Source organism: Pelecanus crispus, chromosome 1, assembly GCF_030463565.1.
Source record: "Pelecanus crispus isolate bPelCri1 chromosome 1, bPelCri1.pri, whole genome shotgun sequence".
NCBI lineage: Eukaryota > Metazoa > Chordata > Aves > Pelecaniformes > Pelecanidae > Pelecanus > Pelecanus crispus.
The window spans coordinates 111,700,065-111,844,243 of NC_134643.1; positions in this window are offsets into that span (position 1 = coordinate 111,700,065).

The following is a 144,179-nucleotide window of genomic DNA, read 5'->3' on the forward strand; positions in this document are numbered from 1 at the left end:
TTCATAAACATTACTATACAAAGAAGCAGGAACACTGTGTCTATTCCACACATCCTTGCTATCTGTGTGTGCCACACCTGGAAAATTCATCCATCATCATGGCTGTGTGCTCCAGTATAACCACAAAAATTACCTTTTTTCATCAGCTGAAACCTGACAAAACGTAAAGCTTTCCAGGGTAGGGAAAACTGGTAACTGAGCAATATGCGATGCATCCATTTATTCCAGACATAAACACCAGTATTTCACTTGAAAGCGTTTTAGCAGGAACAGCTGAAACACAACTGACCTAAGCCAATATTTATCTTTCCAGGTATCAATAGGGTTTTAAGCCATCATCACTGGCTCCAGTTGTAAAACTACTCAGGGTAGTCCTCAGATTTTGCCTTTGGTTGCAGCATGGCCTCTTTAAGCTTCCTGGGCTCTTTCTGTTATCCTAGCTGAAAGTTTGGCTTTCTACTCGACCTCTGTTCAGAACAATTTATTCTTAACTGTCCATGAAAGTTAAACAAAATCCATGACCCTCACTTCCATATAAATTTATCAGGTTGCTTTTGGATTTTCTTTCATTTTTTCTAAGCTCGGCATGTTCTCACAATTAACACAGCTCTGTCAAGAGATAGTGGCAATAAAATATCCACTTGTCTCTAGATGGGTGAAACCCTCAGCACTGTATTTTCAGAGACAGAAAAGAAGAGATGAGGGTGGAAATACCAAGGCAGAGACAACCCCTGCCCCAAACACTGGCACAAAACCCCAATGCCACATGATGTGACGGGAGGCTGTGTGCTGACAGCTTCCACCCTGCACATCTGGGAAATCCTGCACATAATGACATGTAGAGACATACCAGAACTGCTGAACTTGTACAGGGTAAATAGCCAGCACGTAAACAGTGACTCTGACACATCCTGATCATAGATTGACTCTACAAATAATCTTCTGTGAACTGAAGGGGCTCAAGGGGCTCCAGTGCACTACATACAGAGCTAGCTCCCTGCTGCACAGGGCATGCGTGGCAGGATGGCAACACTCTGGCACATTTCTGTGCACACACTAGACATTTAAACTCTGCCATCTGTTCAGGACATAAGGGCTTTGAGCAGTCTGACAGGGTTTCTGAACATCTGGAAATTTTGGACTAAAGGTCTAAAGTGAATGATGTTAATAGCTAAGAACTACAGGACCCTTAGTCTTTGCCTCAGTCTACAAAATTCTGTGCCTTCACACAGGCTCAAAATGCTCTATTCATAAATGATTCCTGAAGTCTGAGATAAAAAAAATTTTTTTTTTGCTTGTAAATGAATAGAATGAGGGTTTTTTTGACAGCTTACAAGCATTTCAAAAGTCATGTAACTTCAAAACCCATGCTTGTTTTATAATTTATGAGGCATTACATCTCATTATTTCCTGATAAGATGCATGAAGAGACCAAATCCTCTGAATAAATTCTTCAGCTGAAGCTAAAAGGATTCAGTTTTTCTCATGGATATCCTGACCTTAGAAATTCCTTAGAAAATTCCCTGGAAAATAGGGATCTATATTCATTAGCAGAAAGTTTTCAAGGCTATGGATAGGTCCAAATGTTTATTTTCCTTTTCCTTTTCTCACATAACATCCTCCAATTCTACAGAATTATGCTAATTTTTGTTAATATTCTGTTGCATTCCTATCTAAATACTATTAAAAAACATGTCCAGTGTTTTCAAATCTTCTTTGCTGAGTGAGCCACATATATGTGTAATACTCAGTACTGATGGGCCCAAACATCTCAGTTCTGTAATGTGCCCTTTGACTGTATAATATTTTCAGTCTACATCTTTGGGAACATGAAAAATTTACGCAATAGTAAAAGAAGTCAGGATAGAGGGATAAGAAAGGAAATCTTGACTGCAATCCAGGCTCAACTAGGAGGTGGCTTGGGACATCCATATCCATACCACAGAACTGTGACAGCCTGACCTTGGGTAAGTAAGTAAGAGCCTCAGCCCACATTTCCTGACCTATATGAACTGTTTATAATATGAACTATCTCACTAAAGGATAAGGAGTCAACAACTTCATTCAAAATGCCCATCAAAGCTAAAAATTATTTGAAAAATCCGGGCATTGAATCTATGCAGTTATTTTGAAAACTCAGTTCATTTTTTACTTTTGCAATATAAAGATTGGTTGTTTGTTTTTTCCAGATCTTTTTTCCAAATCTGTTTTCTTGGATGATTTTACAGTCAGCAATATAGAGAATGGGATTGCATGTGCCTTTCGGAGCAGCACGTTCTGGAGTTTAGTAGATCAGTTATAGATCTTAATTATTCTTTTCATTCTTATCTTTTGAAAGTTCCTCTGAATTTTCAGGAGTTTGGTATTCTTTAAAGGAATTTAAACAGAATTTAATAGAAAGTGTCCTTGTTTCTGTTATCAAATGCAACTAGATAGTTGAAGTAAATCAAACAACGCTACATTACAGAAATTTCAGTAGAATGCTTACAACTGCAGGAGGTCTTCTGTCAGTTTTGTCAAATTACACATTGCAGATTTTTTCCCTAATCACTCAAAGGCTGATATTTGATTAAATATTGCAATGTATCTGAGACTAGGCTCAGAAACTGTAATACTAAAGGACAAGTTCTTTTCTACTGGATGCCGCAATAGTCCATGCTGTATGTGGGAAGGGGTGTGTAAAATCTGTGTATGTCATGTTATCCATTTATTGGCTGAACAGTAGTGAAGAAAATTAGTAAAGAAACAAGATTTTTTTTTTTAACTCTTTGATTTACATGGAGTTATGTATAAACTGTCACTCTGAGGAAAGTGAAACCACAGAAACTGGTCAATGTGGAATAGCTCCTCTTTGAGGTTTGTTTCAGATTCTCAATCCAAAACGCATCCCTCAAGTCAGTTAAAATCTGGCATAATTCACTGACTTGCTAGCAGTGCTGTACAGTATCCAGTTGTTTGTTTGATATCCAGGGATGACCCACAAAACTTGCCTGAATTTTCATGTGGAAAAATTGGCCTGCACTTTTCTCCCGAGATCTTGCTGGCAGCCAAGCGGATGCAGCTTCCTTACCTCCAGCCAGCTGGCCCACCTGGCAATTACTGCTAAGGAGGTCCCAGGGACTTGCTGGAAGCACTTGTTAGAAATCTACCCTGTAAGTGAGGAGAGGACCAGGGTCACATCTTTCTTTTTCGGAGCACATAATGGATCATCTCTGCTAGAGAGGACTTCTCCCAAGGTCAGAAATCCAATTTGACGTGTGTATTCAAAAAATAAGAAAGTCCAAGACTTGCCAGTGATAAGGAGGGTTTTATAGCAAAGCATGCCTGGAGACTTTAAAGAAATAAGTACCATTAACAGAAATAGCTGTAAGACCAAAATTTATTGCTGATGAACTGGGGACAAGATGGACGAATGTCTAACATTTCTGTGGACTTGAATATACTTGACAATAAATGTGTTTGATTATGAAGCAGTGGAATAAGTATTAAATTTCTGTTTGAACAATAGAATTCAATGAAGCAGATTTTTCTTTGGGGAAAAACAGACAACACACAGATTGTAAATTACGTAATTATTGCTCAGATAATTGGTCTGTTAAAAGAGAAACAAAACAAAAGAAAACAAAAAATAGCCACTTGAAAGACCACTGTCTATAGACAGACACATTTAAAACTCAGCTGAGAGGGATTTAGAATCATTGAAGCCCTGAAATGTATTTAATCAATTTTCTATCTCCTGCTGGCTGTTATAAACAGACATGACTTTCATACCTAAAATAGTTCATGTCAGGTTTTCAGGGACTAGAGGAGAATCTTTATATACATTTATTTCAGTATTCACAGACACAGCTACATCATTAAAAGCAATTGATCAGTTTATATCAGATAATAAAATTCTGCTTGATAGTTGTAGGAAAGAAAGAAAAAAACCCCTGATACATTCCTGAGGTATGCATTTATATGCAACACACTAATTTTTTTTTCATTGTATAGTTATTTTAATTAAATAGTATGTATATTTATTTCTTTGCATCTAACTGTTTCTTTTCCATTCTTTCTCATGTGCACACTGTTTTGGATTGCAAACCTTTGAAAAGGAAATGGTGTGGCAGTATCATTGCAGTACTGGCAAAATGGCTTGTCTTTTATTTATTTGTCTTGTTTTGTTTATAAAAGTAAAATTCATATCAGTAAGATGTTCTTTGGTTTTCAGTATTAGAAGAAACTACTTAAGGTAAAACATTTCCAATATTGAAATTTCCCACCACAAAATACTTCAGACATTTAAAATACAAATTAAATTATGTTTACTTCAAACGATATCTATATGCAATGCATACACTTAAATATATTATAAGCAAAAAATTATTTATTTCATATGTTTAAATATTTATGCAAGATCTGGGCTTTTTTTTTTTTTTTTTTTTAAAAGTAGAAATACACTAGTCATTTAATAGCCTGATCTCACCCTGAAATGCTGCCATATCTGCAACAGCTTTTTATCATTACAAAGTTCTCTCTCTAAAATGACAGGAATCAGACCAGCTAAAAATTATGAGCAATATGATGATACTGATTTTCAGTGAAGAACCTAAACTCAGTTCAATAGCATAAAATGGTGTTGCATTAAAAGAAATGCTTTATGATATTTCTTGCACATAACAGCAGACAAGAGGAGCTTAATTATGTTGTTTTTTACAATTACTGGTCCCTACTGTTTGCATTTCTTAAAGTATGGGAAGGAGAAATGCACCAGTAGTGTTTCAAATAAAGTTTGGGGATGTCTTCAGCCTGATTTTCCCTGTTGGAGCTGACCTAGTAGAGGTGTAGACCTAGCAGCTTGTGGAGGGGAAATTATTTTGATAATCATTTAATGTTTCTGTAGATGAGACAATGCCAATGAACATTTTAGATATGGCAGCACAGCACATACTGTCTATGTCTATGTCTATTTTAAGGACTATGCTGTCCTTAAAATGTTTTTTCTAGCAAAACACTTTACCAAATTTGAAGGTATCCTAATGTTTTCAATGTTAAAAACATTTTAGTGTCTTGTAGACCAAGAGGCAAATTTTTCTTATATTAGAGAAAGTGTAATTGACTTTAAACTTCAATGAATAAAGAGGAAAAATGGATCGATGCTAGTTAAAAACACATTAAAAATTTTCATTATTAAAAAAAATGGATTTACATGGTTTTTCAAGTCAGAATTCTCTCTCCACCATAAAGATTTTCCAAAGTTTGTATTCACCCATTCTTTGGACTCCTCTGTGCATAGGTACATCAGATGAATATGAAGGATTTCTACTGAACAATTTTGAACTTTGAGCTGAAGTAAAGGACATGACAGACATTTTCCATATAACAAACAGGACCTATGGTATGGTATAAAATGTAAGACTATAAAGATTAATTATCAAAGTGTAGTTTAATTTATAATTTTTTTTTAGCAACGATAAGTAATGTTTACATGCAATAGATAAAACAAGTTAATTAGAACTGTTCATTTAGTAAACATAGTTCTGTGGAGCTAAAATCAATGAGCCAATGAAATTCCTCTCTCTGTCTGTTACATAGGAGTGTACCTATATGTGCATGCAAACACACATGCCACTATTCTTTCTAAAATATTTGTAATTAAAATATATATGGATATGAATTGTATTTCAAATATTAGTTTTTTCAAATGCTAGTTTTGTAGGTGTAGAAATGATTCACAATGGTTCTACTCATAAAAGTCACCATGTTGATTTGGCTTTCTAGCACATGGATGGATTTGATAAGCAATTGCATATGACAGCTTTTCTGAAAAGATTTTTAAAAGCTTGTAACAAGAATGCATTGATTTAGAAAAAAGCAATTCATAACCCAATTAAAATAAATAACATTTTGAAATTGTAATGTGCAGATATGAAGAAGGTCCCTGAGAAAAGACAGGGACCACAATTCACAATTTTGTGTTGGAAAATGATGTGTCCTGTCAGTCCTAACCTCGCCAGGTATAAATCCAGCTACCTCTACAGGCAGTAATGGAACTGTTCCAGTCTGTCACAGCTAAAGAGCTAGGTCTAAATCTTTTCAAGCAAATTTTCCTCTTTTAAATTTGTGCTGTATGAGCACTTTTAAATATGACCATCCGAGCAAGGCAATTTCTCAAACGCAATAGGTTTTAATTATGACAGCTGAAATTAATTGCTTAGGTAAATTAAAGACTTTGCTTAATTCCAGATAGTTTCCTGACTCAGAGCCATTTCTACTTTATTTGAAAAATCCTTTGCGTAGTGCTTTGGTGACATTTAATTTTTTGTTTGTCATCATTAACCAGTTCTCCAGAGCATTGCAGAAACTGTCCTCCCACTTGTTATACACAGAAGCCCGAAGTATTAATCTTGCACTTAGCATCTAGAAATGGGCTTTGACAAATTAATTCTGGGGCATTTTGCTCCAGAAGCTTAGGGCAAATACATAGCAATCTGCTCCGCCAGAGATTTCCATGCTGGTGGCAGAACCAGTAGGAGAGACCTTCTGCCCACAGCTTTCCTGCTTCTTTGAGTAGTCTGTGAACCTCCTGTAATTTATTCTACAACAATACTCTGAAATCCAGTATAAATAAGTTACAGTAAATGATGATGCACACAACAAGCTACTTGTCATAACTGCAAAGTACATACAGTCTTCCGAGTGAAAAAATAGGGCCAGGGTTATGAAGAAACCTTTAAATTCAGTGTTTGAAGGGACTTACCAAAAAATGGAAGAAGAGAGACTGTTTTGTGCATGACTTGGAAGCATAAACAGCAGAGGAAAGGAGAATTTATTAAAATACATAAAATTTAGAGTGAGAGGCTGTGGAGGTTGTGGAATAGTCATAAAAAAGAAATGATAAAAGCTACTGCATTCGGTGCTTTAAAATTAGATTTTACAAGATAACAGGGAAGGAAAAAGAGGCAAACTGATAAAAGAAGCACTCTGATTCCTTAATCCTGAGGCTACCTGAGCTTCATTTATGCATCTTAACAACAGTCACCTAGGCTGATCTAAATTACATTGATAGCAACAGCTCCCAGAAGACAAGAGCTATGCTCCCTGTATTGCAAGGCTGACGAGGAGAAACAAAAGATTGTGAAATGAATGTTAAGTTCATATAATTTAATTCAAATAGATGATCCATTTGAGAAATGTTTCACTCTCTCAAGGAGACTGGAAGTATTGGAACAAATTTCTGCTTTAATGTCACTACCCTCAGTAGAGTTTTATCAAGTTTAAATTTGGGCTGCACCAGAGAGAGGGAGTGGCAGTTTTCACAGTTTGCTCTGTGGTGGATCAGTGCCGAGTTTGCTCAGGCCTTTTCTGTATTAAAGGTTATTTTCCCTTTTCAATTTATGTGAAAATATTTTATAATCTATTTTTTCTTTTTTCTCCGTTCTGTTCTCTGAAGAATTGTTTGAGGAAGTTTTATCAGAATCTAGGAAAGTTTGCAGAAATCCAACCCAAAAATGAACAGTTATATTTACATGACTATTACTTCTCAGAGGGCCACCCCTGCTCTGTAGCAGCGTTGTAGCCTGTGCAGTCTAGGTGTATCTTTCCATTCAGTGAGCTGAATGAATAGTTGGTATAGTTTCAGAAGAAATCATGATGAGTTATCATGCTTCACTGCTTCCCTAGAATAGCTTGCAGAGAAAATTTGATTGTTGTAGGAAGAAAGAGAATGCAATTTACCGTACTTAAATTTTCAAAAGATGCACTATAAATTACAGTGAAAAATCAGTAAAAGATATCAAACAGCCTTTATTAGACCAGAAATTATTTTTGCCAAAACCAGAGCATGGTTGCTTTTGAAGGACTGCTTCCTGAATATGTGTGGGACCAGTGAGTTCACTAAAAGTTACTAGTATTTTTCAAAAATGTTATTGTCAAGGGTGCAGTACTTTGACATAGAAGAAATGAGAGGATAAGAGAAAGCTGACTAGAGGCTCAAAGATAAAGGGCAAATTGATTAATAAAATATTTTCTGGTGGAATTGAAGAACTGGTGAAAAAGTTCAAGTTTACATCAGTTTTTATTATTTATAAATTTCATGTGCTGCTTGAATAAAAATGATGGAAAATTATCCACTGAATCCTGACTGGCAGTACCAGCCAAAGCAGGTGCAGAATATTTTAAGCAGATAAGAGGACCAGTGAGATTCTTCTTTCTGGTAGTTTAATAAAATGTATAAAGAATGTGTTAAATGCAGATGAGTGGATAATATCTTTCTATGTGTCTTGGAACTCAAAAATATGACCAGAATTTTTTTCAGACTGCTAGGTGCCCAAAGAATATATCCAAAAGCTAGGTTCAAAGGTGATCCATACCAAAGTAAGTACATAATTGCATTTGTCCAAAAATTATTACTTTTCCCCATTCAGCAAGTTTAAATTAGGAGAACATTCTGATATTTTAAATAGCAAAAATTGACATTAAATAGTGCCATATGCACAGTGATCCTATTTATTTAATTGGTACCATTCATGGATCAAAGTTCTAATCAAGGTTAAAAGTATTAGTTTTGACTAGCAAATATGAATAACAAATTAGACTATCAATCAAATATAAATCACACTTCTTCAGAGGTTGACTCTGAGTAGTTCACACCAGAAGGGAAAAAGAACGAGATGTGGAAATAGTTAGGAAAAAGGATAGGTAGAATGTACCCAGATATTTTGGATATTTTCAAATGATACTATTCAATGTGACATACTTAAGAGAAATGGTAAAATTATCTAAAACAGGAATATGTAAGAGCTCTTAGGAATTCTGAAAGACTGGAAAATTGCAACTGTAGGCTGTTTTATTTTAGAGGAAGAAAGTATGATAATCAGAATTATATTTTGCTCATCTTCAATTTCCAGTAAAATATTGGAACAAATATTCAAGTAAACTAATCACACAGATAGTACCTAGGACATGAATATACGCCAATATGGATTTATTGAGAACAAATTATCTTAAATCTATCTAGTTTCTTTCTGTAGTAGCTTATAGGAATGGAGGAGTATGTGCTATATATCTTGACTTCAGTAAGGCTTTTGATGCTGTTGCAGATTGTATTCATTAGCAAGATAAGAAAATACAACCAAACTGAAAAAAACCACTAAAAAAGTACTAAAAAAAACAGCTAGAAAAGCATACTCAGGGGGCGCTTAATATTGTGCATTATCAAACTGGAATAATATATCAGTAATTCTCAAAAAGTCTGTTCTAAGCCTTGTACTATTCAATTTTTTTTAATGAGCTGACCAATAGAACTGAGTAAGCATATTCACTTTACAGACGCCACCCATTTTGGAAAGGTGGTGGTCCTCTAGGAGGTGGGTTCAAAAGTAAAATAATCTTGACAGACTGGAGAAATCAGTCAAAAAAAATAACACATCGTTCAGTTTTAAAAAGTCTCCCCTTGCATAGGCATCTAATGAATTCTACATTGTGAATGGGCACCACCTCAAAATTACTGGTTGCACAGAAAAGACCTCTAAGAAGGGAACCTATTGAAAATTCAGTGTGACAATGTCATGTTGTTTTCAGAAAGACTGACATGCTACTGGGATATAAAATATGAGTTTGTCAGTAAAACATGTGGCATAACCTTTCTACCACACAGACCACAAGTAGTCTGCCCAGCTCTGGGACTACATTTGAATAAAAATTTGGACCTGTCAGACAACGGTAGGAGAATAACAAAAAGACTGATCAGTGATCAAGAAAACATGGCTTAAAATGAAATACTGAAAGTTTTGGAGTCGTTAGAGAGAAAAAGGAGACCTGAGGGAGGGCGTTAGTCTTTCTTTAAATGTTAGTTAGAAGGAAGGAGAAAGCTGTTCTGTTGTCCTATCTACATTTTAGTATCACATGTATGAATTGGTAATAGTCTCAGTGCTGTTAGTCCTATTTCTGACATTTGTTAGAAAGTGGCTTTTATCACTATAAAGGTCCTAAAAGATGTCTATGTTGAAAATGTAGTACACGCTATATATAATAAGTACTCGCCCATTCTTAGGAATCTTAAAAACTGCAAATGTTCCTCTCTTTAGCACCTATATAATGAGGGCCATGTAAAAAAAAAAAAAAAAGGTTAGAAAAATAGATGCTGCCTAATATTCATAAGGTGTAAATTGAATTAGATTTACTGAAACTACACAAATTAACACAACCTAAGAAAATAGTCATTTAGAATTTTTCTGCTGGAGTAACATTGTTTTAAAGAGGACAAGTGCATGCTTGTTAAACTATTCCATTCTAACAGATTCATGCTATCAGAACTTGGACAACAGTTTAGTAAAGTGCTTGCTTACAAAACCTAATCATGAGCAAAACCTCCTAACTGGAAGGCTAGTTTAGTAATAAAAATGGTACTAAGCAGAAAAATAAAAGATGTTATTCCTATGAGGAGAAAATGAAAATAAGCAGTAAAATCTAGAAGAGGAGATGCACAGCAGAAGACGATGGGTGGTGAAGAATACTAGGAGGAAGTTACAGGGTCAGAATGGGCCATTCAGGCTTCTCTGCTAAAGAAAGATACTTGCTCTGCAGTACCCAGTGGTTCTGTAACTCTTCAGAACTGCAGAAACTCGGAGAGCTGTGAATTTGGCCCAACTTCTTCCAAACAGAGGGATTAAACTAGTCATCAAAACCCCACGTCCTTTCTAGAAAGCATTATTCTTCCTGCTCAAGCAAGCAGGCAAGCCTCTATTTGCAGAGATGGAAGAATGTGGCCCAAGAATCCTTTGAACCATAAAATTAACTTTTCTGGGATTATGAGTGTCTCAAGACATCTGTTCCTGCAAAAGATAAAAGTACACACACATAGATAGACAGGTAGATATGTAATTTCTCAAAACAGACCAAATTATGCAAATGGATTATGCACAGACAGTCCCCTTCCCTAAAGTCAGTGGAGATGTGGTCGAGAGAATTTCCAGGAGGAGTACACTGTACACCGTTCACCCAGCAGTAACTCCACCACAGAAAGCAGAGACCTACCGAAATTGATAATGTCTCGGTTACTTGTAATGCTTGGACACTAAGTTGCAATTCAGAAAAGCTTAGTTCTGAACACTTTTTTAAATCTTTGGGGCAATCTAATTTAAGGACTTCTTGAAGAATCATATTTAGAAAGCACTCCTAATCAGAAAGACAACCTAAACATTATTTTAAGCATGTTTACATCTTCTAAAAGCAATAAGGTAGATGTACATATTTAATGTTCTCATGAACATAAATACTTTACTAGATACTTGTCATGGTTTAGCCCCAGCCAGCAACTAAGCACCACGCAGCCACTCGCTCGCTCCCCCTACCCCAATGGGATGGGGGACAGAATCAGAGGAGTAAGAGTGAGAAACACTCCTGGGTTGAGATAAGAACAGTTTAAGAATTGAAATAAAGTAAAATAGTAATGATAATAGTAACAATATAATAATGATAATACCAATAATAATATACAAAACAGGTGATGCACAATGCAATTGCTCACCACCTGCCAACCGATACCCAGACAGTTCCCGAGCAGCGATCGCTGCTCCCTGGCCAACCCCCCCCGGTTTCTATACTGAGCATGACGTCATATGGTATGGAATAGCCCTTTGGCCAGTTTGGATCAACTCTTCTGGCTGTGCCCCCTCCCAGGTTCTGGTGTACCTGGCAGAGCATGGGAAGCTGAAAAGTCCTTGACTAGCGTAAGCAGTACTTAGCAACAACTAAAACAGTGTGTTATCAGCATTCTTCTCCTACTAAATCCAAAACACAGCACTATGCCTGCTACTAGGAAGAAAATTAACTCTATCCCAGCTGAAACCAGGACAATACTTTAGATAGTACAACTTTAAAATGAAAAAAATATGGTAAGAATAACTAGAAGAAAACTAGCAGTAAAGATATAAGCAAAAACCTTGTCAAAAATTTTGGAAACTTGTGTTCTGATAACTTCCTTCACAACAGCATAGATCAGGATCTGCTCCACTCAAGTCAGTGGAATTAGATTCAAGTGTAAAATCAGGAAAAATTATATTTGATTATGCCCCAAGTTATTAACTATTCTGTAAAATGAGAGTATATAAGATGGGAACAGTCTTTTGCACCTGCTAATAGAAGCATTCTCTGTTATCTCAGGGCCTTCTTGAAAACCATTGAAGGCAATTGTAATCTTCTCAAGAGCTTTAGCACACCTGGAATTATGTTTTCAGGAAGGAGATGCCTGAAAGATTAAGAATATACAGAAAAGTCAGAGTACTCTTACCATGAGGGGAACATGTCTCTTGCACATTTTTCCAGACTCTTTTCCTTGCATTTGCATTATAATGCACGTATTTCATCAATGTGCAATTGTAAATATACCCTTCAGAAAAATGACCTATTGATGGGTTCCCCAAAAGCCTCTACTGACTATAATGTGTAATTTAATTTCAATTTCTATCTGAAATTAATTATAAGCCCTGTGAGACATCATAGAAAATTGCATTTTCTGTTTTGCTTTTTTATTTTTTTTTTTAGTGGCAATAAATTCATGCTGATTCTTTTTGAATTATGTTTATGGTTTTACTGATATGAAACTTTAACTGGTAATACTAGTGAGACAGCAATAAGCAATGTGAAATATACATGAATGCACTTACTCATGGTTTATGATTAACTGTAAAAAATACCAGGTTTTTGAACAGCTTATCTTTTTCTGCTGTCCTTTGTTGTGTCTCCAAGGCCTGGTATTTTATATATTAGGTAAAATATATGCTACTCTTACCATGAATAGAAATTAAAACTACAATTTATTTACGGGACACTTTTATAGCCATATATATGTGTACTGCTGGTCATAACCCTGTATGAGGCTGAATGAAAATGATTTGACTGTAAAATATGTTACACCTGATATCATATGGTTTTCTACAGTATTGCACAGAATGCATAAAAAACAGTCACCTCCAACGCCCACGATATTTCTAATATATAGAAGAATACATTTTCCATCTGCGTAACTTTTTTCTTACTGCATCTTTTACAAGCTTTATGTTAAGAACTTGGACTTCACAATATCAAACATAATATTTTACCAGTTTTTTAAATAGCTTTTGTTGCAAATCCATCTAGTCTCAGAGCTTTCTTTTTCACTTTCAGATAGCCCTAGGCTGAATGAAAATCTAGGGTCAGGCTTTTCTCTCGGATTGGGTAGCTTGACTTTGCATCCAATATCTGCTATACTTCAACACTAGAGAAGACCCAAGCTCCTAGGCTTTGAAGTTCTGTAATACTCGAAAGAAAGCCCTAAGGCAAATACCAGAGTCAAAGAAGTTAAATCTGTTCTGCATAGGTGAAGCAATATCCCTTAGCTACCAAGGGAAATTTAGTTAATAAAAACATGTTAGCTTCCTGTTGTTCTGCACCAGAATATCCTTTCATGATCTCTGTCAAGAAGTTTAACAACAATTCAAATTAAATCCTTTATTCAAGACATAACTTCTGTTTAGAAAACTAGTTTTTGTACTTTTGGAATTTAAAAAACAGTTATCCAATGTAGAGAGAAAGTAGCAGCTGAATGCCTAAAAACCCCCTCGGATGCTGGGAGAAGAGGTATAAATCAGAGAAAGAAGGAAAACCATACCTCTTAAGTGTTCTGTCCTGTACAAAGCATATCGTTACTCTGCTTAGCCTCTTCAACTCAATGGTCCATGAAGTCTAATGTAATTTCCAATTTCTTGTAGAAATTGCTGAATTTTTACTTGTCCATGACAAGACACTGCTCTAGAGGATAAATAAATAAATAACATATTAAATTTATCCACATGGATAATGTCGGAATAGAGTTAATAATCCAAAGCATCTTCACCTGAAATATGTCCATTAGGCACTTCTGTATCTAAGTGCCCAGAGTACCTCTGTTTTTGCACACAAATCCATAGAGAAAACTATCAAAATGCAAAAACCATTGCAGTCAGATTTTTTCTTGCTATCCAACTTCTTTACTCTCTCTAATTTTATTCTCCTCCCTGAAATTGTTTTTTCTTCTGCCTTTGCCTTCTCAGTTTATCAGGTAACTTCATAATCTATTTAGTTTTCCTTGTCTATTCTCTTCCCTCACAACTATTATTAAAACTTCGAGTGTTTTCTCTCCAAGTGTCATGCTACTAGAGTTGTTCAAGGACCACATAATCAAATACATTTCATCACCTTATACCACTGACTGAAATTTCTGGAATACGATGAACAGTTGCAAAGGACATTTTTCTTATTCTAGGAGCATCATTTACTTGGTTTGCTGAACATATTGTCACATGTAGAAATATAAATTCCAAACATTCTGCCTTCCCCCTTTTTTTCCACAGATAAATACACACATTTTCAGCTCATATCAATAACAACTTCAGCACTGGACATTTCTTTGGGGTTAATCACCCTTTCCAGAGTTGTGGATCATTGGCTCCCAGGAGGTTGTTAATTCTCAGAAAAAGCCCTATTCCTCTGCTTTTAGTGCTTAAATATATTGTGTGTAGAATTGCTCACTGTCATATAACATAAATACTCGAGAGAAAAAAATAAGGGAAGTTTCCAGCTGAGCAGAAACTGATATGGCTCAAATTGACTTTATCTTATGCTAGATGGCAGTTGGATATCAGCAAGCACATCCACAGCTCATCCTTATTTTAATAAAAATTTCAGGGTAAAAGACTGCCATTTACTTTTCCTTGATAAAGGACCTGAAGATGAATTGTCTTGAGAGCATCAGTTGCACTTTTGAATCATAAAATAAATAAAGCCTCACAACTTACATATAATGTTTTCTTTTAATTTGTACCTCCCAAAAATTTGCATTTTGGCACTTTGAACTGAAAGTGGATCTACAGTTTCAACTAGGCAGTGATTAAATTGAGTTATTAACCCCTCAATAACAGTGTTTATAATGAAAATACGGACAGACCATTAAGTATAGTGCCTATTAAGAGCAAGATCTAAAACGTATTATTGGGGAGTTTTCTTTGTTTTTAACATAGTGTTATTTTTCTTTCCTTTTAATTTGTAGGTATCTCTATCAGTCTCGTGTTTTGGAATAGGACAGTCAGAATTAAGCCATTGCATTTCTTATAGCCTGAACTGGGTTTAGTGTTCAGTGTGCAACATGCAATTAACAGGTGAAGCACAGTAGTAAAATAGACTCAGGTAGAAACTAATAATAACAAACCCATTAGACTTTTGTCTTATGTATTTGTTTTGCAAAGACTGGTTTTTTTCAGTTTAAATCTAACTGGCTATTAATTTCTCCTCTCTTCTGAGTTGCTTCTGCAATGATAAGGAAAGTATTGAGAAAGTGCATCAGTGTCTTTGCTGTATAGATCACCAAGTCAGTAACATACTGCTCATGGAACAACATGCAGGATTGAGGGAAAGTAAGAGATCAGCATCATTACACTTTCAAAGGTGCCAAACCCCATTCTTTCCTATATCAAAACTTCTGGCATACCCTATAAAGCTCTGTAGCCAGAATTGAAGGTGTGGCCAGGAAAAGCAATTTTATCAATTACTTCTTGTTCCTTTTAGATCTTGCTATTGTAAGTCCAGCTGTGTTTGGCCAGCTTTTGTCCATCATGTTTTCATTAGCTTGGATACAAGCTCTTACCTAAAAGTTTTATTAAAAGTGAAGGAGCTTAAATTAGATCCTACTAGAAGCCCGAATGCTAAGTGAAAGGTTACAGGAATTTATTTTCATCTGGATTAGTATGTTCTATGCTAAATTTTGATCAGTTTGACTGCCTTTTGGACTGCTGATTCACTTGCTAGACAACGATAATACATGCAGACAACCAAGTCAGTCATCTAGACCTAAGCTATCGTAGTCCTTTGGCACCTGAGTAACCAACCAGAATTGCTTTTCAAAGCCAAGTGGATTGCTCAGGTATGCAGTGAAGATGTATATGAAGCCCCCAGAGCTGCGTATTCCACATAATTTACTATTCCACACTTCCACAAATCACTATGAGCTACACTGAAGATATTGAGCAATGCTAAATTAGACCACATAAAGAATCAGTTCTGAAAATATGTAATAGTAAAAAAAAAAAAAAAAAATCTTTTTCCTGGCAGTCATGAGATATGCAGCATTATGCCACACATAATCAGACGTTCATATCCTATCATAAGTATATTCATATCCTATCAAACAATTGGTCACATGCTTAAGTAGTAAGTAACTAGACTGATTTCATGCAAAACCTTAAAGCAGCTTGTATCTGACCTGGGGCATGCCTGGAGGCCTTAGAGGCACAAGCTCTTCAGCTGCCCCATGTTCTGCCTTCTGGGTGCATGTGTGACTTCCTAAACCCCAAATTCTCCAAGCAGTTCAGTTTCTGCTATTGGGAAACCTAAGCAAGGTTCCCGCCTTCTGCTTCTCCCAAAATGCAATAGGCCTTCTGAATGTGTCTGATGGATTTGAGGTCCCATAATTCACAGTGACAATTTACTTAATTATAAACATGGCAGGCCACCTTCCTCACCCTCTGCTAGTTATTTAAACATAATAAAGTGGCTTAGTGGTTCAATTTCTCATTAAGAGTGCATGGACTCCTAGGTTCATTGTCATTCTCTATATGACAATATCCAAAAATCTCATTTCTGGAAAAGTGCTTGGGCTACCGGGTGAGGTTTCAGCTTTGGAAAAGGTTCACAGCTCCTCCTTTTGAAGCTGGCACCTCTTTCACTAATGAACGAGATGTTTTGTCTAAAGCAACCCTAGCTGCATAGCCTGATGGTTAAATCACCTTTTTGGTAACAAGGATGAAGACTATGGCTAGCTGTTCCCAACTCTGAATTTAAGATAACAGGAATGAGTGTTCTGGCCAATTTTTTAAGAAAGTTTTCAAGACTTAGACTCAGAAGATGACTTGAGGGGAAAAAATCACAGATACCTCTTCGCTTTCCCTTCTTAAATTCTCATTCTCTCTCTATATGGAGCCCAGGTGCACAGTTTTTACTATTTAAGATATACATTAAGATTAAGGTACCACCATTTTTTTTAAGCTGAATTTAAGGTCTTCATTCTACCCCACCCCCAATACATTCTATACTTCTGAGACTTTACTAGATCTAGGTAATCATGTTGTTTGAGGGTTCTTATTAGGGAGTTGTTTTGGGGATTTTCGGAGGAAGAAATAGTGTATAACTCCCGTAAAACAAGCGAGGAAAAAAAAGCAGATCTGAGTGGAATAGGACTGATTATTTCCTTTTTGTTTTCCCTCTGCAAAATGACAGTGTCAAAAAACACAGCTCAAGTCAAACCCCAGCAATTCTTTCATTCTGTCCAACATGGAAAAAAAAATATATTTATTACTGGATCTTTATTTTTTAATTTTAAATATGTCATTTTTTTTAAACCAGGATTCTGTTCTGTGAAAACTCTTTCTCTGCTTTGCTTTGGTTTAAAAAACAACCATATTCTGTCAGATTTTTTTTCTCAATAAATACATTTTTTTCCTGAGTCATTTCCTAATTCAGGGTTTATTGCCATACGTTACAATTATATATGGTCTTAAGTATATATAAAAATAGACCCTCCCATTAGTGCTATTGAAATGTGCACAGCTATTATTCAAAGAAAAATCTCACTTCTGAAAAATCACATTTTTGACAAGTGAAATTTCCAAGTAAGGTATGGTTCTGGCCTTTGTTGCAATATTAAAAGACTGTAATCCTTTTGATGAACTGAATCATGGCATTGGACACAAAATCTTGGGTTTTTTCACATGTACAAAAAGCTTTCCAGACAAGACCAAAATATATTTTGGCAGTCTCTAATAATAACAAAGAAAAATTTTACTCAGCAATGAAAAATATTTCTGACCCAAAGATGACTCTTAGCTTTTTTGGTTCCCTGCAGTGTTACTCCTTTTGCCAGTATAATTTCCTCACCAGTATTTTCCATTGTTTGTTACAAAATCTAATTTCTCTTAGACAAGTTGCCTAATTAAAAGTAATCTTTAGTGCAAACATGGAAAGGAGCTTTTCTATAGCTAGCTTTTGCCTTTCTGCAGAAGAGAATAAATGTTATGATGTACATCTTCTATCTAGCTCATATGACTAGTGACAGAAACATTAATTCCAAGCACATTTCAATTTCAGCCACTTATTTGCACCCCATTAGTGCAAGAAGAGCAATATTTCTGTGGAGTTATGGTGACATCAAGTGGCTAGCTAAATGATCCCTGCAAATATAATAATATCAATATATACTCTAGATGTTGGAGTAGAAGACAATATAGGGAACTACCAGTAGGTAATATTAAGAATATCTTACCTCTTTGATATATTAGTGAACTTCCAGTTCCATATGATGGATTAAAAATCTAAATTTTACATGTATCACCAGGATGTGTATCATTAAATGCCATTAATGAAACCCAAACCATCATACTTCATTCTTGAGGTAGAGTTGCAAGGGACTGACAACCGAGATGAAAAACAATGCTCAATACCAAATCATCCGAACTACTCTCTTTTACCTTGTGCTAAAACATATCTGGGTTACTCAGTCAGCTGCTGTGCACTCATTAGGAAAACGGAGAAAGTGATAATTATCTTCTGATAGGATTTTTGTAATTGAGTTAACAAGTTAATATCTACAACTTTAATTGCATGTTCCGGTTCGATGACAACACAACCTCATAAAGGTAACAAATAAAGTTCAGTTTGTTCTACAGTAGGCTGATTTCTTTAAAATTCTCTGTTGTCAAAATTTATACTTCCAACCCTTTCCAGACCATGACTGGTTCATGAGTATGAAGGTATATATTTTAAGAGTCTCCAGTGAGTGCATTTTCTTCACCAGCTTGTTTTTCACTTACTATCTTAATTGGGATGGTTTGCTAGCCTCAGCCCCTCAAAACTAGTGCAATGACTTTGATCACTCACCATTGTCCTTCAGTGTCATGTCAGAGTTTCCTGCTTCAAGGCTTGCTTGAGCCCACTTGTTTGGATGGCCTCCAAGAGAGGTTAGATGGGGAATAAAGACTTGATATGCAATCAATAAAAGATACGATTTCTGTGGACCAAAGAGGAACTACAGAATTCAGACTCATCAGAATATTGCCAAAATGGGAGCTGAGAAGCACAGAGGGAATATTGGATGGAGTTTGTTTGAATTGATATGTACTAATACAAAAATTACAAGTTAATTTACAGTTTAATACAGGGGCAGTATAATACAGTGTCTGTATAATACTGAGCTAAGCCATAGAAAAGATGTCAGCTCCTTTCTTCAGTTTGATGAAAGCTTTTAACATTGAACATCTTACTTGACTAGTCCACATTTGTCAATATATTCTAATGACTTCACCTTTGTGGGTGAATCGTATTTACCTGAAAGGATTTATTTATATGTGTGTGTGTGTGTATGTGTATGTGTATATTTGTTGTTGTTCTTGTTGTGGTGTGATTCTCAGAACACAAATTATTAGCTCTGGTACACCAATCCTTATTTGCAAGTTTAAGATGCAAATACGATTTTAGTAAATAAAGAAAAAATCTGACATGAACGGTATATTCTTTAGTGGGGACTCTCATAAAAATATTATGTATGAGAAGCAATATAGGACAAAAATAACATGGCTGCATTGCTTTGGAAGATATACAAAATAAAAAGCATTAATCAGTCTGCTCACAGGACTATTTAAACCAGAAATCCCATTAAGTCCTTAAATTGATTTACTCTTCCCTCCCCCAAAATAATAAAATAAAATTCCTCAAGTGTCTATTAAGTCAGACAATAAATAAAGGTAAGTAGGTAAAATCCTTGGGGAAAGGAGGGACCTTAAGGCCGTCTGATTCATATTTCATACCTCTTCCATTTCTCCATCTTTTTTTTCATCCTTGTTGAAATTCAGACACACAATGTCATAAGCTAGTGTTGGTATGGATTCAATTTATTTTACAAAAAAAAATAAAAAAAACAATTCATGTGAACTGAGGCCCAAATAGTCTAGTGAAATAATGTTTTTTTTTCCTTTATATTCACTGCCATGTCTCTCCACTGAAGTTAATGCATTTTCCCTGAAAGGTAATTCATTTCAATTTAAATCAATACAATATCTTTGAACTAATGCCTTCCAGAGATGCCGTGTTTGAACAAACAGTGCTACATTTGTGTAAATTGCAAATTTTATTGGTAATTGCAGCAAAATAAGTGCTCAGAAAAAAACTTTTGCTTCTAAACAATACAGACAATGAACACAAATAATCCAGATTTTTGGTTCGGTTTGGTATTCAGGGGTTTTATGGGCTTTGACATAGGCAAGGGAAGGAAAAAGCCCTTTATATATCTAAATACAACTGGGTATAATTCTTGCCTAAAAAATGAAACAATACTTTCGTGAAAGGAATGACTACTTTTTGAGGTTTTTTTTTTCCATACATTTCAACATACTGGGGAAGACTGGCCCAGACTGGTACAGGGAACCCAAAAATCCATATTGTTTTAAACCTGCACTTCCTAACTGAACAGAATCTCTCAGGTAACATTTGGGGGGGTGGGGGGGGAGTGTAGAGGGATTGGAAGATGGTAGTTTTAATTTGTCCCTTCTTGCTTAGCACAAGCCAGCAATGTGTGCAGTCAAATGAGAGGTGGGAGAGCCCCGATTTATAAAGTATTTGACTGTCAATCTCAAGTTCTTTTTGCAAATAACGTGAAAGAATTTTCTTTTGAGTAGTGTTTTTCAGTCTGAAAATGGTATCTCCATTGAGGGATCAAAGGGATTATAAAACGCTGGAAAAAGTCACGTCAGTTGCCAATTGCTCAGTTCCTTCATGGGAGCTGAGGAAAGCAGTAACTACATTTGCTGGCTAAAAATGCTTGCACCGGCTGGGGAACCAGTAACTGCCTTCAGTTGCTGGCAGTAGCTCAGCCTCTTTATGACAGGGGAAAGAGAGGGTTTGCTTTTTTTCGTTTTTCCCAGATTTGGAGGTCATTAAGTCATTGGAGGAGTGGGATAAATCCATAACTCATAATCACTTGGACATACAGGATAAAAACACCTAGCAGTCATTTAACTTTTTCAGAAGCTTTAATATCCAAAGAGTTTGCCCTGACCAGGAAGCAAAATTGAGAACTTCACAGATAGAGATTTTTAAGTAAAATATGAACTGCAACAAGGGTTTAAATTAAGGTTTGTTTCATTTTCTTCTTGTCTCTTCTGTATTTGTAATTCTCTAACAATAATGCATGAGCCATGTGTTGTTTTTTGAATCCTGCTCTGGCAAAGCCAAATGCCCCTGCTCATCGAGTACTCAGTATTATTTTGCAATTTGCAAATGGGAATTTCCAGGTGTGGATTTAGGGAAGAAACTACTGAAAATGCAGTTCTGCTCTGCCACGCTGTTTCCTTTCTCCTGCTCCTCTGAAGTATAACTGATTCTGGTGATTCATGCCAGGAAACTGCAGAGATGAAGGCCATAATCTTCTTTCCCCATTCATGCTGGACTTGCAACATGGTATGGGTTTTTATAGTTTTATTTTTACATTTAGCCCCAAATTTAACTCCTCCTTCATACAGTGAAAAACAAAAGCCTATATCATAACTATAGTTTAGAGTCCAAACTCCATCTTCAGCATGTCAACATCTAGACCTGTTTGAACAGGACTAGTCACTGGAAAAGAAAAACAGTTTTGGTTTATACCTGTGTAATACAATTCAGTCCTGAGCAGAAACAGCTGAACTAGTTCTAAGTAGCTAGGCTGAGCATCAGTAGCAGTAACATGGCATTAGCTGTGAAAGTTAATTTATCCTCTGTTTCTATACAATGCTTGTACTATGTGTTCCTGGTTTTAGAGACACAGTTGCAGGAAAAATGTGGCTGGGTTATAAAAAAGTTACTTGCTTTGGTTCTAGTCTTGCAAGTAAAAAGGAAGACCCTTCAAATTTAGTGCATACAGAAGTATGGGACAGGATTCTCTCTGCATGCTGGTTGTTAGCAACTGGTTTGTTTTGAGTTCAAGCTCCTGAACGTAAAACCTTTGTTTTAAGACCAGTGGTATATTCAGGGAAGTTTGCCCTGCAAAGTCTAAGCATGTAAGAGGTACAAGAGTCTGTCTGTGGACAAGGCAAGACACCTATACCTGAAGTAATTGCCTTCTATAAGACCAGAAAGGGAAAAGAATATGAATGTAGTCTTAAAGACCACAGCTTAGTAAATAGCACTGCACAGATTAGATGGCAGCGAGATTAACATTTTCTGAGATACCTAGATAAGGGTAAAAGGACTAGAATAGGCGTGTTGTCTGCATAAGTGTATTCTGTCATCTTTTAGGTGCCAGTTGTCATACAACCTTTCCATGCCAGTATTGTTGAAAATGATGGAATGACCCGACTTTATTTACCTCCAATGTCTTGAAAGAAGATCACCCAGCCTAATATGGGGAAGTTAGCTGGTCAGCTTGTCAGATATGACAGTCACCCAAAGTCTCAAGTATATGCTTCATCCTCTTTTTTTCATACTGTTATCTCCTTTAACCCATCATATGGCCATCATCCTTTCCTGAGAGAGAGAGAGTGCAGAGGGGTGCTGATGTGAGACATATTTAAGAATTTCACTCTAAGTAATTTTTTTCCCATTACTCTATTTTTTCCTATCGCTCTATCTTTCTGCATCCAGTTGTCTGTATGGATGGGTATTGATCTTTAAATACAATACCTCTAAATCTTTCTGTATGATTTTGACAGCTGCCTTATTTATTAATTTTACCTTTTTTTAGAAGACAGGAACACTTAACACAGTTCTTCCTTGAGATATCATTAAAATATGCTAACTAAGGTAAATGTGTAAGAGAGAATGCAGACATTTCTAAAGGTTATGATCTATGACAATGCTTCTTAGCTTTAAAGTTAGTTTAATTGAATTAATTGTAGCATTGAAGAAACTGAAGAACAAAGAGAGCTCTGACTCTGAATGTATTAACGGGAAATATTTGACCTTTTCAATATGTTACATTTTGACTGGCACTCCTTTTTACTGGACTCCTCTTGATAATAATTTCTTTATTTTTTCCCCATGAAAAATAAGGTAGGTGTGTCAAAAAGCCAAAGTACAGCTGAGATAATTGGAAAAATCCAAGATGGGTAGTGTGCAAGTATATATGTGCACACTCTTCCATAATTCAGAGGCCGTTAGCAATGGGGGGGGGGGAGGTTATTTTGTTTGCAAAGCTTTTAGTGAAAAGAAAAAGCTAAACAAAGTTAAACCTAATTTGTCATATTAGAATGCTAATTTCAGGCTTATTTTGGTTTGCAGAATCTTAGAGACACCTTTCTTCGTAAGTTTTTTTTTTTTCTCAGCTGAAGACTGTTCCCTGCTATACATACATGAATAAAAAACATTTGTAATGTCATTCAGGTTATTTATGAATAGATCTGTCTGAAAGGTGGAAGTACCTTTTAAATTTTTTTCCCTTAGGATTGTTTTTAGCTTGGTAAGATTTAATCAATTTTCTCAGAAAAGCAGCAGGAATTTCACATGTCACAATATTTACCTCAGGATATAAACTTTTACCTCCTCCTTCACCTTCATTACTGGATATGTGCTGTTCTTGTTCTTGTCTTGCATTTCACTGTGTGCAGCCTGCCCAGCTCCACAACCCTGTGTTTATATGTTACTCGTTCCACAGTACCTTGATGGTTTTGGGTCTCTTGCTGCTCATTGTTACATATGCATTACATATCAAAAGTTAGGTAAATGGCCATTCATCAGCCTAGGAGAGTTACCTGTTTCTCCCTGAGAGTTTATATAACCTTGCTACAGTCTGAAGACTGCAGGAATGACTCCCACAATATGCCATAGCTGCTAAGGGAAAAAATCCAGGTGGCAAACTGTGGTTTTAGCCTATGCATTGCTTCCCTTATTTAGCTTTTACTGGAAAACTTTACTGCTGAATTTTTTTCCCATTTTGTTCTTGGTACACAAAACCAAAATGAAAGCAGGTAATGCGAGAGTTCCTGGTGTTTACTGGTTTATTGAAAATACCCAATTTCACTTTGCATGCAAATCTTCCCTAAACCCTCAGAGGTTTCGAAAGGTATATTTATACAGAGCCAATATCTTTTTCTGTAGTGCTGTAATTCTATGCAAAACCAAAACAGAAATTGTTTTTCTTATACAGATTAAAGCATGCTTGAGGCAAAAATCTGGGCTGGTTTTCAACTGATGTAGAATTTTTTTGTAGGCTACATAAGCACCATGTTTCTAGGCTGCTGCTGCACCTCTTTAACCTCCCTGTAAATTGTTTAGAACAAAATACTCAGATTTTCAGCTTTGATATCTGATCAGGATTTTCCCCATGAGAAGTTAAAAGGTCAGTAAGTGTTTTGAGTTGGTTCAGCTTAATTTATTGATACTTCAGTTCAAATTGTCAAAACATTCACAAAAAGCCTCAAAACATGCTCTTGCCTGTATAGGGAGAATAAATATATTGTAAATAACTTTCTAACTTCATTTTAAATTCCTGTCTTCTGGACTTCAGTTTTGTAAGTAGAAAAACACTTTACATTCAGCACATCACCAGATCACTTTAACCTCTTTGAAAATGCATTTCAGGAGCCCTGATGGATCTCTTGCTCAGCAGTTGGCCTTGGGAAAGTATACTTTTTATGGTAAGCTGAGTACCACATGCAGTAATCTGTCAGAAAGTGAACAGCAAATGTAATGGAAGGTTGAAACAGATCATTTAGCATTGTGACATTATTTGTGACTTTGGCACTACGAGAGAGATTTTTGTCATGCATATGGTTGATGTTGATCTGAGGTTATGAACATGACTGGCACACTGCCATATCCTGGGTGTCTGAAAGTTTTGAAGCATAACTTAACCTGCGCGTTATCTCGGCCTCTCTCTGCAACCTTTTAAGACTGGGACTGATAACATCTCCCGCATACGGTGCTCCACTGACGTGAACCTGAATGGTTGTGATGCCTTTCCAGTTGCCTACAAAGCAATTTGGAAGGAACCTAGCTTCACTTTTATTAACCCCAGAGGTCTCTCCATTTGTTTGGCTTTTCCAGTCTGTATCTTCCTTTTACTGTCCAGCTAAATTGACATAGTACAGAGTCCTGTTCCATATAGCATGCGTCTTTGTAGGAATCCCTTTAAAAGCTTTAGCACTTAAGAAAAATCAATAGCGCTTATGATGTCTTGCAGGCCTCCCCTCTCCTGCATGCTAAATTCTTGTCAGACCTAGCTTGCCTTGAGTTACTGTTGCAAAAAGAAAGTAAACATTGCATCTTGAGAGCACTCATGTGGCATTGCACTTGAATAACGTTGTCTGTCGTTCCTTAATAAATTAGTGGATCTGTGGTGTTGGTATATTCAGAAAGAGACAGAAGAGCTGTGCAAAATGCATTGTAGGCACAGAGCCAAGTATATCTATTATATACAAATCCACTATGTTCATTGAAATAAAGTGAGCCCATAGAAATATTCATATTTTAAATAACTCTAAAATACAAATGGTCATGAGGATAATAAACTATATTTTTCTCCAAATATAATTTAACTTTAAAAAAAAAAAAAAGAGGCCCACAAGATTAACCTGTGATTTATTGCAGGAAAGAAAATGTAGAGATAAAAAAGGGCAGTGAAAAACTGAAGAAAATATTACATGACCAAGCTACACTAAGAAAAGTATTTAGCAAACAAACGACTGAATGCAGAAACACCTAATTTTCAAATCCAGTCTCCAAGTGTTATCTTATGGTTCCTAGGCTTGTGGAGAGTTACTTTGTCTTGGAAAGGGATCTAGAAGAATTTAATTTCAACCATGTTCTTCATGACAGAAATTAAAAGCAGAGGAGCCTACATTGGGATGGTGAGTAGGTTTAACTGCTAGTCACAGTTCAGTCTCTTCTTTTTTATCATGCACATCCTTTACATTTCTGTATGGATTATAAACATAATAGGGTTGTGTGTTTGGTTGGTTGGTTGGTTTTTTAAACAGGAAATAGGATGGTCTCTTTCTTCTTGCTTCCTTTTCTCTTTTTTTTCTTTTTTTTTTCTTAATGTAGTGTCCCAATGGTTAGAACAGCAATGTAGAGTATATTGGTCCCAGTTTCAATCCCCTGATTTGCTTAATAGCCTCAAATGTTCATCACCACAGAAAATGAACTAATTACCCAAGTACCGGCTACTTCAGCAGTGGTCATGCACCTATTAAGGGAAGGTGGGGAATTTCTCATTCCATATGTCAAAGTTTTTTTCCTTCAAATAAAAATATTAAATATTTTTTTAGTCCAGAATAAGAGTGCAAGTGTATGTATGATTCTGTAGTCTGTGATGATGACATTTCCTGGAAAGGGACAGGTTTTGGTCATGCAAATTTCTGAATGTTTGTAATCATCCATAATGACTGAACAGTCCTTGGAGATGAGCCTGTAAGCTGACCCCACATCTTCTTCCAGAGTTAGCCCTGTACATCATGCTGAAAAGATACGATCCTTTAATGAATCTCGATTTTCTCTATATATTTATTTTTCTGCTTAATGAGGTAGGAATTGTCCTTCCCAAAACAGTTTGGTGCTCAGATCATATTTTGCCAATATGAACAGGGGAAGGTTGAAATTCACTGGGCAAAATGCAAGGGTCCTGCAAGATGAGTGCTCTGTCATCACAGAGTAGAAAGGCCAGTCTGCCTTTATTGAGTGTTAAATGAAAGCATTTGTATGAGGCCCTATTTAGTAAAAAAACCTGTCAGAGTACATGCATAACCTCAGAGGAGACAAGGAAAAAAAAGCCTAGTTTTCTGATCCATGTTGGCCTTTTACTTGCAGCACGAAGCACTGCATGATGTACACAGCAAAAGTACATGGAGAGTCCTGCTGTGCCCTGTCTGTTCATGCCTACAGCACCATTGCATTTTATCAGTTTATCAGTCATGCTGCTGCAAGAAATACTTTGTGCTCTAAACCTAGTCAGTGACATGAAGGAACAAAAAAGGAAAAAAGAAAAAAAAAAGAGTGCTTTAAAACAGATTACAAATATTTACATTGGCATAAGTGAGAAATTTGAGGAAATGGCCCCCTGTATGGTAGAGAAAAGACATACTGAGCAGGCTTCACAAATGAAGAAACTGTGAAGTGGAATGACACCTTCAGTTTATTTATAGACTAAATCTAGCGTATTTACTGTCAGACTAAAATATAGGGTGAGTTTTCCCTCTGAATCTGCTTCCTGTGGAGCAACATATTTTTTCTCTGGCTCATTCTACTTTTACCATCAACACTGGCAATCTTTTACCCTTTCTTAAACACAGAAATGAGTGGCATTTCACACCTACTCTGCAAAACCAGTGGGTTTTGGCATTTCTTATGCCAAAGAGTGCAATGTGAAGCATGCCCAGGAGAGTTCTGGACTTGTAACTACAAGGAGTGTGATCTTTCCAATCATCTTTGCTGCCCTACAGACTTTGCTTTGACTTCAGTAGCTTTAGGCTCTAGTTCCTTCATATGTCATTGCATTCTTTCCTATGCAATATATAAACTATATCACCTCAGTGTTAATTTTCCTCTATTCTGTGCTACCTTCCGAAGTAAAAGTGCTCACACTGTTCTTTTAATTTGCTCCAATATGCCACACTGGTCTGCGACATTCCTGACCATCTCAGATTCAATTTCAGATCATTTTACAACAGTGCCTTAAAAAAAAACGTGACTTGTTCTTCTTTATAGAGTTATTTGAATTGTAAGTACTCTAGATAAATCTACTCTGTGACAGAGTATAAACATGCTAACATTTCTGAACCTGTAAAATAAATGTAACCACTCAGCTAGTAGGACACAACTGGAGACCAGGGAAGGCCTGGCTTTAGTCACTGTTATTCAATAGCTGCAAAGTCATCTAAGGGTTATTCCTGTGACTTAAAAGAAAAGAAAAAAACAATTTTACTTATCATACAAAGTAGCACTTTTGGAGCAGAATTATACATTAGAAAATAAATAAAGTGGATTGCAATATCTTAAACCATAGTTCACTGTGACCAATGAAGACAGTGAGATCTATCAGACAGAAACAAACTAATTTCTTTAGATATCAAAAGCCCAGTGTATGCTTAAAATCCATGCCCCGTTGTAGTCATTTGGATACTTACTTTTTGTATCAAAAAGACTTAGGTTTTCATCCCAGAAGTAAACCTTGTGTATGTCAAACAAGAGAAGAACAGACACCTTTCAAATTTTATGTAAAAATTTCACTCATTATGAACACTTACAGTTCGGTTACTTCTAACTCCAAATTTTCAGCATAGTCCTCCTAGCCTCAGAAACTCTAATTTTCCAAGAGGTGTTAGGAAAGTCTAACTTGCCTCAGGTCAAACTACATAACTAAAAAAAATCTTGCTCTTCCTGTATATCATCACATTGTATTTATGTCATCCAAACATGTTTATTTTTTGATCTTTCTTTCATTGTTAGTATTTTAGGGACTACTATAAGGAAAAGATTTCTTAAAAATTCATCTTCTACATGTGCAAGAATCATAACCATTCTGTCAGTGTGCCTTGAAAAGATCTTTTTATGATGTATGGATAAATGCCTCTCCAGATAATAAACTATTCATCCCTCTTGAAACAGCTTCTCCAAATTAAGTTTAAATCAAAACATGAAATAGGTTTATTTTGCTCAGATTGATACCCAGTATCCATATCAACACACAATTTAACATGATGGGTAGTCTTTATTTAGAGGAAACTGAAGTATATAGCTGAGGTATATCAGCAAAGCTGTTCGAAGGTAATTCACCAGTGTCCAGTGATATCAACACATCTTTCATAGTTTTATGAGAGTAATAGAGAAAAAATAATAAGTCATCAGAAAAACAAGAAGCTGCTTTTTCATATGTAACATCTGTCTCTGGTTTTATTGCATTCAGTACATATATTGGTTAAGGTCAATGACTGTCAGTTTAAATTTTGTGCAAACTGGCAAACTGATTTAAAAAAGAAGCTTACTTTCAAATCTGACAGGCAGACAGTACGCAACCTAATGCATCATTGGAGAACATCACAAATTGTGACACAAGATTGCACAAAGGGGTAAGCCATGTATTGTTTTCCTTGATGTTGTGGTATAACATAAAAAATTTACAAAAATACTTCTCAGTCATTTTAGTGGTACTGGAACAGGCTGGTCTGCATCTTTTTCAATATAGATTATGTGAATTCTCAAAATGGCTTTTCCATAGGTTGTTTTATATTTATTTGTATACTGTACTGCAGGAATGTCAACCTCTCTCTCAGTGATGGACAGTGCATTTCTTTTACAAATGCTTAGGTTAAATGGGAGTTATTAACCTTTATTTATCCACAAATCTTCTAATCAGATCAAAGACTGACCAAAAAAACCCACCCACAACCAACCAAAACAGGTTGCAACAGAAACAGGAAAAGCTCCAAACAAACACACAACAGGCGGGGAAATGAAATCCATTGGGAAAACCTTGTTTGTCATCATCTGCCACTGTTCTGCCCACTCTGATGGGTAATCATTTTGCACAGTTTCTCCAGATATCTTTTGCCCTGTGGGAGAGATGACAGTGCTTTTCATCCGGCCCCCAAACTAGGAAAAATTGTGGTCAAATATTCACAACTGCCAACTTCAAAGCAATTTTTCCATGGCAACCATACCTCAAAAGCCTGGAGTTGCAGAACTTGCCAATTAGCAACTCCAAAGGGGGCCATTAGCTCCTTCAAAAACATAGCGGACACTGGTTTTAATCACCGGTTGTTTTCAGCCTTACAGCCAACAATACGCAAACACTAACCATGCAAGTATAAGGCTGACTACTTAGAAGTTGATGATGCATGAAAAGAACAACACATATCAAGCTCCATTTTTTAATAAAGAATAATTATCCTCAGTAAATCATCACTGCTAATTTATTGTTGTTTAATTAAAGCAAGTTGTATTTTCTCATTATTGCCAATGGTAAACCATGCATAACAGCCACAAAATTTGCTTTCAGTAGGAGTCCTCTGTTATACTGTGGCTTGGGAATGAACAAGTACCATAAGGCAAGGAATATCCACATAAATATGGACCTGTAGAAGGGACTGCCTAGCTGTCTAAGGTTTCTGTTCATAAAGAGAAGACAGGCTGGAGAAAATAAACATATAACAGATAGAAAATACAGAAATCAAGGACACTAGCTCTTTAGCTTGTAAAATCTTTCTGAATCCTTTGAAGTTGATGGAAAGTTAGGTCATTATTTGCCATGAAGCCTAGATCTATACATATAAAGGAAAACCCAAACCTTTGTAATTACCCCTCCCCCCCCATATTTTCATTAGCTGTTTTAAAGTAATTATTTCTTTATTCACATGAATGATGTGCCATGTCCTTTAGGGGTCACATATATTTCAGCAACAGTAGCAAGAAAAACATGAACTTTACCCATTGCTTTAAATAGGATGTCATTTGTGAAACCCAATTATTCCCATTACCATTTACAGTGTAACACTGCTAACTAATTTATCACTTACCATGCTGTCATAAAACCCCAGTTATCCAGCCCATCTTGTGTTGCTGGCTATGTTCATGCCACTTTGACATCTGGTGCATTTGAGAGGAATAGCTGTGCAAATTTTGAACATGTAACCAACTTAGGGACCTCTCCACGCAGCAGAGAGGCATTTTCTTTTACATAAAATTGGGATCATTTCGGGAGAAATGAGGCGCACAGGATGTTATATGAAACCTGACCTGTCTGAATGCTGATGCGTAAGCTGGCTGCTGGCTGGATGTCTGTCGTGGTTTAGCCCCAGCCAGCAACTAAGCACCACGCAGCCGCTCGCTCACTCCCCCTGCCCCGATGGGATGGGGGAGAGGATCGGAGGAGGAAGAGTGAGAAACACTCCTGGGTTGAGATAAGAACAGTTTAAGAATTGAAATAAAGTAAAATAATAATGATAGTAGTAACCATATAATAATAATAATATACAAAGCAAGTGATGCACAATGCAATTGCTCACCACCCGCCAACCAATACTCAGACAGTTCCCGAGCAGCGATCGCTGCTCCCTGGCCAACTCCCCCCGGTTTATATACTGAGCATGACGCCATATGGTATGGAATAGCCCTTGGGGCAGTTTGGATCAACTATTTTGGCTGTGCCCCCTCCCAGCTTCTTGTGCACCTGGCAGAGCATGGGAAGCTGAAAAGTCCTTGCCTAGCATAAGCAGTACTTAGCAACAACTAAACCATCAGTGTGTTATCAGCATTCTTCTCATCCTAAATCCAAAACACAGCACTATGCCTGCTACTAGGAAGAAAATTAACTCTATCCCAGCCGAAACTAGGACAGTGTCTCTCGCAGAAGGTGCTACGTGGCACCGGGCATCACAGGCTACAATGCTATGCGCTGCCGCTGTGCTGTTACTGCCCCATGAGCCTATATAAAGCAGCCCAGACTCCTTGTCAAAAGCGTGAGAGACACAGGCCATGGCAAGAGGCTATGTAACCAGGGCCAAGTAAGAAACCCCCAAATCAGAGCATGAGTCTTGGCAGATCAGGAGAGCAATGGGAGCAAAATCACATCACATTTTAGCAATTTAAAGATGCATTCTCACACACACATATTTCCCTCTCTCCAGTAACGGGCCTAACAAAATTATAGCTTTATTTGTCAGGAATGGTAGTAATTATGGTTCTAATATACCTATTTTCATGATTCCAGTCTCTTAACAGGTTCAGTGGTTCTGAAATACTCTCTGAGACCCCAACCCAAATAAATAATACTTCTTTTATTATCATGTCTAAGTAAGCCAGGAAATTTGGGGTTATGAGCATCTCTAAGATATTGTTATGTTTGTGTGTGCTTGTTCACTGTCCCCCAAACAAAGCTCATTTTATAATACTAAAATCAGCTACCTGCTCTACAGGCAGGTTTAGCTGTGAAATACCAGTCAATGCTGTAACGCAGACACACTCTGAAAGGAAGCTGATGAAATTTATGGCATTTCAGTTGGATAGATGGTGCAAATTTTCTTGTGTATTCCTTACTAGCATTTCACTGTTAGCTGCCTAGCTTCACAGAGGAAGAGATAGTATTGCTAGTCCAGATCATGGGGGTTTTTAAAATACATTTCCTATAAGCAAAGCCGATGATGTGCCCTTTTTCTGAAGCTGACAGGTGCTGGAGTCAACAGCTATGAGTAGGGAAAAGATGGATATCAAGCACTACATAGGCTGGAAATTGGAGCCTATAGTCTAGAAAAAAATGATTCTTAAGGGGAAGCATTTCTCTGCTACGGATACAGAACATATTTGATTTGTTAATTATATGATTTTTGCAGTGCCCTGGATTAAGTGCATTTTGTGACAGTATGCTAACAGTGTCCTTGCAATTAAAAGTAAGATGAAGACTAACTTGAAGGAAAGGTAAAAAATTGCCTCACAAAGGCTTCCCCTTAAATGAAGTTCCTAACTCATGTGAGCTAGTCATTCTGGCAGAAGATTAAAGAAATGCTCAATAAAAGAGAAGAAATCGATCAATTACTTTTTTCTCCTCGCTGCTTCTTTCTCCTCATATTTGTTTTTCTTTATATGTTCTTTCTCTGAATGAACAGGTTGAAAAAGACACAGTAATGAAATTTTTAAACAAAGAAAATACTGTCATCTTCTGTTTGATGTGTACAAGATGTTTTTAAAAGTAGCAGTCATGAAAAAAAAAAACAAACCAACTCCCTGAAAAAAAACCAAAACCAAATTAATAAAAGATAGAATCTTTTTTCTTTTTTATTTTTTTCTTTTCTTTTTCTTTTTTTTTTCTTCTTTTTTCTTAGCACTACGTGAAAATCCACAGCAAAATTATTTTCCCAAAGGTGTGCTGCTTACATAACCAGTGATAGTTACGGATGGCTTTATGGTCCAGTTCTGTGTTGTCTCTGTAGGTCTGTTTTATACATGATGTTGCTTCTCTTCTGCTGTGGGTGTCTTTCATATCCCATGGGAGCACTGGGCAAATGAGTCCTGAGTAACTGTGCACCAGCTACCACAAAGACTGCCAATATGTAGGTAGATAAAAAGAAATCTCTATTTACCACACCACCATCCTCTGCTGATAACAGTTCTGCTCTAGACCCAACCTTACCTTCGCTCTGTATGATACGGTAGAAAGAAAGATGAAATATATTTTGAGAGTGGTAATTTTGTCAAACATACCCCCCCCCCAAAAAAAAAAAAAAAGAAAAAAAAATGTTACATCAAAACTACTAACAGACAGGCATGGGAAGATGTCTGCCTTCAGGTTTTCTTAGGAAACAAGCTCCTGCCTTGAAACTCTTTGCCAATGCTTCTATGAGGCTGAACCTTGACTAATGTGTCCTAACAATTTCAAGGTGCTTTTCCATTAAATATTTAAACATTTACTGGAACAGGACTAACATTTGAGCGTCTTAAGTATCTCAAAGGAATGACCTAGGTCCAATCTCACTCATCTCCTTGTACTTCCTTTCACAACCTCTCTTCAAGTCATTTGTGCCAACGCGCAGTTTCCTCCAGTGGTGTGGGAGCACACCCTGCTTGGTGGGTAGGATGTGCATGTACAGTCTGGTCTCAACGGAACCCGTTATCTGTTATTCACAGAGCCCTTGGTCAAAGTAATTGAAATCCACTGGAAACCTCTCACATGGTCTTTCCATCATCACACTCATTAACCTATCTAGAGAATATTCATTTGATATGTGTGGTATGATGTTATACAACATTACTGCTTAGAATCTATCAGCACTAGTTCTTTGAAAAATAAACTAAACAGAAACGAAATTAGCACAGTCCTATGCTGTATTTTTACCAAGTAATTCCAAGACAAATGCATCCCAACACTCAACAGGGGCACGTACTACCACTCTGGGCCCAATGCATAGGTAGCAATCATCTCCTACCTCCAAAGTATTCTGTTTTCCCCTTTTCCCATTCCTAGCGAATGCATGCATGTGTGTTATATTTAGCAGTGTGCTGTTGTCTTTTCTACCTTTGCCCTTACACCTTGTTTCTTTTAACATCTGCTTCATTTACGGCGTAGCTTTATAGCAGATATATCAAGAGCCAAATATTTCTAAACAATTCTCATCACTCATGTGAATTCCTTCAGCATGAATCGATATCAGAATCAATCCCAGACCGTTTTAAGCTCCCTCACATCCTTTCATTTCTCTTCAGACACCGTGCCAATAATTCTATTAACCTTCTTGCAAGAGCCATGTGAATTCACTATCACATTCAGCACATCTTGCACCAAAAATCTGAATTTCAGTTACCTTGTGGGGCAGAAATATGCTCACTAGAGACAGTCTAACACATCCGAATTAAGACATAAACATATTTTCTGTAGCTGTATCCTTGACCTGTGGTCTCCTAGTACAGTTTTGGGGTTTTTTTTCCCCTTGTTGCTTCTTTCTGCGGTTTCTATTGTGCTCATTTACTGAGTCACACTGGAGACCCTCCGTAGTGTTTTTCTAGGAGGCCCCAAAAACTGAGAGTCAGAAGTTCCAAGTCATGATCCCATCACTGGAGTTGAGAGCATATGGGTACCATGTTTTTCAGGCTCTTGGAGTGAGGAAAGGTAGATTAAGTCTTTTCAGACTGTTAAGGGCTCACAGGCTCCAGCTTACCATGGAGAGGGGGGCTACACAGTGTGCAGTGAAGTCAGACCGTCCTTCTTCAGCATCCTGTTGCCTTAAAAGGGGCTTTTAGGCTGAGTACCACAGCTTTAAGCTATCCATTTCTTTTGTTCTGGTCTTTTAACACTCAAATTCCCATGTATCACCTCCAAGGATTTAGTTGGGTTCATTCTTGCATTCAGAATGCTCCGAAATTCTTCCTGAAAGCTTTCTCTCTGTGTTCCCTCCTCTCCCTCCCCTCTAACTTCTAGTCTTTAATTCCAACTCCATGCCTTCATTCATTTCATGAAACAAACGCACACTTCTTGCTTGCAAATTGTCTGTCGCTCAGCTCCTTCTTCCTTGAAATCATGCATTTGCAAAACCCTTCTTTAATAAAATCCCTCTCCACATTAGTGTAGTCTCTTCAGCTTCTCTTGGAATGGATTTTTTTTTTAATTGATCTTATATGCAGTTTTGTATTTGGGTTTAATTACATTTTTGTCTTCTCAATGCAGCACAATTGTGACTTGTCAGTATTCTTAACCACTGCATACACACACATAATCCTGTAGCTACTGACAGATTGATAACCCCTGTTTTTGGACTGTTACTTTTGAAAGAGATAGGTATTTAAATAATTTCTTTCAGTGGTTACCCCCTTTTTTCATAGCTTTTATGGACTCAGTTACATCTGTATGTAACTCCAGAGGACTATAACACAGGTTGTGGGGTTTTTTTTAAGTAAGTAATGTTTTTATCTCACTTATCTCTCCTATCTGTACTGCATATATCTCACTTCTTGCATGTGATGTAGATAAAACTGTGAAAAATGCATACAGTGTCAGTAATAATAAACTCAGCTCCTCTGGCTGAAGTGCCTCATACATCCTACACACTGGGGTGGTACACTAGTAGAACACTCCCTAAGCTATTCATATAATTGATCATAGAATCATAGAATCATTCAAGTTGGAAAAGACCTTTAAGATCATCCAGTCCAACCATTAACCTAACACTACCAAGTCCACCACTAAACCAGTTAAGGTTAGAGTAATAATTTCATGTTTCCTGGCTTGGTGGCTGGTGATGTTAAAGAATAAACTGTATTTTCCTAGCTTTCCAATTTTTTTAAACACAATTTCTATTTTTTATAACATCACTATCTTTTAAATATCTGTTTTACAAAGGCCAGGAGGTGATTCAAAGCTAAAAGTATTTCTCCTTCATCATATGAGTGTCACACATGAACCCAGCACTTGTAATTTCACACACCTTAATCACACACCTTAAAGCAAAAATTCCATCTTCACTGTGTGAGAGCTCATTATCAACTGCTTTCTGATAGTTTCATACACTTCTGTGTTCAATACTGGTTCTTGAAAACATGTCCATTGAACAAGATTAGAAAATCCTACATTAAAATTATTATGTGCAACTGTGAAAAAATATACTTGTTTCCAAGCAAATGTGCTGGCAGATTTGTAAGGGGCCTGCTTTGACTTTATTAATTAATGGCATTTGTCCAATGTCATTATCCACTGTTAATGGACAAGAAATACATAAACACATTTCTGATACACAGTATCATTCCTGTCAATGACTTTATAAATACTGTATATATATGACAGCACCACTACCATGTACGTGAGGGTTAATAAAGGAAAGCATCACTAAAGCTGCGTAAATTAAAACTGGAAAAAATGGAAATAGGATTTAGATTAACTGAAATATATTTATATGCCTATATTACATGGGAAAGCCAAAGGGGGCCAACTACAAGAAAATTTGCACATCAGTAAAATTTTATCTGATAATTCTGCAGGATTATTACAACATTTTGTTGCTGTTTTTTCCGTGCCTATTGGTATAATATAGCAAGCATCTGATCATTTCTGAAGTGGACTTTCCACTGATTGACTTTATAACAAGGTCACAAAGGATTTCACAGAAAATGAAAACTTTGTGATATACCTTATACCATCTTTGGTAGCAATAGCAGCACTCCATTATTACTATGGATTAGAAGTCCAGATAAAGACAAATTAAACAAACTTGGAGAAAATATGGGCTAAGATATATTTTTAGGTTTATTATTAGAATATTACTAAACTCCAAATAGCCGTGGTGTTTGTATCACCTTGCTTTTCATAGCTTACCCCCTCCCCCCACTAGGATTTCATGGGTGCAAAGGAGAATTACTTTAGCTACATTCACTCAAGTGTGGCTGGATGAATCCAGGAAGAAGAATTAAGTCTATCATAGAAGTTCTCTAGAATTCTATAGAATCACAGAATAATTTAGGTTGCAAGGAGCCTCTGGGTGTCTTCTGATCAAATCCTCCCTCGTGGTTACAAATGTCAGGACATGTACACATTACAGTTTGTGGAAGTGCAGTGTGAATCAGACCAGTGAAACTTGGTATTAAACAATTCTGCACAATAGCCAAACTGTGAAAATATTGCACAGTTAGGAAAGAGCTGCTGGAGACGTGGAAAACAAGAGTGTTTTTAGCCAGCACCTTTCAGAAAAAAAAAGAAAAAAAAAAAAGAAAAAAAAATATGTGGCACTATTCGTTCAGTCAACACCTGGCACATACTGTCCTAGCTTGATTTGCCCCCACAGGCTGAAAAATTCATCAGTCATCTTACAGAGATATCACATTGGTTTTAACTTTGATTGTGAAAGGTTCATTTTGGTTTGCAGAGATGATGACCTCCTTTCACTTTTTACCTGATAATTTTTTCAGACTGATTTAGAATCAGTTTCTTTCACCAGTTGGAACAAGGGAAAGTAAAATGACTTTTGAATTTTTTTTTTCCAGGTTTGAATTTATCCTTTCTCTAAAAATGCAAAAGAATGACAATTTTTTTTAAAAAAAATATACAGACACATTTTTTTTTTTTTACCTTTACAAAAATCTTGGCTGCTCAGTGATCCTGAATCGCTCACCATCCTTTTAAGAAAAAGAAAAAAGCCTGCTTTAAAGAAATGGACTCATTGTCTCTTTTTAAAGCCCTAAAGGTTAGTTCTGGACTTGCTATGTGTTTGTTTTTATTTGTTTTGTTTTCTGAACCTTATTGGAATAGTGTAGACTAATTTTGAAAGAAGAAACAAACATCTAGAAGAAGGGATAGTCTGGAAGATGTAGCATCACAAAGAAAAAAAAAAACCAACCCACAGGGCTATTATCTAGGAAGATCCTTTCTATTCGGAAGATTATGAATGATAAATTTCATAATATTTGTTAGGAAACAGCTCAGTTAATCTCCTTTTTTTTTTTTTTTGTATGCTGTTCTCCTTCTCACTGCTGTGATGTAGAATCAGCCTACCCTTATGTTCCCACCTCCAGTGTTATGCCCTTCTAGTGAAACTGCACTAGATCGAAACACATTTTTTCTTTCGCTTGCTGTGCCTGTTGGAAATCTCTTGCACCTGCAGGCAGATGTATTCACAAGTACAAGGCAGTTCTTTCCCTGACGTGTGCTGAACCTGAAGGATGTATAATGAAAAGCGTTAGTATTCTGCTTTTGACAGAGAGTCCCTAGGAGTAACCTTCAAAAGGTGCAAACATGTAACTCACTGGTATTACACGGCTCCCCTGGGACCACACTACCGAGAGTACAGAGACTGCAACAGAGCCCACGAAGCTGTTTTACTTCAAACTGCAAACTTGCAGGATCTTAACTCGGGAGACCCACAGCCTGCCCCCCAGCTAGCCTCATGGTCACCGCACAAACCTTATGGGACGTAGCCTAAATATTACTCTGTACCAAAGCACTGCTGTGGTACTTGCTGCTTTCTTTCTGCCCTCAGCAAAATTCAGTATCACCTAAAAATGCTGAGGCTCACTGAGACTCAAGCTCTTCATGCTGTGAGTTCTGCGTTTTTTCGTAGGGCTGACAGGCAGAACTCTTTCATTGACCAAAGCCTGACCTGGACAGTCATCAGTGGGCTCATACTTTGCTGAGGATCTGGCTGCATCCTGTAAACTATATTGTGCTAATGCCTGTAGGATTCTCTGGGAAAGTCCACGCCATGTTATATGACCCATAAATTATTACATTACAGTTTCGTATCTGTCTTGTCCTAAAACCATCAAGATTTTACCTTGTAAAATGCACTTATCATTTCCTAGAGATTCCCTAGAATGGGTAGGTCAGGAGGATGATTTTCATAATTTAACATTCTACTTGTGTAACATCAATTTTTTCCATTACAATAGTTATTTTAGAGAGAAAGGTTTATTCACTTTGTGTACCTAAGAGTATCTATTTTTAGGATAGTGTACAGATGCTTTAATTGATTTGCTTTTGGAATGCAAACTTACTGAACATAATTCATTTATTAATGAAGCTACAGTTGTGCAGATAGTGGTCTACTGAATTGAAACACATGGAATCAACAGATTTAATATAACTGGCAATGTAAGACTTGCTGATTCAAATTGAATTAATAACTAAAGGCAAATCCATCATTTAAGTTTTCATAATTTTACTTCCCATCTTATATAATTAAGTCTTTGGGGCCAAGGTGGTGTTGAGAGACAAATACAAAAACCATATCTCACCTGTGGATTACATTGCCAACTATGGTATTTTCATTAGCACAGGCTAAGCATTGTGTGTGAAAAGAAAACACTTTTGCTTAGTGCCTCAGATATGAGGACAAATATTTTGGGACATTGTCCTGGTTTTGGCTGGGATAGAGTTAATTTTCTTCCTAGTAGCTGGCATAGTGCTGTGTTTTGGATTTAGGATAAGAAGAATGCTGATAACACGCTGATGTTTTAGTTGTTGCTGAGTACTGCTTATGCTAGGCAAGGACTTTTCATCTTCCCATGCTCTGCCAGGGGCACAAGAAACTGGGAGGGGGCACAGCCAGAAGAGTTGATCCAAACTGCCCCAAGGGCTATTCCATACCATGTGACATCATGCTCAGTATATAAACTGGGGGGAGTTGGCCAGGGGGAGCGATCGCTGCTCGGGAACTGTCTGGGTATCAGTTGGCAGATGATGAGCACTTGCTTTGTACATCACTTGGTTTGTATATTATTATTACTATTATTATTACATTGTTATTATTATAATTACCATTTTACTTTATTTCAATTATTAAGCTGTTCTTATCTCAACCCAGGAGTGTTTCTCACTCTTGTTCCTCTGATTCTCTCCCCCATCCCATCAGGGTAGGGGGAGTGAGCGAGCGGCTGCGTGGTGCTTAGTTGCTGGCTGCGGTTAAACCATGATAGACATATATTTTCTGCCTTCTGAGAGAAAATATAACATTACCAATTATTAATTAAGTAAACCTGAGCCATAGGGCATGCCTGCCTAGAGCAATGGGCACACACAATACAGATGCCTGAGATAACACCGGTGTCCCTGTGTACTGAACCCCAGTGGTTCAGCCTTGCTTGGTAGCCTAACCATGACTTTTGGACTTTGGAGACCTGAGCAAGTAGCTTCATTCAACTGTGTAGTGCTCTGTGTGGCTAGTGATGCGCTCTGTGTTACGACAGACAGCTTCAGTAGAGTACATGAGAGACAAAAGTCTAGTTATAACTTTGAAGACTGAAATTTACTTCAGAAATGTTCAGCCTCACAGAATAAACTATAATATATATATGTAATTATAATACAATGCGCAATAGGTCCAAGAGAGAAAGAGACAGCATGCAATACAGTACAAGAACAGCTTTTCATTTAGATGTATGCAATTAAAAGACCCAGAATAAAAAGTGAGAGGCAAAATCTGAGTGGAAGAAAATTGTTCTGGGAATCCCCAGAGTTCAGAATATGGCTATGGAAGACAGCCAGTGAAACCTTATTTCAAATATGTGCAAATACAGGAAAGGGGTTGGCGTCGGTCTCACTGAAAAAAAAAGAAAAAGAAAGAATCACAGAAAAAACATTTCCAAATGCAGAATTAGGAGTTTCAGCACTGTGTACTTTTTGAAGAACAAAGTAGTCACAACGAGGTTTACACAAAGGCCAGGACGTCCTTAGGGAAATCTCAATGAAGGAAAACCATGGCACCTGGTAGTGGAGCTTATTCTGCATATTAAATGAGGTCATGAAAAGCAATTTTGCCAGTGATCAAAGCCTCCCTGGAGAACTCAAGAAAAAGCACCAACAGAGCTACTGGCCAGACTAACTAAAATGTTAATAAAAACACTTTACTGTTCCACAGTAGAGGTCAAATGTTCTGTTGGTGAAAACTAAAGAAAAGTCCTAGGATAATAGTTGACCAGGAGCACATTCCTCTTTGTAGAAATGACTAGTGATGTGCGGAAGTTTCCAGCTACACACAACCTTAAAGACAGAAGATACCAGTATTGAAAGAACCTAGTCTTCACTGGCACAGTCACTCAGAAATTGTGTAGTGTGGAAAATAATATTTTAAAAAAATCATCAACTCAGTATCTTCTATTTACTTGATGGGAGAAAATATATATCCTGTGAATGGCATTTTTTTTAGATAGGCCAACTGTCTTAATCAGCTATGGGTATATATAAAGGTATATTTATACATATGTGTGTGTGTGTATAAGTGCATATATGTGTGTGTGTATATATATATGAATACATTTCTTGAAAATCAGGTGAAAAAGTTTACTGAACTGGTTACATAAAGACAAGTACTTCCAGACACAAGCAGACCTGTTACTTCTGAGCTTTGAAGTGTAGGTGTACGTAATCAATGTTTCAGAACGGTAGAGGCATACCCTATGTAAAAACAAAAAATCAAAGTATTTAGGAGAACAGTAGGACAGAAGAAGATAATACTAAGAATAAAAGCATGGCCATATTGCAGAACTGAATGTTTAGCAATATGGATTTTTTTAAAGAAAGGTAATGTGACAGTCCAAGATTGTGTAATTAAAATTTCCAATATATTTAAAATTTTGATAAATATTCAGCACATGCCCCCAAAAGGTGAGGTGGTGACTTGATTGATAAGTTATCATTTAGAAAGACTGCAGGCATCCTGTCTGTGCACTTGCCAATTTTTGTGCAAGTGATTTGCAGCTGTGGTGAAGTTAGACATACCTACAATTCTGAGGATAACAGGGAATTTTCTGCATGCTAACCATAAAATAAGAAACGCTTTTTATCACCTTTCACATTAGTTTAAAAAAAATAAAAATCAGTGAGTGTTCATTTTGAATCATATCTTCATAGGGCTTTAGTTGAACCATGAAAAAAATAGTGTGACTAATGAGGGTAAGATCACCAATCAGGGCAAAAAAAAATTCATTATTGCACCATAAAATGTAGAAGCCATACAAAGGGTATTCTCACAGCATTCGCTCTTTCTGTGGAACTGTGCATTATTCCTATTTTACTGATGAAGAAATTGAAATGGAGAGCAAGTGATGTCATATCTTGATGCTTTGTGGAAGAAAGCTGCTGGTTTCTCTCTTTCTAAACCCCTCCCATTCTCGTTCTGATTCACTGCTGCACTCTCTGCGGGGATCACCAGGGGACCTCCCACAGTGATGCTGCAGCCTGGTTTGTCAGGGCGTCATCCCAGGTCAGAGATCTTTAATGGAATGAGCCCCGAGTGTACCTGCCACGGTGTAATATAGTGTATTTGTGCAAGGTACAAGGGAAATGTATTCCATAATATTCCTTTTTTTTTTTTTTTTTTTTTGCTTCTGAGTTTATATAGCTGCCTGGAATTCCTCACAATCCTCTTCAAGAACTTGACGTTTATTTGAAATTTTGGTAACAGATATGAGATTTAAAAGCCATCCAGAAAGCTCCAGTTATGTCTGGTACTGCCATGCCATCTTTGAGAACAGACTTACCAGGCTGGTAACTGGATGAATACTGCTTTCTCAGAAATTTAGCAGAGGACTTCTCTAGCAGTGTTCTGAAAGTGCTGCTCAAGTTTTCTGTCACTCTTTCAGACGAGAAAACTGGAAGACTCCTAGGTAGCCAGGACCAGAAAGAAGAGAACAAGATAAAAAGGCACCGAAGTCATAAAGACAAGTTGGGAACGCATCTGAACAGGACAGCGGATTTGGCTGCCTGGAATTAAAGCAGCTTCCTTCCAGAGATTTCAGCATAGCTGAGCAGGATGGCTCTGCAGCTGGGGTCACTCTGGGTAGCACATGAATTACAGACTGAAGCAAACATCCAAGCCCCTCCAGCGTTAACTGATTCTCATCGCTTTCAGGTCTTAGTCTAGATATTCAAGATTAAATCATTGACACTGCACTCCATGTGAACTTATTGTTATTAATGAGTGACATGTGCGCTGTACCAGCCAATCATGGCACTATCCTGGGAGAAAGAGTTTTCAGTAGTATTGAATATAATTACATTCTGATTGACACAGGAGGCAGCTATTCCTCTTACCAGGAGCTAGCTATCTATGGCTGTATCCCATAGAGACATCCATGGTGAAAGAGATCATTTTTTGACAGTGTTTCATACTTTCAGATTGAGAGGAGGACACATGCAGTTTTCAAATAATCCTAGCAACATGCAGTACATGTGCCCCGTATAAGATCTGATACAGAAGCAACATCCTTTTGGATCCCTAAAGGTGATTTATTTATGAATTGTTTGCACTCACACAGATTTAGAAGCTGGAAAAAGTAGGTAAGTGATAGACAATTTATGGCATTGGATGGTAGTTTTAATTAGGAAAATTTTATATCCAAAATACTGCAAAACTAATGTTGTTTACTTTTTGCAATAAAAGATTAATAAAACCTAAATTTTTTAGCAGGGTTGTGTATTTTTTTTTAATGTCTTGGATCACAGTATGATGAGAAATCTAAAAAGCATCACTCTCTCCAAATTTCACTTCAGTGAGTCTAATAGGAGGAATAGAAGCTGAGAAATTTGAACAATGGCAAGTCATGACCAGCTCTGGAGATACCATGTCATCATAACTATTTAAATTATGTTTAGTTTGATTGTGCTTTCTTTCCCTCAATTTTATTTTTGGCAAAATAACAATAACAATCTACTGCCTACAAGGTTACCTGGTTTAGCAGCTAATAGACTTACCTTAGCGTCCATTAACAGACCACAACTTGTGAGCTCCCAGCATTGAGCAGTCTCTATGATGATGAGTGTACATCTACCACCAAACTGGAACATAGGAGAGGGAAGGAGAGGACAGGATGTCCTAAAAATATCCCATTTAGCCCAGGAAAGTTAGTCTATTACTGATTTCCTGAGAAATTAACTACATTTATGTCACAGAAATTGGAGAATAAAGAAAAGGAGAAATTTGATGCCGCAGTTACTTTTTCCAGTCGGAAGATTAAATCAAGCAAGGTTTTCCTTACTTGCAAAATTATTTTCTCCATGTTCTCACTTGTATTTCCCATAGATAAAAAAAAAAATCAAGCACACAATTCATGTCCTCTGTTTTCACAAGGAAAAGATCAGATGGCAAAGCTGAATGTTGTGTTTTATTACACATGAAAGACTCAACTCTTGCTAATACCACTTGATAACAACTGAACAAGTTAATAATTAAGAAGTTTTGCCATCTTGCTGAATGTACCATGAGAACTTATTTTGAAGTTCTAGTTTTACACCAAATTATGTTCTGGATGTATTAAGCTCTTGGAGTCAGTATTTTCTATCTGGCATTTTTGTTCTTTCTTCAGAGCAGAAGTGTAATTACTTGAATGGTTTAATATAATTGTGTCCTGTATGAATAATATCAGGCTACGTTCATACTTTTGTACCTCTTGGCATCTTCTTAATTAATTGAATAAAAAAAGTAGAGTAAATACCCAATACACTAATGTTCCTAATAGTGGAGAAATCACATATTCTTTTTTAATATAATAGCTCCATTACTCTAAAGAACAACAGTTTAGACCTCTGATATACCATTTACACATTTTGACCACAAGTGATTATCCAGTTAGTGCACTGTATACAAAAGATAGCGAAAAGCACTTACTAAGTTTCTCACATACAAAAAGAGCATAATTTTCACGACCGGAGAATCTGTATGTTTAAAGTCCTACAAAAGGTGTGAGAGAATCAGTTAAAGGAGGCAGATTAAATAAATCGTGCAGCTGTTGCTGTTGGACCAAGAATTCCTTTTTCCCACATCAATGGTTTTATCACAGACTCTGGAGACATGTATCTCTCTGGCTCTCCTGGAGCTTTTCTACTTCATCTGACCGATTTAAACCATAAGGAAATGTCCCAATCACTAAACAAAGGAATTATATTTTTCTATAAAATTTTTTTTCTAAAAAATAGAACAGCATCAAAAGGAAAGATAAAGGATGGGATTTTGCAATGCCTAATAGCCTGACCATTAAAAGACTTTGATGAGCGCAGAAGATTCAAGACTCCTCAAGCAGGGAAAGAAACTGAAACAAGGTATTCCAGACCCAAGAGAAGCAAATTAAATAGGCTTCAGAAATCCTTTGCCTGCATTTTATGTCAAAAGTTGAAAGTAACGCCAAGAGTTACTCTCAAAACCAAAAACAATCTTTGCATTTAATTTATAGAAAAAAAACCCATCATTTAAACTTAGTGCTAATCTCAGCTGATTTTCTTTTCTATACTATTTGGAAAGCTCTCCTCTTGCCCATACCCAATAGCTCGGTCCACAGATTTAAGCATAATCCTACAGTGTCACCCTGTGATGTCCTCCATGAAGAATGAATATAGCACAGCAGGAAAAAGATTTTTAGCTTTGCTGTGTAAATTCTAGACTTATATTTAACTGTAAAGAACGTTAATTAAAATTAATCTGTAAAATCTTAATGTTAAATAATACTTGTTTTATGCATATAAATGTCCCATTCTGAAGATAGACTATTTTACAATTCAGAGTTAAACAAACAGCCACAGTACACCTGTTCTACAGTTGAATGTTCAATTTTATTGCTGTAGCAGCACATTAATGTAGTTTTTCCTAATATTACAAGTTAGTATGTATATAATTATGCACATGAGCTTGTAGATATGTTTTTGTTAGCTCTGTTGGTTATTTTTATGTCAGGATAACTCACCTTGACAGTCATGGCTACTGCAAAAAGAGCACTAAGAGACAGTATGATCACAGTGCAGTCTAGATTGCAAAAGTTACTTTTTTTATAGCTATGAACTTCTGAGGCAAGACAAATGTTCTTGATAGCAGCCCTAATGATGACACCTGGTGTCTTATTAAACAACTGCAGTGAAAATTAATTCTTCAGGTCTTTTTAATGAGTGTATAAATGTGATTAATGTGTCCAGTTACACTTAGGCAAAACATAATTTATATGTTTATTCATAAGACTTAGCCATTGTATTTATATCTTTCTTCTGTATTTATAAATAACTGCACAGAGTCAGGACAATCTTTGTTTTGTATCAAATCATGACATGGGCTATAGTGGAAGAGAAATCAGCAGGTATGATATTATGGAACAGATCAAATACTTTACTAACACCTGACATTCACATCTCCATGAGCGGAAGTTGTAGGTTTATAATACCCTTTCAGACACAAAATGTAATCTGCAGTTATAGTTTGTCATTTCACTTCAGCTTTCAGGAGATTATCACATAAAGTTTATCATTTTTCTTGCAAACACTATCTGCAAGTTAGTGTGGCTTTTTCAACAGCCTGTCCATGGTAGGTAACAAAATTATTTGGCAGTCCACTGTCACAGGGGATGGAAATAAAAGGACAGACCTGCGCAAACAGAGAATCAGTGTTCATTGCCCACATGCGAAACAGTCTTTGCAGCAGACAGGCAGGGCAAAGAATATTATTAAGGAATACAATTCAGCAGGTTGCTGTAGTAGACTACTTACCCTCAACAGCTGTGAGTGACACTGTCCTCCATGCTGCAAATGTTTACCATGGACTTGACATGACCCAGGCCCAGCAGACAGGGTTTATTCTGCTGTTTCTCCACAATAGTTGTGATAAATTTTTCTCATATCTGAAAAGAAATCGAAATTTTGCTGAAATCTTACCTACCTTTAGCCCACAACTACCTGCACTACTTGTAATTAATTCTCTTTTCTCCTCCTTTTTTCATAATTTTTAGATAAACAATCATGTTAGGACCACTGAAGAAAGAATCTTAAAAAAATCACATCATTAAGACTATTCAGGTATTCATGAAGTACTGAAATATGGATAATGACTTGAACATGTCAGTAAAATGATCATCTGTCCCCAATTAATATTGATGTATTGCAGTTGTGGAGGCTTTTAATGATCACATTACTAGGAAATTATTGCTGCTCATATAATTTGTCCTTATAATCATGTATTTATCATAGATACAAAAGACAAGTTCCCCAAGAGGACTATTAAAGCCCATATTCTGCTCATGCTTAATTGGTAGAGAAGACAGTCTTTACACTTATGTGGGAACAACTGTCTTTTTATCAACACGAGTGTCTCTTTTTAATTACAGTATATATATATATGCTACACATACTGTATGTTTTATGGGCATGGGATGTAACAACATTTCTGAAAAATATCTGTATGGGGCAGAATAGATAACCAGTTAGGCAAGAATCAGCCTGAATAACTTCCAGAAATTGTCTTTAGAGGGGAAAGTGATGAACTAAAATTACTAATAGTTTTTCTCAGCCTACTTTAGGGACCAGTTCTATATAAGGTTATTCAATCACACAATACTTCTGCAGCTCATGGCTGCAGGGCTTGGATCCCAAAATAATGCTGCAGGTATCTGAATGGTGCGTTCAATACACTAGATAGATTTCGGACCACTGAATTCTATAGGCTTAAAGATAAAATGAGGGCACCATGGCTAATCACTAAATCTTACTCTGCAAAATGAGTTCCCTTGTCTGATACAATTGCCGGACTGTCTCCATAAACAGATTATAACTGAGTGTTGTATCTTCCATCTAGTTCTATCGGTAAATTAATAATACGCACGGCCACTCAGTATACTTTTAATTATGATTAAAAACTCTGGAGTCTTGAAATTATAGTTTGTTGCTATGTAATTTAGAGAGTTATCTGATAGATCCATTTCCCCTGCAATTACAAAATGTGTCACACTTGAGGCTTACTAAATATGAAATTCACTGGTTTTCTTTCTGCAGTCCTAGGGCAGGCATACCCATAAATCTCAGAGGGTATTTTGCTTATAAGGACTACAGTGTCACACATGGCTATAAAACAAGAACTTTGAATTGTGAAGCCATTTTTGCAGCTGTCCTTTCTTTTGATTGACTAGCGTGTGTAAGAAAAAGCTACTGGTTAAATTCTGCTCAGACTGGTCCAGTGATACTGACGGTTGCTCTAATTATTAAAATTAAGATGAAGAGAATGCAGTTCTCTGTTAAGCTTTCTAATTCTGAAATTTCCCTTGGATGCATGCTCCCTGTGCTTCACTCAGATCATTTCACACAGAGGAGGCAGCAAATGCCTTCAGTGCAAACCTGAAAAGTGGATTAATGCTGCTGTTTGCTGAGAGATATACACATATACGAGGGAGATGGGGAGAGAAACTTGGCAGGTCTCGGTAACATCTTGGGGTATTCCTCTTTGGCATGTCGCAGTGGGCTAACTTCACAGCCGCTCCAGCTTGGAGAGCCAGGGGAAGATGCCCGCTCTCACCACTCTGCCTGGTGTTATTAGCAGGTGCCCATAGTCAGCAGTTGCCAGAAATTGGCCCCACATGAACCAGCAGTGATAACTAGTCTCCAGTTGTGCCTTATTAGTTGTGAATGACAAGCCAAATGGTAGTCTTTATATCTACCCTTTCCCTACCCCTGACATTATTGCCCAGGCAGTGCCGTGTAATGAGATTATATGTACCTCGCTCTGCAAGATCTTTCGTGAACTCACCAACTCTCCCTTAACCCTCGTAAAGATCATTTGGAAGATTAACTGCATCTTTTTTGCCTTGGGTTCTGTGCTTTTATTATACAATGCTTAACTTTCTTTTCTTTAATATAGTTCTTTATTATAAAAACCACTTGTTTATTATTACGTTTTTTCCTTGGGGATGTTTTTTGTGTTTACCTCTGATTGTTTGTCTTGATTCCCCCAGGGAATTTGAGTGGGCTTTCTTATGGAACATGTGTCTAGCTTTATAAACAGATTACAGGTCTGTTCTGTATTGTACTTCTTTCTAAGATAAGTTACTTATATGCAAGTTTTTACACACATACAGAATAACTGCCAACTACAGTCATTTTATATCCCTCAAAAGTTGTCAGGGTTGTTTTGTTTCTTTTTTCTTTCACAAAAATAAAATATATCTGTCCTGACAGAAATTGCAGTCTTCCTTTGTAAAAGAATCAAAATGGCTGATAGTCTAGTAAACCCCAATGAAATCACTTAAAGTTCAGCAGAAACCTTACCCAAGTCACTGCAATTATCATTCTAACCAATATAGGCAAAATGCTTGCATGATGCCTGAAGCTGGAGAATAGATTTTATCTTCCAAGTGGAAGTGTGAAAATGTTCCTGAGTATATTAAAGCAAGTTTTCTTGAATAAAATCAGTAACTGGCCAGATACATTTTCCTCCTCGCCCCCCCCCCCCCAAAAAAAAAAAAACCAACCCAAACCAACCCACAAACCTAAAAAACAACCAAACAAAATACTCCAAACAATAAAACAACACTGTCTTGAAAACCTATCTCCTTTGACTAAAAATGAAACTTTTCTTCCCCAGGCAATTTTCAAAAAAGTTAATAAAATAAAGGACTAGAGTCACCAAAAGGAGGAAAACCAATGTGGCATCACATTACTATCCAAAGTAGGACAATCACAATGTTTGTTTCGCTGGAAGGATTTTAATTTTGTGGCTATGAAACAAAGAGTATCATTCTCAGACTTACCAAAAACATGTTCTTACCCTCTGGTCACAGCATATCCTAGGTCAGCTGCTCTCAACCTTTCCTGCTGACATGATTATTCAACATAAATAGTTAAACTCCCAGGTGACGATATCAGTTACAAGGTTAAGGAGTCATGCTAACCTATTTGCTCATGGGTTCAATTAACACATAGGTATATTGTGTATTATGACCCATCTCCAGCAGGAAATATTGCAGCTGTCCTAATTCTAAATACTCTGAAGTCTGTTTCTTATGATAGTTATTGAAGGGCAAGACATTTTGGGTCAAATCCCTGATCTGAAAAAGATATTGCTTGTCTCCCCTTGCACGGGCTTTTTCAGAGACTTGCTTCTGTCACACAGTCTGAGATGAAGCTTCCCTATTGCTTCTTGTTGGAGCTGGAAAATATGTTATATATGCATTGAGCTAGAGAGGAAGATTTAGGATGGCTCGAGTCAATGGCTGGTACACTCTCTGTGCAGATTAGCCAGCAAGAGTCTAATCTTCCCACCTGGAAAGGCAGAATCAGAAAAGTAACAATAACAAAGAAACAAGACCCTTTTCCACCCCACTTGGTAGTATTGCATTCTCATGAGAGCTGTAGATTCAGATAACTTCAGGCAATTTATATTCAAACTGTGAATTTCACAAGATGTTTTTTAATGGGCCAGGAAGTGCAGCGCTGTGACACTCACTCAAAGCCTAAGTCTCTTGTAGGTCATAGTACGTGTCTTACATCTGTATTCTTCACAATTTTCTTCCAAGAGGTGAAGGAACAGCTAGATAGCCCAGGTGTTATAAATACTTTCTGAATTTGTCTCTGATGTACCAAAGGAGTCTTCGTTCATCACATAGAAAAGTGGAGGCTGTGTGTGAGGAGACAGTATAATGTAATATAATATCTAATATACCTGTTTACCTAGAAGGGTTGACATGTGTGGAGGAGGCTGTGGCAGCTTCAAGAGGCCTCAGAAGAGTACCTCAAATGCATTTAAGTGAGCTGATGTTTGTAGCAGAACCATCAGGAAGGAGCAGAGGAACAGATATTCACTCTCAACAGTACCTGTACTTGGGCATTGTGACTATAATTAAAGTTTCCCTCTCCTTCCTCCTTCACAGAGGACTGGAATAAATGGTCTGAGTTTATATGCCACATTTCATGAAAACTGTGTTTCTTCCTTTTTTTCCTTTTTTTTTTTTTTTCTTTTATTCCCCCCATCCCTGCTCTTCACTTGCTAGGTATTGCATCTACATTCTCATAGACCTAAAAAGAGAATATAGTCATCTCTTGCTCTCCCTGTGGCACAGCAATGCAGGCTGATCACAGCACTAAAGACATCACTATGCTTTTTGAGTCAGGTAGCTCACTGACTAGATTTCATATCACAAACAAATAAACAGAGAAAAAACAGTAGTGAGAAATGGTTTTTTTTTTCTGTCTGTATGGCTGAAGACACAGCTTGACACCACCTTAACAAGTGCAGAGTTGTCCTGAGCTGCAAATGTTGAATTCATAGCCTCAGTTTTCCTAGAGTCCAGGATAGAATGCATTAAAAATTTTGGTATTACCCTGTGTATTAGAAACTTCCTGTTCCCCTGAAGTGTCTGTAATGACTAAAAAGCTTTTAACTGCACTAGAATCATAGAATCATAGAATCATTTAGGTTGGAAAAGACCTTTAAGATCATCCAGTCCAACCATTAACCTAACATTACCAAGTCCACCACTAAACCAATTAAGGGGAGAGTAATAATTTCATATTTCCTGGTTTGGTGGCTGGATTATTTATAATGAAAGTAAAAACTAGGAAACATTAAGGTTGGAAAGGACCTCTAAGATCATCAGTCCAACCATCAACCCAACACCACCATGTCCACTAAAACCATGTGCCAAAGTGCCATGTCTACCTGTTTTTTGAACACTTCCAGGGATGGGGACTCCACCACCTCTCTGGGAAGCCTGTTCCAATGCTTGACCACTCTTTCCGTGAAGAAATTTTTTCTAATATCCAATCTAAACCTCCCCTGGCGCAGCTTGAGCCCATTTCCTCTCATCCTATTGCTAGCTACTTGGGAGAAGAGACCAACACCCACCTCGCTACAGCCTCCTTTCAGGTAGTTGTAGAGAGCGATAAGGTCTCCCCTCAGCCTCCTCTTCTCTAGGCTAAACAACCCCAGTTCCCTCAGCCACTCCTCATAAGGCCTGTGCTCCAGACCCTTCACCAGCTTCATTGCCCTTCCCTGGACACACTCCAGCACCTTAGTGTCCTTCTTGTATTGAGGGGCCCAAAACTCGACACAGTATTCAAGGTGTGGCCTCACCAGTGCCGAGTACAGGGGGACAATCACCTCCCTGCTCCTGCTGGCCACACTCTTCCTGATACAAGCCAGGATGCTGTTGGCCTTCTTGGCCACCTGGGCACACTGCTGGCTTATGGTTCAGCCAGCTGTCAACCAGCACCCCCAGGTCCTTTTCAGCCAGGCAGCTTTCCAGCCTGTAGCGCTGCATGGGGTTGTTGTGACCGAAGTGCAGGACCCGGTACTTGGCCTTGTTAAACCCCATACAGTTGGCCTTGGCCCATTGGTCCAGCTTGTCCAGGTCCCTCTGCATAGCCATCCTACCCTCGAGCAGATTGACACTCCCACTCACTTTGGTGTCATCTGCAAACTTACTGAGGGTGCACTCAATCTGTTAGAAAGGCAAATGGTTTAAATGATGTAAGGATTTTTTTTTTAAATGAAAGAAATGTGAAAAAAACTCCTATAACTGTCCTGACGAATTGCATGCCAGTTTCAGCTAGATATGATTTAAAGCAGCCAAGTTCTAAACCCTGAAAAATGGGGTTTATAATGGAAACAACTGACCCTGAACTTCAATGTCATCTGCACAATCCTATAATAGCTGCTACTTGGCACTTACTTTCCATCTCTCACTTCAGTTAACAGATAAAAAAATATGCTTCTCATTTATTAACTTATAGGTTAGGTTGCCCATGCATGGGCATTCAATTTCTCCTCTTCCTCTGGCTGTTGCATAACCTGCCTCTAAGATTCAGTGATCAGAAAGATTTAAGCTTGACTTTGCTTCTTCTAAAGTCAAGGTGGCTGCTTTGCAGATTGTCAAATTGCACATAAAGTTTTGTGGGTTAGGAAGACAAGCTGTTGTAGGTTTGGCCAACATTAAGCAATTTGTTTCCCAGACCTTAATCAACAATTCTTCAATAAGAAAGCACTGTATAAAGAAATACTATACTCGTATTATTCAATATCACAGTGGGGTAAGAGCCAGGATGCTTCAGTGGGAAACAACAATCTCCCAGAAGCATTTGCCTAGTTGGAATAGCCTGGGAAAAAAAAACCCTATGACTCTCTGTCTGTCCCGCTTTCCCAGCTCTTGGGTTATGAGTGGCCACCTAACAAACAGGGACTGCTCTTTTTCTATCACATCGGCAATGTGACAACTTTCCCAGAAGGAAACTTTAAGAACCAAGCAGCTTTACTTCATCCATTTCACTACCAAAATACAAGCAGTTTCCCAGCTGATCTGCTCCCTCTCCTTTCTCTGGTCTGCAGTGTCACATCTAGGGAAGGTGCAGGGCAAGGGGTACTCTAATGAAATTGCTCCTGCAGCTTACAAAGAAGAAAAGGTAGGTATGTAGGCCTCAGTCTGAAAGAACAAAACTGCATTTTCCAATAAGAACACAGACAAAGCAGATGGAGCTACAAAATTGGTGGTTTTGTCTTTGAAAGGGTACACAGTAGGAACAAAGTGGGATGCTGCAGAATAGGCAGAAATGATGGGTGAAAATTAATATAGAGACTGTGTAGGTAGGATTGATCTGGATTAGGAAACAGAACTGATTGCTGGGGAAAGAAGGGCAGACAGGTGAGTGCCCAAGCCTCCACGGGCCTTCCTTCCTCTTAAATCAGGTTATCCTCCATCAACTCATTGCTAGTAATTTCAGGGAACTCAGAGCCTGAGAAGGTAAAAATGGCGTGCATCACCACCACTCTTCAGCAGAATATGCAGAATTGTTCACAGTGAGGTCCATGGTAAATTCCAATTGAATCTGAAAAAAATGCCTAAGGCTATTATAACGGATGGGGAAAATATCCTTTTGCAAAACAGTCTTTGCCTTTGATTTGCTAAAAAATATTTGGAAGTTTTGAGATTTTAAGAAGCAGTCATCATCTGAAAAGAATATTAAGGTGGTCTAAATTACTGCTTTAACCTCACAGCAAAGGAGCCATTAATTTGGCCCAGAGGAACCCAGAAATTCACCCAGACAACTGAAAATCAAAAGAGCTTAAGAAGGCTTTCCAAGTGACGTGGTTTTCAGCTTTTACTCTCCATACCTATCGCCCTGTCCTGGTTTCAGCTGGGATAGAGTTAATTTTCTTCCTAGTAGCTGGCATAGTGCTGTGTTTTGGATTTAGTAGGAGAAGAATGTTGATAACACACTGATGTTTTAGTTGTTGCTGAGTACTGCTTATGCTAGGCAAGGACTTTTCATCTTCCCATGCTCTGCCAGGGGCACAAGAAACTGGGAGGGGGCACAGCCAGGACAGCTGTCCCAAACTGACCAAAGGGCTATTCCATACCATATGACGTCATGCTCAGTATATAAACTGGGGGGGGTTGGCTGGGGGGAGCGATCGCTGCTCGGGAACTGGCTGGGTATCGGATGGTGGGTGATGAGCAATTGCATTGTGCATCACTTGCTTTATATATTATTATTATTACATTGTTATTATTATAATTACCATTTTACTTTATTTCAATTCTTAAACTGTTCTTATCTCAACCCAGGAGTGTTTCTCACTCTTACTCCTCTGATTCTCTCCCCCATCCCACTGGGGCAGGGGGAGTGTGGGAGCAGCTGCATGGTGCTTAGTTGCTGGCTGGGGCTAAACCACAACACGCCCCAAAAAGACATCTCTGTTGGGCAGGTAGGTGAGAAATATTTTTATTCAAAAGTTGGCTTTAAGCCAAAAAAACTTGAAAGTTTTCTTGCCTGGGAAATAAAACCTTTGGGACAGAGTGTCAAAAAAATAGGCCTAAAATATTTTCACTCTCAGTGGGACAAACTAGAGCTGGGCTAGAAATGTTAGTTACTTGCCGGATAGAGCCATGTCAAGTGTGTGGAATACTACCACCCCATTAAGATTTTACAGAACTCAGGCTTTTTGAGAACCCAGCAGCTTTCAGACTTCTGGGAGACTCACAGCAGGTCATACCTACAGATGCTATTGAGTGGTACAGTATTACTGGCTTCAGCTGAGTCATGCCTTCATAGTATCAACAGGATCCTATGGGACCTGGGAACCTAGAGGGCATATGTTGCATTTGATGATGATTTGATGATTATTTGAGGAACCATACTGCAAATATTCTAATAGACCAGCTATTTTGTCCTTAGCTTTTTGTAAAAAAAAGGTATTTGGGATAGGAATCTGCAGAAAGTATTGGTACTAGAGATACCAAAGATATTGAAGATTTCAAAAAGGAAGAATGCAAGCTTGTATAAGCCTCTGTTTCAGAACAGAAGACACAAATAAAGGCTGAAGACTGGCTTTTAAAATTTAAGAGTAATCTGTAGTTTTGTGCACCTAGAGAAGATCTGGTTTTAATCAGGAAGGCAAGGCTAATTTCCAAATAATACCTCAGAGCAGTCCTTAGGGCAGTTCTCACAAGGGAGCTGACCTTTTCCAAAGTGAAATTAGAAAAGCTCTGTTGTCTCCACACATTTATACACAACGCTGAAAATCTGATAGCCTCTATAGTTTTGAAAGTGTACATGTTCTTTTCGTGTCTGTGTTATCATTTTTCACATGAAGTCAATACCTGACCCAAGTGACACTGAATGGAGAAAAAAAAGAAAAAAGCACATCCCTCAGCACTAACAGCCTAACTTTCGACATTCACCTCCAGTGCACCTTTGAAAAAAGAAGGAGCCATTAAATGTTCCTTCCTGTAAAGTGGAGGAATTAATAGCAGTTACATTTAAATACTGCTTACATTGTTTAACAGGCAGTCTTTTATAATGTCAAGTTAATGAGAATGCCAATCAAGGAGGAATGTTCTATGTTAAAATATGCAAATTAGATGTTAGCATAGTGAAGTCACTGTCATCTTTAAATTGTGCGACATGGTGCCAATCTGTGAGAACTTTTTCAGGAAACGGCCAGATTTCAATGAAAAAGACAAACTTAAGTGATTACTAAATTCACAGTGTTTGTCACTTCCATGACAGCTGAGGGATGAAAGCAAAGCCAGAACATGCTCAAGCATAACTTTATTTTGTGCAATCTGAACAAAAAGCACAGTTCATGACATCTTGAACAGAATGTGATTGTAATCGAGTAACAATTAAATTTGAAAAAACTAACCAGTAATCTCTGAAAGCCATGAATTACAGAAATAGCTTATAGCTCTGCTTTTACAGGCATATTTTGTTTGCATTTCAGGAGCTGTTTTTTTTTTTTCTTTTTTTTTAACTGTGCGCTGAGTGAAAGTGGAAGCAGCATAGCCAGCCTCTGCAGCAAGGAGTCGGGAAAATCCCCTAAGCTTAACAAAGCCAGGGCTCTGGTGGAGCCCTGGGCTGGTCGAAGGTTGTGCAAACAGTTTTAACTAGAAAATTCTTTCTCCAGGCTCTGTACAGAGATATTTATAGTACTGTTATCTAGTAATTAACTGTCGAAGTTAGCTAAGTCTGTCCTGGTGAACAGTAATTGTGATGCCTCATCTGCACCCTGCTACTCTGGACCTATGTATTTTAATTTAAAGATCTAGTCCTGCTTGTTTTTTTTTTTTTGGGGGGGTGAGGGGGTGGGCCATGGAGGAGGATTCTTTGGGGGAAGAAGGGAAGTGTGTGACTATTCTTAACCTGTGGATTTAGGCTCTACAGAAAAAATAACCTTTTGGTCCAAAGGGCCCAAGGCATACCAGCTGCAAAGCTACCTCTTCCCAAAAGTTCAAGGCCTGTGAGGTTCTGGTTTACATCTTCAGAGCACTAGTTTCCAAAGGATATGTGTGACATACTATAAAGTGATTTTTACTTGGCCTGACCTGATACCTTTCTTTGGAAAATATTTTACATTCCAGGAAATTGAAATTTACTTAGTTGACTTGGGGAGTTCATCTGAGTGTTTGTTTTATTCTAGTTTGAAAGCTCAACAGTTACTGGCTTTCTTACTTGCATTTTCACCTTGAAAATCTGTTTCTCTCCCTGATCTATTTTCAATTGTTTAAGGGGAATGATTTATTTTAATGGCATGTGAGTTCAGCATGATTCATGTTCTAATAAATAGGTATCCTGATGACTGTCTCATTACCTTAAATAGTTTCATTATTATAAAAATTATTATTTTAATATGGCCTCAAATGTAAGATGCCTAAGGCATATGCCATGTACACACTGTAGACATTTAATTCTTTGACATAAATTTTAATTTAACAGCATTATACCATTCCCTGCTTCAGCCAGACATTGTTCTCCTACACTTCCTTTTTTAATATAATAGGAATTTTAGGAGTAATTTAATTTTCTTACAATATTGGTGAAGAAAGACTATTAAATCCCTCAATGCATTCCTTTCTTTCCCTGTGGACAAAAAAAGACACATATATTTTATAATTCTGTTTACATTTCTGGTATCATCAAAGTGGAAAAGAAGGTTTTTTTCTGTGCTTTTTAAAAAAATTGTGTCAGTAAAATCAAACATGGGAAGAATTGGACTGGCTGCAGGGCCTCTTCTGTAAAAACGTGTCTTTAGAATTTTCTTTCTCACAACGCAGGCCAAAATTTAGGTTTTGGGATAATGCTGAATATATTTTATCAGCTCTTTTAATACCTGTCAGTACAACCTGAGTTAATTTAGTTCTTCACTCTTCCTTCATTGCATTGGGGAGGCTGTGAAACTATGAAACTTTATAACTTTTTAAAGTTACAACTTTATCATCACATTTTAGTAGAGCAGTGTTTTGGATTTGGGTTTTTTTTATATATATATATACTAAAAGTAAACAAAGCTTAGCCCAAGCTGCAATCCTTCAAAACCCAGTAAGGAATGTGCCAAATAAACGCATGACAATGATGAGAGAGGCTGAAAGTCTGAACCTCCCTCGTTGTGCTGCAACCCACGGCAACACTGAAAAGTAACTGGTAGCACTTGGCTTTTTTCCTCTCTCCTTTGCCCCTGCCCAAATGGAAACTCTTCCCAGGCCACCGCAGCTTCTTGTCTTTACAGCTGTCAAGCTGCTCTCCCCCCTGTTCCTTTTCGTATGTTCAAGTGAGATATATTTCCAGGATACTGGGAGTCTGACTGATTGCCTGCTCTGAAAGACTAAAGACAAATTATTCCCACTGGGCCAAACTGGCTGTAGTAAAGCTTTTTCCTCCTCTTTAAAATATTGGGAGGCCCTGCTGAAGTAAAGAAAACCAAAGTTTAGCATCTTGACATTGAAATGTAAGAGGTGGCACATTTCCAGTGCAGATTAAGAGTAAAATTGCAGACCCCTAGAGGTGAAAGAACCTTGGGAGATTACTTAGTAGACTTTTGCTTTCAAAGGGAGGTCTCCCACATTACTGCCTGAGCCCTGGGACAAGGTTATTGCCCTTGTGCCAGTAGAAGTCCCTGTTAAATGACCAGTGAGAGAGATGATTGTTTTGTATTAACCTTATTATGTGTCAAGTTAATATAGTTATATCTTAAAACTCATTCCCTTATTTGTCTTCTATCCAACTATGCTTCATGAGAAAGCAAAACCCTGTTTCAAATCCTGTAGGCATCTGACTGCCAGTGGGTTTCCTCCTGCCACTGAAACTGTTCATTTCCATAAATCAGCTGTGACTTGGAAACCCACAGAGGCCATCATGGAGTTAATTTGCAACATCCTTTGCTGTAAAGGATGCCATAAAGGATGCCTTCAGAGCAACAAAAAGTAGTCCTCTCTATGATTCTGAGCTTTGTTAGAGATGTGTGGATCTTACAGGCCACTGCAGCAGTATCTCTCAGACTTAAACTTTAGGTTCAGCCACACCAAAACCCCATGGAACAGCTGCCCAGGAAGAACTTTAGGAGAAGGTAAGTATCCTGGTATCCGGGCATGAATGATTTAATGACTTCTTGAGTCAGAGGTTGTTTCTTTGTACTGAGTAGCCCTGGATAGACTTCTATAGATTTTTATTTATTTATTTATTTATTAAAAAAACCTACATAAATTTTGGCATTGCAAAGTTGTTTGGCAAGGATTTCTCCTGGATACCTTAGAGGCAGATAAGATTTGGGAAGAGAAATTCAATGGTAAGACTACAAGGAAAACTCAGGGAAATATTTGTAAAATGTAAGGAGTTTCATCAGGAAGGGACTGTAAATGAAGGGTATGATGTAGGCTCAGAGACAGGATATATGGGGAGAAAAAATCCTTTGAGTTGAAACAGGATGCCCCAAACCTGTCAGTGTTTAAGAGGCATTTGGACAATGCCCTTAATAACATGCTTCAACTTTTGGTCAGCCTTGAATTGGTTAGGCAGTTGGACTAGATGATCATTGTATGTCCCTTCCAACTGAAATATTATCTCTTCTCTTCTCTTCTCTTCTCTTCTCTTCTCTTCTCTTCTCTTCTCTTCTCTTCTCTTCTCTTCTCTTCTCTTCTCTTCTCTTCTCTTCTCTTCTCTTCTCTTCTCTTCTCTTCTCTTCTCTTCTCTTCTCTTCTCTTCTCAGCAGAAGACTGGAAACACAAGGAGAAGATGACAGTTCTGCTTTTCATAGAATCATAGAATCATTTAGGTTGCAAAAGACCTTTGAGATCATTGAGTCCAACCGTTAACCTGGCATTGCCAAATCCACCACTAAACCATGTCCCTGTCATAGGGATACCACATCTACACGTCTTTTAAATACCTCCAGGGATGGGGACTCAACCACTTCCCTGGGTAGCCTGTTTGGCAACCCTTTCTGTGAAGAAGTTTTTCCTAATATCCAATCTAAACGTCCCCTGGCACAACTTGAGGCTGTTTCCTCTTGTCCTATCGCTAACTACTTGGGAGAAGAGACCAACACCCACCTCACTACAACCTCCTTTCAGGTAGTTGTAGAGAGTGATAAGGTCTCCCCTCAGCCTCTTTTCTCCAGGCTGAACAGGATGGGGATATTGGCTTATGCCACACAGGAGGGAAATCGCTAAAGCGTTAAGCAGTGCGATAGGAACCAGAGGATGGAGTTTGGTCAGTAGTTAGAGGTCAGATACTTACCATGTACTGATCATTTATTTATATCTATATACCTCTGGGATTTTCTTAGAATTGTATGAAACCTTTTTAATTTTAAAATTGTCTTTCACAAGTTTAGTATTGTGTCTTGTTCAGAAATTGTCATTTACAAGATCACCCCTTGCCTGATGTTTCAGTTTTCAAAGTAGTTTCCAGCTATTCTCAATGATCTTTGAAATAATCTAGTGCAGGATACCAAACAAAAGAGAGAAGGATTTCAGTGGTAAGAAGCCTACAAATGATGACTTTGAAAGGGGAAAAAGTGCTAGCATAGCCTTTTTTCCTTTGATTTCCACCACTGTTCAAAAAAAAAAAAGAAAAAAAATTAATGTTTTTGAACCCATGGGCATTTAAATATTAAGGTGATGGTACACTGTTATGGGAAAAGTATGCCTACAGTCTTGTTTTTAATTCCACAGTCTACAGCAGATAGATGCAGTCTGTGATTCATTAGTAAAGTAAATATATATTCTTTAAATAAGACATGATGCTTCAGTAAAAGGAAAACAATTTCTATAACAAAGCTGAGGACTTGAACCTGATTCAAGTAATCACAACCACAGCAGAGGAAAGGAGGAGAGACTTCATTCCACTGACAGTTTTTGGAAGCTTTCTGTCTCTGGAGCACATGGGAAGGCAGAATGCATTTGTAACATCCACAGAACAGATGGACTGTCTCTGAATCAACTTGAATTAGATAAGTATTAGCTTTCAGGGAAATTCAGGTGGTCCCTTTTTTTATATTTTTCTAGTTTTGTCTTTGAGTGTGGTTTTGGCCTGGAAGCAATAATTGGCTTCTTTTTTCATAAGATACTTTCCTTGGAACATATGTTTTGAAGTGTGGTACTTTCCTCTAGTTCTACCCACATGAATCCAATTGAAAGATTTTCTTTGTATTTTCTGGAAGCAGAAGAAGGAACTACATGTGACTGGGAAAGTACAGGACCATCCCATAACTTCCATTGGTGGTTTTTTTAATGCACATGGATGCAATTCTGAGACAGTCCTTTTGAGAAATACAAATCAAGAGTGAGATTTTGGTGATTAAGATTATGCTTTCCCAGCATTTTTTTCTCTGTTATCTTTTTCAAGTTTTCTCCTAGCTGTACTTAGGAAGCCTGTAGCAACACAAAATAAATTTAGAGTTTAATAGTAACAATCCTGTCTTTGGAGCTGTCATGGTTTAGCCCCAGCCAGCAACTAAGCAACTAAGACCCTTTAGTAGCAAGACCCTCTACTCTGCACAGCAAATACTGAGAGGAACGATGGACTTCCACACAAGATGGTCAGATAGTTAGAGTTTATTCTCTTGGAGTCCCTTCCTCTAATTTGGGTGGTCTGCATACCTTCTCAATAGCAGCTGTGTATAGACAAGCATAAAAACACCTGTCAGGTTTAAGTAAAGGAAAATAAAATTCAGAATTGAGAAAATACTAGATTTCAGTTTTCCAATGCAACTTACATTCATTTGTGTGAGCCTTAGAAGGCAACTTTTAATTAGATGACTACCTTGTATTTTTTGCCCTGAGGTTCCCTAGCTCTGCACACAAGATGAACCTGTGCTGGTGATGAGGGAGGGTGTGCATGGTGAAGCTGTGCTCTGGTTCCTTGCTGACAGAAGAATATACTTACGAGTCTCTGTTGCCATTCCAGGTGCTGGAGGAAAATGTCCTACAGTGTATGCATATTCTGCTTATTTAGCCTTGTCTTATATCCATCCACCCACCCTCATTTCAAGCTCTACTTTTTTCCGTCTGATTTCACTTTTTAGTCCCTCATTTCTCAAATATTTCTAATGCCCTTTCTAAATCAGCTGGCTGTAGTTTCTTAAAGTTTCAGGTACCTATATCAAGTAGTTTCTCTCAGCGTTGCAGCCAGGGTATCTCACTTTCACCTGGTCTAGCTCCACTCTACAATCCCCTATCTCCACATCCTAGTCTCTTGCCAGATTTGCCTGCCCTTCTACTTCTTGTTCTTCCATCCATTTCCTCTCCCACTGGAGGACTTCATCCTCACAACTGAAAAATCTCCAATACACTTTTTTAATTCCTCATGCTGTAAATGCCACGTCATCCCTGTCCCAGTCATCCTCTGTTATCCTCCTTGCCTTCTTTTCACAAACCCTACAGCCTTTTCTTCTCATTTCCAGTATACTACTATTTTCTTCCTTTGCATGAACTGTCTACCTCATCTCCCTTTTTCTTTTTAATAATCACTCTCCATCACCCTGCAGTCACCAACCTGCCTGCAACAAGGAAAGGAGCACTCAGAGGACAGAAGATACAAATAAGAACATAACACTCTGCCTTCCATAACTGACAATGCACTTGACTGTCCCAGAAGATTACAATTTGACAATGAAACTCTGCGAGACAGTGTAAAATGTTTGCTCTTCTGCATCACCATTCGGCACTTTTTATGATACTAATAACATGAAAAGGAAAACTTATGTGATTTTTCTACACAGAAAGGAAAATGTGGGTGCTGAAAGCCTGCTACACTACACCTGCTGCGCCATCTTGGGTTTAATTTAATTTCTATTCATACTTTCCTTGCCAGTGGGGAAGGCTAAGTAATGTCAATGTCTTCTCAGTCATCCTTACCACAAATGATCATTCTGTGTGGCCTATGTTAATCATTCTCACCCGTCTCCATCTCTCACTATTAGATTAATAGTTGCCAATTATGCATACTCTCCCCTGCACAGCTATTGTTTACACATTCTCTAATTCTCTTCATTAGACCAGTGAGTGGGCATAATTATGGTTATAAGTTATCCATCTATTTTCTCAAGGACAGTGAGAAATGTAGTACAGCAAGTGTTTTGTTCCATGATAACATGTTGGACTAATAAAAAAGAAACTCAGGATTTACGAAGCCACATCACATCCAGTGGGAACATTAATCTCTTGCTTGGCAAGTGTGTTCAATGTGTAAATTCATTATAGTTTTAGAAATTGTGGACAGAACACACAGAGAAGAGGTGTACTGTTGCCTTGATCTTCACCACTTGCCATTTTAATGGGAAAAATATGAATGATAAGAACTTTGGTTTTTAGCATGTAATAGCTAAGACAGATAATGAGTAGTGGCAAGGTGCTCAATCTTTCAGTGTTTTTGAGAAAAGATGGAGGCTAAAGGTGACAAGAAAGGACACACAAGGGGCACATTGTTTACTAACTGAGATAAGCAATCAGAAAAAATTACAATTTAGGAAAAAATCTCAGTGAGTTTTAAGGAACACTTCTTAAAAAATGAAAGATTGTATGCCATTTTCTTTCTAGTCCTTTAAGTAAATCACTGCAGTCATCTGCTCTATAATGTGCCTCTGTCAAAGTTATCTAACTTTGTCTGTTTGTTTCTCCTTATTTAAGAAAGAAATTATTTCCTTTTTCCTGAAAAGATGCAAGTGTGGCTTGTCAAAGAATGAGAATAAGCAAATCTCTCCGTTTTGTAAAAGATGCCTTCAGAAGGGATCTATTCCAATAAGGAGAAGCCAAAAATTTTGTTCAGTGTCTCATTTATTCAAGAAACAGTAACAACAAACATTTGGTTCATATTTCTCATTAGCAGATTTTCTCAAATAAAAATAATGAGGCATATTGAACAATTAGTTAGCAAGTGGAAATCTCTCCATAATTACAATCAAAAATTTATTTACAAATATGGTGGCTTGCCCAGACCAGGAAAAAGGGTGAATACTTTGTAATTAATTATTTTTCATCTGAAGCTCTTATTTGATCAACATATACAATCATAATGCACCTGTAAATGAAACAACATGTAATAATCTTTTTACAAAATGGGAAGCACATTAACTTTTTGTGTTAACTACTAAATGAGTACTTTTAAAAACTCATCCCTGTTTTATACTTAAGAAGAATCTCAATCTATTAACCTTACATTCTATTCATTTTTTATTCTGTAAAGAGTTTCAACTATCTTCTCTCATTTCCTATTCAAATAAACACATGTGCTTCCCCAGTAAGCTAACTTCACCATGTGATTTGACTCCTGGGAAGCTCTGCAGGACAGACACTAATTCTGGAGTTTTAAGTTACTGGCAATTTTAGCAGTAATTTGTGCATGGTGTAGAAGGATCATGGTGCAGTGGACAAAGTATATAGAAAAGTGTTGTCAGGGAACCAGTATTCCAGAGAAATTAATGACATTTAGATAAGAGTTAACTGTCCCTACAGATAGGGTCATAGAGAGAGTTGCCAACTGTATGCCTGAGACCCAAAATATGCATATCTGATCAATTATTTCTGGAATTTCTGCTGTTATAGGCTATATTAGCAACATTCATTGGTAGTTCAAACCCAACTTTTTTTCTACTATGTTTCATTACCCTGCATACACAGGCTTACAGTTTGTACTTCTGTGGCACTTTGTCTTTTAGCATGATACTTTCCATGATTAGCTTCCATGTCTACAGACATTGCACTTGGCAGTTCTCAGTAAATGCAAAACTTTGAATGTTTCATTGAAACTAGACTACTTTGGGGGTGAAAAAGAAATACAAATAAAATGACAGAGAAAAAAACCTGTTAGGATATGTTCTGTGCCATCTATAGTGATTAAAATCTTGTCTGCACAAAGTGGTTCACTATTTCTCTTGTGATCTATGGTCTAGACTTTCATTTAGAAGAGAAGATCCACAAGGATGGATCCCTAACAAGTCTAAGCCTGAAGAAGACCACTTCTATTGATGAAAGCAGGGATAGCTGCAGGACACAGAAAAATACCAGAACCTAATAAAAAAAAGTAATTGATCCAAACCACTAATACTACTGATGTTTTTATTGAAATTAAAATAAAACACACAAAGAAATTTGCACTGGTAGACTTATCTAATGCTGAACACACTTGACATGCTCAGCAAAAGAGTGCTTCATTCTATGATCAAATAGCTGGGACCGAATCTGAAGATATGTGCAGAAAGAGGTGTTGGAGACACGTGGTTCAAAAGGCATGGAAACAAAATATCCCATAAATTAGTTTCTAATTCAAGCAGCAATAAGTACTGACCAATTAAAGATGCTGGTTGGAGTAGAATTGTGAGTTAAGTAGTTAGCAGTAATTCAGATAAAATTTTTTATGAAGTAATATTTTAGCATATGTAATATATGTGATAGTATTTTGATAAATAGTCTTTTCAGTTTATTTGGATTAACAGAAACTCAAATGAGTTGCAGCTGAACAAGGATGGCATTCAAAAGAGGAATGCTGTCTTGACAATAAATCCAGGCCTTCTGTTTTGAAATGACAAGCAATGTTGTAATTATCTCAAAAATGTCTTGTGGGTTTTTAGGATTTCTCCCTGAAATTATGTATTCCATTCAAGCACTTCCAGTGGAAATCTATATCAAGATATTACAGCTACAAACTCCCATTTAAATGTTATTTGGGGCAACAAGATCCACAGGGTTAATTAAGAAAGCATTATATAGTCCACTATTGAGGAATGGGCTAATGACTCTAGACCGTAGGGGACAGAACCAGTTACACAAATATAGGACCTGAGAGGATGGTTTAATGGGGGCAGCAATAAAGTGAGAGCAGAAAAATTTTACTACCCACTGACGGTCAATAGCTTTCTTAACACAACATCTGCGACAGCTTGGATGGCTGTGATCATCAGCAGTCACCCTGACTTAAAAATCTGGCTGAATAAGAGTCCCAGAAATCTTTTTTCTCTAAAGCAAATAAGTCACTGAACTTCTCTCCACGAGAAACTGACTCTATTCTGTAAAAATTGTTGAATCAAACCATTCAGCTAAAATTATTCTTTGCAGACGGATTGGAGTCAACGAGACTATGCTGATTTCATAATATGAATATCTGGTCTACTGATTCAAACCCTGGATGGGAAACAGGCTTTAAAACCACTCTTGGAGCTTGAGCAGTTGATGTTGAACTCCAAGAGCATAATTTCAGAACTAATTTTTTTTAAAAAATATACATGAAAATCATGGGCATTCAAAAATAGAAGACTTAACTTTAATGCAAAATGAACAGGCAGTAATTTCACATAAATCCATTTGCACAATATGAAAAGCCTAAGAAATATTGAAAATATGTTTTAATCCGAAATAATTACAATTGTTGGCTTTTTATTCCAGTAGGACCTGAAATTTATCAGGGTTATATTTCTTGCAGACACACAAGTTTGAAAGTCAAAAGAGAGAGCAAACATTACATGTGCAGTAACAACACCAGTAATGGTATGCTCAGTGCCTGTTACCAATAGGAAGGAACTGGATCAGATATAAAGCAGTGAGCCATAATAAGAAAGCAAATATAGTAATGTCTTTTGATGAAACAGAGATTGTAGAATCAAATATTCTAGTCAGCATGAGCACCATCATTCCTTCTAGTCCCATCAAGTACATATGACAGAACTGAAATTATGTCTATCACCCTTATACTCATTTGTTTTTCTAGTTCTTTTATTTTCAGTTAAAAGGATGATGCTTCAGACATTATTACTACAACAGTGCTGCTGACTAAGAAATGTTTGTTTAGGCAGACTATTTTTGGATATTCTCAAATGATTTCTCATCATCTGAGAGATCAAGAAATATGTGTATTTTTTTTTTCTGTATTACTTGTAAGTCCTCTTTAAATATTGTATACAGATGCCAGAATTGAAATGTGTTCAATTTATACAACATAATCTTAGGAAAGAAGAGAAATATTAAATTCAGTAGCATTATAGCTTGAGAAAAGATTGTTCTCTCTCATTATTTTGTGCTACTTTATTAGAAAGGAAATAACTCCAGGAGCACCAAAATATGTGAGGACTGATTTCCTATGGATTCAAGGTCATGCTGTTGTGGGTTCTTTCCCATAAGAAAGTAAGTCTGGAGCTAAACATTTCTTTCACTAAGGGTAGAGATAGAGCCTATTACCTTTCTCCGTTTGTTTATTTTTCTGGAACTTGAAAAATTACTATCTTTTTGACATTTGCCACTATCAAATTTCTTTTACATTGGTGTGAGAGATACTGTAAGGAGAAGATCTCTATGCATGTTCACAGATGCACACAAATATATATATATACAGTGCTTGCTTTCTAAAGCTTTGTTTACTTGGAAAGCAAGCAAAGAGGTAACTGAATTTCCTATTGTTTTAAATTAGTTCTTAAGGAAAGTGAGAATAAACATGTGACTTGATGGTATAGCCCTAACAGTTACAAACTGCATCTAATTTTGTCTACTTAAGCATAAAAAATGTGATAATGTTGAGCTGAATGTAAACAAAGATGATAACTAGTGCATCTGTGTGATGATGCATCAGAAATATCACAAAGATACAAAAATATATTACAGCATTTCTGTTCCTTTTAAATTATTGTCCCTGACCAACTATTGTTAAATGCATACTTAACCTATCTCCTTTTCCAGACCATAATATCACAATTAGCTAAACATAAAGGCAAGCATACTTTGCAGATCATATACAAAAACAAGTGAAGAAAAGAATTCAGCCAGTGGGGAAAAAAAAAAAAGAATTCCAAACAGCTATAATGGAGCACACCCTAAAATACCTAATGGTTCCCCTAGGGGTCTGCAGTTTATTCCACCAGCTGCCATAGCTGCCTGGAGTCAGGGGTGTTCTAGGGTTTCTCCTTACTTGCCAGAAACAACCAAAATTCACAGATGTTTCCTCCAACAGGAGCAAGTAGAGTCAAAATGTTTGCCAGCACCTCGCACCTGATCTTACTCCTGCTGAAGTTAAAAGGAATAGTCATCCATTTCTTGGAAGTGGACTATTGCTTTCAGTTATGTCTAAAGATAATTGAATTAGGTAGACGTTCTTTATACCTATCTGCTAATAAGTAAAATTAAAAAATTAAAAGATAAAGTTGAAAAGATCATAAAATATTCCTAATTTATCAGTTAATTCCAGTGAAATATTAGGGTTCCAAGGAGAGAAGGTTACCTACTTTATATTAGTAAATTCCCTAATTTTTGTTTTTCTTCTGTGATCCTCCTGTAATATACGTAGGAAAGCTTAAATATCCCTATAGTTCTATTGCAACATTGTCATCTTTTCTGCGTGTTAAATATATGGAAAATTAATAAGCCTATATAAGTAATCTGTATGATCACTGTGCATGTTGCAGCCAACCTATGGAGCACCCTTACTGAAACATGTGATCAAGTCTGTATCACTGTATTTTATATTTCACTCCATGAATTTTACCAGTAAAGCAAAATTTAAGTGCAAGTTTAAAGTCCCAAAGCCCAAACATAAAGTGAAGTTACAGTTAGAAAGCTCAGTCCAAATCTCATTGACATCAGTGAAAAACCCTTCTAGAAATCACTGAGCATGGAATCAGACCCTTACTGACTTATTGCCCAGTTGCAAATAGTAAGCAGACCTGTTTAAAGAACGGACAGGCCTCTTAGCCAGTGGACCAGAGTGGAACCAGAGCTGTCCTCGGGTGGCTGGAAGGAGCACAGCTTCATTAACGCCGTGCTCTAGCCCAGATAACTGCATCTATTTGCCCTGGTTACTTAATTCTCTCTGCTCACGCAGAGCTTCAAGTAATCCTTTCTTGACAAGCTTCCAGCCTGTGGGCTGGCTTATTCACAGGTCACTTCAGTAGCCCTGGATTGCATGAAAACCCGCCATTTTAATGCTTCTTTCTTGGAACAGGAGGTCAAAAAACCTTTTACTGGCTCATTCACAACAATTTAACATAAAAATAACAGTAGCAGAACACATATATACGTGTTTCCTTAAACATCATTACAAACATCTGCAACTGAAAAGCAGGAGGATTTGCAGTTGTTATATGTATTTTTTGGCCTTTGCTAGTAAAAGACTGGCTTGGAGGTCTTACAAAGAAAACTCTAATCCCATGGCACCACGGCGGTAACAACAATCATTCCTGACACTAGCTGTATTTCTTGCTGTTATAACATTGTGATGGGTACAACTGTTGAAGTTCTTGCAGCAGACAGGCAATTCTGTCTTCTGTACTTGGGACTTGTGTACATGACACAGCTGTTGGCAGACTAGAAGTACTGCTCATCCACGGTTTGCATGAAGATGATGCAGATATTTTGTAAGGAATAGAGACAGATAGAAAATATTCCACAAAGAAGAAATAACATAAACATTCAGTAGCTGTGAGTTTGCCATACCCATTCCTTGGGATGAAGAAGGAATATCTGTCATTTTATATGTTTGTACAGCTCCTAGCAAAATGGGATGCTGTGCCATTTGGCCTCTAGATGGTACCAGAATATAAAGGTTTAGTAATACATTATTTTTTGTCTCTGGAGTCAAGGCTTTCTTTTTAAAATCTCCTCAAGTCCAAAATTCCTTGTCTGTGTCTCTTTCTTCCCTTTTTAGTGTTCTCTATCCCTCATTAATTCCTAGTTGGCTACCAGTACTTTCTCTTGCTTCAATTAGCTTGTTTGCTTTTTAAATGTGAAAATATTTTGGTCATCTAAGAACAGTTCCTCATAGCCACATTTGTACGTAACAGAACTCAATTAACACAGTTAAAATTAATTGAATGTTAACATTTTAAACATTCATAAAGTAAATTACTTTCTTAATTTTATAGACTTTCTCACTGTGAGATAATCCCCAAAGCTTATACAGTAAAAACCAAATAAAGAGCTGAACTAGATGGTGCATGATTCTGTGATAAATATTTTCATACTATCTTTATGCTGCTTGTATTCGCTTCTTAAAACGCATCCTAAAATTTTTATATTATCATCTCTGTCACACAGAGGCCATCTTAAAATTCTCATTACCTAGTCCAGCTCATACCATTTCTGGTTTTCTTTCTTTTGTTTTTATCTGACTCAGTATGAAGCCTTTGTTTCCACCAGTAGCTTTCAGCACGCCTTTTGGGTCAGTCACGTTACACTTTTCATCTGTCGATAGCAACTGCCTTAAAGCACGTACATCTCTGTGGCCAATTTGCTTTCAGAGTCCACCAGCCTGCGTCAATCTTTAATGAGTGAGAGTGAGACTAAAGAAAAATGAAGTAGTCAGCTTGATGTGTTAACTTTGTTTCAATCAGATAATCATCAAATAAATACATATTGTTTCAACTGCAATATAGTGATTGAGTGTCTTACAGGATTTTTTTTTTTTTTTTTTACCAGAACATTGTACGTGTTAGATGTTTTAATAAATTTAACTTCCTCAAGTGGGTAGTTTAATAATATTTTTCCTCAGGGACAAAAAGAAACCTGATCATCCTTGTAAATCTGACCTGACATACTGAGTTATCCACTTACTCTGAGTAAAGTAGGAAATGTAGGAACCAAAATGAAGTTAAAAGAAAAATATTAAATGTCTTCAGATTTAATGGTTGTGTATTTGAACAAAAAAAAAGTTTCAGGTTTTGGAGGTAAAATGTTCTTTTCTGTCGTTCAGTTTTGAATCAGGAGGAACTCCACCGGTTTCAGTACAATCATTCCGCATTTATATTCTTGTAAATAAGAATAGCACCTAGCCTTTTGTCAAACTCTAATGACATGTATGGATCTTCATCTCCCACTGTTTTTTTCCTGCCCTGAGCAGGGAAGCCTGAAAGGAGTCTCATACAGAACAGGCATATTATGGCTCATGCAAATCTCCACTACAGCTCCCATTCATTAAATAAAAATCAACACTTTTTTTTTTTTTTTTCTTTCTCATCAGGGTAGGAAATTCATCTCACTGTCAGTCACAATGCTTTCAAAATTCCCCATTTCAACATATCCCTCACCCTCCTTTAGAAGATCTGAGTTAAAACCCCAAGAAATTTCCTTTAATTTGAAAGGTAGTGTTTTCCTTAGCAAAAAGCTCAGGGGTGCGATCTGTATTTGAAGACAATTACCATTTACACAGAAATACTTAGCTTTTTCTTATCAGTTGCCTGTTTTGTGATTAAAATCCAGTACTGCTTTAAAATCATATAGTATTTCTGACAAAATAATTCTATGTATGTTATCCTGGAAAAAATGTGCTCAGTTTGCTAGTGAAGCCCATTGCCCATTTCTTTTCCCAGCTGTCAGATGAGCTAACTCCAGCTCACAGACCAGCTGATTTTCTTCTTAACTGTGGTATGGTAAAGATACTGTTGGATGAAAGCTAAAGATGGCATATATCCTAGTTCTCTTAGAGATGCTCTCTTGCAACTATGAAACTAGATCCAGATGGAAAAAAAAGAAATAGAGCCTATAAGTGGGACGTGTGAATACCTCACAGTCCCGTTAGGGCTGTCACCATGATTACATTGCTCGGTGTTCAGCAAAGCAGGGCTTAGAGGAGAGCTGGACTTCTGCATGCAAAGTCCATGGCACGCTCAGCTGATCTGGCACATTTTGGAACATATCTGATGTAACACATTTACACTGCACGAGCATCGAGCTGCAAGGTGTGCCATAACTCAGCACCTTGCACTCTGTGCAACGCACGTATGCATTTGTCTGTCCAAACTGAAGGAAATGTGAGTATCCTCTCCTGGGTGTCTGACATCCAGGTGACTCCAGTGCCCTCAGGCAAGCTACACAGAAATCAGTTTACAAAAGAAGTCTGAATCTGTGATCAATTTTGGCAGAGCTCATTTGCTCATTACGTACTTTACTGCCCCTCTCTCTGAGATCCTAGGCACAGAAAACCAAATTAATGGAGGAATGCAGGTACCTCAAACTGACAATAGGCAGATGGGTGTAGAATTTTTGAACCTAAATAATTGAAAAATTTTAGTTATAGCACACTGCTGTTATTATAGCCTGGAACAAGTAGAACAGTTTCAGGTCTTATTAGCTTTGTTCCTCTGTGGAAAGAGTTTCACTTTCATATTTTGATTAAATTTACCAGCAGGACCAAAAAAGCCCTACTTTGCTAACCACTTTTTCTCTCCTGGTTTTTTTACCTTTTTTACCCATATAACTAAGCAGCTACTCTCTCATCATTTCAGATGAAGCCCAAAGTATAACAGAACAGGCTTGCTTAAAATTGCAACACCTAAAAATCAGGAGACATTCAAGAAAACCTTTCCAAGAAATAAAGAAACAAACAGAACACTTATATCAGGTAGCGACATGGAAGCACATCTGACAAATGTGGAGTCTGTATAACACATGCTTTATCAGTGTCACTCTTTAGCACATATTAGTGGCTGCAGAAAGGATCTGAGAGTACTTTGCCATGAAAAGGCAGCAATACACAAGCAAAGCAGATATAGACATCACTTTGTTAATATTGTATTATCCTTTTTTTTTTTTTTTTTTTGTAATTTAAAGTGCTGTCTTAGGTTTCACAAGTAAGATATTGATTGTACAAGAATACAGCACGGCTTTTGTCATTTCATAGTCATCCAAACACAGATACCGCAGATTCATTTTAGCGTTACATTTATGGACTGAGTAGTAATGTAAAAATGTACAAACCTAACAACTACTAGAAAGCCTAGGGCATTTCCCCCCTCCCAATGGATAGTGTATTATAGATTTCTGAGAAAGAAACAAACAACGCAGGCAGGAATATAATTGGGCCAAGGAAATACTCAGAGGGTGCAGAAGAGTTATCACCTGGCAGAGATATGCGATGGCCCCGATGATTGATACCATGTCTAAGCTCAGAAATAGTAGACGCTGGAAAAGGAAACCTTTGCGTACTCTCATACTAAAAAGAAAAAAAATGTATGCAGGATTGATTGTGAATGGTTATGAAAGGTAAGAGGGAGCTATGGCTTGGAAAGTGACAGAGCAGGGAGAGTGGTAGGAAATGTATGTAGGTATAATAGGTTTAGTTAGAGGAAAGACAGTTAAGAAAAATTCTTTTAATGGTTTCTATATGTTCCTCCCTTTTTATGACTGACTGTATATGTGAAGTTCTTGTTTCACATTTAACATTCAAAGGACTAGTCAATGTTAATCTACAATAGATTAAAAAAAAATCAGGTTACAGTTATACATATGATTGTATTACTTGATCCAGAACATTATTTAAGTCGCTATAAAATTGGTAATTTTTTTAAAAGTGTGAAATTAAAGCTGGGGGAAAAAGAGCTGAAATGACACATTTATATTTACAGACGTTGCTATTGTTAAAAGCTAGATGATGGCTTTGGCTATTTATTAGGTTACTTAAGAGACTGTCAATTTATTTGAAGATTCCCTAGTCTCTTCAGGGAAAAAAAGCCCTGAAAAATAAATAAAAGACAGTTGAAGAAGCACATCTTAACTATTTATCTTTCCCCTATATAATTTAATTTTCTCTCTCTTGAAACCATGCTATATTGTTTTCTTCTCTGATCAAACAGCTTCCAAATATAATGAATAATATTGCACAGTTACAAGCAATGCTTCAAAAGCAGATCACTATAGACACATAATAGAAGACAAAAGATTTAGTTTAAAAGTTTCTAAAGTATTAGTGATGCAATGCATACATTAAATGCTAAGAAAAATGCTAGGATGTTGTCAATATATCTAGCATTATTTTCACAGCCTAGTGACTTTCACAGCCTTCAGACTAGTAGTAAAGACTTTCATTTATCAATTTGCATTTAATATGGCAGTTCTGATCACTTGGGTCCTACTCATAACAAGGCAATAGACACTAACTGTCTGCTAAGGGCCAATACGGTCTCTTGGCTCAGGAATCCCAAAGAAGGATCCTTGAGTGTAGCTAGTTCCCAAGAGTCAATCTTCCTGGGAAATCTGTGTGTTATGTGTTAATGCTAGAAGCAAATCTCTCCTAATTCCTCATTCATAACTATGCAAATATCCATGTTAACATCTCTTTATCATACACTACCTTTTAATAGGATTAGTTAGCATGGTTTCATCAGGTTCTGCTTTTGTCCACTTTTCAAAGGTTCATGCTTAACAGCTTTAGTTATGCAATATATGCCAGATATTACTTGGTTTTGAATAAAGATAAAAACCTACCTCATTAATAGCTCCCCAGGCTCCTGTGTGGCTACTTACATTATGCGACTGAGAACTGTTCAATTAAGAAAGATTTGGTGGGCTCAGGCCCTTAAATGTAAGTTACAATGCTGAAAAATATCTTAGCCAATCAATCCTGGCTTTGATCACAAAGCAGGATTATAGTATTTCCACCTTTTACTTCTCAGATGAAAGCCTGCTTTAGAGATCTACTCAGGATATGCACTTCACTTGTCCAAAATAACCTATATCACAAAAAAAATCATAACGGTGAATGGCCAGTAAGATATGACAACTGACAAAACCACACTTTTATCAGGCAGCAAAGATGACAATATTCATGTCCAAACCACTAGGAAAAAAAATACAGTTTCATTAGCAAATCTTCAAAAATTACAAGAAAACATAAACAATTTTACCCTTCTGTTTCTATTCATCATATGCTATGTGGTTAGCATGAAAAGAGATGGAAAGGGGAGGAGAAAAGGTACTGATATATTTTATGCATTGCAAAATGACAAACCCTTGATTTCTGGTTTTGGAGACTGCATTAGCAGGTGTAGTGTCTCTGTCCCCTTCATTCCAGGTGAGAATAGCTCTCCTTGGACTCTAATGCAGAATGGCAACCAACTAGGTCCAGGGAAAATAGTGAAAGAGAATAAGTCACACAATATCCTCATTTGTTTATTGCTTTGTATAAAAGAGCACGGAAATAGAGAGTACCTTTTTTCACAGAGTCATTATCATCGCTACAAACTGATCTGAAGACATTGTGGATATTAGTACAGCCTTTATTAAGCACCAGCATTCTGACTGTGTTCAAGGTAGTAGCAAGCAAATCTCTCTGGGTCTAAGAATTATGTTGCTGAGATACGTGTATTGGGCACAATTTTTTATTGGCACAAAAGGAATCCAATTTCCAGGTTCATTACCCAAAACAACATAGAAATTTGAAACAAGAAAACATTTTAGTGCTTGAACTATAGATCAAACTATAATTCATAGGCCACATTCCCTCATGGATTGTGAGGATAAGGAGAAGGGGAAGGAAAAAAGCAATTTTTCTGCCCCCTTGATCGATGTTCTATTTGACCTCTGAAATGCCCTCTTGCCATAACCTTTTAAATACCATCTGCTCTTTTTGTGAAGACTGTGATGGGAAGGAGTCACTTCCAGACAGCAATTGATTATAAAAGCATTAATCAAGGACATGGATTATCTGCAGCATGACATTGTGTGCTGCAGTTAAGCAATTTCACCTTAAGTGTGATTGGAAAGGTTAATCCCGTTTCTCAAGACTAATTTGGACTTTGTATGAAACAACTCAGGACATCGCGAAAACAGCTGCAGGAAACAGGAACTGAAAAATTGTCGGCTTCCATTATAAAGTCTTGTAAACTTTGGCTCTAAGAATGGATAAGTAGTAGGTCTATAGTCATGTTCCTCAGTTTTTCAAAATTGAGCTAATGTTGCCAGCTTTCCCTCTCAAGTCACTGGAATTGTTCTTCTCCCTCTTTCTGCAAGTCAAGATAAATTTCTTTTCCAGTATTTGGTATGCTTGGGCAACATTATCTATTGAACTGTTTTCTACCACTAAAGGATTACAAAGTCCTTTTCTGTCATGCATTTACCCTCAAGATGTCTAACACAAAATTCCCTACTGGGCCTACTACCTAGGTGGGCAAATTGCAGCAGAGGGGGAGTGTAAGGGGCTCGCACAAGGCAATGGCCAGTGCCGGTGGTGTGCAACAACTGGAACGCAGATCTGGCTTCCGAGGCCCTGCTTTGACTGCCCTTTCTCATTAATACTCCCCTTCACGTTTTAGGGTAGTATTTGAGAAGTTAGCTTATGTAGGTATGGCAATTGCTGATAGAGAATGCTGCAATAAATATATGTCAAGTGTATTGTAAGGTTGAGGTAATTTATTTTTATCTGCGGCTCCAAACAGGCTGATTATAGTATGAAAAATTAGGATATTCTGTACCTTTCCCAACATCTGTTGTCACCATCTTCAGATAGTGCAATTTGCAATTAATAAAGTGATCTGTCATTGCTATTACAGTTAAAGTAATCACCAGGGAGCTTGGCAGTGGTCACTTCAGACAGCTGGAATCGGGGGAAGTGCACGTCTGCATCAGACCAGCAAAAATGGCTTCAGCCCTTCACGGGTTCGGGGGAGCTGGATCACGGGAGAAATACAGAAGCTCAAACTGCTGTTAAAGGCTGAATTCATATTCTGCCTGGTTAATTCCCCTTCCTGAAGTGCTTTGGCATTTTCTCATGTCCCTCTATTGAAACCTATCATGCTTCCCCCAAAGTCATTGGGTATGGCAATAGTTTTCAGCCTTCTCTGACAAACAGACAACATTCAAAAATAAGTATACTGAGGGAAATAGCTTGTTTTACTCTTCATATCTGCTTCCTGTTTAATTGTTTAATTTCCTGTTCCTGCAGACAACATCAGTACACCATGCGGTCTGTAAATTATGAGCTTGTATCACAGATGAAAGTCCTCACCTCAGAGACATAAATACCACAGATCAGAAGCAATAAAAATCCAAAGAATAAATGCCAACACAGCATCAAGAGTGTCAATAACCTTTCTAAATGGAAACCCTGTATCCCCATTATATTATCCTATATATAAACAAAAACGATATAAAACTTCTTGTTGAGCAAGACTAAATGCTATAATACTGCTCCCAAAGAGAAATGTGGAGCTCAGTGCCATTTACTGTTTCTGTTGATTGATTTTTTTCTAAATTGAAAGCACTCTTCTACAATAAAAACTAGAAGCTCTGTGCTCGTACACATAAAGCAGATCAGTTAGTAGCACTTCAGGTTTCTCAGATGTGACAGGAAATCACAGTCCCAAAACACCCATTGCTGGAATATCTCTTTGTTTCTGGTCTCTTTTTCAATTTAAAAATAATCTATATGCATGGTCAACCGGTATAAATAAAGCACATTCTGAACATAACATCAGTGTCACTGCAGCCCTCCTCTTGAGAGCAAACTTCAGTTGCAGATGCAATGGTGGATACTGACAGATACCTAATCATTCATGGATCGCCTTAAGGTTGCTCTATAAGATGCAGTCTTCAGAAAATTATCCTGGCATAGTACCATCATACAGACAATGTTGACTCTTCTTCTGGGGAGCTTCCTTTGCAGACCCGTGTTGTGTTTGGATCTGAAAAGGGCAGTTCCAAGGGCTGGTGGATGCTCTGTCTGGAATCAGGAAGATCACCCACTTCTGATGACTCTCCTGTGCTCTTTTGCTCCCTTCGGTCTTGAATGTTTCATACTGAGGTCTACTTAGTCAAATAAAAAGGGATAGGTCCAAATCAGTGAATACCTCTGAACTGCTGAATTGTGGTTGATGTTTCATTCTTATTGCCCAGTGAGAGAAAATGCTACTAATGCTCAAAAATTTCCTGGTTAGAAATATCTCTGGGGTTGGAACGGAGATGTTTCTGTAAATATTCACTAGACATGTATTTCATACTCAAAAGGAAGTGTTAGTTTCAGATCTCCTGATCAACAAGAACTCAGGCATTTAAGATGAAATTAAGATGAAATAAAATAAAATATTTTATTTTATGAAAGCTTCTGGAGTGTTTTTTTTTGTTTGTTTATTGTGGAACTACAGTTGGTCTGCTAAATTATACATATTACTTGAAACTCTGCTAGAGTATTTTATTACCTTTCAGCGTTTTTTCAATAATCATTTCTCTTCAACTTGTAAGGCATAAAGCCTTTTAAAATAAGGTGATTACAACCGCCATAAATGTTATTACAGTACACAGTTTGCCTGTGATATCAGGAACAGAGAAGCAGACAATCTAGCCTTATCCTAGCTTTGTTTCTGGACCTAGCTTTGCCTTGACTTGGCTTTGGTTCCTTGCTGACTTGATTTGGGTCAAGATGAAGATTTCCTGTCTTTATCAGCATTGCTTGCTCTGCAATCCCTTGTTTTTCCCACTCTATCCATCTCATTCATAGATTTTAATTTATTTATAAATTTGTGTATTATGCAGGTCAGCTCCAACAGTCTTAAAGATTTCTATTAGCTTTTGCAAAATATTGTGCATAATTTTATGACTTTCTGAATGGCTTTTATACAAAAAGCAGGGAATTTGCATGCCTCACCTTCCGTATGCCATCACAGCTTATTCTTTTTTTCTTCTTCCTTCTTCTTCCCCTTTTTTCTACTTCAAGTTATATTTCAGGTTTTCTTTCCAAATGGGGAAAAAAAAAAAAAAAAAAAAAGAAGAAGAAAGAAATCCATGGTGCAGTTTCATGATATTATGAAGAGCTGCAGAAACAGGAAACTCAAGTGCCAATTTCCTTCCCAGATCAGATCTCAATTTCAGAAGTATTTGCAAGCAAAAGGACCAATGAATTTCATGAAATAAAATTACTTTAGGAGGTCTGATTCATAACTGTTCTTGATAAGCCCATTTCACGTCTGTACATCTATAAATAGATAACCACCAAAATAATAAAATGTAGTAGCATGCTTTCAAGTTAACTTTATATTATAATTTCACTTAAAAAGACACATTTGGGCCCAAATCCCTTCAAGATTTAAGAGACTATAGGATAGTGGGTATTTTACTCACAATGTCGTGGTACAAATGACTACATAACATTCAGGACAATAGCAGGAAAACTGGGTCCTTCCACTGAAATGGAAGCGCCTGAAGTAGTATAGCCAAGAACTTGACAAATGAATTTCTATGTTTTTGTTTCCTGGATAGACTTGTCAGCCGGCTGAAATATGGCCCAAATTCATCTTACTGGTATTTAGGAGTTTAATCAAGGTGCCTGAGATAGGAGCATCATCAGTGTAAACCTGTGTAACCCTGCATGTCCAATCAGATTGCATGCTATAGCAAGTCTCTAAAATATCATGTTGGTAGCTCTTTCTCTATAGAAACACCAGTGATATATGTTAACAGAATTTATAGGAAAACTATACACACTCATACATAAATGCCTTGTAAATTGTGGTGCACTGTTCCAGCATCCATTCATTCCATTAGAAAAATCCATTTTGATACACATTCCAATGTTTTGTAATCCTTGAACTGTCTTGTGCCCAGTATTGTTTGTCAGCTTGCACTTTCTAATCGCTTATGAAGCAGCCTAATGATGATAATTCATGACCACGTATTGAATAATTCTTTTTTAAGGACATAAAAATGGAGACATTAGCTCCAGATCAAGATACTGTTTTCCCCATAATATTTCAATGTTTTTAAATTTAATTAAGCAAGACTTTTAATAGAAATAATAAATTTACTACCACAAACATTAATTTTTCATTTAAATATTTAAAATATTTATTTCAATTGAGATATAAAGTATCATATAAAACTCTGCCTGTAAGCACTGCCTGCTTGCAGGTACTGGCAGAAGACAGTAGGCAGTCTGCAAGTACATCTGTCAGCAAATGCTAACACATATCTGGCAACTGCAAGGGAATGTGTGTGGGAGGTATCTTCTTGCTTGTACTCCTTTCAGAAAGACCACTTTCTGATGTCTTTTAGAACAAACTGATTCAGGGAATACCAGAAAACATTGTTCCACAATAAATTACTTTCCACTCTTCAGAATATACTCTTCCCACAGAGAATATTTTTTTCAATTCCTCAAAACATTCTAACTATATTGACAAGTCCTGTAATTAGATCTCAGACAATAGAAGGGAAAGAGAGCCAGTGGAGCTGCAGAAATACTTGTACAAAGGAGCATAATTAGAGACTTAAACTAAGGAGCAATGAACAGCTGCATAAAAGAACTACAAATTCATTAAAACAGTTTTCTGCTGTTCATTTAACATCTATTATTGAAAATTAAACTGTGCAGGTCTCCATTGTTGAAATTACCATTCTTCACTCTTTAGGTTGTTGACATGGGGAGTTAAAAAATGTTCAATTACTGGCACAGTCTACTTTGTGGAGACTGCAGACAAAGCAACACAGTTAAATATCAGAGGATAGCTTAACAAAGAGCTCTAAGCAAACCATTACAGCTTATTTCTACGTGTGGGTACTTTTGATCCTTTTATGTTTGACTATTACATTCTGGTAAGGTAAAACAAGATAGACTGGGAAAATTATGCCAGATTGCAATGAGATGAGGGGAAAAAAGAGCCAAAACACGTTGCCATCTTTTGCAAACAGAATTTTAGACCTTATGCCAAAAATAGTGCATTTAAATAAGTGCCTGTCAAGTAAGCAATGTTTATTCAGCCATTTGAAATTAATGACTTTCAAATGCTTGCCATAAAATATAAAGCTGGTAATATGAAAAAATACACAAAGTAGAGCAAAATGATCCTGAAATAATGTTTTAAATTTCCATAACCTGAAGGAAAGTTTCCATACTAAAAGAGAAAAATATTAAAACACCACCAATAATCCCAATTCTTCTTTCACTGTAGTGTAAGTGTTAATTTCAGGGTTTCTCCAACTTCAACGGACAGGAATCTGGGGGGAATCTAAAGTCTATGCCAAGTCTATCACATGGCCAAACGGATGTGAGTAACAGGGGAGACTCTTTGAACTAAATGAATTTACGTCAATACTTAAAGCTATTTTATAACCTTGCAGTAAATCTTTTGATGTGCTGATGCAGTGACAAACTGCGATACTTAATTCCCTTTTCTTACACCTCAAGAGGCTCTCCATTCCCCACAATTGGTTAAGACATTTTTGCAACACTTCATGGCTACTTGTGGTAAACTCATTGGAACACTGCCTAGAAAAATTTATTAATAATTTAATCTAACAGCAAACTAGAGCCTTTTTGCTCATGCAAGATGTTAATTTTAACATAAGCACCATTTAGTTGTTACCTGAAAGCCTAACAAACTTTTGGGTTCCCGCTTAAAAAGTACAAATCCAGGTTAATACAGTGGTAAATTGAGATGCTATTTAGACCTACCTCTGCTCTCCAGCATGGTTGCATCCAGAACCCCTGCCCTAGATGAGAAAAAAATGTATTTACAGAAAAAGAAAAAATATATACAGTTATCAAAAGTGTACCTGTAATTTCTGGGGATAATTTACATTCCAAGAGAGCAATTTCAACTGACATGACAAGGCAGGATTGGGATGCCACTGAGCTACACTGCTCAGCGAAGCATGTGTCAGTTGGAACATCCGCTACTTAGGAGATGAATGACAGCAAGCTTGGGAGAGAAGGGGGTATTTCGTAGGCAACCACAACAGACAAAACCTTTCCTCCAGCTTTTCAGTAGGGTTGCCACCATATTAGTAGTAATATTGCAGAAGAAAAGGCTTTTTGATTTGCATCTCACCCTAAAAGCTATACAGGGATGGTTGTCGGATATTTTCTTTATTTTTTTTCTTTTTTTTCTTTTTCTTTTTTAACTAAAGGAGCTTTAAAATTGATACAGGGTGGGAGAAATGAAATGCAGAGCATGCCAGATAAAAATGCCACAGGCCAAATCAAACAAATGTCTGCACTTGGCACATAGATATTACAGCAATAGAAATATTATAGATTTTTTTCCAGCTCCAGGGACAGCTTATACATTTGCATTTAGTCTTTGGACATGATACATAATATCATGCAGAGCAGAGAAATGCAGCTTTTCTTCTGGCAGGAGAGCATCTTGCTTGTTTTCTTCCTGTCCCCATGATCCTTGCATTCTCTCCCATGTGGTGGTCCCCAAGCCAGTTGCAGGGGGAGCAGGGTGCTGCAGTTGTTTTGCCCTGACGGATGGTGGGAGCACCCCAGCCCAGGACACAGCTCCTGCTCCCTGCTCACTGACAGATGTGAGCTCACTCATTGGTATGATTGAGGCAATCAGACTGAGCAAGATGCTCTATCCTTACTTCCCACCGCCTGACTCCAGCCACTGACCCCCTGTACAGGTGATGGGCACTGTCACCATCATCAAATTTTAATGGAAAGGATTGGGTTTATGGTGAATTTGATTGTGTTGGAGCATGCTAACCATGTCTCAGGAGACTTAGAAGTGTAACGTGCAGATTATGAGTCCCAAAACAGCTTTAGACTGCAAGGTATGCAACCTGACTAAGGTCACACCGTTTTTGACTGTGTGCACTAAAAGAAATGCGGCTGCCCAAATATATTTTGTGGATGCTAAAGTGGATTAGCATTTAGGTGAGATCTTCCTAACAGCATTTTTAAAAGCATCCAGACTGATAAAGTTTATGCATTCTGAGAGACTGAATCCCTTGAGGGCAGAGTAGACCTGAGGGTTTGAGAGTTTTAAGCTTAAAATTGCACATTCTTGTCTATAGGCACTTATCAGACTTAATTGCAATTCTGAGCACATTTTTCTTTCACTTACAAATCTATTTCAGTAAATTGCATTCATAGCACCTTATTAAGATTAGTTAAAAAAAAAAAACCCACACCAAAAAATGAATTTTAAACAAACGCCCCCAAGTGTTTTGCTAGAAAAAAAGGGGAAAGAGATTGAGGTCATCAGCCAGAATACAAATCAATTGGCAGTGTAGAAAATGATATGCTCCTGTGGCTTAGTGAAATACAAAGTAATATATCTGAACATCTGAAAAAGAGGACTCTGGTTTTCCTGAGATGTCTAATAGTCAGATTTTCCTTGCTAACAATACCTTCGTTTTACAGGGACTGAAACGTTACTTAAACAATTATAAGCTATTAAGTAAAAGATGAATTACAGAGAAAATTGCACCATCAGTAAAATTTAAGTTCTTAACTTCATGTAATAAAAGATGGTAACCTTTTTGTAATGGCATTTCAATTTACCATTTATTATAAAAGTCTAATTTAGAAGGTAAAATGAATTCTGGTTCCAGTCTTATTACTCTGGCTGTTACATTTCTATGCAAGTTTTAATTCATAACACAGATCCAGCAAAATTAACGAAGAATATTTTAAAATAATTTAAGATCTTGGTTTCAGCACTGAAGTATATGAGAGATGATAGCCTTGATGAAAAGGGTAAGGCAATACATTTATACATAAAGTATATAGAGCACTTCTGATATTTAAAATACATCTCCCATCAGTTTTGTTTTGTACTTACAAGCCTTTCAAAACATCATAATGTTTCAGTGAAGTGTTATAGTAACTGCTGACAATTTGGTTCCCTTGTTCCTTCTATGAAATGCTATTTCTAGTTCGTTAGGTATTAGGAGGTAACCTAATTTTTAATCCTAAAATAGAGAAAATAAAATATAAATTAAAATTTGGAGGAAACTTAATGAGTAATTGTTTTTATCTTAAAATTATTATTATTATTACTATTACCAGCTTGAAAATACCCATCTCCCTCTTTCTAACATCTTTTTTTATTAGTCAGTTTTACATATGAGGGTGGTGGTGGGAATGAAAAGAGGTAACCTTTTCAGACAGCCTTTTTTCTGCATGAATTGAAGAACATTTCGATCAGAACCATCCAAAGGCATGTAGTTTTTAAAAGTTCACCAGAGTACAGCCCTGATTTGATGAAGTCACTGGGTGACTGTGGTAAGCTTCACCAAATTAACTGGTGAGAAATGTGGTTTTGACCAAACAGCCAGAGGTGAACGAATTGTAAAACAGGTGAGCCCTTAATGTGATTTTTACTGTATGCTTTGAGACATTTATTCTACCCTTTTGCAAAAAAACTTCTTTCAACATTCCAAAAATTACTGTTCATAAATAAGGAGAGGAAAAGAATAAACCAGGGGCAGTAACAGTGGTGTGCAGTCTGAGGCACCCCAAGACTACCCACCCCACATGAACCATGAGTGCATTTCCTCAAGTGCGCCAGGGTCCTGCCTGGTGGTGAGGGCACCCACGTCTTTTCAGCTTCTCTCTCTGTCAACCTGTAGACTGCCAGGGGATGGAGAAGTGTCCTGCGGAAGTGTCTGCACTGGTTTTGCCTGTGTTTTGATGGATCCAGAGGTCATTTTGAATAATTGCAGATAAGAGGTGCATGGCACGCCGCTGCCGCACCTACAGCTGCCCGCAGCACATAAGGCAATGCCCACAGCTGTGGCAAGGAGCACACCAGATCTGGCTTGCAAAGAGCTCTCCCTCACTAGCCCACGTCTCTCGTTTCTTTCTGTTCTTACAGCAGTCCAAAAGAGAAAAAGTATCTTAAAATCTGACCTAAAATAACTATTTTTTAGAGTTCTAACAGAACAGATTATTTCTGAATCCAGTGTGCTGCTGGATTTCAGTGGGTTTGCAGAAATGGAGATGTGTTTCAGAAATTCACTCATATTGTCTTTATTTTTACCATTGCTACACTGTCTTGATGGTGCACCTCCTGCATGCTTTATAGTTGTGATGTTAAAGCACTGCGTTAATAAGAACAAATACATTCATTTTAAAAATAACTGATATTTCTGAATACAAAGCCTGAAATTCTTTCTCAGTCAAATGTAGAAGAAGGGACAATGCCTGAAACACCTCAGACAACAGTCATTTCTCCATGAAGCTGTCACCATTAAAAAGTTAACACGAACGCATAGATGTACCTGAGACACCACAGCATGTTACAAGAGTTCTGGTACTAGAGCGGGTAATGACCTTTGGTATTTCAAAGCTATTTGATGGTGGAAGGGCATACACATACATGCTGTACCATCTTAAAAGGCTGACTTTTTAATGCTGACAGATATTCCTTGGTGAAATCTCACAAAACAAGACATGGTAGTTTAAAATCCAGCCAAAGAAGGTTTTGGAATAAAAGGCAGAAATGTGGTTTCTGCCTGTTGGACAACCCTCTGTTTCTCACACTCTGCTTTGCTTCAGTGTTCATAGGAACTCAAAACATAGTAGAAACTAAATATTGGTTATTTCTTTATAATATCGTAAGCTGACTGAGTTGGACTACCATCTCTATCCTGCCCATTATTGAAGAGAGACTTAGCATTTGATTTCTCCTCTTTCCATTTAGGTCATTTACAACACGTAGCAAATATAAACTTACAATACTGTAAACAGATACTAATAATAATGATTTATGGTTTTGGTTTTTTTAATTAAACATATTGGACCAGTGTCTTGGGAATGATAATGTATGCTTAGACTAGAGAATTCCGTCCACTGGTTGTACAGGTTATATGGTTAGGCAAACAACTGTACAGGTTCTCCTTTAATAACCTCTGAAATTTAAGGGAAAGGTCATCAGCTTTGCATAATGAAAAGCTATGATGTCTGCAATCAGAGGTTATACAATCATGGTTAGCATCAATGGCTATATTCGACAGAATAATTTTCCTTTTCATGGAGAGAGAGGAGCTCCTGATACTGGTGTCTCTATGCTGGTTTATTTTTTTTTACAAGATGCATATTCATCAGGTATCACTCTGATATTACTATCATTTGCTCACAAGGGAAAATGAATAATGTTAGCACAATAATTCTTTTCTGGACAATCCTCACTGGTGCTGTATTCTTGTGCAAATCCTGATTTGAAACAACAAAGCTAACTTTGTCATCAGAGCAACAGAAGAGATGCAAGAATATAAAAAAGGATTTGCTTCATCAATGATCTGAGAGTTGTTTTTTTTAAAAATCTTTTTAAGTCTGAGTTTAAATGTGGGTAGGGATATTCCAGCATCTTATACAAAGAGAACTTTATAGAATTCCTCATCAGTCCTTCTTAACTTTATAATAAACCAGAAATCTTTCTTACACAGATTTCAGTAAAAGAGTCACAGTCTAAAGAAAACCAGTCATTAACAGAAACCTAACTGAAAAATATTGCTATCTGAAACCATGGCCTACATTTCATCTTTCCATGTGTGATAAACTCTCATGAATCACTTCATATTTACTGCAGGAAAGTATGTGCACATAAGGAGTTACGGTGGAAGAGCTGACATGTTATGAAATTGAACATTTCATGTGTTTAATGTAACCGTACACTGTCATACCTGCTGTTACAATTCTGTACCTAAAACTTTATTTGCATGTTAAAGAAAAATGTTGTACTCCTTGTATCAAAGAATGCAAAACCTGCAATATTAGCAAAAAAGACATTCCCTGCTCTGTCTGTCCCAAGCACCTTCTTTTGTCACTTAACTGAAAGTGTTTCAGGCTTTACTTATCTACTCACTTAAAACTGCTGATAAATTGTTATTAACAAGCATTTGACTGCAAAGAGAGAAAGGATGCTCACCCTCAAAGGCTATTTTAAGTAATTTTATTGATTTAATATGCTGATAACATTAAGCTGACATAAAAGTATGTTTACTTTATCTAGTCAGTGGTAACTGAACAAAGAGGTCAAAAATTATTGCAGCGTTTTGCAACAGCTGTGTGTCTTCACAAAAGAAAGCAAAGCCATGTTGTGCAAATATTCTGGCATATGTGAAGATAATCTGACTTCTAGTCATTAAAGAAATACAGATTATGTAGAGAAATTACAGAGTGACCAAAGTATTTTTAGTCATAAACCCCACATTTGTCCATATTTGGGTACTCAGGACAGGTTACAAAATGATAGGTCTGGAAAAGATGCCAGCTTCTTCACTCATTGCTAATACCACTCTAGATTAGGAGTACAAAGTATAATGCAGTCACACTCCAGTGACCAGATGCTCTGTTGATACCAGACATCCCAGACCACCTGTTTTCACATCCTTACACACACTTTAGCCTGTCATTCAAAATAGTCTTGTGCTGCAATTTGGCTTTGGATATGACTATTGCTCTGGCAGTGAGCCAGACTGAGGCACAATGCTCTCTATCTGTCAGTAAAATCCAAGCAAAGCCATGCAAAGCAGCAAAATCTATATGTCCATTTTTCTAAGCATCTGTTTGTAGAGAGACGGGGAGGAGGATGACTGGTAGAAAAGAAGTGAAATGGTTAAATCTCTGCAGTTACTGCATAATCCATTCTTGTTATCATTTGAAATTTTCTAGTTCCCGAACATCTCAGACACTCTGTCTCTCACAATTCTCCAGATGATCCACAAAACACATGCTCATCACAATGCCATAAACATGCTGCAAAACTGGGAGAATACCAAGGGAGATACCAGCAACCTCGTTCTTTGCTAATACAATTTCTAGAGAAAAGAAAACACATTACAACCACCCTCTCTCATTTTTTATACTAGATATATATTAAGGAAAATCTTTGTAATACTCTAGCATCCTGGAATATAATCAAAATTTGGGCTTTTGTACATCTATCTATGAAAATTCAGATAGCTATATGGATGGATGAATGGATACACAACATAGTGTAAGTCTGACACATGCAGAAGGCAGGAGCCTTCTGTCTAGGACTTCTGCATCTCAGCGGAGGAGAAATTGCATACATCGGGTAGCTCAGCTGCAACAGGGCCATGTGGCGCCTAGAAATCCTAAAGAAATGAAGAAATTGTTCTTTTTTTGTGCTTAGGCAAATGAAAGTCATGGATGGGAAAGGTTGATGTGTACTAGGAGACCGAAGTACATAGCAAACCTATGCCACGCTCTACCTCACACTGCACTCCTCAATGCCATTCTACTCCCAAGCTCTCTATATAATTTTGTATTTTAAATTATAGACTGGTCTACTTTTTTTTTGCCAACAGAATCATTTGCACAGAGGGTAGTAAACTGATGGATTTTGCCTGGGTGGCCATGCTTAAGGTACCCAAGTCTATACTGCTGCTAAGAGAATGGAGTGTCAGGCAGAGCAATGGGGTTAGGATAAAACACTGGCAAACCCAGACATGGCCTAATTGGTTTGACTTTGAAATTAAGTTATGAAGCTGTAGTGTAAAAGTCAGAGCTGTGGAGACTAGTAGCACTTGCTGACAATTCATGAACCACTATAGGCAACCAATCTTTAGCTGACACATCTAGATCCAGAAGAGGATATGTAACTTTTTACAAAACCTTATTTCTCCTGGCATCTCCTGCTTTCATGTTTTGTGGGAATAAAACCATTGCATACCCTGATGTTCTTATGCTCCCAGGAGTTCTCCTCACTGGGTCTGAGCAGTGCTCAGGACACAGTTTGGCTACACAGCAAGCAGTGTCTCCTTCATGTGCCTGAAGGTGAGTGAGCTGGCTGCGGATACCAGAGCACACCAGCACTTTCACAGAAGGCACTGACTCCTGGGACAAGAGGGTCAGCGTGTGCGTGCGTGCTCAGACAAACCCTCAGAAGGGAGAGGGTCTCACAGCAGAAGGCACTGGGAGCAAAGGACAGTGGGTGTCCTGTGTGCTGGCAGGTCTCCTTGCAAGCCCCAAAATATTAAATCTTTGTCTCATGAAGATCCTTTACATGTTTTCCACCAAGAGATGAACGCCTGAGACGGTGGCTTTGGAATTAAGCAACTTCCTTAGCCTAGGACTAAATCATTGTCAGCTAAATCAGCTGAAATCACTGCTTGTCCAAAGTGCAAAATATTTTTATTTTTCCTTTTATTTACCTTTTTGTTTTAATTCCATGGCCACCTGCTTACCCAATTGATCAGTAAGTGGAAGGAAACACTAGAAGAAAGAAGGGAATACGGTGGTATAGGAAATTGCTGCAATAATCATCTTCCTCTTATTTCTTTTTATTTGCTTCAAACAGGTTTAACTGCCACATTTAATATGCTCTTTGCAGAGTATGGTATCTCTCTGCTTCCTCTCTACACAGAAATGAGTGTTACCTTCTCTAAGGCATCATGGGTATTTATGTTAAGAATCTTTAATTATGATAGAATATGGGAAACTATATAACAATAATTATGTGAATAAAGTCTCAATAATTATGTGAATAAAGTCTGTCACTGTTACAGTAACAATTATTGCTAAAAAGCAAAAGAAAAAAGCTCTACTTACTTTTGGCAACAGTGTGAAAAATACATTAATAAGAATATTTCACAGTTATTTTAAGACAGCCATTAAGAGTATTAGAGAGCTGATTCTCATATATCTTCACTTCTCCAGCAGGAACTGGCAGAGTCCCCTGTGGGAATGTCACCTGGAACCAGTGCTTCAAAGCTTCTTCTGTGAATTCCTATGAGTGCTCACGTCATGGATCATATACAGAAATACTGAACCTACTCCTAAGAGATATTTACTGCTTGGTTGTGGGTTTTTTTTTTTCTTTTCTTAAAGGAATTAATTACCATTTTAACAAATATTTTGCTTTACTCTAGTCACCACTCTAGTACCTTATTAAAACCTCCACTGTATATGAAAATTAAGGTATTTTTAAATGGAGAAAATGCTAGCATAAATGCTAATGGATGGTGATTATTTTTTCATTGTTTTACTGTTCAGGAACATAATGGGTAATAACATTTTGAGATAATTTTTTTCTGTCTTGGCTTTTCGAGTAAGAAGCAATCCACCTTCTGTATCCTCCCATTATCAGTCTATCATCAGGATCTAGTATATCATAAATTGATCAGAGGTGCTCTGTGCAAGATTTGCAGAGACTTCAGTGTATTTCTGCCTACACCTGCCTAAATACTAAGCGTATGTGCTCAAATTGTAATCCACCTATAGCTCCACCTTGGAGAAGTCAGCATGAAGTCATTTAAGCATCCAACATTTTTGTTACTTAACATTTGCTTAGGTGAGTCATGGTACAGTTTTTATGCCTAAGCCTCAGCAAGCTTTAAGGGTTTGCTTCCAAACCAATTCCCTATCAGGCCACATGGTAAAAACAAAACAAAACAGAAAAGAAGGACCTCTTCAAGCTTAGAGCTTCAAGTGACTGCTTTCATTTCTCTCTTCCCTTTACTATTAGGAAGAGGGACTTGAGGGTCCCTTGCAGAAGTGCATGCCAATGAGCAGATGGGTCTCTGCCAGTGTTCCTCTGTGAATATCATAGAATCATAGAATAGTTTGGGTTGGAAGGGACCACTAAAGGTCATCTCGTCCAACGCCCCCTGCAGTGAGCAGGGACATTTTCCACTAGACCAGGTTGCTCAGAGCCCCGTCCAATCTGACCTTGAATGTTTCCTGGGATGGGGCATCTACCACCTCTCTGGACAACCTGTTCCAGTGTTTCACCACCCTCATTGTAAAAAATGTCTTCTTTATATCTAGTCTGAATCTACTCTCTTTTAGTTTGAAGCCATTACCCTTTTGTCCTGGTTTCGGCTGGGATAGAGTTAATTTTCTTCCTAGTAGCAGGCATAGTGCTGCGGTTTGTATTTAGTAGGAGAAGAATGTTGATAACACACTGATGTTTTTAGTTGTTGCTGAGTACTGCTTATGCTAGGCAAGGACTTTTCAGCTTCCCATGCTCTGCCAGGGGCACAAGAAACTGGGAGGGGGCACAGCCAGAATAGTTGATCCAAGCTGACCAAAAGGCTATTCCATACCGTGTGACGTCATGCTCAGTATAGAAACTGGGGGGGGGGGGGTGGCCAGGGAGCAGCGATCACTGCTCGGGAACTGTCTGGGTATCGTTTGGCAGGTGGTGAGCAATTGCATTTTGCATCACTTGCTTTGTATATCATTATTATTATTATCATTATTATACTGTTACTATTAGCATTACTATTTTACTTTATTTCAATTATTAAACTGTTCTTATCTCAACCCAGGAGTGTTTCTCACTCTTACTCCTCCGATTCTCTCCCCCATCCCATCGGGGTAGGGGGAGTGAGCGAGCGGCTGCGTGGTGCTTAGTTGCTGGCTGGGGCTAAACCACGACAGTCCTTTGTACTATTGCAGCAGGCCCTGCTAAAAAGTTTGTCCCCATCTTTCTTTTAAGCCCACTTTAGGTACTGAAAAGCTGCAATAAGGTCTTCCTGGAGCCTTCTCCAGGCTGGACAGCCCCAACTCTCTCAGCCTTTCTTCATAGGAGAGGTGTTCCAGCCATCTGATCATTTTTGTGGCCCTCCTCTGGACCTGCTCCAACAGGTCCTGTACTGGGTACCCCAGACCTGGACACAGGTGTGATCTCACCAGAGCAGAGTAGAGGGGCAGAATCACCTCCCTCGACCTTGAATGTTTCCAGGGATGGGGCATCTACGACTTCTCTGGGCAACCTGTTCCAGTGCTTCACCACCCTCATCGTAAAAAATTTCTTTCTTATGTCTAGTCTAAATCTATTCTTCTTTAGTTTAAATCCATTATTACTTGTCCTGTCACAACAGGCCTTGCTAAAAAGATTCTCCCCATCCTTCCTATAGGCCCCCTTGAAGTACTGAAAGGCCACAATAAGGTCTCCTCGCAGCCTTCTCTTCTCCAGGCTGAACAACCCCAACTCTCTCAGCCTGGCCTCATAGGAGAGGTGCTCCAGCCCTTGGATCATTTTGGTATCCCTCCTCTGGACCCGCTCCAGCAGGTCCATGTCCTTCTTGTGCTGAGGGTCCCAGAGCTGGACGCAGTACTCCAGGTGGGGTCTCAACAGAGCAGAGCAGAGGGGCAGAATCACCTCCCTCGACCTGCTGGCCACGCTGCTTTGGATGCAGCCCAGGATTCGGTTGGCTTTCTGTGCTGCAAGCGCACATTGCCGGCTCATGTCCAGCTTTTCTTCCACCAGTACCCCCAAGTCCTTCTCCGCAGGGCTGCTCTCAATCCCTTCATCCCCCAGGCTGTATTGATATTAGGAGTTGCCCCATCCCAGGTGCAGGACCTTGCACTTGGCCTTGTTGAACCTCATGAGTTTCACACAGGCTCACCTCTCCAGCTTGTCCAGGTCCCTCTGGATGACATCTCGTCCTTCTGGTGTGTCAACTGCACCACTCAGCTTGGTGTTGTCTGCAAACTTGCTGAGGGTGCACTCAATCCAACTGTCTATGTCACTGATGAAGATGTTAAACAGCACCGGTCTCATTATAGACCCCTGAGGGTCTCCACTTGTCACCGGTCTCCATGTGGACATCGAGCCATTGACCATGACCCTCTGGATGTGACCATCTAACCAATTCCTCATCCACCAAACAGTCCACCCATCAAATCCATATCTCTCCCATTTAGAGAGAAGGATGTTGTGGGGGACCATGTCGAAGGCCTTATGGAAGTCCAGATAGACAACATCTGGAGCTCTTCCCTTGTCCACTGATGTAATCATTCCATCATAGAAGGCAGGACTGGTCAGGCAGGACTTTCCCTTGGTGAAGCCATGCTGGCTGTCTCAAATTGCCTCCCTGTCTTCCATGTGCTTGAGCATTTCTTCTAGAAGGATCTGTTCCATGCTCTTCCCAGGCACAGAGGTGAGGCTGACAGGTCGGTAGTTCCAAGGGTCTTCCTTTCTACCCTTTGTAAAAATAGGTGCAATGTTTCCTTTTTTCCAGTCAGCAGGGACTTCACCTAACAGCCATGACTTTTCAAATGTCATGGAGAGTGGCTTGGCAACTACATCAGCCAGTTCCCTCAGGACTCTGGGATGCATCTCATCAGGTCCCATAGACTTGTGTACATTGAGGTTCCTCAGGTGGTCTCGAACCTGATCTTCCCTTGCAGTGGGAGGGACTTTGCTCCCCCACTCCCTGTCTTCTTGTGGTCCATCCACTTGAGAGGTGTGGGAAGAGAGGTTGCTAGTGAAGACTGAGGCAAAAATGCTGTGGAGTACCTCAGCCTTCTCTTCATCCGTTGTTACCAGTTTGACAGTCTTGCTCATGAGGGGGGACATGCTTTGTTTGACCTTCCTTTTCTGGCTGACATACCTGTAGAAGCCCTGATTATTATTCTTTGCATCTCTTGCCAAGTTTAGCTGCAGCTGCACCCTGGTCTTCCTGACCCCCTCCCTACACAACCGGGCAGCATCCCTGTACTCTTCCCAGGGCACCTGTCCCTGCTTCCACTGTCTGTGCATTTCCTTCCTGACCGTTAGTTTGACCAGCAAGTCTCAATTCATTAATGCTGGTCTCTTACCTTCCTTTTCTGATGTCTTACACCTGGGGATTGAGAGCTCTTGCCCTCATGGAAAGCATCCTTAAAGATCTGCCAGCTCTGTTCTGCTCCCTTGTTCCCAAGGGCAATTTCCCAGGGGGTCTTATTGACTAACTCCTTGAAGAGTTGCAAGTTTGCTTTCCTAAAATTCAGGGTCCCAACTTTACTCTTTGCTTGACCCACATCCCTCAGGACAGCAAACTCCACCAGTGCACTGCAGTCCAGACTGCTTCCAATCTTGACATCACCAATTAGCTCACTTGCTTTGGTGACCAACGGGTCCAATACCACATCTCCTCTGCTAGGGCTCTTTATTACCTGGCTGAAGGAGTTCTTCTCAATGTATTCCAGGAGTCTCCTGGACTGCCTGCAGCTCACTGTGCTACTTTTCCAGCAGATGTCGGGGTGGCTGAAGTCCCCCAGCAGGACAAGAACCTGCGAGCACGATGCCTCCTGTAGCTGGAGTAAGAAGGCTTTGTCAGTAGGCTCCCCTTGATCAGGCGACTTGTAGTAGACACCAACCACGAGGTTCCCTTTGTTGCCTTGGTCTCTGATTCTCACCCATAAGCTTTCAACCTGTTCATGGCTATTCCTCAGAGACAGCTCTTCACACTCTATCCATTTCTTGATATAGAGGGCAATGTTAGAGGGCAATGCCTCCTCCCCACCTTCCTCACCTGCCACTTTTGAACAGCCTGTAGCCATTAATAGCCACACTCCAGTCATGGGATTTGTCCCACCAAGTTTCAGTAATGGCAATATGTTTCACTTTGCATAAAACAATTATTATTCACTGGGGGAAGAGAGACTTTCATTTGGTAGTTCTCAGCAGGCAGAAGTGAGAGTAAGGGATCCTAGTCCTTGCTCTCGTTCATATTTGTGCAACATGCATAGTGCTGAAGGGACAGATTCACTATCTGAATACAAATTCAGACCTGTTTTCTGAATCAAGACTCTCCCAGACCTTCACATAGTGATCAAAGTGTCCCTGTCATTAAACATTAGGGGCCACAGATACTGCATCTCCATATTTTCCCTTATTTCTGCCATGCACTTCTTTATTCCAAAGGAAATGGGGGAAAAAAAAGCTACTTGACCTTTCATATATTTTCCTCATCTTGCCAAAAATTGTGGGAAAAAGCTTATGAACTGCCTCCCAACCTTTTTTTGTTATTGCAGTAGGTATTATTTTTTCCATTTAATGATGGTTTATATAACCTTTGGCCTTGTGTGTGGAAAAAGTCTGCTTTAAAAAGCCAGTTTTAAATTTTTTTAAGAAACAAAAGCTTGTATAAGATTTTAGGGGTAAATGTTCAGCTTTTCAAAGGAAAACTGAGTGCTCCTGCGTCCTGGCCAATACCATTCACATTAATCAAAGTCACATTTAATAATGAGGAAAATAGAACTGCTAAAATTGGTACTACACTCCCAAGGTGAGGCAAATACTTCATTGAATGAACAGGCAGCTGAGAGTCAGGCTTCTGCTGAGTGCATGATGCTGACACTTAAACATTTACAGTTGCAATCACAAGTAAATAACTTTATTTCATAAATAACTTTATCTCATCTTAATGCATGTTTTGCTATGTCTCATATTGTAATTCCCATGAAGCAGTCACAGAACATCAGACTAATAGGTGAGGAAGAAAATTTTGTGGATTGTCTAATAGGACTGGCTATCAAACTAATTATGAGTCATTAGACAAGGTCTCTCAAGGCTTGTGCACAACGTGTTTAACTGTAATCAGGGGGCAATAAAGTTCAGAAAAATTTCTATCAAAGAAGAGGGCCTTCAAAATAGAGGTGTAGGAGATTCTATTGAATACTTTAAATTAGATATAGATTAGTCACAAATCACTGAGAGAGCTTAACAAGAAATCAAAATCAACACCTTGAGTGTGGAATCTCCTTGTCAATACACAACTTGCTAATGTGCGACATGATCAACATTTCAATATATTCCACCCCACTCATTCAATGATACCTCAGATGAGATGATGTGATATGTTCACTCTGATACAGCACTCAAACACCACTAAGTACTCCAGCAAACGTTATAGTACTAGAATTTTTTTTTAATCGCTTCTGTCACTTCTGAACTACTACTAGTTTAAATATTTGCAGTAGGACTGTTTATATTTTCTCCTATCATATAAAACAAATCACAAACATGGTCTGATCTAAAGTTTATTTTAATCACCATGAGATTGCTAATTGACCTGAGAGAGTTTTGGATGAAACTTTCTTTAGCTAAAGAATATATTGTCATTTAGGTTGCATCATCATTCAAAACACATTTTCCCCTCAGTTCACCTCAGCCAACTTTCCTATATTTCTTTTACTCTCCAGCTGGATGATAAAATAATTCAGACCTTCTAACTGCCTTCATTCCCTTAAGCTTGCAGGACAGTGTTCACTTGTCATAGAAATCAATGCTTCTCTGACGATTTGAACTTATATGACGTCTTACTTTTTTTTTTAACTTGGAGTCAAAAATAGAGAAACACCACATCTATGAATCACAGGGTCATGTGAAACTCCAATGCTAGATCAGATTTTTATGCCTTCAATAGACCTTGCCTTCACAAGAAGCAAGCAATATAGGCTGTGTTTCAGCAAAGCATTTGAACACGTTATGTAAAAGAGCCAAAAAGTCCCATTTAACATGGATAGAGTTATTCACCTTTCCAAAAGGTGAGCATATTTGCAAGGCTTTACCTTACATGGTCCTAGTTCCTTCACCTTCATCTTCTGTGTAACAGATTTTCCAATAAGTTTTCTAGCAGGTGGTGTAGCTTTAACTGAATTCACATTCACAGAAAGAGCAAACATGTTCAGTACCAGGGCTGTACATGAAAAAGGTCACTGCCACATCAATCACATTTGATTATATAATGGCCCACACAGGTTTCTCGGATCTAATGTCCACTTTTTTCGCTTGAATACACACCTAAACTCTTGTATACTGCACCCTCTACAGGATAAGATACACAGCATGTCAGGGGGAAGGGGGGAAAAAAAGGAAATCTTATCTGGATATTAGAAAGATGATTGTCTGCAGCTGAAAATCTAATTGCTGATTTAGGCAGTTAACTTTCAATGACGTATTTGTTAAACAATAGGATGGGTTCAATCCATTAGAACAGAAAATGTCAGATTGAAATATTGCTAATGAGTGGATTTGTGCTTTATGCTATGCGATAAGCAGGAGTCAGACTGGCTGGGTGCTGAAGCACAACTGAGAGAGCTTTCTCAGTATGAAATCAGCGTGCTGTCAATATATCACCAATCCAAACTACACAGTACTAATTAAACTTTCTCCTTACATAACATGCAAGCAATAAGTATATTTTAAATGCCACTTGCCATCTTTTTCTGTTATTCTGACAGTTTTTAAGTGCTTCATGACTGACAGATTTCTGTAAGTATAAAATTGTGTATCGGAGGGGAATAGTATATAAAGGTAGAATTTCAAAGTGAATAAAATGTTCTTAACTGCTGTTAGTTTAGGGAACAAGGCAACACAACCTTGGATCTGGAGTTTTAGACTTTTTTATGCAAAATAAGTATTTATAAATTGAGCCTACTTCTATCTATTAGAGAGATGCACATGATTTTCTAATACTTCAAAATGTGATATAGACTTATGTTAAGACTTCTGAAGGAGTAATTTGATTTTTAGCACTTTGTCTTACACTCTTTGCTTCTCAGTCCATTCTATTTTTCAGTATTGTTACTAAGAACACGGTAAATAGGAAACAATTACCTTTCTCCTGCTCACCACCAAATATTGCTCTCCAAGTTTGACTCCTAGCTACCTTGGTTTGTGTCAGGAGTGAAAAATCCTCTTATAACTTGGCCTTTCCAAGGCAGTTAACAAACTATCAGAAACAAAATTCACGAAATGCACCTGATTTTTTTGGTAAAAAATTTCCTTTTAGTAGGGTGAACATTTTATTTTAAATGAGAGCTACTCTTTCAGCAGATGATTAGATGCCTATCTCAAGTGTTCATCAAATCTGTTCACGTCACTAGTCCTGGCACAATAACTTTTCCTCATTGACATTGTGAAGAACCATTATTTATGAAGAGTTTGACAACCTGAATAACAGAACTGCTGTGTAAACATGTTTTCTATTAAATTGGTAGAAGTACTTTTCTAAACTAATATTTTTGTCAAGTTTTGCTTTTAGTCCCATAGCTTACAGTCTCTACAGGAAAGCTTATACTTTGTCTCACAAGTCAATTAGAGTGAAATATTCAGAGTTATATTCCTTTGCATAAGAAAAACTTTGTAAAAGAAGTAGGGCACCAAGTATTCATCTTCATCTTTATCATTCCCTTTTGCTACTCAAAGAGTGAAATATGTAAGTAGCAGAGCAACAAAGAGGAAAATAACTTTTATGAAAGGCATCCTTCTGTAGAGTGATGGATAAATGGAGTGGGACAAATTTTTTTTTTCTGAGGCAGTTCCAATAAAGTTGGATGATTTACAGCACGGATGAATTTGGTTCAGTCTTCCATGCATAAATGAATTCTTTCATTGAGAGCTCCTCTTAGCAACTGTAGCCACATCTCATGGCAGCGAATTGAATCTATGATAAACTTACTATAGAATATCATTGAAATGAAGCATTATACCTCTCCATACTAGTCTGTTATTATGTAGGTGCTTATCTGGAATCATTATGATGAGGCAGAGAGGAAAAAAAAAAGATCTCATTTTTGGAAGTGGAGAAGAAATCAATGAGGTAGTGCTTTTCATTTCTTTCTCGGTTAAGAGGCATCTGACCTTACTTGCCACATCTCTAAAGAGAGACTCTTAAGAGAGAAAATATTCACTGTACAATGTGGAAACACTATTTCATAATGGTATCAGTTTGTAATAATTAAAAGAAGAGTGACAATGACATTTCATTCTGAGAATATGTCTTCAACTTATTTATCAATCATTTATTGTGGGAAAACCAAAAAAAAACCAATGATATCTTTTGAAGAGTAGCATTGATCATTGACATTTAGACAGAAATAAAAAGCTATAGCAATCACAGCTTGTCATTCTCCTTCTACCCCATTCAGGTCTGGATTTTTTTTGTTTTGTTTCTGTTTAAAGGTCTTTCTGTGTTTCTTTTGTCAGTCTTAACATGCTTACTTAGGAGTTGGGATTTTCCCTCCCTCCCCATGCTATAGTCTGTTACAATGTCCTGACAATGTCTCACTGTGCTGAACAGCTTTGTGACCAAAGCAGGGAAATAAAGTGTTTCTGAACTAATAAATACTGGCATCCATAAGAGAAGTAAAATATTTAAATATTTGAAGAAATTAAGTATGAAAGAATGCGGAGGGGGATGTTTGAAAGCATAAGATATGAAAATAATCCAAATGTTTAAAAGGTTATTTGACCTTGCAGAGGAATTCTTCAGTGGAGGGGATGAAAAAAAGGGGTAATCTTCCCACCACTATTAGTTACCTTTTCAGCTTAGTGCATTAATTATTTAGTCTCCATAAAATCCTAATCAAGAGAGGGGAAAAAAACAACCCACAACTTCCTCTGCAGGACAATTCAGAGAAGATTTTGATGTACATTTTTCCATACTCTCCTTACTGAGTATGGAAAGCCTAAGGAAACTGGACAGCTAATTCATGTACCTGGTGACATGATTTAAACATTGCCTCTGAAATGACAAAAATCCAAAATGAGTTCATTCACCCATTTCAGAAAGTGCTCATATACTATGGTGATAAGCATACTATAGAAGCAAACATTTTTCATTTAATCCAACTATTCTGAAAAAAAAATTCAATTGTCAAAAAGCAAAATTTGTTAAGATCATAATGGATCTTTCTCTGTGATGACAGTTACTTGGCACACGGCTTCATGCCTAAACCATATAAATACATGTGTGTGTATGTGTGTGTATAAATATGTATGTGTATATGCAGAGGTAGGATGATTTGCTATGGATACCTCAATCGTAGCCTTCTTCCATACATGTTTCTGGTTTACATCTTAATAGGAGAATAACATTGTAACTTCTTTCAGCTGTGCTGGGCACTCGGCTCTAGCAGTCCTGTCATACACTTACTGGTATAAAATATATAATTTTTTTTTTTCCTTTCCTTGCTCTCCATATTAAGTTTGGTCATTGATGTTTCACATTAATGTAATATTTTCCATTTTATTGGAAAAGGATTTAAACCAATGATTCTCAAATTACAATCACTGCCAAGTAATCTGCAGTTGATTTATCTGGATTGTGGCTCATTACAGAACCAGTTAAGGTCTAGTAAGATCAAGGCTGAACTAAAGCGGACAAGCCCTGCTGAAGCTAAGCAGGCTCTGTTTGAAGTATTTGGCTAAATACAATGTATCTCTCGCTACAGTGGTGTCCCTTACAATCCATATTTTTGCACTATCCTTCTTTACCCATTAACTCAGATGGTCTGTCCAGTCAACTTTTCACTATTTCATCAAGCCAACACACATTAATTCTTCATCTAGCTTCCCAGCTAGCAAACTGCTTTTGGTTGCCAATGTTAATATTCCATAGTCACTAAATATTTCTGTTAAAAAAGAAAAAAAAAAAAAGAGAAAAAAACGCACCAACAACCCACTCCCCCAGTGCTAAATGAAATGCACAACTTTATGCCATGCATACATTTTCAATAGTGAATGACATTACAAGACTGACCTAATGCTATATAATAGATAAGATGAAGATGAACTGCCCTAATGTGATGCTTACAAAGGTTACTGTAGGGACTCCCAACAGCTCGGCCACCAATCCATGACTGTAAGGCATTGCTGGGAATCCACAAAGGAGAGAAAAATAACTCTTCTACACTACCCATGACTAAATAAATCTAAAAAGGGAATTAAGAAAAACCGTTGGTTATGGAAATTCACAGGGGTGGCTTTACATAGTTTGTAAAAATAGCAGTAGAAAGTGAGGTTATTAGGATTGTGTGTATTTCGTGCAGCTTTGCTCAGCAGCAGAGTGGTTCTCAAGCTGTTAAGTGTCAAGCACCTATGCCATAATTTATTTCTCAATGTCTAAACAGAAATTCAGAAATATCACCACCATTACATTTGGATTCAGTGCTCAGGTTGTCCTAGTACAATTTAGGAATATCAGTTTTAACCATTCACCTCCTTCTACAGATAAGCAGAGTGAAGAAAAAAAAAAAAAAAAACGAGTTTCATACAGAAAGAAACTGATTGAAGGTTTTTAAAACAAATAATTTTCTGTGTTTTCGGTCTTTGAAGCAAAGGAGATTGTAAGCCTATTTTGTAACAGCGCACACCAAAATCCTTCCCCTGTTATCAGCTGCAATAGTTTAGCACGTTTTTTGTTTGCTTACATGAAAGTTTGTACTTACAAGTAAAATATTTATTTTAAGCCTAGGAGCCCAAAGATAGTATATATGAAACCAGAAGAATTTTTTTTTTTTTTAATAGAAAAAATAACAGGATAGAGGGGAGCAGGAAAACCATGAGAAAGAAAATTGCATGAGTAAAAAAATTATTTTTGTAGTGCACAAGCAAACTGTTCCTCACTGGTTCTTGCAGTCTTTTAAAACTGTGGAAACAGTGGCCCTGCTAATGATGCTAATGGACCCAAAAGAAAATCATAGCTAATTTATGTTCTAATGGAACACACTCCTACCTACAGAAAGCCTGGTTTGTGTATCCAAGACAAATAATACAGTATTCTTCCTAGCACTTAGAAAGTTGGTGATGTTACTAAATTGCACTAAGCTTACAATATGTAAGTATTTATTTATTTTCAATTTGTATTAGAGGAAGATTTTTAAGGAACACTGTTTTTGTGAAGTGAAGATCAAGCATAAAATACAAAATTTAATTATTATTAATATATTAAATTAAGATACTGGATAAAAAATATCTCTCAGTACCTTTGACATGATTTTTAAAAATGATTAAGAGCTTTTCATCAACACCAAAAAAAGATGACAAATCAGCAGTCCAATGGAATTAAAATGACTCCTTACTCTCAAATACCAATCTTTCTACTCCATCACAAAAGCTTAGATTAAAGAAAGAAATGGGACTAAGGGTCAATTGATTTGAATTATTTTGGGCCAGGGAGAAAAGCAGATTCCATCCACAAAATTCCATTGCAGTGAAGAGCCAGTAATCTGTTGTCTTCTTTAATGATGAGCTCCAGCTTCAGCTTTTGTGACCAAAGCACTAATCAAGAAGGAAATGAGGCCACCTTTGAAACAAATAAGTCTCAAATAATTTAGGCCTAAAATGTTGAAGAATTAAACACTACCAGAAAACAAACATACAGCCAAAGAAAATCTTGCAACTCTGGTGTCATAAACTCTTTGAAAATACACTGGACTGGAAAGGTATGATAGTTGTTCCAAGCATAGATTTTGGTCTCCAGATGTGATTTTAGAGCCACTGAAGAGGGAGGGGAATTTTGAAGGGTCTCAGTCTGCCCTGAAACAGAAGTGTCAGAAAGCAAAGCTCACACTCTACCAACAAATTGTTTGGAGCTTTGTCTATCTAAAATAAAAATTAAAAAAAAAAAAAAAAATTGCAATGTCTTCTATCACTGTAAACCAAGCTAGTCAGTGCAGCTGCACAATTTGCAACACATGACGATCTGTCCCAGCAGTTTCGAAGATATGGATGAAAAGAAAGGCTAAGAATACATTGACAAACAACAGTTCAGTGTACAAATTGCATACACACTGCATCAATTTTAGAGTTCTTCTCCAGTCCTCTCCATGTTCGCGTTTCAGCACAGCTGTATTCTAATCTTATATTGTTATTGATTATATTACTTTTTTTTTCCCTAGACAGTTTTAAAATATACATATCTTGATGGTTGAGATGCTTAGTTTGAAAATTGGTGCAGGAGACTCTTAGCCCCTTTCCAATTATATCTTGTGAAACAGACTCTCTGGAGATTTTCAATATCTTTCATTATCACTCAAATTACATCCTTACGTTTATTGACAATAATCTTGAAGAGGGTGAGTTTCTGCTGTAAGTCAGGTTTCACCATCAGGAGTAAGGATTTCAAGAAAATGTGCATTAAAGATATACTGCAGGAACTGTGGAATTCTATTTCTGCAGAACACTATTGAGTAAATGGTTATTCTATTGCACAGATCACTGTTATAATATCGGAAAAAAATAGCCTTATTTACCATGAAACAGCATTCGCAAGCTGAAATGATAAGCTTGTAGATATAATGATGGGTTATTAGCTAAACATCGATTTACAAATTCATTTAGGGAATAAACGAAAAAAAAAAAAGCTGGATTGTGAGCTGGATTTCAGCAGGTATTTCTGGTGTTTTCTGTGATGGATGAGTATTCATGCGTTTCCACTGCTTCAGTGGTAATATCCTGTTCAGTCTGGGCACTCAGGGAAAGAAACACATAGAAACGCACACATTTAAGTGGGTTTCTAGAATGAACTTCTGATTTTCCCTACTACTTCCAAACTCTGCAGAATCCTTTTAAGATGTGGTTGACAAGCTTCCACAATCTGCTCAGCTTCACTCAGGCTCAGAGTAATTTGAATTTGTGCAATTAAAAACGAACATAGCTGAAATTTAGGGTTTTTTTTTAGTTCTCACTTGGCATTTAGGTAAAAATATTCAACATACAAGTAAGGGGTAATTTAGAAAATATATTTAAAAAAAGGAGAATTAAAATTAATACAAAAAAATATTTTAGCTATGTAGGAAAGAAATTTATTTCATATATTGAAATGAAATTTGGCTAAATTTTGTATAAAAAAATCTCAAAGTCCAAAGATATCATCTGACCCAAAGCGGAAGCAGGAAAATAGATTTTTTTTTTTTTCATTCAACTTAAAAATTGCTTATTCTCTTTCAATTTTTGCTCTTCAGTTATCACATTAGAAATCCATTATTCACATAACTCTCATTGTAGTGTCATGTCTTTAAACAAGTTAATTCCACCTTGCTGGAGTAGCTGCGACAAGAGAAGTTGGAGAAGAACTGGTCTTGTATTCAACATAAAATTATTCATTACTCATTTTTATATAAAATAACCCTGTTGTCTATTTTCTGTCTAAGGAAAAGACTTTATTTTTATTAAAGTGAGAATTACAAAGAATGCTACGCTACAGGTGTGATCACGCCTAGTACCTAGTATTTCCTACTGCAAAATGTGGAGACTATAAGGCTTCCTACCCCTGCTCCCAGGGAGGCCCCCACATTATCTTTTAGCATGATTGTTGTCACTAATCAGACACCTGTAGCAGTGCCTGGTGGCAAGCAAAATCACCCAGTCTAAATCCAACCCAGCTCCCTGGCTCCTTTAGCTCCATTACTTCTAGTCTGTTCTAATTAATTGTCACTTCTGTAAATTGCAATTTAAACACCAGCTCACAGAGTTGTGTCGTTTTGCAAGATGGCCAGCACCCAGGAAGTTTGTTGTATATGGCAGCAACTGACAGGGACCATCTGCCTCCAGCTGTAGCCCCTTTAAAAAGGTGCATACTTCACAGTTCTGTTGTTGCTGTTTCATCTGGCCTTTTACATATGGTAAGGAACAGCTGCTGAAGAAGAAGGGATAAGACCGAAGAAATAGATAATATTAAGCATCTCCCAGGGAATAACTGGGAATGTTCAAGAACGTATTTCTTCAAAAAGATGCTGCAATATAAAGCACGACTAGCTTATCATATACAATTATAACAGATATCAATCCCACAATTCATGCTTAAGACTCTCAGTGATTTCAGCAGGCACTTTGCATGAACAAAGGTAATATTGCACAGGAAACTGTTGTGACCTCCAAGATACTGGTGCCTGGCAACTGGTAGCCAGTCAGTCCCTTGGGGAATTGTCATTTCTAGTTGGTTTGCAAGAAGCTGTTTAGCTCTAAATTCACCTGGTCATCTTTTTACTGTTGTTATGGCTGACATGTCTTTCTCATAATTGTGTATAAAAGATAATGAAGAATGTTCTCTGGCTTTACTGTGAGTCTCACAGGGTTTTTTTACACTATTCATGAAGAATAGTATTTGTAGTCTGTAGATTGTAATTAGCAAAAATCTTGGATTTTGCTTTAAGTGTTTTTCCTTTTTAAAAATGAGTTGGATAGACCCTAAAAGCTCAGGAGTCAGAAAGAAAGCTAAAAAGCAAGAAAATCCATCTTAAGAATAATTTGAGCTTTCAGAGCAGTCTTATTAGGCTATACTGCTCAAGTCCTGACTTCCAAATTCTTGAGACTGGAAACATAAGATTAGAAAGTTGCAACCTGCTTTTACCCTCAGGCCCAGTAATAAACAGACAATAGCTAGGCACAAGCTGACTGTCATTTATGTTAGTTCATAAAGCACAGATGTATCGCAGGCTCTTCATAATTGTCTAAGATTTACCTGCATTCAACTGGCTGGAATATTTTCTTAAAGACGCACAACTCTCTTAAAGATGCACCTCCCTTTCCTCCTAGCTAGCTTTTCTGTAAACATATTTTATGGTATTACCAAACTGATTTGAGTTTTACTCTCTTTTATTCTTGTCACTCACAGCGGCACATGGATCTCTAAATTTAAAAGGAAGGGAGGGAGGGAGGGAGGGAGGGAGAATTTATGTTAACAAGGAGTTAGGTGTTCACTTCTTACGAAAATTTATCTTCTCTTCCCAGCACTATTTGGCCAGGCTGACTGTTCAGAGTTCAAATCCTAGCCTTCCACTCTGCTAGAAAAGAGTCTGTAGAGGATATAACTTACGGAACCCACCTGGACTGGTCAAGACAGGGTTTAACTTGACAGAGTCCAGAAAATCCATAGCCTGAATAGGGAGTAGGACAATATATTTTACCCCTCTCTGAACACATGATGATGAACTAGCAAGAGGAGAAATAATATTGGATGATCTCTATCATCTCATGAACATATATACTGAAAAGATGGAAGTGGCTTCAGGTAACGTCTGGCCACATTTGCACAGGCCAACAAAGCCTACAAGACTCCTCAACCTGGGAGAACATCTGGCCCAAAAGGTAGACCACTCATAAGAAACTAAAATCACTTTATGTTCTACAAAATGAGCCAATGAATAGGCTAAAGAAAGTAACATCAGCAGGAAGATGAAGTGAAACGCTATTGGGATGATTTGGAGACAAAGAAGAATCTAGGAGAGGAATCGGTCCTCAGGGGAAACAGCAACTGTCTGCTCCTTTGCAAAGCTGCAGTTTTTGAATATTGACTATTAAACACTGATCGATTCAATGATTTCATCTTCCCTCTTTGAAAAATGTGTGGGAATCAGGCCGTGAGGTTTGCAAGAGCGGTTATCCATCTGACTGAGGAAACCAGGGGTTGCAAAGTTCCTGGTGCATATAGTGAAGCATAATCTTGGCTTTCACTGGCCTTTCTTGAAGGAGAATGATTGGAGTGTCTCAGCAGGTTATGATGTCCAAGCACTCACAAAGTGGCTATAAATTGCTTTTTGGGATTGGCCTAAAGAATCAGTTTTTGCTATAACCTTCTTTACACAGAATAATTCTCATCTGTGCCTGAAGCCAAAAGGATCAGTCCTTAGGGTACAGCCTTTAGCTCTCTGTTCTTATTCTGGAATAATTTCTAACATAAAATCAGTGTACACTGGCTAAAATCTAAGATGTATGCAAGTGAAATATTGATAATCAATTTACTTCTCTTTAAAACACTTTACTGAGGAAAAGTAAATGAGATGAAGGAAGATAACAACGGAGCAGCAAGATAATCAGTTTCAGACACCTCTTTTTGTTGACATAATGGGATAACATTGTAATTACGTTAGTTCAAACACATGATACCTGCCTAGTGGAAGTATAATCTGACCTCTCAGGCTGAGCTACACAAATGTTACCTGACCCTTCCTCCCATGCATTTCTATGCCACTGGATATATGTTAAAAAGAACCAAAGAGAAAGAGTTGTGCTGTGACACAGTTTCTTAATCAGATGTTATTCCACACAGAAATCAGGCTGGGAAAGACATGCAATTGATAAAATAACTAGATTTTCAGTGCGTTATCCACTAGAGATTTGGAATTGGATGTTAAAAGCACTCTGAGCTGATGAACTTATTATGGTTTGCTGGTTAGCATCTTGATTAACTGGGTATTAAAAATAATTTTACTAAACTTGGCGGGGGCAGAACCCAAAACAGACTGCTTCATGTGCAGAAGCCAAATAAGGCTCCTGAGGTAACGGAGAATGCAGTCACAGAATCACATTTACTGAATGTGATTCACTAAGTATGTAAAGAATGCATAAAAAGTAGGTAAAACATGGCTCTAATATTATTTCACTGGATTGTGCTAAATGCACCAGTTGCAACATGCCTTTTTATAATGCTGTAAAATATTTCAATCTATTTTAAGAACTTTATTAATAAAGCACCTACATGAATTCAGTTGGAAAATACTGAAATACTCACAGTTACAGTGTATGGTTCCTAGAAACTGTAATTTTTAAAGGCTTTGCATAAATACAGCTGAATAGAGAGGTTATTGGACTACTATAACTGTGACTAAGCAAAGTACTTTGATTTCATGTCTAGATTTAAGTGTGATTATAATTTCATGCCTAATTTTAAGTGCATACTAAATGCTTTGATATACGTGTCTATCCAATTACGTTATTGTTCAGCTCATTTTTATATGATCTGCTTGGTTTATAACCTTCTGTGTTAGTAGACACAAACATTTATTTAGATTAACTCTGGATAGACTAGATTGGCTGCATGAGGCTAGAAATAACACACAGATTTGCTAAGCCAATCAGAAAGAAACTGATCAATAATGATATATGGATCAATTTTCATTCTGCTGCAACAACATCAGATTGAATGATTGTATCTACGTCAACCATTTAGTATAACAGAAACAAAGTAGTAGTAAAAGGGCATCATTACAGAATCAATTTCTTCCTACTTTGAGGCTAGTTTTCTCAGAAAATGCCACACTTTCCTAAAGCAAATTTCAAGATCAACATTCCAGGCTGTTTCATACAAAGTTAAAGTTTTAACAGCATTAAAATAGAGCTTCCAAAAGTCTGTCTTAAAATACATTTTTCATACACTTTCCACAGAAGGAACAGAATTAAACACTCTTACCTTTCAAATAGAGGACGTAAAGTAGTCATATACAAAACCATATATACAAAAACAAGTTGAAGATGCTGAATACTGCTACTATTTTAATCCATTTCTCACTTCTTGTTTCAGGCTTTTTTAAGCTGACATTACACTTTCTTGGTATCTAGAGAACTAAGTAAAGATTAGGATTTTACAAAAGAACTTCTTAATGACTTTCCATTTTTTGTATTTTGTCATAAATCATACTAACTAAAAAACATTGGTGGATATGTTAGGATTTACTAATTACTCTTCAGTGTGAATCTATGTTAGGAAATTAGTGACCAGAATTATTAGACACTACTATTAGTCTATATAGACACTACTTTTTGCTTCATTGTTGTTACATTTTTATGTTTCCTTTCCTCTCCTCTTCTTTTTTTTTTTTTTTTTCTTTTTTTTTCCTCCCTGTGGGTGTCAATTAAAAGCATCCATGCTGCCAACAAGGAAAACATTTTCTTGTGAAAGTCAGAGGCTGCAAGGAAAGGAATGACTCTCCACACTGATAGCAGCACAGTCATTAAAATGTGAGCAGGCAAGTGGATGACTAATCATGTTTTGCTTTAATTCAGACTATAATTTTCAAATTATGGTCTTCAATTTGGGAATATTCCTAGTCTGTTGTTTTATGTATCTACCTAATGCAATCTTTCTGAGCCATTTTTATGTCACAGCTACTCTATTACAAAAAAAAAAAATTATAACACAGCTGAGAAATGTTAGATATGGAGAATAAGTTTCAGAGGTACAAAGCTGAGATAACTAGTTAAGAGTGTTTCTGGAGAATGACCTATTTTCCTTTCTCCTCTTTATTTGCTGTGCCCCTGTATGAACAGCGTCGTTCAATCTTCTTAAAAATCAGAGAAGGCTCAGTGAAGACCGGACTCCAGCAACTGAAATACTAGAGTCATGAAGACAGCAACTAGCCTACAAATAAAGTATAATTAATAGTTAAGGGAATTAAGTGGGATTAAGCATTATATTGTTATTTGATGACGGCTCATAGTTACAATGTTTTATATTGCCTAGTAAAATGGATTTTTTTACTTCTATGTACAAAACAATATCAAGCTGTTATAAGTATCTCTTCTTGCATTTCAGAAGTGCTCCCCGGGAAAGAGAAAGCAAAATATTTTACAGCCAAAAATGTTGTTGCAAAGAAAGCAGAACAAAAATCTAGAAAACTGTGCAGTACATGCAGTGCTCTTGTGCCATAGTGTACTTTTGTGTCCTGATCCCAGCCTGTGCTACCCCAGGCAGCAACATTTTCTGGATTTACTTCTGCAAAAATAAACATGTTGTTGTGCTTATTCTCCAATTTAATATTCCTCACTTCTGGCCCAATTTTAGAAATTTTTTGTGAGCTGGCTGGTTTCACTACAGTCTGTCTGAATGCAGCAATTCAGCCATCACAGAACGCGAGCCTAACAGGGCATAGCATAACACAGCACAAGATAAAATGTGAAAGTCAACATCTAGGCATCAGAACAATTGCTCTTCATGTGTATGGACTAGAATTCAGATATACCTGCTGAATATTAATAGATTTTTTTTTTCCTCACGCACCTCTGCTCTCCTAAACCTAACAGTTTGTTTTTTGGGGACATTATACTTTGATTTCTTTGACAGCATATGCAGAACACAATGAACTATTGAGCAAAAAATACAGAATGCACCTGCGAATTATATATATTCCTATTACAAATTAATTTTGCTATTCTTCTTTTCTTCTAAAAAATGGCATGAATCTGTGTTCTGCCAAAGGTTTTGTAGAAACAAGTGTTTTTATTCAATGCTAACTTTTGCTAATGCCCCTGAATGCCCCTCTGTCTTCCTTTTTATTTCAGTCTGTATCTTTTCCTGTGACAAAAAGGAACACCTTCCTGTTTATAGTTGTGATATTTTTTTCCTTCTTTTACAGTGTACTTTTTCCCTAAATGTTTGCAATGTTTTGTGGTCTCTGTCAGGTGGTGGGCAAGATGTTCTGTGGACTCTTTGGACAAAACATCTCCTTAGCAGTTGGTTTTGACTGTGGGTGTAGATCCCAAGTGCTTCTCTCAATCCTGTTGCGTATGATCATAAGACTGCAAGAAATTATATTGGTTTTACTATCAGCAAGGCAACTTTAATGCCAGCACATCCTTGCCCAAGTTGTAATGGAAGCAATAATCACACTCTTCCCATTGTTCTTCACATATCTTCTTCCTTTTTGAGCATGGGAGATTAGCTAACACTGCCTTCTGGTACATTTTTTCCGATGAGCAAATAAAAGTCCCTGCTGTTGTCACTTCATCACATCCTCCCATGGTGGATCAATACTTCTCTGCCAGCCTGTCAGGGGAGGACAGCAGCAATCTGGACTTAGATTATAGAGCTCTCAGGAGAGAGATGTTTCAAAAAAAACGAAACAGAACTGTATACAACTGCTTGTCCTGACAGCTGTTATTGAAAAATACCAATCCACTTCACGACGTAAGACCCTAACAATAAGGAATTAAGAAAAAGCTTTTAATGGAGGTAGGTCACAGATCCTGTTCACAGATTTGTTGTGCTTCCAGAAAACTATGGTCTACATGTGCAACATTTGCATTTATCCCTCAGGTCTCAAACTGAAGTCAAAATCGCCTCCAAAAATTACCTGGAATTTACATCAGAATCTAATTCCTCGTTCAGCTACAAATTACGAGAGTTTGAGTATGTCACATGAAAGAGCAGCACTTTGCTACCCAAGTAACAAAGGTACTTTTAGACTCCTTTTGCAGCCTAGACAGCCTTCTGCTCTCACAAAAGTACCCAGAAGTACCCAGTGCTTTGTGGACTCTGGGTACTAAGCAGCAGCAGGAAATCTGCCAAGAGCAAGTTAGAGAAACAAAAGATAGCTAGAAAGCATAATCTACCAATAGATTTAATGTCAGCCAACACAGAGAGTACAGGACATCCACTAAGGTGGACCTCCTTTGAAACTCTATGTTCTAACCCAGACTTTTAACCCTCTACAGACAGTGTCACAATAAGGTGGTCTGGCTGTCTTGGAAGTGAATCCTTAAATCACAGTCCAAAGATGTGCAGATTGCACTTCTTTGTCTGCAGCCCCTATCTATAAAATACAGTTACAATAAAATAATAAAATAAAATAAAGTGTTTTCAAACACAAGTTTTTCCTTTGATTCCTAATGCACCTCCTCAACTTCCGTAACTAAGGGTCTGGCTATGAGTTTTTAGAATCTACTGGTAGCAAGGAGTGAAAAAAGTTAAAAGTTTGTGGACAATCCCCTGCCAAAAATATGTAGGTTATCCTGTGACAAAATAAAACTTTACAAGTTATGAAATACTCCAGGAAAAAAAAAATTAATTCATTTTAATCTGCTCCTAGCTGCAATAGATTCTTCATCTCAGGACAATGGATATGAAATATGAGAATTTTCATTAACGATATATTGTTTACTGCTCCTACGCTCTTTAGAGTCTATGAGGTGTCACATGTAACAAAAGTTCACAGAGTTTCAGATTTATTCATGTTGTATTTCATAGCTGCATTTGATAGTGTAAAAAACTCATTAAAATTCCCTGCACATCTCATGGACAGCGTGCACACAGTGTAAAAAATAATAAACAAATCTATGAGAATTTCAGAAAACTTGAGAAAGGAAAATGCTGTTTCTGCAGTTGTAGAAAATTTGTAAGTATCTCATATACAAATGTTTTCTATATTACTTAAAAAAACCCCTCACAAAGCCATAAAGACCAGTGCTCATATTTGCTGGTAAGTCAATCTTTCTTTCAGACATCAAGAGATGACCTCTTAAGACCCAAAGATTTATCAAGTCAGCAGTTTATTCCCTTAGGCCACCATCTTCAGCCTCTTCCTCTTCCAGTCACGTCTATTGAAGGACTTTGCAAACCCCCATGAGGAAATGGACTAATCTACTTCTTTCTAAAGGACAGGAATGATGCCTATACTGACTGCGCTCTATGGGATGAGAAAGCTAATAAAGGGAAGGAGACTACATCTATTCGTGAAAGATTCAGTGTGATGTTTGTATTATAAGAGACAGAGTTAGAGTGCTGTAGCTGTCAATCAGAAAAAGGGTATTGTTGCCCAGCATCAGCAACCACTGCCAAGAAATTTTTGAGGAAATTCATTCATCTTTTTACTTTATAAGCATAAAACATCCCTGAATTGATAGAAGTCAAAGGACTGTTTGCATAAAAAATTACAGGCTTAATCTTTCTCCTCTCTTCTCTCTCCTATATCGATTGATTCATTTATAGGTACATACACATGACAATCTAAAGAAGTGAAAAAATTAAATAGAAACCCCCAATTTTTTTTTTTTTAGAAAATAACTCTCACTCATTTGCATCGTATAATTGTCCATAACGAGTTTTTTTTCTGCCTGCTTAGAAAAGTTCACTTATTCATTTCACATTGTTATTTGTAAATATTGCCACTGTAAAAAGGAAATGGCAATACAGGCACTGCAGTATCTTCATCTATATATACACAAAGTCATTCCTTACATACCTTGATAATCTGGCTAGGGAATTATATGAACGGAAACAAGAGACTCTGTCTCTTTTAGCTAATCACTAATTTCCAATAAATAAATCCAAACAAACTTTCTACATATTAAATGAGTGAAAAAAAGTCTGCATTACTCTTTTCAGGCAGTTGCATATGTTGGTCTGCTTGGTGATCTCCCTAACTTCGTGTGCATGTCCCTCTCTTATTAGCACTGGCTTCCTGTATTTTTCCATCTGCTTTTTTTTTTTTAAATAAAAAAAAAATTAACTTCATCCCCTTTTCTTCGTATTCCTCCACCGTGAGATTTTTCTTTTTAGTCATGGCAGGCAGCATCTAATTTTCAGGTTCAGAAGTGCCCCATTATCTACTCTGTTGGCTGCTATTGTGCTGAAAAAGTGTTACCATGGGGAAGGATAGAGATCAACCTGCAGGGCTCTGATAAGCAATTCTTTATGTTTATTTTTGAAAATTCTATGTACCCTGTCAGTTTAGGAATCTGACACGTGGAAATACATGAATCAAACTAATTGGAATTTAAAAAAAAAAATGTTATTTTTGTCTCTCCCAGTTCAGATTAATAAATAGCAGATCTTGACATAAAAAATAATAATTAAAAAAATCTGCCTCATTTTCTGTTTCCAAGTTAAGGAAGAAGATATGACCATGTAAGTTAGTTAAAGTTGAGGAGTTCTGGGATACACTGTAGGGAAGCTGGAGGGAGATCAGATTGCCCACTGCCAAGGGTGGAGAACTCAAGTGCATCAGTTGAAATAAAGTGGCAATGATAGGCAAACAGAACATGGATAACATGTGGCAAGGGAATAATGTTTTAAGGGTGCAGCAATGCTTTAGCAACTGAATTATGTTTCATAAATCATAATGGGATAAACTGGAAATGGTGCTATGTGAATATCCATATTTTCTTTCAGTTCTGGGATATTCTACCCCTTATAGTCACAGATTGCCGGTGTAGATATTTGGCGGGAAGCAAGTACTCCTGAAGCTTTCCACGGATCCAGGACACTTTGAAAGTCACAGTGCATCCCATCAGTCAGTAGCCACTTTACGGACTGCACAGCGGCCTTTTGCACTCCCACAGAAGTGCCAAAAGTACCGAGGCTATCCATTTGTGGGCCTTCAGGAGCAGTGACCGCCTTGAAAACCACTGACTGAACTCATCTGCTTTCTCTAATAGCCTTGCTGTGAAATACTCAGGTTCCTGCTTCTCTGAAATTTCAGAGAACCCTGGAGAACACATTCATGGCTTTCTACAACTGCTTTGTCGATTAAAGACAAGCAGCTTAAATTAGAATGGTCAAATGAAGTCTTACCTGACTGTTAAAAGGAGCTATCGTAGCTTAATACAAAAAAGTAAAAATATCTTAGCAATATGAAAAGCATTCAATCAGGCTATGTTCCCATTTCCCTACTGAAGTACTAGACATAGCAGAAGATGCTTATAAATACACAACATGCATATTAAGATCATACAAATGATCTGTAAGTGCCCAATTTTAATTAATTCGCTGGATACACAAAAAGTCAGGAAATCTGACAGAAGTGCTTGGGTAAGTCAAGTTAAAATTGAGGATCCATTCACAAACACCTAAAAGAGAATTACTTGGTGATAGGAATATGAAAATTATTTGTAAAGTTGTTTTGTATCCTGAGGAGGTTTTTAAGCAAATTACCACATAAGAAGTTCGTTAAGTCATAAATTCTGGTCTTATTTGCTGTCTCAGACACCAGTAACAAAATGTATATTGTAGTTTAACCATCTGACCAAAACATCTGTTACCTGTTGTTATATTTTGGACCTTGAGATCTGCCTCCTTTTCAATAGATCCCCAATACGTGTTTTACAGTCTGCAAGTGGCATAAAAATATGTAGCAGATGTTACTTAGTATTGGACTGCATGACTTCCCGTTGTCCAAGGCAGCAAATCTTTCTTTAATTCATCACAGAACATAAGGATACTTCCATAATCCAGCCTTTAACACAACCAAACCACCTAAAGAGACAGTCTTGACTTACAAATGCCTTACAAAGATCCTCTTTTCTGTGTTTTGTTCCGTGAGAGCAGCAGTCAATAAAAGAGCTGTCCTTGCAATCCTCCTACTAAATAATTCTCTCAAGCCCATTTCTGCATATCCACTATTGACTATAATGAAATTGGCTGAATTAACACTTTGAATGCATTTTTGCCTGCGTTTCCTATGTAAAAACTATGTTTAGTCTGGTTTGCTGTGATCTATATTCTCAGCAGAAGATAGAATGAGAAGCTGACATTATCATTGTTAAAATTCTGCCATTGTATGTTGATGTTGCAATGAAAACTAAAATGTATGTTCACTTAATGAAATCCCTGGTTTCATTAGGAAATCCAGGGAGAAGATTTGAAGTCTTATACATATATATATACAAGGAGGACCTTATATACCCCCAAAAGGGCTAAATAAACACTCTTGTAGTCACTTTTTGGGCCTTTTCAAAGGACTGGTAACTACCAACTGAGAGGTGAGAGGAAGTAGCCTCCTAAACTGCATCTTAGCTGTAACTTCTTCCCATGTTCTGGTGTATTTATGTTAAAATAACTATTTTTCAGACTCATTTGTGCTCTATATCTCCCTACTGTACCTACTAAAATGCAGTATTACTTATATGGTGACAGGGAAACAGTTGAGAACATTACAAACCATCTGCAGCATCCCGTAAATGCACTAGAAACATAAAAGATGTGCTGGAAACCAGATCCCAAATCAAGTCTGGAAGCAGGGAAAGATCTATTCTCACCAGTCAGTGTTCTCTGAGACATCCCTCCATTGCCCTGATGTCCCACCAATGTTTCACTGTTGCCCTGAAGCCAAACCAAGGTCTCACTCCCTGAATCAACTTCATCACGTCCACCAAGAACAGACATGTTAAACCCAGCTAACTAGTATGTTGCTCTGCAGAGTTTTGACCTTGACTTCAGTATCAGAATTCTGTTTTCAGCAGGCTGAAGAAAAATAATATGTGAAATAAAGCTACAATATCTTTTGCTTCATTTGCATTACACTTCCCTAAGCACTTGACTTAAGGACTGAGTCTGGAAGAGATTTTGTTTAGTACAAAGATACACACATTACACGCTTATGAAAAAAAGATGACAAAAGATGACAAAAGATGAAAAAAAGTATGACAATCAGTCTGAATGCTAGCAATTGCTTTCAACCTCTTTTCTCTTTGTAAATTGTTCATATAATTTAGAATGAAAATTAGTTCTGACTCTTTTAATGTGAATATGTAGACATTCAAAGACCCGTAAGCCACTGATGAATTGTCAGCATCTCAGATGTTAAATTCTTGCTGTCAGTTTCTTAACAGCTTTCTACATTGCTTTTCAGCTAAAACTGGCCAAGATAATATGTCTAATCTGTCTATCACTAAGATAAGATAAGCTGATTTAGCACCAGACTTGGAATTTGCTGCAACTGTACTTCCTTCATCCATCTAAACTCTTGTCTCACCAAGTGACTATTCCTCTCCTACTCTGTTCTGATGCAAAATTAAATAAATAGGTCAGCCTGTCATCTTAGGCAGGAGACGAAAAGCACTGGAAAACTGCAAAATAGTGGCAATATGAAAGTGTTGCTACCTCTGATGTAGGACTGGTAACTGCTGACTGCTTCTAATGCTGAGTTGGACTGAGTAGCTTAAAACCCCTGAAGTTTGCACAGAAGAGGTCAAGGGAAGATGACTTCCACCACCAGGAACTGGGCACTGACACAAGGTAGCTGAGAAGCTGGTTTCTGCAGTCAAAAACTCTATGGCAACTGCATGGGATTTTGGCTAATGTGTCTACAGTGGTTTGGGGGCCAAATGGAGAGAGTTTTCATACAACCAGACACTAATGCCACTTGCATGAAATGGTTAACCTGCTATCTAAGACAGGACTAATAATTAAGATACTTTCTGACTTCTGGTTTTTGTGGGTTTTTTTGTTTCATTGGTTGGTTGGGGTTTTTTTCCCCTGTGAGCTTTTGAAAATTAATTTTGCTCCTGTAAATGCAGCATCACTTCCCAAATGCCAGCCACTGCTTCAATCTGGTTTGCTTCCATATCTCCTGTGCACTTCCATTTTCACCTTGCTGTTTCCTCCTTTTCAGTTGTTTTCAGGGCTCAGCTTGTTCCTGTGTCTTCTGTGGACTACTGATCCTTTCTGCCATGGTTTTCCTTGCCAAAGAAAATAAGTGCGCTGATGTAATTACATTTTGCAACTTGGTAAGCAGAAACTGTCTTTTTTTCCATGTTTAAGTCCACATTGGAAGTGTGATTCTCAGCTTTGGTTCCTTCCTCACTGCAAACTCATAAAAAATAAAAGGTTCCAGAAAGCTTCCAAATTTGCATATCTGGGAAAGACAATTCCAGCTCTGCTGTTAGCCACTCTAAAGCTTCATAATTAACAATTCAGAGGTTTGAGTTCTTGTTGAACTGACAACCCTCAGTGGGTGCATTCCTTATAGATATGCAGCAGTCTTCCAAAAATTTGCTGTCTTTCAAATGTAGCTTATTAGACAAATGTCTTAACACATCAGCACGAAGATAAAGGAAAGCTAATTTATATATATTTTCCTTTATAGCATTTTCACTTGCTTTTGTGATTTTTTTCCTTTTTTTTTTTTTTCTTTTTCTTTTGACATCTAGTTACTCTGGACCTCTGCATTCTGGAGAATTTGTCCTCTATTCTGCAGGCCTTGTCTCCATATTCTCCAGTATTTTCATTTATAGATGCACTGCTCCACGTGCTTTTTTGTTACTCATGTTTTTAAGTAGTGATTCATGGGAAATCATTATATAAGGAGAAAACTACCAAATATTTGACAAAATAATATAAAGGTGTTCAACCAGAAAGTAGCCCTAGCCTCCTAAATAGCCAGTGATCTTTTATTTGTTGGTGAACAGTCTCAATCAGACTGCCTAGGAAATGAAGTAGCCTTGCTGTCTTGATTGAGAGCAAGTCTTTAAGACAACCTGTTCAGTTTCAGGTGGAACACAGCAGCAGCACTTTTATCATTAGAAACACCCAAAAGAATGTTTAGGAAGCAATTTCCTCCTATTATTTGCCAAGTGAGATGGATGTCTGGTTCTAAAAGTATAGATTGACTTAGCATAAGTGAATATGCCAATGTAGTGCACACTCAGGATGTCGGCAAGCATATTTTGAAAGAGCTAGGGATAAAGAGCTAAATCACATTACCGCACAGACACTATCTTACACAAAGGACAAAAATATTGTGATTTTTTAACAGCTTCTAAGCGATTTAGGATAAAAAATGCCATTGTCTTTCAACAGGATTTGCATTATTTGTGGCTACATGTTTGCAGGCATTCAGGTCCCCAGCCCCCAATGAAATCAAGAGATCATTTCAAGCTTTGAAAAATACATGATTCGAAACATGTTAAGTAGGTACTTACCACTAATTCTAGATTCGTTCATTTTTAATGAATGTGTGTGTATGTTTTCTACAGAAATAATGAAGGACATGATAACTTAATAACTAAAATAGCTCTTTTTGTGCAAACTACTATGGTATTGCCAGTTAATAGACTAAATGCTAGTACAGCCAGACTACCTGAAAAATCTTTGTTTTAAAAGTACAGGGGATGTTGTTCCAATTTGTTGCTACCTGAAATTGGATTGTGCTTCTTTGGGAAGGTAATTTACCAGCATTTAAATCTATGTTATAATGCAGTTGAAATTGTTCTGAACGTGGTACTAATTCTTGTTTACAAGAGTGCCTTTTTAAGCAGAAGAGTATTACTCTCATACCAGTGTGTGCTAATTTCTGCATTTCTACCACAGGATCTTAGTCTGACTAAAATTACTTTTTTATGAAAGTTTTTTCTTTAAATTGTAAACAGAAAGGACATTATATATCCAATCTTTCATTCTTATTCAGGTGGCTGATTGATTTTTTTCTTCTGAAAGCTAACAACTTTTACAATTTGATAAAAACAGTCAAAAATCTGAGGTCTTTAGGCATTTCTTAACATTTGCATTAGTTAACTGATAAAACATTAAGCTTTTCTTCAGGGTTCCAAAATGCCAATAAGGATGTCCTATACCAAAAGGAGTACTGCTGAAATGGGATACAACCAGCATTCTGGTCAGAGACAGTTTTCCTTGGGGGCCTTTTCATTGCTTTAACACTAATCTGTGACAAAAAGGCCTTGTCAGATTCTTATTGCATTTAAGAAGCTTTTGGTGAGATTTGTATTGATTCGGAATAAGGCAACTGACAACACTGCAATAAATTTTTACTACTTAGTACTGATCAATATAGATTTTTTCAACCTTTCTCAAGAAAATTGCTTTCTATTGCTTCAGATATGGCCAAGCTGCTCCTAAGTTAATTATATCTCATGCAACAGGTCATACACTTTATCTAGTTCGAGTCTCTGACACGAAACAATTTTTAACAGTCTAGGAAAATTTTTGTGTCTACAACTAAAAAAACCTGAAAACTGTTGCCCTAAGAGCACTATGTTAGTAGCAGTCTCTCTCATTAACTGCTCCATGAGTGCCAGCTAAAATGCTGTTGCTGTATCAGAAAGCGAAAATTTATACCACTACAAAGCTGACCCAGACGCTTCAAGGTTTTTTCCTAACCTTGTTATCTGCTTTGAGGCAATTTAAATGTGGTTTAGTTTACTCAGCTAAGGATACAGCATCAGAGTTTACACTGCACTGTAAGTCCAGCTGGACGGTACTCAGCTGTGTGTAGGAATAGAGTACATCTGTGCTGTTTGGCAGACAGTGATGTGGAGATCTCTTCCCAAATAGGTATCTGAACCACATGAAGTATTGAAGCATAGGCTGTCTCTACATGAGCAAGTAGTGTGGAGCTAGGAGCGCAGATGACACCTGCAGAGTGAAGACTTCTGTGTTGGGACATAATACCTGTACTAACCATGCTTCAGGGGGTTTACTTTGGACTGACTCTGGTCTGGTCCTGTAGACTTGACACCTATTCAAGGATGGCAACCGCTTGTAGTGCACCTTTCAGGTTAGTTTTATGATAAAGGAGGGCTGTTTGTACTCACCAAAGTATGGATGCAAACCAAAGCACAGACATTTGGTATGAGCATAAGATACCTTCCAAAAGTACACTTTTGGTCCACACAAAAATGCTTCTGGGAGACATCTATGTAGGCTAATAAGCAGCTTATGCAGACACTACTTGGATGCTAATGGGCCAAAGGAATGGAAGGAGGGATCTTGCATTGTAAGTCAAAGTGCATGCATACATACAGCTCAGGTATCACTGAGATGTCAACATCATATAATCCAATGCTATCAATTGCTAGTCTCCTTCCCCTACATCCTCCTAAATGGCACACGACTTCTCCTTTAAAAGCCCAGAAATTTGCAGGATACACACCATAAAACTCTACAACCCTGAGGACAAAATGCAGACATTTTGGTCTGGATAATCAGTGACCTCATCTCTCCATGTTCCTTGATGAGCCAAGTGCCTCACACAACTGGAAAAACTGAGCTCTCCAATGCAAAAAGGATTCTCAATTTTTCTTCAAGAATTCTATTTAAAATCCAGTCAAGTTCTTTGGGGAGAAAAAGGAGCCTAATAAATATGCAACCAAATTAGAAACCACTAGCAGAAGCCCATGTAAAAAGTTCATCCAGTATAGCAAAATAAATATAACTTCTCCTTAGGTGTGAAGAAAACAGGAAAAAATGATAAAATTTTACAGAGCTTTGATATGCTCAGCAGGAATTGCCAGCATTCTCATTGACTCATGAGGGAAATTTAGGCAGACAAGTATTTTCAGAAAAGCATAGGAAAACCTAGCCATATTCAGCATTTTAGCAGAATTCACGATGAAAGAATCAATTAATGGAAAACATACTTCTTTTATTTGCCCTTCTTCAGCTATGTGTTACTATGCCTGAATAGATTGATTTTAGGAAGTAAAATGAGCTGCTTGTCTTGCCTCGGCATCAGAGAATATCTGATCAAAGGACTCATGCAGTGCCTAAGTTAATAATGAAAATATACTATAAATACTACACAGAATGTCTTGTGACTTATATGCATCTATTTATCAATTCATCTTTAGAAAAAACAAATGTTATTCCTTTAGAAAATAGTATTTTAATTGAACACATTTTTAAAATATCTGAATTGTATGGGAAATACCTCTCAAACATACCAGTTTTAATTATTAAAATCACAGTGAGTTTAGTAACTGTTGTATCACTATGTGGATATCCATCTATTTTCTGACCTACCCAGTTGCATCTAATATTATCATTTTAACTCAGATTGAAAATGTACCCTCAAGCCCCACTTTCTCATCAGACAGATGTGGATGTTTGCTTTAGCATGACTATAACCTAGCCGGTTGTGAGATAAAAATGGGTTATTTAAATTACTTTTGTTAGTTTTAAATAATCGCATAGGCAATTGAGGCAGGGTATCTCAAGCTACAGCTCAGTAACTGTTAAAGTGGCTGCCACTTGTAAAGTAGAGCATTGCAGAGTTATCAGGCTGCAATGAGGACTTCTTCTCTTGTTAACCTAGTAAAATCTATGAAACTGATTTGAGAAATCAAACAAAAAATACTGTTTGAGATACAGTTCATATATGTACTCTATTATAGCCCTATTTCATTGAAATCAAATAATTAAATTTTTAAAAAGATCTTAAATCCAGTGGTATTTTATATATGAGATTGCAATTAAGCTTGACTTTTGGGCAGTTCTTGGTGGAAAAGTGTAGCTGTTACCAAAAATCAGAAAAGACAGCCATGTTAGTTTCATTTCTCTAAGCAAATAATCTGACTTCCTGAAAAACTCTGTGGTCTTTCTCTTCATCTAAACATGTTATAATGCCTCTTGTAGGGATACACGCAACGGCTTGCATGTTACAATTTACTTTGTTTTGATAAAAAGAGGCTTTAGCCTCTACCAATATCTATCCAAGCCTGAATTAACGTGCATAATAACACATACAAAAGATTATGACAAATGAAATGTGCTTACTGGACTGCAAGCATTAGCCAGTAAATAGTGAGGATTGCATTCATTACCTAGCTACTATGTTAATTATGAATTAAATATGAAAGTTAGAAATAAAAAGGAAGATAAACAGATAAACAGATAAACAGAAAAAAAAGAAATGGAAAATAGAAGCTGGTAGATGAGAGTAGTTGTTTTAATCTTCTCCAGTTTCTGTACACTACTGAATAAAACAGGCAGCTAAGCCAAATTCATCACAGTGAGATGTTGTCCCTGAAATATAGCCCTTTTGTTATTAAGGAAAAAATCTCACTGCTGTTGCTGTAACCGGAAAAGATGAGGAAGTTAGAACTGCCTCAGCCAACAGGGATTTTCCCACATTATTCTGATTGCTCCAAATAACAACATAGCAGCTTCTGATGGCATTTACCAGCTCTCAAGAAGCAGTGGATGAAGGAATGGCAGAAAGAAAACAAAAAGACCATCATCGCAAGGATAAAAAGTCCTCAAGCACAACCATTTCCCCCTGTCAGAACAATCTCCAGGTGAATGTCTATTTCTAGTATTTTTCCCATGCAAGGGAATAATTTCAAAAACTCAGTGAAAATGAAAACCCAGTGAGTTGAACATACCTTTTTCTTTAATGTTTTGGCTCACTCATTATCTTCTTAGAGTTAAAAAGGCAGGGCTTTCTCTCAGAATTTTATACTAAGAAAGCTATCTTGAGTTAGCTTGTGTTGTAGAACAACTCTTGGATTGAGTTAGAGACACAGCCTAGTATAACATAAATAAAATTTTAAAGTATTTATCAAATACTTTTTGCATGGTGGTCTGAAAAGGCCAAAAGCCACCAAAGAAAGGTTGTCAGGTTCTTCCAAGTTCCATGAGACTTTTTTCCTAAGGTACTCTCAACAGTGGATATTACATGAAACTGAGAGGTTAAGCAGGATAAGCAACACTTGGAACACTATCTTCAGAAACTGGATTTATCAAAACTATTCAATATCATAAATCTGTAATGAGCAAAATGGGTTACCAACCCAAAGATATAAATGTAAGCCTATATTTCTTCATATAAATTGTTAAATAACTCTCTAAGACTCTAATCATAATGAAAAGAAAATATATTAACAGTCTGCCATTTTACCCACAGGCAAATCATAATGATACCCCCGCTAATTAAACCAAGACTTCATTAAAGTGTTTCTCATTATCATTTGCAATATTTTATGATAATTATCTGCCTTTTATATAACAAATTAAATTAATGTTTTTAATAACACCTTTAACCTTAGTCTAGGTAGTTTTGAATGACAATGTAATGAGTGCACTTAAATACATACTTTAATTGCCCATCACATTAATTATTTTATAATGAAATAATTTGGCTAACTTATTCTCATTATTTGTTCTCTTTGCATTGCAATTAAACACGATATGCTTCATGAACAATGTTAACACAGGCTTAAATTAGTTCAGCTGCATTAGCGTATTTATAAAATACCAACATTGAAGGATTTTGCAAGTGACATTTAAAATTTCTATTTCTTTTATGCTGTTCTGATTGAATTAGATTATGCTATTGAAGCAAAAGAAAAGTTGAGTCCCACTTTTCCATCAGATAATAAGCTATGACGTCATCTCAGCAAAACAGTATCACCACCACAGATTAATAACAATGTTGAAAAAGACAAGACTTGAACAAAAGAGAGTGAGCCTTCTATGACTTAAATCATCTACCTTGCAAACACCTGGTACCATCTCTTTGGGTCACCTATAGCTGAATCATTTGAATTCCAAACCTCAAAAGCTCCTGTGGCAAACTGAGGTTTGCCCAAACAGACATGAGTTTAAGATTAAGGCTCACAAGTCAGAAACCAGTGAAGTCTGACCACACAGTTTGCTTTCAGGCTCGTTGAAGTAACTTCCCCACTACCCCCTCATCTGAGCACAGCAGCTTATCAAAACCAACACAGTATGGAGCTTAACACTTTACTAATCAGCTGATAGTGTAAAGTTCCTTTATTTCACCTAATTAGAAATCTATTGGGTAGCAAACAGACAAATGAGAAATAATGCATTTTATATAATCACATTTACATCTTCTGCATACAAAGAACAGTTTTAAGAACAGTTTAAGAATGTAAATGAAAGAGAGATTAAAAGAAATCCTTTTCTTCCTGACAGAAAACACAATAGCTGCCACATTGGCAGAACCAGAATAAGGCTAACAGGATGGCAGCTGCAAGCTAATTCAGGGAAGGTTGGGGAACCAGACAGTACAAGCAAGATCTAGGTAGTTTCCTTGGAATTTGTGTGCAACAGAATGATAATAATAATAAAAAAATTTAATTTCATTTTTTATTTCATTGACTCCAGCTGAGTTGCTTAGCTCAGCAGAACTGATATTAAACTAATATTCACATTTTTGGAGTGCAATTCTACATATTCCTCACTTAAACTGGCATACAAATTGAATTTTTACAAATTCATTTATGTAAGTGTCAGATATTCCACTCAGTAATTTTAGAAGTCAAAAAAGTAAAAAGTTTCTATAGGCATACGATACATGCTAAATTTAAAAACGCTTGGGCAGCGCAGATAACATTAATTCCCATCAGGGCTAGCTGTTTCACTTTACACTACACTGAAAGGCTTTCCCTTGTTGGGCCAGCCTTTTTTATTGAACGGTTATTCCACTAATATAGAAGCAGTGTAGATTAAGTTTGCCTTGACTTTGCCTCCTTAATATGGGTAGGTGACAAATGGCTTCTCCTTGACAGTATTCTTAATGTTACTGCTGCAGCAGGTGTCATGAAACCATTTGCTATTTTCTTAGCAGATTCAAATCCCAAAATATTTGCTGTAGAATTTTCTCAAAGATTATTTATGATACACACAATATGTAATTTCACATAACAATAAATGTCAGAAGAGAAGGTGTGCTTGCAACTCTCTATGAATATTACTCAGGTGATCAAAGGACGGTACTTGCTAGAAGTACAATTGCTTCTCAATTACTGTAAAATGCATTCTAGAGCATTTCCAGGAGTCTTACACCTCAAATATTTAACTGATCCTGGTATCTAAGTATGTCTAGACATAAGCTGTAAGTACCTGCATAGACTTGACCATAGCATATACTGATCTCCATTTAACATAAACCTGTCAGTTTTATGGAAGAACATAGAATAGAATCATAGAATCATAGAATCATCTAGGTTGGAAAAGACCTTTAAGATCATCCAGTCCAACCATTAACCTACACTACCAAGCCCACTCTAGACTAATCAAGGGTAGACCAGACTAAACCATATCCCGAAGTGCCACATCTACCCGTTTTTTAAACGCCTCCAGGGATGGTGACTCCACCACCTCTCTGGGCAGCCTGTTCCAGTGCCTGACCACCCTTTCCGTAAAGAAATTCTTCCTAATCTCCAGTCTAAACCTCCCCTGGCGCAGCTTAAGCCCATTTCCTCTTGTCCTATCGCTAGCTACTTGGGAGAAGAGACCAACACCCACCTCACTACAACCTCCTTTCAGGTAGTTGTAGAGAGCGATAAGGTCTCCCCTCAGCCTCCTCTTTTCCAGGCTAAACAACCCCAGTTCCCTCAGCCGCTCCTCATAAGACTTGTTCTCCAGACCCTTCACCAGCTTTGTTGCCCTTCTCTGGACACGCTCCAGCACCTCAATGTCTTTCTTGTAGTGAGGGGCCCAAAACTGGACACAGTATTCCAGGTGCGGCCTCACCAGCGCCGAGTACAGGGGGACAATCACCTCCCTGCTCCTGCTGGCCACAGCATTCCTGATACAAGCCAGGATGCTGTTGGCCTTCTTGGCCACCTGGGCACACTGCTGGCTCAAGTTCAGCCGGCTATCTACTAACACCCCCAGATCCTTTTCGGCCAGGCAGCTTTCCAGCCACTCCTCCCCAAGCCTGTAGCGTTGCATGGGGTTGTTGTGACCGAAGTGCAGGACCCGGCACTTGGCCTTGTTGAACCTCATACAGTTGGCCACGGCCCATCGATCCAGCCTGTCCAGGTCCCTCTGCAGGGCCATCCTACCCTTGAGCAGATCGACACTCCCACCCAATTTGGTGTCGTCTGCAAACTTACTGAGGGTGCACTCGATCCCCTCATCCAGATCATTGATAAAGATATTGAACAAGACTGGCCCTAAAACAGAGCCCTGGGGAACACCGCTCGTGACCGGCCGCCAACTGGACTTAACACCATTTATCACTACTCTCTGGGCTCGGCCACCCAACCAGTTCTTTACCCAGCGAAGAGTATGCCTGTCTAAGCCGTGAGCTGCCAGCTTCCCGAGGAGGATATTATGCGAGACGGTGTCAAAAGCTTTGCTAAAGTCGAGGTAGATGACATCCACAGCCTTTCCATCATCTACCAGGCGGGTCACCAGGTCATAGAAGGAGATCAGGTTGGTCAAGCAGGACCTGCCTTTTGTGAACCCATGCTGGCTGGGCCTGATCCCCTGGTTGACCTGTACTTGCCTGTGGAGTTCGCTCAAGATGAACCTCTCCATAATCTTCCCCGGCACCGAGGTCAGGCTGACAGGCCTGTAGTTCCCCGGGTCCTCCTTCCGGCCCTTCTTATAGATGGGCGTCACATTGGCAAGCCTCCAGTCATCAGGGACCTCCCCTGTTAACCAGGACTGTTGATAGATGATGGAAAGTGGCTTGGCAAGCTCCTCTGCCAGCTCCCTCAGTACTCTCGGGTGGATCCCATCCGGCCCCATAGACTTGTGAGCGTCCAGGTGGCATAGCAGGTCATTAACTGCTTCCTCCTGGACTATGAGGGCTCCATTCTGGTCCCTATCCCTATCCTCTTGCTCAAGGGCCTGAGTACCCTGGGGATGACCGGTCTGGCTGTTGAACACAGAGGCAAAGAAGGCGTTAAGTACTTCAGCCTTTTCCTTGTCCTCGGTGACAATGTTCCCCCCCACATCGAGCAAAGAATGGAGATCCTCCTTGGCTCTCCTTTTATTGCTGATGTACTTATAAAAGCATTTTTTATTGTCTTTTACAGCACTGGCCAGATTGAGTTCTAGCTGGGCTTTTGCCTTTCTAATTTCCTCCCTGCAGGACCTGACAAGATCCCTGTACTCCTCCTGAGCTGCCCGCCCCTTCTGCCAAAGGCGGTAGACTCTCCTTTTTTCCCTGAGTCCCCGCAAAAGCTCCCTATTCAGCCAGGCCGGTCGATTTCCCCTCCGGTTGGTCTTACGACACACGGGGACAGCCCGCTCCTGCGCCCTTAAGACTTCCTTCTTGAAGAGGGCCCAGCCTTCCTGGACCCCTTTGCCCTTCAGGACCGCCTCCCAAGGGACTTTCCCAACCAGGGTCCTGAAGAGGGCAAAGTCTGCCCTCCGGAAGTCCATGGTAATAGTTTTGCTGCCCCTCCGCTTAGCATCACCCAAAATTGAGAACTTTATCATGTCGTGGTCGCTAAGCCCGAGACGGCCTCCGACCTCGACATTTCCCACAAGCCCTTCTCTGTTGGTAAACAGCAGGTCAAGCGGGGCACCTCCCCTGGTAGGCTCGCTTACCAGCTGCATTAGAAAGTTATCCCCCACATGCTCTAGGAACTTCCAAGACTGCTGCCTCTCTGCTGTGTGGTATTTCCAGCAGATGTCGGGCAAGTTGAAGTCCCCCACGAGAACAAGGGCTAGCGATTGCGACACTTCTGCCAGCCGCTTGTAGAATGCCTCATCTACCTCTACCTCCTGGTTGGGTGGTCTATAGCAGACTCCCAACAGGACATCCGCCTTTCCAGCCTTCCCCCTCATCCTTACCCATAAGCATTCCACCTTGTCATCACCACTGTCAAGCTCTATGCAGTCGAAACACTCCCTAACATACAGAGCCACCCCACCGCCTCTCCTACCCTGCCTATCCCTCCTGAAGAGCTTATAGCCCTCCAGTGCAGCACTCCAGTCATGAGAGTCGTCCCACCACGTTTCCGTGATGGCGACTATGTCATAGCCATCCTGCTGCACAAGGGCCTCCAGCTCCTCCTGTTTGTTGCCCATGCTACGTGCATTGCTGTACATGCACTTAAGCTGGGCTGTCGATTTTGCCCCCAATGTTGCCATGCCGCCCCTGGGCTCCTTACTAGCGGGCCTGTTTATATCCCCTTCCCCCTTCAAACCTAGTTTAAAGCCCTCTCAATGAGTCCCGCCAACTCTTGGGCGAGAATCCTTTTCCCCCTTGGAGACAGCCGATCTCCATCAGCCGCCAGCAGGCCCGGTGCCGTGTAGACCTCCCTGTGATCGAAGAACCCAAAATTCCAGCGATATCCTCGTGTTCATAACAAAGAACACAGATATAAATAGGAGAGATCTTACAGAGAGCCTAGTTATATATATGATCAGTGTTCAGAAAAGCAAAACATCTTTTTTTTTCCCCCTCCATGCAATTAGACAGAATGATACATTGATTCAGCACTTCCTGAGTAAATGACTGTTTCACTGTCTATCTAGACTGAAATAAGACCTTCCTTATTTTAGAACTGCTGAATGGGATTGTGTATACCTTACAATTCAGGGATGTCCTGCCACCTGAAAGGGGATGCAGCAGAGGTAGCTAGAATACACTTATAAGCACTGAAGTAAGATTTCTGCCTGCAGTCAGACACAATCCCACACTGGAGGGACTGGGAAATTACTTGGACAGGAGCCTGTACAATTTGTTAATGTCCAAAAGATGGGATTTATCTCACCCACCTTCAGGCATCTTTGGAGAGACACCTCTATCTGGGCTGAGGAACTGGCTCCCTTTTAAAGCCAACAGAGAAAAGCAGACACTTCCAAGATGTGGTACTTTTGGTCTACTTAAGATACTTATTCTAGGATGTAAGCAGAAGTGGATACTGGTGCCAGCTCCTTTTCATTGATGAAAAAAACAGTAGGTGACTAGTCAGCTTAGACATCTAAGTGTTAGATGCACAAAGTTAGATAATTCCCACATGTACCATCTGTTCTTGGATTTATGAAGATATGCATGAAACCTCTTAATCTCTCCTTACATCCATCAACATACAACATCAACATACCAGTTAGAAGGTTGGGTGTTTAAGCTTATGAAAGGTATCGCTGATGAACAGCAAGCAAAACTTTGAAGTGTAGGAGGAGGAAAGGAAGAAAACAGAGTATTGTTGCAAAGAATTCAGTTTCGGACACAAAGTAAGCTTACAAAGGATTCTCCCCTCACACCCCATATGACTATCCATAACGGTCTTATCCTTCTCAGGATTATAAAAGTGTCAAAGATCCCAAGGTTTCTATGATCCCACCATCTCTTCTCACCTCTAATCTTAGATTCCACTCTCTGTATCATTAAAAACTGTCAGATTTGAGAGCATTTGTATTCCTTATTCTTTGACATAGAAAATAGGATAAATCTCTCCCCAAAAATACAAGTAGCAGGTAGAACTATCACCATAAATTTTTTCCTCTTACTTTTCGTAAACAAATAGTGAAGCAAGATTTTGAAAAGGACATATAAATTAGTTCAACGTTGTCTAATCTCTTAAAAACAATCAGTAAAAACAAGCCACTTGAAATCTTAATAGTCTTTTGAAAATCTTGGTCTTGACCTGTTTCTTGAAAGAAACAGTGCAAAAATCAGCTTCAGAACTATATGGTTCCTTTAGGTTAGAGGTAACTATGGTTAGGTATTGTTATAAATCAGTGTGGTATTAAGTGTGTGGTTTATGATTCTAGGCATTCCTGTATCATACATAGTTGATTTCCACAAAGAATACATAAGCTTCTGGTTTAAATTGACATTTTCAGCATCTAAGTTAAGCAACCAGAAGAGGATAAGACACATAAGGACCCTTTAGAAACCTTCAATATGCTATCACCCGATGAGGACACTCATAACTCCTTTTGAAATACAGTATTTTGCCCCACAGAGAAATAAAAGTGAGTATATGTATGTGCATTTACATATGTGTGTATAGATATATACAGATATATACATATATGGATGTTTTCAGAACTCTGAACATTGTCGTATTTTATTAAAATCACTAATAAAATCCATTTACTTCATTGAGAGAAAATAAGAACATCAACATTTTTGAAGCATGACTTAAAACATAACCTTCTGATGCTGCCTCTTCATTGATCAGTAAATAAATCTAATAGCTAAGTGTGTACACACACTTTATATCAAATGTAAGTGAACCTTCCAACAAAATACAGAAGAGAAAACTAAAAGCACTTTGTATAACTTTGCATATGTATATAAAAAAAGAAATAAAAGCATTTTGCAAAAGAGAGCTTTCCAGTAGCCTGAAAACTAATGCAATATTACATAGACAGTTAAAACCTTTGTCCTGGAATCCTTTTTTACTGCTTGTGTTCAGATTGCAGCAGTTGTCAAATGATGTGTCATAGATACCTATGCTGCAGATTGAATAAGAATCAGAATATGTTATCTGCTCTTTTCAGGGTGCCTTTGATGCAAGATCTTTGCACATTACCATAAAAGTAATGTATTCATATGCAAGATGAACCGCTCATAAGTACAAACTGTCTTCTGAACTATTCAGTGAAATCATTAAATATATACTGTTGCGAAAAGTGTGAATCAATGTGTCTAAATCCTGATCCTTATACTTCAGGAGCTGTCCACCACTAGAGACAGAATATTGGGCCTGAAGGACCCTTGATACAATCCAGAATAGTTAATCTGTTCTTAGGCACAGCCACCTCATATGACCATTCACCATATACTCTGAGGGGAGGTAAGTATAGACAATTTAAACGAATAAGCCTTTCACAAGCCACAATTACAAAAAGAGCTGAAGAAACATTGGCTACGTTTCGTTCAGCTTCCTGTCACCTTTTCTCACCCACTTAAGCAAATCCATCCTTCTTTGAGAAAATTCAGAGCTGGATTATTTATGAAAAATTATAAAAAAAAAAAGGAAGTTGCAGCAAAAGCCATTTAAAGCTGACTGATGATACACCTCCACCAAAACCACAAGCATTATGGTGCCAAAAGGGAAGGGACAGTATGAGACCCTGATCAATTGGATCTGAAAATTCATGTATTTTCCACAAGTCAGTTTTAAATCTAATATCTATGTCTCCAGAACTCTACAAGCAGGTTTCATTATAGGCTGATATATACCAGTCACTTACAGAATGGGCCAAATTCATAACAAATTGTAACACCTTGTAACATTTGCTGATAGTCAGCAACTGATACTCATTCAAGTGCATTGAATAATTTATTTTTAAATTATTTCCATATACTCTGTCAGCAGAACTTGAAAAAATTCCATTTTGATAATCTAAGTAGACTCAGTTACATCTGAGGCACAATTTTGATACTGTTTTTTAGTAGTGTTTGTAATAGACTGTTGCTAAACATGATGATTTAAAGAAAGGTCTGGTATAAAACAACTTTCAAATTACTTTACCTTTTATCTGAAATTCTTTGAAAATTATGATCTCCTATAAGATTAACATATTGTCTCTGCATTCCATCAAAAGTTGTCACCAGGAGAATTGAGACATTCTGTTTTGAAAACAAGTTCCATTTTGTAGATGACAAAAAAAAATAAAAAATACAAAAACTCAACATAAAGGGTAAGATCTCCTGTGAAAATATTTACCGTTCTGAAAATATATTCTTAACTTACTAGCCTTTCTATTGTTACCATGGTAATGACACATTTTGTTGGTATTCATGAATACTGAATAAAACCAGAAACCTTTTCTTCCCCCTGGAATGGTATATATATTTTAAGGGTTTTGCAAGAGGGTTATAAGACTATGAACAGAAAGTTGTGCTTCTTAAGAGAATTAAAGTAAAATATTATTTATAGTATATAATTAGAGAAATGTACCTTCCAAAGCAAACATAAAAAAAGGTAGTCAGACACATAGTAGATCTAACACTTGTTTCATGTTAGGACTTTTTGTTTATTTATTTGTTTTCTATGCCTTGTAGTTTCATTAAAATCCTCTCAAAACACTACCCAGAGGTTGCAAGAATTTCTACATAAAATTATTACTTTTTCCCACTCTTAATCCCTCAAGTATTTGCTTCAGTTACATTTTACTTTAGCTATAATTTTACAGTATCTTCCTGAAATTACACAGGTGCATCAATGACCTACTAATGCTCACGTTTGCAATAAGTCATACTTTTATTAATATTTATCCAGCCCTGCTGAATTACAGCAGCTGGCAACTTGGTATCTTACTTTGAAAATTCACAGCTAAGTTCAATTTTGCAAATAGTTCTGCAAGTGCTGTAACAACCAAAACCTGATTTCATTGATTTGTGTCTTGTTGTTTGACATGACCTTCAGAAATGACACAGACTCTGATTGGAATTTTTCCCATTTTGGTTAAGTAAATGTTAAATAAATTCCCTGGTAAGTGGGTATGTGGGATGACTCTGGACTTCATGAAAGAGTATTTACAAGCTGGGACTTGTTCCATGTTCCAGTATGGAACCTGGACACTTTTTCAAACATAAAAAGTAACTGATGTGGTCAGATTTAACAAAAAAAAAGGTTGCAAAATTAATTTACTACATGTATAAATATCAGTTAGAAACTTTAGTCTGTAGCAAGCTTTCAATTAGTTGTTCTAGTTTTATTATTATTTGATTTTCTAATGGATATATTCCTTTTAAATCTGAATTTAAATAGATCATGCATGCATTTGCATGCATGCACTCATGTATCTTCTTGTTTTATTGTTTTTCTAATCTTACATGTACAGTAAGCTCTGCTGTCTTTTCAGGCAATTGATCATCTCTAATCCATTGTGACACCTAATAGAAAAGCCTAATGAAGATATGCAACTTGGTAGATGTGGTCATATTCACAGTGAGGAAAAGGGGCAAACCCAATACTGGACTGCAGTGGTGGAAGGAGAAAGAAGACTCTGACACAGAATCTAATCAAAGAAGGAAATGCTTATTTGTGAAAATCATATATTATGAGCAAGTATCACGAGAAGACACATTAGTAATTTGTCCTGTAATACAATCCTTATCTATATAACAATCTTATTTTATGCTGCCCTGTGAGTCTTGCCTTCTGAAGTCAGTGGCAAAATTCCTATTTAACACAATTTGAAGTAGGGTATTACAAATATCCTACAAGCTATAAATTGTATTGCTTCTTGCATTCTGTTCCACCTTGATTTTTTCCCCTCAGATTATTACTTCAAAGAACATGAACCAAGTTTTGTTTTCTTGCACATACAAGATTTCCCAGAGAAGTGGTGCAACTTCACTGTAAAAGGAGCTGTATGAAACACTAACAAAATTTTTGTAGGGATGCAGCATCTGGAGTTAAAGACCTCAAAGGTCCATTTGTTTTTCTCCTTTTGTGAGAGTCATAACATCCACAATCATACTTATCACTCATGTACAAGTTCAGGAAAAAAAAAAAAATGTATATAACCTCACCCAGTAACTTTCTGGATAATTTTCACAGTTCACCCAGATAAAATGTTCTCTTACATCAGTCTTAGAGGAAGATTGATTACACTCATGAACCACATCAGGATGAAAAGATTTAATCTAATTAACAATTTCCTTTAATCCTAAATCTATTTTCTTGTGGAGATTTTATCAAGAGCTATTTTTAACTACTTAGAACAGATTCATTACTTTTACTAGTAACAACATTTTCTTTTCAACTTTGTGTGTTTGAACCATAAACTAAAAAGCACAGATGAACTTTTTCCTTGTCTTTCAAGCACTAGTATGCCATTTGAGAGGTCCCAGTATACATAGAGCTCCATTTTCCTAGCATAAGTTTTGCTCTAATATATGCAAAACTAACATTAGTTATAAATGTCTGAAGCTCAAATTACATTGTTTTGTGGCACCTCCATTTAAAAAAAATATAAATAAAAAAGTCACACACAGAGCTTTATGTATCTTTACTTTAAAAACATGAATGAATCCTCACTTCCAAAAACTTCTGAATGTGGATAGTTTTTCATACTTTTGGAGCATGATCTCTTGTAAAATGTCAGCATTTTAAAACACTTTCACATTTTTTTCATGAGGCTTCTTCAGATGGTCCACTTTCCAGTGTCCAGCTCTCTTTCTAGTCTGAATTGTGTCTCAGGTCTCAACTTTTTTGGTGTTCAATCTTGTTCAAATGTAGAAACACTCCCAGTATCTATATTTGATTATCTTTATGCAAATAGGATCCATAAAACTAAGGTTGCTTAGTCTGGGGATCTTTCTAACTACATTTAAAATTCTGTGTGGGAATAATGCAGGAGATTTCTTATGTTTCTTCCTTAAGAGAACTATATTTCCTATAGGAAAAAAGGTATTTTACACCAAATATATAAATAAAAAAAAACATTTAAATGTGAAAGCACCATCACTAGTTTGAAATGTCTTTACTTTTAAGAGCCAGGGGCTCTTACTTTAAAGACAGTTATATTTTGCTATCACTTTTTATTCTCTTCATTGGCTACTTGTTTTCTTTTGCCTTCCTTACCATGCCTCTGTGCAAAAGTCCATCAAGTACACAAACTGAGGAAACTGCAAAATGTATTAACAATATTTTTTGGCCTTACAGATAGAGGACCCAACAGCCTCCTGGGCTTCGTTAGGAGGAGTGTTGCCAGCAGGTCTAGCGGTTTGATCCTTCTCCTCTGCTCAGCACTGGTGAGATGTACTGGATCCAGTGCTGGGGTCCCCAGTACAAGAGAGACAGGACCATACTGGAGCGAGTCCAGGGAAGGGTCACAAAGATGATTAAGGGACTGGAGCGCCCATCTTATAAGGAGAGGCAGAGAGCTGAGACTGTCCAGCCTGGAGCAGAGAAGGCTGAGGGGATCTGATCCATGTGTATAAATACCTGATGGGGGAAGTAAAGAAGAGGGAGCCAGGCTCTTCTCAGCGGTGCCCAGTGACGGGATGAGAGGCGATGGGCACAAACTGAAATACCAGAAAGCTGACTTAAACAAAAGAAAACACTTTTCTGCTGTGAGGGTGGTTGAACACTGGAACAGGTTGCCCAGGGAGGTGGTGGGGTCTCCATCTGTGGAGGTATTCAAAACCCAACTGGACACAACCCTGAGCAACATGCTCTGTCTGATCCTGCTCAAGTAGGGCGTCGGACCAGATCGTCTCCAGAGGTACCTTCCAAACTCAGCTATTCTGTGATTTTGTAATTACTGCAAAATGGAGGGAGGAAAAAAAAAGTTTTATCTGTTTCATTTTACAAAAGAAAACAGAGGCAGTCACAGCTAGGGTGACATTTAAAAGTCTCTGATGAGCTAATATATATGCTTGAAAATACTGCATTCTGATCACAAAATTGTCTACCATTTCAATAGTTTCTGCAGGATATTTTCATTGACTTCTAAGGTGAGGTTCTGCAGCAGATGCATATGTTCAAGTCAGCTGCCATCAAAATAAATTCCACTTCATCTTTAAAAACAAAGAATACTCTCTGATGCTATTGCCCCAGAGTTCACCATACTGAATGCTTTCTACCAAGATGCCCTGGTCAGGCTGAGAAATAAGGAGGAAGGAACATCAGTATTCTATGCATCATTCACAGCTGTTAATTTATTAAAATGTCCATGTAAGGCATGAACTGTCATATGAGTAGGTTTTATTACATGCTATGAATTTCCCAAATTCCTCTCTGTATCCAATATTATTCTATATTCTATTCACAATATGAAAAATTCAAGTTGAGTAAGAAAAGCAGATGCACCATCACCTTTGGTAGTTTTATACTTTAAAAATTCCTTAGGCATACCACATTTTTCACAAAGCAAATAGTTTTATTAATAACAGCAATCTTCTATTACTAGTTCAATTTAACACACTTGTTATTTCTGACAGCAAGACTTTGGAGCAGCAACCCTATCCACTGAAAATGACTAGCCATGCCACAAATAAGATAGAATTGTCATTAGAAGTGTCCTTTGGAAGAAAGAAAAAAAAAAAAAAAAGCCTGCCTTTCATTCCCAATAACTAAGTTAAATACAGCAATTAACTTGTTATCTGGCAGATCTGCAATCATCATCATCTTTTCCAAATAAGTAAACTCATCACTGTGCATTTTAAGCTTCAAGATTAATGTATTCCAAGAACACACTGAAGAATAAAGGTACTTCATGGCTGTCTGATTTTAGGCATTCTCCCATCATCCTAAAGTGTAATCCCCTGGAGTGATTATGTGTGAATAATTTAGAAAAGTGCACAATGCCTGAGGTTTATAAGCATAATGTAATCCAATATTTGTTCAGTGGCATGTCCGTAGCACTCCAGATAGACTGTAATGATCTTGCTGAGGGCGCAGCACATAGTTCATGTGTATATGGACCAATTTTTCACCCAAGAGCCTTGTCTTTGCTTCATAAAAACAAGGACTGCACTATAATGACTATCAAAATTCTTTCCTGGCATGTATTTAAAAAAAAAAAAAAAAAAAAGAAAAATCACCAAAATGTAGCCTAATAAATAATTATGAACTATAAGAGAAAAACTGAAAAAAAACCCAAACAACAAATCAGATTAAGTCCAATTTTCAACATCTGTGGCACTGGGAACCTTAAATGCCATTGAATTCTAGCAATAAGGTTCAAGTGCTCAAGACTCTTTTGAAAGTCGTATGTGATGTCTTATGTCACATAAGTGACATATTATGTATTTATTATTATTCATTCTGAACTGAACTTTGCACAATGATGTTGTATTATCACTGTACCACTAGAAATAGCTAATTGCTTTTGCTTTCTCCCCTAGATCCCTGTGTTTGTGGAACAGCATTTTTTTCCATAGAAAATATAGAATTTCCTTCAGAAATGTCACTGAGAATTTCATCTCTACAGATGACTGAAACACTAAATTAAATCTTAGTTGTTTATGGATCTGTGGGAAGTTAACATAAAAGGGGGACAGCACAGGCAAAAAGGGATTTATGCTTGTGAGGTTACAATCTAGAATATTTGTGAAGTTTTATATTTTTCCAGCTCTATTTAATGTCTACATCAAATTTTCTTCATGTAAAGTATTTTAGGTTTTGTTACAAGAAGTCTGTTGCCAAGTCTTAGCTTAAGAATAAAGTTCTATATCAACCACCTTTACAGATGTTTGGTGTTTTGTTGGGGTTTTTTATCCTGTCCTATTGCTTCACTGTTCTGGCTCCTTTTGCAATACTTTTTTGTCCTTTTAGTTGAGCAAGAATGGTTAATTTTGCCCATAAATCTAAAGAAAAAGGCTTCAAGTATAATTTTGCAATCAAGAGGTTAATGCTGAGGAAGGAGGAAAAAAATAAATCTCTTTATCAGAAACATGAAAATTACCTCCATAATGGTAAAAGTGTCATTTTGTAATGGGCAGTGTGTCCAATTCCATCACATGGAAGAAACAGTAATGAAAGGAAATGAAATATAGAAATGTAAGCGAGATGTCACATCCATGGCCTTCATGTGATAAAGTAAATTCAGATCTGAATCTTAACTTTTTTAAGAAGCTTTGGCAATTTTAGTCTAGATTGCGTATTATTGTTAATATTTTACTGTTGATTTGTATTGCAGGATTCTGGATTTTAGGATCATGTATCTCCAGGAGTCAGCTTCCAAATGCCAAGGTATAGCAATATTCAAATGAAAGAAATTAAGTTAGCTTCTTCCATAAAAGACTGCACATAAAATCTGGATTCAGGTTAGGATTTTAATGTCTGCTCCAAATTTTGCATGTGGTGATCTACTGTTCAGCTGGAGACTCGTATTTAGATTTCCAACCATTTCACATTTCTGTTGAAAGTAGGACTTGGGTTTCCCCCATCATCATCTTCTGAATTATGATAGGTGTTGATTATTTATTTATCTTTGGTTTGGCTACTATAATCTTTTTGGAAAGAAGACAAGATATTAACAGGTTGGTTGGTGTTATCTTTGCATAACTGTTTTGGAATTTGATTTATTACTGAAGATCCATTATGACAACATGTTTAAATTGATCTGTTCAGCATTGCTGCATACTTTCTGCATTCATCTTAATGAAACTTTAGAAACGTTAATAAAGGCTAATACATTTATAGATGTTCCCAAGGTGCTATTTACATGTTAACAATGAGATATTGACTGTTCTGGTTTATTCCTACATATAGATTACATATTTATCCCAGTAAAATACTTACACCATATCAAAACAAATGTTTATATCAGAACAGGATCAACTGAAAGACATATCTGGTCTTCCTTTTTCACACTGTGTAGTGCCTTCTGAAGTTGCTCTTAACTCCGGACCTGGTAAAGAATCAACCCTATGGAAAGGATATATACTATTTTTGATGCCTTCTTAGGTTACCTGTTACCTAAATAGAATCTAAACGGAACAAAGATACTATTTGACTTAAAATACTTCACGTTAGCATGACTGTAGTTACTTGCATTACAATCTGCAATGGGGCACATTTTCTGCTATTCTACTTCCCCTCTCTGAATTAGAAAAGGCTTACTTCTCATGACACTACAGAAGTAATTTGTCAAGCCACTGTATTATTGCATTTTCTGAATTTTCACCCAGTGAAAAAGGATAGTAATATCACAAAAGGGAAAAAACAGGAAAGGAAAACCATTTACGCTTATGGGAATACACCATCATATTTCAAGTACTTATTTCAAAATGATGTAGCTCTTAGCTGTAAAATTTTGTAATTTACTTATGTATCTGCTTTTTTACCATTTCAATATTTTATATTTATTCTATCTCTGTAAAAGACACAAGTGACTAAAAGAAATGGACAAAGATGTTCCTTCTGGAAAACAAAAAATTATACTCTCTGTGAAATGCATCTTTGAGTTTTCCAGTTCCACATCCCTAATTTTCAAATGTATTATTTGCAATATTTTGAATGCATAGTAAAGTTTGTTTCAAACAATTCTTTTTCTTCTCTTGTTGTTTTATCTGTCTAAGCAAACAGAAAATATCATATTCCCTTTTCTCCTTCATATCTATTTAGTTTTTTCTTCTCTTCCTTGGATGGCCTTAAGCCATACTCTGTTGAAAAATATAATTTTTGAACCATCATCAGTTCATTTCCCCCCTCTTCTCTTAAGAGATTTTAATCAACACATGCAATTCCTTGTGTAACAATGGCACTTGCAGATGTAAAAGGAACCTCATACTGGATTATCTATTTTTGCTTTAGAATCTGACTAGGGAGAAATAATTCCAGCCAATAATGGTTGCTGCTGAATGCTTTACTAACTTCATGTACTAACAATCTGCTCAGTAGAGCCACCAAGTCCAATCCACCACACAGCTGAACCTTGTGCAGCACAAAGAGAGAGAGAACGACCCCATTCCCTTACCTCGGAGCAACCTTCCAAGCCCCATGTTAGCTCCTAATAGCTGCCAACAGCCCAAAGAGGCAGAGCCACAGGGCGGGGGGCTTTCATTCACATCTCCTCTATAGCAACTAGGATGACTGAGGATGCTAAATGCTGGCCCTCCACCATGCAGAGAGCTGCAGGTCAAAATGGCAATTTTCTCTGGCTTCAACATGCCAACTGAAAGACTGGTTTGTTGGGTGGGTTCCCCCCACCCCCAAGAGCAAAGCACACATGGAAGAGGACAGAGCGCTTAAGATTCACCCCAGCCCATCATTTCTCAGTGGCAGTGAATTCAAAGTTCAGATCCAAAGCTGGCATTCTCGCTATGGAGATTAGGGAGTTGCAGGTTAATGCCAATATCCAGCATTGGCTGGATTTGTAGGGGTTCTTTTAGCATCCTACTGTCATCTTCAAAAAGAAGCTGTGACCCCTAAAATCAGACCCACTAAAGTGTCACTACTTTATGAAGAAAGTAGATACAAAATATAAAAAAAAAAGTCTTAGAAAATACTTTCAAGCCTTCTGATAAAGTCCACCCAGGTACAGCTGTAAGAGGACTGGATAGAATATATAAAGACAGAAACTGTGTATCCCAGTCCATTCAGTTATAATTCCTTAGAAGTGCTCAACAAAAACCACACATTTTTCAAAGGTATGTCTAATGCCAGTTTTGAGCATGGATTTATGAAAACATGGGTTGATCCTTCCCCTGAGGAATGTTTGTCCAAGAAAACTTATTTAAAGATCATGTGGCAACACTTCAGCCATTCTCTGATGCAAAGTAAATTAGAGTTCAGAAAGCTAATTCCCCCATTGTTTGGGTTACTTTTCAAAGTGTCTGTTATGTTCTAAATACAAAAACTTGGATCCAATCCAATTTACACCTTCTGGGCCTTGAATTATAAAGCAGTCAAACCTTAGCTTCCCTCAAAGGTTAGCTTATAACTCTGATTTTCAAGCAATGCAAAGGAGCACGGTACACTTCAGAAAGACATAATTTAAAAAACAAACAAACAAAAACCCCAAACGAACCACACAACCCTTTGATTGATATCAGGCAGAAACAACTTCTGAATATTTTGCCATGCTACACAACATTTAGAGAACTAGCAACTTATTTTGCATTTGGACATATTTTTCTCTTGCCTCTTTTCTAAGCTGCCTTATTTGTATGTTACGTAGCAGACACATAGCTCTCACAAGTGTCATCCCATCACTCACAGGGAAGAAAAACCCTGGGAAACACTTCTTGAAGTTTTGTTATCTCAAACATAGGAAATACAAATCCATTAACTATAATGTGATTTGAATAGCACACAGGAGGATAATACTTTGTATGTTTCTGGAAGATCTATGAATGACTGCAACACATTACTATGTTGGCTTATATGTATACAAGGACACACTGCCTCACAAACATACAGAAACGTAATAGGAAAAACTATACATGACAATAGAAACCTTTTTTTCTTCCTACAAGATTTTCAGCAATACCTCAAATCTGTTTAGATAAAGTAATTAATTAATTACATGTTTAAACTGCTAAGTAAGATTGAAAGTTAAATCAATTTAAATAGATGTGCAGTAATTATCATTATGACCAGATGAGGAGTGCTAAAATGAGCGCTTATTATTCTGTGCACCTACACAACTTCTTTCTTTGTACAACACATTTTATTAAATCCTTGATTCAACCTTCTGATCTTTAGTGTTATAAATCTTTGAGCAAGCTACAGAAGAAACTCAGCCAGAAATTTAATTAGCCAAGATGTTTAAACAAAAATACAGTAACATAGTTCAGAATTTGTAACAGCTTCAAACTTAAAACATGGAGTTCAGCAAAGACTGATTCTTTGTTTTCATTGCTTTTGGCAGAAAGGGTTTTTGTTGTTTATTTTATTCAATGGTAACATAACATAATTGCAATATTTAAAAAAAGGCATCTCAAAGTCAACAAAATATGAAGCTGTAACAAAGGAGAATTAAACATAGGTCAGTCTGAAGAGGACCTGGGCCAATTTATAATTTATGTAAAGTGTAAATGAGCTGTAAACACACACACACACTAACTAGTCCCAGGTCTAACAAATGAACTGAGTGATTTCTTCCTGTACTGCCTCTTCAGAAACTTTCTGTATTTTCATTCTCACAGTATGGGTATCATTTCTCTCAGTCCAACAAACTTGCTAAAATCTGGGCTCAAGTCCTGGCTGACACTCCAGCCCCCAGCTCACGCAGGTGGTGTAAAACCTGTCCCCCCGTCCATCCTGCACAGGGATGAGGGGCCTGTCCCATCTGGGGCTCGGCAACCCCTGGAGCCCCACAAGGTCGCCTGCAGCACCAACACCCTTCCCTCCCTGGGGACCCCAACACCAGGCTGCGGCACAGCACTGGCTTGGCAAAGAGAAAGAGTTTGGGTCACCTAACAAGGCAACAGACGCAGAACAACTTTATTACGTTTCCCATCTGCTTCACATATTGTAAGAAGCAGAACCCCTTGCCCCGCGTGCTTTTGCTGAAACCTGTCTTAAATCCCATAATGTGGGTTTTATTTTTTTAAAACATGAGGGAAATAGGAACTGGTGAGCATCATATTTCCCATCCCTCCCCCACCAAGAAGAAACCAGATTTTATGTATGATGCATTATCAAATGTTTTCTTGGGGGGGGGGGGGGGGGGGGGGGGGAATAAAAGGAAAAAAAAAAAAAAAAAAAAGGAAAGGAAAAAAGAGTTCATGAAAATAGCAACAGAGGCAGATATAAAACCAGAATCTTTGACACACATATACTAGACCCCATGCAGCTCTGTAATAACAATTGTCTCTATTTCTGATTGTTCTCCTTTCCCTTGGCACTCAATCTGAAAGTCCAATTTGCCAGAATAATGTATCTGGTGTGAGAGACAATTTCTACGACTGAAGTAACTGTTTCTTAGCAACCAGAAATGCTCTAGGAACAGGTTTCATTTTCCCCCGTACCCACTGAGATACAGAATAATTGTCAAGATAATTATAACACATTTGTGATGATTTACATGGCTTTTATATAATTATTTATAGAACTACTCAGTAAAATGAAAGGGTTAAATGACCACAGCAACCAGGATCCACACTTGATTTATAGATAGCCACTAGAAATCAGAATGAATTACAGTTAGCCAGGGTTACTGTTTTCAATCCCAGTAAACACATTGCTATTTTTTATTTCTATCACTGTTATAGTGAGAGATATCCTCGACGTTTTTCTCTCCCCTCCTCCCCTGAGGTCACAGTGCTGTTGCACCAGGCACTGCACACAGACATGCAGGACAGCACGTCACCTGAAAACCTGGCTGTGGAAATACAGAAGCCATACAAAGCACAGGAAAAGGAGAGTGCTGTCCTTCTCAGCTTACAGAGGGGGAAACCAAGCAAAGAGGGCTGAGAGAGCTGGAATCGGGTGCTCTTGGACACAAATTTAACAGGTGGTTTAGGAAGCTTCATAGTTCCAGTACTCACTGTTGGAGACAACCCATAATATATTCCTCAGTCACATACTATGGCCAGGATCACGAAGATGAGCACGCCCTGTGCATTGGCTGTGGCTCCGGGACACTGTAAGGTGGTTTTAGCCCAGGATTTTACCCCCTCCTTTTCCCTGGTGGAAGGCATGTTCCCTTCTGCATCCCTTGCAATCAAGAGGCTGTGTGGTAAAGTCATTCAAGGATCTGATCTGGTAGACAACTACAGCAAAAGAGAGCAAATACATTGGCACATTGGCAAGGTGATTTAATTCACTTCGTAATTAATACTGACACAGAGGTGAGGCTGGAATGCTTCATAGGAAGGGAAGGAGAAGACAGGCAGGTCCACCCGTTTTCATATCAGCCCAGTTTCATAGCTTAAGCAGATTATGAAGCTGTAGCTCTACAGAGGAGACCTTGTACCCCTGAATGCTGCAATGCTTAACTCTTAGGTGCTTGCAATTACAGATCTGCCACATCAGCAGTTGACACCCCTTCTAAATAAAATTGTTTCAGGTGACAGAGTGGCTAGCACTTCTACATTCTCTCTTGTCATACAGTTTTTCAACATTAAAGCCGGTATAAAAAGAACATGTTACCATAAAAGCGTACTTCCCCAGTTTCTTAAAAAAAAAAAAAAAAAAGACTAGAAAAGGAGACGAGGCAAATATGGAAAAATCTCATGAGCAAAGTCACAGAATTTACAAGACACACGAACAGCCATTAGTAGTAGCCACAGTGAAGCTGCCATTAACAGATGAGAAAAAATATATTTCCTACTGTTGAAACAATGAAGATAAGTATTGCATTACTAACCTACAGTTACGAAGAGTTGTTGAAATCCAGGAGATTTATCTACACAAAAGTGTGTTATTGTTGGAGCCCATATAGTGGGACCTTCTTACCATGACAGGAATTGCTCCGTGGAAGACCTCTGACAGTGTCGTTGCATCAATATTATTTACTTAAAGAAAATTTGTTGACTTTCACTTTTCAACCATTTTTGCCGCCTTCTGCCTTCCAAACACTTCTATTATGATTGGATCCTGAAACAGTGAATTACTGCATTACAGTTTCTCTCTAGTTTGTGTGCCAAAATGGCCCTGGGCTCTGGTCTCCCAGGTAGCTGTAATATCCTTTTGTAATCCTTCCATGAATGATTATGGTAAATCTTGCTTGCAGCAGTTTCTGTTCCCTCTAGCATTTTTTCCACCCACCTGTCTGGGCTTTTCTTTGTGGTGGGGTTTTTTTTTTTTGGTGTTTTTTTTTTTTTTTTAAACTGATTTTCAATTCCCTATTTTACCCTATACCCTACAGCCTAATAGGCTGTCATAATACACTTCTTTTCCCCTGCTGTCTATTTCTCTGTGTATTGCCAATGAAACAGTACGATTTTCAAACCTCCCAAGATAAGTAATTTTTGTGCTAAAAACATCAGGACTAAGCATCCACAAAAATAAAAATCGCATAAGTAAAATCATTTTAGAAACAGCTTAGGTGCTGCTATTCATCTGAATTGCACTTTAAAAATGTAACTATTGTTCTTCCTTTCATTGAACTCCTGTAACAAAGCTAGCATCTCAAATGCAGAAGTAAAATTGATGCCCAAGTTAAGATCAAGCTTTAAAAACATTCCAAGTACCTTACAAGGCTAATAGTGCTTATCTTTTAATTGATTCTTTTAAAATAAAAAAAATCCAAATTATGTAACTTGGCACAAATAGATACAAACCTAATACAACTGTGCCAGCTGAAAACTGGCATGCAATGTCAGTGTTAAAAGCAAATATTCAAGACTTTGGGGAAAGATGAGGAAGAGACAGCAGACTTGCATATCTTAACTAGTTGCTAATAAAGTATAGGCTCTTTCTGAGCTGAGTTGGGTTTGTAGTAACAGTGGACACCATAGGGCCCCAGCTCTATAGCAGAGCTGGGGGCGCTGATCTCATTCTTAAGAGAACTGCTACTAAAATTGGCCCAAAATCCTGAAATAGCTCAAACTTCTAACGTTCAGATTCAGTCAAGAAATAAAGGATACTAGCTGCTTGTTCAGTCACTGGCTGAACATTGTCTTATGTATCCTCAAAGCATTTTACAAGCGATTCACGTACAGGAATCACTTCAATTACATACGAAAGCAATCATTTATAAAATGGAATACAGCAACTGCTTAACTCCCGGCATCATTGCTCCAAAAAACTTTAAGTTGTAAAAGTGAAAATTATCTTCTACACTCAAAAAATTACACAGATTATCTGGGTGGGTAGTGACTGGATTTTAGCTGGGAGTCTCAGATGAAATATTAAGTCTTTTGAAACAAGACATGGGAATACAAGAATGATTCTCAAACAAAAATCGAGAACTTAAGTAGTAAATATATAAGGGCTTTGGTTATTAGCTACATACCTCAGAAATCCAAAATAATATTGACAGTGGATTTTTGTTTCTGAAATTAGGACTTAATCTGATTTTCCATCTGTTTCAAAAGCTAGCTCCATAATACATATATGACATTGTAACTTAAGTAGCTAGAACAGTTGCTTTTTGAACTTGTATGAGAGACCTATTTTAGTTAGTCAGATTGACTGCTGGTTTCTCTTAATTTACTCTGATGTGAATTGCATGCTGTTATCATAAGCAAGGGAACCAGCCTTGAAGTTCTCATCTAAGCAAAACTCCCCTTTAAACTAACCATATTTTTGCTTTCTAAAATAATATTTTTTTCCTATGAACTAGTTCTGCCAACTTGTCAATTTTTCAAAAAATTGACTTGTTGAAGATTTTCAGTGGTCTTTTAAAATGTGAGTGATAGACTAAGCAGTTAACTAAGTTCACTGCACTGGAAATTTCACCTACATACAGACTACAGAGCTGGGTTTTGTTTTCCCCTATTGGGCAAATATCCATTTGCCTTTTAAGAAAAAGTGATTTGAATGCTGGATTATCAGTAGAAAACTATGTATTTCTCTTTCATGGGCTTTCTATGGAAGCAAGAGCCTCATTTTAACTACTGTACCTTCAGGGAATAAGGTTTGTAAAAATCTAATCTTGAACTCCTTGCACATATGCAGTTTGTATAATACATTTACTATCCTACCTGCTGCATTAGGAGACTG